The 120,302-nt window shown below is 42.4% G+C and overlaps 2 protein-coding genes and 1 long non-coding RNA gene across 7 annotated transcripts; 1 reads left to right on the top strand and 2 right to left on the bottom strand.

Moving 5' to 3' along the window:
• Positions 1–20,430: 20,430 nt before the first annotated feature.
• LOC109867661 (vitamin D3 receptor B) lies at positions 20,431–93,496 on the bottom strand. Of its 3 annotated transcripts, none has more exons than XM_031826571.1 (11): positions 92,899–93,496; positions 92,569–92,651; positions 53,510–53,657; positions 47,905–48,035; positions 43,775–43,959; positions 40,772–40,871; positions 38,402–38,582; positions 36,780–36,931; positions 33,368–33,484; positions 30,874–31,118; positions 20,431–23,917 (listed from the first exon to the last, which is right to left on the bottom strand). In XM_031826571.1, exons 2-11 carry the CDS (start codon positions 92,633–92,635, stop codon positions 23,894–23,896), a joined length of 1,350 nt encoding a protein of 449 aa, XP_031682431.1. In that variant the 5' UTR covers positions 92,636–92,651; positions 92,899–93,496; the 3' UTR covers positions 20,431–23,893. The 3 variants fall into 3 exon arrangements, with proteins under 3 accessions (XP_031682431.1, XP_031682436.1, XP_031682442.1); XM_031826576.1 differs by having other exon boundaries at positions 93,240–93,494; XM_031826582.1 differs by lacking the exon at positions 20,431–23,917 and having other exon boundaries at positions 28,804–31,118; positions 92,899–93,493.
• A 424-nt stretch (positions 93,497–93,920) lies between these two features.
• LOC116374378 (uncharacterized) lies at positions 93,921–101,854 on the top strand. The gene is made up of 3 exons (XR_004210266.1): positions 93,921–94,090; positions 94,793–94,842; positions 101,439–101,854. It is a non-coding gene; the product is annotated as an uncharacterized LOC116374378 (long non-coding RNA).
• Positions 101,855–102,055: 201 nt separating this feature from the next.
• On the bottom strand, positions 102,056–111,894 carry LOC109867747 (zinc finger protein RFP-like). Of its 3 annotated transcripts, none has more exons than XR_004210264.1 (7): positions 111,249–111,894; positions 110,835–110,931; positions 110,467–110,697; positions 108,519–108,780; positions 105,416–108,354; positions 105,205–105,314; positions 102,056–102,169 (listed from the first exon to the last, which is right to left on the bottom strand). XR_004210264.1 is itself a non-coding variant. In XM_031826561.1 (6 exons), the coding sequence occupies exons 3-6, from the start codon at positions 110,569–110,571 to the stop codon at positions 108,092–108,094; spliced, it is 519 nt and encodes a 172-aa protein (XP_031682421.1). In that variant the 5' UTR covers positions 110,572–110,697; positions 110,835–110,931; positions 111,249–111,884; the 3' UTR covers positions 106,695–108,091. The 3 variants fall into 3 exon arrangements, 1 of the variants encoding a protein (XP_031682421.1); XR_004210265.1 differs by having other exon boundaries at positions 108,519–108,646; XM_031826561.1 differs by lacking the exons at positions 102,056–102,169; positions 105,205–105,314 and having other exon boundaries at positions 106,695–108,354; positions 108,519–108,646; positions 108,758–108,780; positions 111,249–111,884.
• Between the last annotated feature and the right edge of the window lie 8,408 nt (positions 111,895–120,302).

Genomic DNA, 120,302 nt, shown 5'->3' with positions numbered 1-120,302 from the left:
TTTCTTCTTTGTTTCACAAAAAAAAATATTTTGCATCTTCAAAGCAGTAGGCATGTTGTGTAAATCAAATGATACAAACCACCCCAAAAATCTATTTTAATTCCAGGTTGTAAGGCAACAAAATAGGAGAAATGCCAACGGGGTGAATACTTTTGCAAGCCACTGAATCAGCTGTGTCAGTGAACCCCTCCCGCATCTGAACTGGCTACATAGAGGGCACAGCATGATCAGAGGTGAGAGGTCAATTGGTCAGGTCAACAGGAAGTATTATTAAAGAGATGTTTTACATTGAAATACAGATAGATGCAGTAGTCCCAGAGTTACTGATCCAGGGTCAGTTTTGCATTTCTCCTCCTGATTATTATAACTAATAATGTTAGAATAAAAAATTACAACTCTCTCTCTCTCCATCTGTCTCTCGTCTGCAGATATGTTTTGATGTGAGAGAGGATGCCAACCCCCAGTCCCATCATCGCCACCTCACCAGATTTTAAGATAACCTTCGGGCTGACTGGAGACACTATTTTGTGAGAGAATATTTGGGTTGCACTGTGATCCAAATATTCTCTCAATATACTGAGAGAATATTTGGGTTGCACTGTGATTCATTAATCATATGCTGCCTTCCCTGCTCCTATGTTCTTACCTTTTTCCCTTTCTGTCTTTTACACCTCACTCGCCACCTCATCTTTCTTCATTTGTTTTTATAATGCACAACAGATGTGCATTGAAGTACAGATTGAACTTGTATTTATAATATTACAAATATAATATTTATAATGCATGTATTTATAACACTGGGATAATGAACTTCTTTCAATAAAGCATTTCACATTCTCTACTGGTTGAAATTAAGTCTCTCATTCGATGAAACTCTTCACCTATCCTGTTTATCAGATGCAGATGAAGGGCATTAGATTTGGGGATTACCGGTTTTAGAGTATTTACATGATGCATAGGGAGTGTACAGTAGTGTACTGTTTTTAAAATTCTATTTCTGTATATATGAATTACAAATCAGCCTTTTAACTAGTGTCACGATCATTAGAATAACTGGACCAAAGCGCAGCGTTATCTGGGTTCCACATCTTTTTATTTCTCGGTGAAACTCACAGCAAAACAAAAACAATGAATCTCAAAACGAAACGTGAAGCGAACAATAGTGCTAACAGGCAACTATCCATAGTCAAGATCCCACAAAGTACAAAGGGAAAATGGCTGCCTAAATATGATCCCCAATCAGAGACAACGATAAACAGCTGCCTCTGATTGGGAACCATACCAGGCCAACATAGATGTATAAATCACCTATATAATCCACCCTAGTCACACCCCGACCTAACCAACATAGAGAATATAAAGCTCTCTATGGTCAGGGCGTGACAACTAGTTAAATCCTGTTTGTAGTCTATTAGTTACAATGTGTAACCATTGATGTCCCAGGACCAAGATTGGTAAACACTGTTGAAGTGTATAATTGTAGTACATACATGCAGACACAGCATCATTCAAAAATCTAAATTTTCGTAAATTAACTTTATGATAAAAAATATGCATAATCGTTTGTCTCTACATTGACTAACATATTTTTGTCAACTGATGGATTGATTCATGATTCGTTATGACATTATAATCACTTACATTTGCTTCCATCTTAGTATTTCGTCAGCCATGTTTGCTGAAGAAAGTCTTAACATTTCATTTACTTATTTTTCCATATTTTTTCATTGTTTCTGTGATCAAAAAATACAATTAACATATAAATGAAAATAATTTAAGAGTCCTGTGTCCTATTTTAGTATACTTTGTGCAACACAACTGATAAGCATTAACAGCTTTGTGGATGGACCCTCCCGAGTGGCACAGCGGTCTAAGACACGCTACAGATGCTGGTTCGAGACCCGTGCCGGTCGCCACGCACAATTGGCCCAGTTAGCGGACGGTTTGGCCCGTCGTATGTCCTTGTCCCATCGTGCTGTAGCGACTCCTGTGGCCGGCCAGGCGCATGTACACTGACAAGGTCACCAGGTGTATAGTGTTTCCTCCGACACAAAATGTATACATTTAATTATATTTGCATCGGGCCGCTTCTGGGGGAATTCTGGTAAAATGCCAGCAAAGTCAGCTGAATTCCGTAAAATGGAAATGGCCCGAAATGGCCCGATTCTGGGCAGTCATTAATTTTGATTCAGGCCGAGTGCGACACGGATTCTGGGCCGATTCAATCAGTTCGGTCCTGGAAGAAGGCCACTTCTGGACCGATTCTAGCTGGGTGGGATTAACCATAAATTTACTAGGCCTACTGGTGACCAATGTCGCCTCTAAACTGTGCGTGTGCGTAGCCACGCAGAAGAAATGCCATGCGGTGCAGAGATGCAAGAGATTGAACTTCACTGAGTTCGCCCTATTAGTTTGCACTATATAGATCAATGTTTTTTCTGTGATACAATCAACATTATATCAGACCCTTTTAAATGCAACAAACCAAACAAATATAACTTTGCAAGATTGAGTCTGTGATTTTGTTGTAGGCAGAGCCAGAGCGCAACGGAGTAGAAATATATTGGCAGGGGTAGCCCAACAGCAGTCTTTCAATCACCTGCAATTGAATGTTTCAATTCAGTTCAGATCAGAGCGCAGAGCCTTGTGTGCACATTTGTTGATATTCTTTTCTAGTTTATTAGCCCAGTTATAGATAAGTAAACTGTATGTCAGAAATGGGGAGTAACTGCTTCCTTCAAGAGCACAAAACGTGTAGTCTACATTTCAAGCTGTCTTTGAATAGCTAAAAAGGTTATGTCTTATTTAAAGGGGCAGTGTTGTATTTTGGGACAGGCTTGAATATGCAAATAAGCCAATAGGCAGAGGGGTAGCCTACATTGTCTAATTCTCTCTATGGTAATAATAATAACTTTTATTTTGTAAAGTGGTTTCTTGTATCATACAATGCAATTTACAGGCACCTATTTGGCCCATGGTGTTACATACCAAGTAAAACAATATACAGTATATAATTAATGTCAAGACAAAAACGTTTTTAAAAATCTCATGCAATGTAGGCCTGCATTGAACACCACATCTGGGCTACTGTAGGCTATATCATAGAATTCAAAGGATATTTCCATGTGAGAATGTTATGGGATTTGGTTTAGTTGGTCGGCCTACTTTATGCTCAAATAGCCACAATAGCACATTGGCTACTGTCTAGAACTGTAAGGGTACAGCCTCAGTGTTCACTGTAAACGCACATCAGAAGTTGCACCAAATTGCTGGTGACATCTGTAATGGGAAATTGATACAAATAAACAATCAAATGTCAAACAATTCACACAATGAAGTAATGAAAGTGCAAGAATTGACGGGAGACAGTTGAGCACATTCTGGAGAGCTGAGTGCATGCATTCTGGAGAGACACAGTCCACCTAAGCCACACACCCATCCCATTCTTCTTCTCAACATTTGAAATTATACTCAAGACATAATCTTCACAAATATTCTATGCTTTTCACTGACAACTCAATAATCAGCTAGGCCTATTGCTACGTGGGCTTCCTAAATAGGCATAGGCCTATGCTCTTGTGATTAGATTTTTTAAAAGAAGCTAATGATCCTCTGTGGCTAAGTCATGCTCTCTGGTGAAGTATTTTGAATGATTTCATTTAGACAGGAGTAATTATATAATTTTGGCAAAACCAATTTATTTTAGGGGAAGCCAGCATATGAACAATGCACTGTGTACATCAAATCAAATGACATTTCTTTATAAAGCTCTTCTTACATCAGCTGATGTCACAAAGTGCTGTACAGAAACCTAGCCTAAGACCCCAAACAGCAAGCAACCCGGGGCGCCAACACGAACAGGAAGAGCACATCAGTGACTCAACCCACTCAAGCGACGCACCCCTCATAGGGACGGCATGGAAGAATACCAGTAAGCCAGTGACTCAGCCCCTGTAATAGGGTTAGAGGCAGAGAATCCCAGTGGAGAGAGGAGAACAGGCCAGGCAGAGACAGCAAGGGCGGTTAGTTGCTCCAGTGCCTTTCCGTTCAACTTCACACGCCTGGGACAGACTACACTCAATCATAGGACCTACTGAAGAGATGAGTCTTCAATAAAGACTTAAAGATTGAGACAGAGTCTGCGTCTCCTACATGGATAGGCAGACCATTCCATAAAAATGAATCTCTATAGGAGAAAGCCCTGCCTCCAGCTGTTTGCTTAGAAATTCTAGGGACAGTAAGGAGGCCTGCATCTTGTGACCGTAGCGTACATGTAGGTATGTAGGCAGGACCAAATCAGAAAGATAGGTAGGAGCAAGCCCATGTAATGCTTTGTAGGTTAGCAGTAAAACCTTGAAATCAGCCCTTGCCTTAACAGGAAGCCAATGCAGAGAGGCTAGCACTGGAGTAATATGATCAAATATTTTGTTCTAGTCAAGATTCCAGCAGCCGTGTTTAGCACTAACTGAAGTTTATTTAGTGCTTCATCCGGGTAACCGGAAAGTAGAGCATTGCAGTGGTCTAACGTAGAAGTGACAAAAGCATGGATTAATTTTTCTGCAACATTTTTGGACAAAAAGTTTCAGATTTTTGCAATTTTACGAAGATGGAAAAAAACTGTCTTGATATGTTCATCAAAAGAGAGATCAGGGGTCCTTCACAGTTATATTTGAGACAACTGTACAACCATCAAGATTAATTGTCAGACTCAACAGAAGATCTCTTTGTTTCTTGGGACCTAGAACAAGCATATCTGTTTTGTCCAAGTTTAAAAGTAGAACATTTGCCGCCATCCACGTCCTTATGTCTGAAACAGGCTTCCAGGGAGGGCAATTTTGGGGCTTCACCATGTTTCATCGAAATGTACAGCTGTGTGTCATCCGCATAACAGTGAAAGTTGTCATTCGGAAACATAATGTTATCACCAAGAGGTAAAATACATAGTGAAAACAATAGTGGTCCTAAAACGGAGCCTTGAGGAACACTGAAATTTACAGTTGATTTGTCAGAGGACAAACCATCCACAGAGACAAACTGATATCTTTCCAACAGATAAAAATCTAAACCAGGCCAGAATTTGTCCGTGTAGACCAATTTGGGTTTCCAATCTCTCCAAAAGAATGTGGTGATTGATGGTATCAAAAGCAGCACAAGTTCTAGGAGCACGAGGACAGATGCAGAGCCTCGGTCTGACGCCATTAAAAGGTTATTTACCTTCACAAGTGCAGAGAGAGCCGTTTACTATGTTCAACATAGGAGTGCCAAGCACAAGGAAGCAGCTCTTTCAGTAGTTTAGTTGGAATAGGGTCCAGGATGCAGCTTGAAGGTTTAGAGGCCATGATTATTTTTATCAATGTGTCAATAGATATAATACTAAAAAACTTGAGTGTCTCCCTTGATCCTAGGTCCTGGCAGAGTTGTGCAGACTCAGGACAACTGAGCTTTGGAGGAATACGCAGATTTAAAGAGGAGTCCGTAATTTGCTTTCTAATGATCATGATCGTTTCCTCAAATATTTTCATGAATTTATAACTGCTGAAGTGAAAGCCCTCCTCTCTTGGGGAATGCTGCTTTTTAGTTAGCTTTGCGACAGTATCAAAATGTAGGATCCTTAATTTTTTTCCTCAATTAAGTTGGAAAAATAGGATGATCGAGCAGCAGTGAGGGCTCTTCGATACTGCACGGTAATTGTCTTTCCAAGCTAGTCGGAAAACGTCCAGTACTGTCTTTCCAAGCTAGAAGACTTCCAGTTTGGTGTAGCATTTCCGTTCCAATTTTCTGGAAGCTTGCTTCAGAGCTTGGATATTTTCTGTATACCAGGGAGCTAGTTTCTTATGACAAATGTTTTTTGTTTTCAGGAGTGCGACTGCACCTAGGGTATTGCGCAAGGCTAAATTGAGTTCCTCAGTTAGGTGGTCCTTGGGTAGGTGGAGGGAGTCTGGAAGGGCATCTAGGAGATAAGTGTTTCCAGTTTCAGAGATTTTTGTAGTTCGTTCCAGTCATTGGCAGCAGAGAACTGGAAGGAGAGGCGGCCAAAGAAATAATTGGTTTTGGGGGTGACTAGAGAGATATACCTGCTGGAGCGTGTGCTACAGGTGGGAGATGCTATGGTGACCAGCGAGCTGAGATAAGGGGGGACTTTACCTAGCAGGGTCTTGTAGATGACATGGAGCCAGTGGGTTTGGCGACGAGTATGAAGCGAGGGCCAGCCAACGAGAGCGTACAGGTCGCAATGCTGGGTAGTATATGGGGCTTTGGTGACAAAACGGATTGCACTGTGATAGACTGCATCCAATTTGTTGAGTAGGGTATTGGAGGCTATTTTGTAAATGACTTCGCCAAAGTCGAGGATTGGTAGGATGGTCAGTTTTACAAGGGTATGTTTGGCAGCATGAGTGAAGGATGCTTTTTTTGCGAAATAGGAAGCCAATTCTAGATTTAACTTTGGATTGGAGATGTTTGATATGGGTCTGGAAGGAGAGTTTACAGTCTAACCAGACACCTAAGTATTTGTAGTTGTCCACGTATTCTAAGTCAGAGCCGTCCAGAGTAGTGATGTTGGACAGGCGGGTAGGTGCAGGTAGAGATCGGTTGAAGAGCATGCATTTAGTTTTACTTGTATTTAAGAGCAATTGGAGGCCACGGAAGGAGAGTTGTATGGCATTGAAGCTTGCCTGGAGGGTTGTTAACACAGTGTCCAAAGAAGGGCCAGAAGTATACAGAATGGTGTCGTCTGCGTAGAGGTGGATCAGAGACTCGCCAGCAGCAAGAGCGACCTCATTGATGTATACAGAGAAGAGAGTCGGTCCAAGAATTGAACCCTGTGGCACCCCCATAGAGACTGCCAGAGGTCCGGACAGCAGACCCTCAGATTTGACACACTGAACTCTATCAGAGAAGTAGTTGGTGAACCAGGCGAGGCAATCATTTGAGAAACCAAGGCTGTCGATTCTGCCGATGAGGATGTGGTGATTGACAGAGTCGGAAGCCTTGGCCAGATCAATGAATACGGCTGCACAGTAATGTTTCTTATCGATGGCGGTTAAGATATCGTTTAGGACCTTGAGCTCATAGAAACGCATTGGGCTTATTCGTGACAGATTTGGCTGAGAGTGAGCCCCGTTGCTTCGCCTCTTCCTCTCTGCTGAAACAATCTCACTGAAGAAAGCGTCCAAGCAAGCAAAAGAGTGCCCCTCTGTCTTACTATACTGTATGTAGCCCATGTCTTTGATGCTGTCTGGATAAAAAAATAGTATGTCATGTCATACTCTTTTTGTCCAGACAGCATCAGATACACGGTCTACATATACGGAGAAAGAGGGGCACTGTTTTGCTCGCTCAGATGCTCAGGTGTCTTTCTGTTGCCGTGCATCTCGGTAAAAATAAATAGATCCAGACCCAGTGAGTGGAGATCTTGACAAGTTAAAGATCAAATGTATGTGGTCTTGAGTGGTCTCAACATGAAGACCACAAAATGTCTTCTGTGCTGTAGGTGTTTAAAAAAAAAGATATTTTACCTTTATTTAACTAGGCAATTCAGTTTTAAGAACAAATTCTTATTTTCAATGATGGCCTAGGAACAGTGGGTTAAACTGCTTTGTTCAGGGGCAGAACTACAGATTTGTACTTCGTCAGCTCAGGGATTTGATCTTGCAACCAATCGGTAACTAGTCCAACGCTCTAACCACTAGGCTACGCTGCAGCCCCAGGAGTCCTTCTGCACGCATTCATAAAGACTTTTTAACAGCTGAATAATACATTACAATACCTCTCATGAACTGTCATAAGTAGCTTTCAATAGTTATGAGTCATGGCATGAGATGTAATAAAACTTGATTATAATGGGTGTTAAAAAGGACTTCATCATATCAGGCGCAGGAGAGCAAGAATTCCAAGAAGGGCGATTAATTTACTGGTCCACCAGCACAACAGGTACCACAAAAGCAGTCACAAGAAAACAGGAATGCAGTCCAGAAAAAAACGGAGGAAACACACTCCTCTACTAAACGAACGTGCGGGAAAAAAAGTCCCGTTAAAATAAACCTGCTTAACAGTCAAATCAAATCAAATCAAATGTATTTATATAGCCCTTCGTACATCAGCTGATATCTCAAAGTGCTGTACAGAAACCCAGCCTAAAAACCCCAAACAGCAAGCAATGCAAGTGTAGAAGCACGGTGGCTAGGAAAAACTCCCTAGAAAAGGCCAATACCTAGGAAGAAACCTAGAGAGGAACCAGGCTATGTGGGGTGGCCAGTCCTCTTCTGGCTGTGCCGGGTGGAGATTATAACAGAACATGGCCAAGATGTTCAATGTTCATAAATGACCAGCATGGTCGAATAATAATAAGGCAGAACAGTTGAAACTAGAGCAGCAGCACAGTCAGGTGGAAGTTGAAACTGGAGCAGCAGCATGGCCAGGTAGACTGGGGACAGCAAGGAGTCATCATGTCAGGTAGTCCTGGGGCATGGTCCTAGGGCTCAGGTCAGTTGAAACTGGAACAGCAGCATGGCCAGGTGGACTGGGGACAGCAAGGTGTCATCATGTCAGGTAGTCCTGGGGCATGGTCCTAGGGCTCAGGTCCTCCGAGAGAGAGAAAGAAAGAGAGAAGGAGAGAATTAGAGAACGCACACTTAGATTCACACAGGACACCGAATAGGACAGGAGAAGTACCCCAGATATAACAAACTGACCCCAGCCCCCCGACACATAAACTACTGCAGCATAAATACTGGAGGCTGAGACAGGAGGGGTCAGGAGACACTGTGGCCCCATCCGAGGACACCCCCGGACAGGGCCAAACAGGAAGGATATAACCCCACCCACTTTGCCAAAGCACAGCCCCCACACCACTAGAGGGATATCTTCAACCACCAACTTACCATCCTGAGACAAGGCTGAGTATAGCCCACAAAGATCTCCGCCACGGCACAACCCAAGGGGGGGGGGGCGCCAACCCAGACAGGATGACCACAACAGTGAATCAACCCACTCAGGTGACGCACCCCCTCCAGGGACGGCATGAGAGAGCCCCAGCAAGCCAGTGACTCAGCCCCTGTAATAGGGTTAGAGGCAGAGAATCCCAGTGGAAAGAGGGGAACCGGCCAGGCAGAGACAGCAAGGGCGGTTCGTTGCTCCAGAGCCTTTCCGTTCACCTTCCCACTCCTGGGCCAGACTACACTCAATCATATGACCCACTGAAGAGATGAGTCTTCAGTAAAGACTTAAAGGTTGAGACCGAGTTTGCGTCTCTGACATGGGTAGGCAGACCGTTCCATAAAAATGGAGCTCTATAGGAGAAAGCCCTGCCTCCAGCTGTTTGCTTAGAAATTCTAGGGACAATTAGGAGGCCTGCGTCTTGTGACCGTAGCGTACGTATAGGTATGTACGGCAGGACCAAATCAGAGAGATAGGTAGGAGCAAGCCCATGTAATGCTTTGTAGGTTAGCAGTAAAACCTTGAAATCAGCCCTTGCTTTGACAGGAAGCCAGTGTAGAGAGGCTAGCACTGGAGTAATATGATCAAATTTTTTGGTTCTAGTCAGGATTCTAGCAGCCGTATTTAGCACTAACTGAAGTTTATTTAGTGCTTTATCCGGGTAGCCGGAAAATAGAGCATTGCAGTAGTCTAACCTAGAAGTGACAAAAGCATGGATTAATTTTTCTGCATCATTTTTGGACAGAAAGTTTAAGATTTTTGCAATGTTACGTAGATGGAAAAAAGCTGTCCTCGAAATGGTCTTGATATGTTCTTCAAAAGAGAGATCAGGGTCCAGAGTAACGCAGAGGTCCTTCACAGTTTTATTTGAGACGACTGTACAACCATTAAGATTAATTGTCAGATTCAACAGAAGATCTCTTTGTTTCTTGGGACCTAGAACAAGCATCTCTGTTTTGTCCGAGTTTAATAGTAGAAAGTTTGCAGCCATCCACTTCCTTATGTCTGAAACACATGCTTCTAGCGAGGGCAATTTTGGGGCTTCACCATGTTTCATTGAAATGTACAGCTGTGTGTCATCCGCATAGCAGTGAAAGTTTACATTATGTTTTCGAATAACATCCCCAAGAGGTAAAATATGTAGTGAAAACAATAGTGTGACAACAGTAAAAAAACACAACCCAAACCAACGACAGTAACACAAACAATCCCGCACAAAACCTAGCGGGTAGGGTGAGATTAAATACCTCACTGATTAGCTAAACTAGACACAGGTGAACACAATACAGACAAAACCAAATGAAAAAGAAAAGGGATCGGTGGCAGCTAATAGGCCGGCGACGACAACCGCTGAGCGCCGCCCGATCAGGGAGAGGAGCCCCCCCCCCCCCAGATGGGCGGCTCCCGCAGTGCGCCGACGCCGGCCTCGAGGATGACCTGGAGGGCCAGGCGCAGGGAGTGATCCAGATGGAGGCTGTGGAACTCACTCAGCAGAGATGAGTCCAAGATGTCCCCCACCGGCCCCCAGCACCTCTCCTCCAAACCGTACCCCTCCCAATCCACGAGGTACTGCAGGCCCCCCACCAGACTCCTAGAGTCCAGGATGGAACGTACCGTGTACGCCTGGGCCCCCTCGATGTCCAGGGGGGGCGGAGGGACCTCCTGCACCTCAACGTCCTGCAGTGGAACAGCTACCACCGGCCTGAGGAGAGACACATGAAATAAGGGGGAGCTGTAACCTATAATACACCTCGTTTATTCTCCTCAAGACTTTAACCTCTCTAGGGTAGGGGGCAGCATTCAGAATTTTGGATGAAAAGCATACCCAAATTAAACCGCCTGCTACTCGGACCCAGAAGTTATGATTCGCATATAACTGGTAGATTTGGATAGAAAACACTCTAAAGTTTCCAAAACTGTTAAAATAGTGTCTGTGAGTAGAAAATAGTGTCTGTGAGTATAACAGAACTGATCAGGCAGTATTTATTTTGTTGGTTTTGTAGTTTTCTATTCAATGCCATTACAGTATCCATTGACTTGGGACTCAATTTGCAGTTCCTATGCCTTCCACTAGATGTCAACTGTCTTTAGAAATTGAGGGAGTAAGACCAGTCTGAATGAGTGGACCCTGACGTGTCACAGAGCTTTTTCATGCGCAATCCCGAGAGAGTGCATTTCTTGTTTACCTTTTATATTGATGACTTTATTGTCCGGTTGAAATATTATAGATCATTTAGGCTAAAAACAACCTGAGGATTGAATATAACATCGTTTGACATGTTTCTATGAACTTTACGGATACAATTTGGATTTTTTTGTCTGCCTGTTTTGACTGCGTTTGAGCCTGTGGATTACTGAAGAAAACGCGCAAACAAAACTGAGGTTTTTGGATATAAATAGACTTTATCGAACAAAAGGAACATTTATTGAGTAAATGAATGTCTTCTGAGGGCCACCATATGAAGATCATCAAAGGTAAGGGATTAATTTTATCTTTATTTCTGAGTTTTGTAACGCTTCTGCTTGGCTGGTTACTGTTTGTAATAATTTGTCAACTGGGCTAGCTACTGTTTGTAATAATTTGTCAAAATTAGCTAGCTAGCTAGCGCTAGCAGATTGCTAGATACCTAGCCATTGGTGGGTCTACTAGCTAGATACTCAGTTCCCTGATTAACTAGCCATTTCTTCATAATATAGCTGTCTTTGTTAATGTAGCCTGCACAGCATCTTCCTTTTTTCACAGCTGTCACAAATGTTGTGCACCATGCAATGTTGATTTTGTTGTCCATTTTGTTTCAACATTGTTTTTTTGGCAAGTTGGTGGTATTATTGTGTCCTTAAAAAGAAAAGAAAGCCGCACACTCTTGGAGCTCAGATGCAAAAATGTAATACCAACGTTTCGACAGCAAAGCTGTCTTCATCAGGGTATAATCACAAACACTGCGGGATGACTCGTTTAAATAGTGTCAAAAGACACACTGTCTGTAATCATGGCCAGGAGTGGCCTAATATCATTGGTTAATAATCAAATATTAAAATGTCATACAAAGAACAGTATACAAACAAATGGATAGCATATGATCATAGATTAATTTGACTATACAATATATATTATTGTGTCCTTAACCTCATAACCTCTACAGAATCGGTGGGTCCCCCACAGACGGTTGAGCTAACGTAAACTAATGCGATTAGCATGAGGTTGTAAGTAACAAGAACATTTCCCAGGACATAGACATATCTGATATTGGCAGAAAGCTTGAATTCTTGTTAATCTAACTGCGCTGTCCAATTTATAGTAGGTATTACAGTGAAATAATACCATGCTATCGTTTGAGGAAAGTGCACAGTTATGAACTGGAAAAGATATTAATAAACAAATTAGGCACACATGGGCACTCTTGATACAAAATTTTGAACAAAAGTGTATCTTGCATTTCAAAGATCATGATACAAAAACAAACAAAAAACAGACGCATGGTTTTTGCTTTGTATTATCTTTTACCAGATCTAATGTGTTATAATCTCTTACATTCATTTCACATTTCCTCAAACTTCAAAGTGTTTCCTTTCAAATAGTATCAAGAATATGCATATCCTTGCTTCAGGTCCTGAGCTACAGGCAGTTAGATTTGGGTATGTCATTTTAGGCAAAAATTGAAAAATAGGGGCAAATCCTAAAAACACCTCAAATTAATGTCACTTTACTTGAGGTGTCCGAGCACACTCTATAAGAGCATATGACATTGTTGTGATGCCCATCATTCCATTCAATTTAATAATGTGACACAGAGGTTGGTAAATTACATAATACCCTGTTATAACATCTCGTATGTTGACTCTTATGTAGTATATAATAACATATTACATAAGTTATCATGTAGACTGTGTAATATCAGTTGTTATTAACAGGATGAACAGTTGTTTTTAACAAACATTATAACCACTTTTACAACATCTCATGCTGTGACTCATAACCATTTAAAACTACTTCTGACAGCGTCTGACAAAAGTTGTGTTGTGTAGCTATTATAAATGCTTTATGAATGCATGCATAAGGACACAACGTAAATTGTTACCCAATGTATTACAGGTGCAGTACAGCTGTTTTAAATTCAATATCAAACCATTTTTGTGTAACAATAAAGTCACAACTGTTTTCAATTCAAATTGTCAATTTTATTTTTAAATAACAAGATCCAGGCCAATCAGTCCTTTCGGTCCTTTTTCCACGAATGTACTCATATAGAAAAAACAACTTTGATTTTCAGTTTCTATTAGTCACTGGCATAAAGTTGTCTTGTTTCATTGTTTACGTGTGATTCGGGTTTGTCGTCAATCCCAATTGAAGTCAGTCAATTTAGGAAGCAAACTTCATTTACAATTCAAAATAACTCAAAAGAAGAAGCTAATTAATCAATCAATGAATTCAATCACTGCTGTGATCTCTTCCCAACATTGTGTAAGTAGCCCTCTCACGTTTTGATAAATACCATAGTACCAGCAAATAACACAATCTAATTGTTACACATACAGTGCATTCAGAAAGTATTCATACCTCTTGACTTATTCCACATTGTGTTGTGTTACAGCCTGAATTCAAAATGGATTAAATGGATGGTTTATTCTCATACATCTACACACAATGCCCTGTAATGACAAAGTGAAAACATGTTTTTAGAAATGTTATGAAATTTATTTAAAATTAAATACAGAAATATCTAATTGACATTAGTATTCACACCCCAGAGTCAATACATGTTAGATTCACCTTTGGCAGTGATTACAGCTGTGAATCATTCTGGGTAAGTCTCTAAGAATTTTGCACACCTGGATTGTACAATATTTGCCCATTATTCTTTCCAAAATGTTTCAAAGCTCTGTCAAATTGGGTGTTGATCATTGCTAGACAATAATTTTCAAGTCTTGCCACAGATTTTCAAGCAGATTTATGTCAAAACTGTAACTAGGCCACTCTTCTTGGTAGATTTGGCCTTGTGTTTTAGGTTATTGTCCTGCTGAAAGATTAATTTATCTCCCAGTGTCTGGTGGAAAACAGACTGAACCAGGTTTTCCTATAGGATTTTGCCTGCTCTTAGCTCCATTCTGTTTATTTTTTATCCTGAAAAACTCCCCAGTCCTTAACAATTACAAGAATACCCATAACATGATGCAGCCACTATGCTTTAAAATATGGAGAGTGGTACGCAGTAATGCATTGTATTGTATTTGCCCCAATCATAACACTTTGTATTCCGGACAAAAAATGAATTGACAACCGCCTGGGTGGTGCTGTGGTCTAGGGCACTGTATCACAGTGCTAGCTGTGCCACCAGAGACTCTGGGTTCGCGCCCAGGCTCTGTCGCAGCCGGCCGTGACCGGGAGGTTCATGGGGCGACGCACAATTGGCCTAGCGTCGTCTGGGTTAGGGATGGTTTGGCCGGTAGGGACATCCTTGTCTCATCGTGACTCCTGTGGCGGGCCGGGCGCAGTGCACGCTAACCAGGTCGCCAGGTGCACAGTGTTTCCTTTGACACATTGGTGCTTCTGGGTTGGATGCGTGCTGTGTTAAAGAAGCTGGTTGGGTTGTGTTTCAGAGGACGCGAGGCTTTTGACCTTTGTCTCTCCCGAGCATGTACGGGAGTTGTAGCGATGGTAACTACTAACAATTGGATACCATGAAAAGGGGGTAAAAAGTGAATCGACCACATTTATTGCAGTATTACTTTAATGCGTTTTTACAAAAAGGATGCATGTTTTTGAATCTTTTTATTCCGTACAGGATTCCTTCTTTTCACTCTGTCAATTAGGTTAGTATTGCGGAATAACTACAATGTTGTTGATCCATCCTCAGTTTTCTCCTATCACAGCCATTAAACTCTGCAACTGTTTTAAAGTCCCCATTGGCCTCAGAGTGAAATCCCTGAGCGGTTTCCTTCCTCTCCAGCAACTGAGTTAGGAAGGACGCCTTTGTCTTTGTAGTGACTGGGTGTATTGATACACCATCCAAAGTTAAAATAATAGTTTTACCATACTCAAAGGGATATTCAATGTCAGATTTTTTTTACCCATCTAACAATACGTGCCCTTCTTTGTGAGGCATTGAAAAACTTCCCTGGTCTTTTTGGTTGAATCTGTGTTTGAAATGCACTGCTCGACTGAGGGACCTTACAGATAATGGTATGTGTGAGGTACAGAGATGAGGTAGTTATTCCAAAGTAATCTTAAACATTATTATTGCAAACAGAGTGAGTCCATGCAACTTCATATGCGACTTGTCAATCACATTTTAACTCCTGAACTTATACTTACCATAACAAAGGGGTTCAACACATATTGACTCAAGATATTTCAGTTTTCAATTGAATTAATTCTTTCAAAAATTAAAAAACACAATTCCACTTTGACATTATGGGGTATTGTGTGCATGCCAGTGGCCAAAAAAAATCTACATTTTGAATTCAGGCCGCAACACATCAAAATGTGGAAAATATCTACGGGTGTGAATACTTTATGAAGGCACTATACACATCAATGATTTTTCTCCTTAATTGATGAGCCTATCCAGCATTGCTACTCCCTATATGCGCTGGGCCTGTCCCATTCCCCCAAATATTTTACTATGACTGTTTTATTAAACGTTTTAGGTTCAAATAATTGGTCTTTTATTATTGAAACATGCTTTGTTGTCTCTGTGTAGTCCACGCCTGTACCATAGATCTCCCATCCTCCTCAATGTTTCAAATTACCAGACTTCACTGACACACACACACACACACGCACACAAAGACACACCCACAATTGTGTTTTGTGAACTCAAATCTGAACCTATGCATATGATGTCTTACTTTCAGGCTGAGTATGAATGTAAAGCACGAGGGAATGTTTGGCTGTGAATGGCCTTATTACACACATGCACACGCACAACATATGCAGGCATACAAACATAGACACAGAAAGACTCACACACACACCCACCCACACCTCCCTCCTTCAATCTCTTCTAGATCTGCCCTCTTCCTCGAGCCTGCTTGGAGGAAAGTAAGAAGGGCACACGCAGGAGGGAAGAAGTCAAGTTATTTCTCTTTCCTTTCTTTGGAACAATGTCAAACAAAAGTGCAAGAGCGAGAGAGTATATTGATAGAGAGGGGGGAGGGAATGAGAGCGAGAGTGTGGTATTATCTATTTGATACTTGCAGATATACAGATAAATACATTTTGCTTGTATTATATTCAAGTACTCCTTTGAAAAATGCATATTTTTTGGAAAATAACTTTCTCCCTTAAATCCTGTACTGGCCCATCTCAATCTCTGGCCATGTTTCAACAATTCTTATTCTTACCAAAGTTTCATATTCTCACAACCCTAAGCTTATTGTTAACTCTTCTCATAATCTTCAATTCACGTTGGGTACGTGTACATTATAATAAACACGATTTTTGTGAATAGTCCGATTAATATAGCAGTTTGATAAAAACCTTTACATGCTCGAAGAACGATTTCCCTAATAATCCTGTTTACATGGACACATCTGAAACCAGGCTACCCAATGGGACCTTGATGAAGGCCGGAAATTGCCAATCAAAATAAACGTTCTGCCACAGCGACCATGTCATTTTTGGGAAGCCTATTTGATTTCGATTTCAGACATATAAAGTCTGAGTGTGAAAACTATTTCTAAGATGCATACTTTCAGTCTTTCCGAACTCTCTTCATTGGCACAAAAGAGGGAGGCTCAGGCAGCTGGTACACTTCCGGAATTCGGACTAAGGTGCTCACATGTCCAAATAATTTGAAAGATTGCTAAGAAAGGTGTTGTAATCTGTGTATGCTTACTTCGATTAAGACCTTATGCTAATTAAAATAAGTAAAGTAAGGTGTTTAAATGACTGATGCCATACTCAGCCTACTGCCATAATCAGTTTAATATCAAATTATTAGTGTGAATGACGTGCTTGATAATATAAAATCAATACATAAAGCATTGTACTGGGCTTGGCTCTTGCGTTTGTGCTCACCAAAACACTTTTATTGCTAACCCTAACCATTAGCTTGTGACCCATGTTCTGTCTATCAGGCCGCTAATTCTGCCAGCTGAACCGCTAACCATCGCAAAAACAAAAGTGTATTTAAAAACTGTATATAGTTCGAGGCTCTCTCGACCTTGAAAACTCTGAGGGGAAAGAATGTTATTCTGCCCCAAAAGTGGGCAACAAAAATAAAGAAACATCTATGTGATATCTGTATGCGTTCCAGACATTCTCCAGGAAACCACATGGTGGGTTTGCAGTAATGATATTTGGATGACTTGCATCAAGGGCATCCAACTTTCAATCTAGATAAGTAGACAGAGAATTAATAGAAAATGAGGAGAGGAAAAGGGACTTCTTTCTATAAGGCGTGCACACACACACACACACACACACACACACACACACACACACACACACACACACACACACACACACACACACACACACAGGATGGACAAGACGGACAGACAGACGCAAACACAGAGTGTCATTCACAACATAAGGGTCCACACACAGGTAATGCATGAGTTTTACATTAGAGAGGCAATTGCATCATCATCAACTCAGCAGGCATACCCCAACTGGAACGTAAAATATAACACACTTCTGATTATGCCAAGGCACTTTCTCAGTAAAAAGTACAGTTGCATTTGGCGCGTAGACAGACTCCCATATCAGTATGCCCATAAGCTGTGTCTCAGTGGATTTCTGATACGAGGAGGCGGCCACCAGTTACCACCCTTTGTATTAATACCCCCTATACAGACAGAAATAAATGCTAATTCAGGGGGCGCTCCTCCTTGGCATTCGAGCCAATAAACCACGCTTTCTCCGCGCCTTCACTCTACATCTTCATCTGGTGCCCTTTATTAGTCCAGACCTCGCCCGAAGAACGCAGCGGGGCCAATGGCACGCTTCCGAGAAGCTGTCCTGGCCTGACCCGGCACCGCCGCTGACTGCACAGCATGAACACAAAAGAGGAGCACTCATTGGCAGATCATGGAGGGTTTAGGGTGAAGGGGGGGGATGTCCGAGGTGTCCTCCTCCTGAACATTTATTTTAAGAGGAAAATGATATTCTATTATAGAAAGACTTTTACAATTACAACAGGTAAATGGTACATGTTGTCAGGTAAATACAATGGTAACGAAGAATAGTGCACATTTCTAGCGGGTGTACGTACTGTGGGGTAGGAAGGAGAATAAGGAAATATCTTCCCCCCCCACCCAATTGTATTTTATTGATGGCACGAGCTTCGACGTCCAGGCCTTGCTTTCATACCTGGTAGCGGCTATGTAGACGCTTACTTGACATCTGATTTAAGGCACAAAATGAATAGCAGCTGAAGGGTGGATCATGCATATTTTTTAAAGGGGCATAAAGGGGTCTTCCCTTGAGGGTAAAAAGTGAACTATGTTGTCACGCATATATACTGTACCTTGTAACATGCAGGCAAATGTAATATAAGTATATGAAGGCATAAAAGGAAGAGAGGATGCCCACACACCACCATATCTCATAGTCGTGAGTAGTGACAATGTCTCAAATCTTTTGCATTCAAAACTCCTCGGGGAAAACCTTCCAGGAGGACTCCTGTGAAATATGATAGTCTGATATGTTGCGTGGTTGAAATGTCATTGTATGACTAATTGTATCGACAACTCCTCATGATAACAGTTGGATGATGAGCACCATGGCACAAAATAGCTGCCCATCTAAACCAAGTGGAAGGCGCACAGTGTACTACCACGCTAAGATTAGAAGCTGCACGATTGCAATAAATATTCGAGTTGTCATTTCTTGTTATTGTATCTATTGCATTCCAAACTTAATTTTTTTACATTCTCCTATACAACAATGTGTGGGTCTCTATATTTGACCTTACCTTGTTGAAACCAGTGCACCTGTGACTGGTACTGACAGGCCTACTAGGCTTAGGTCTATACAAAAGCAGTGGGTATGAATGCTATGCTAGGAAAATACAGTTAAGATAATGCAACCACTACTGTACTGAGAACAACCAACCAACGGCCTCACCTAGAAGACGTTCTCCTCATCTAAGCCCTATAGGGGTCTAACACTTCACCCCTCACCAAACCGCACTTACACGGCCTTATCAGTGCACAAGCAAGTGCCACCGCTTCATAAAAACACTGACAATTAACTGTCACAACGCTGACTGGATGCTCTGATAACCTTTTATTTTTTCCCCCTGCACATACGCCATACATGCAATCTCTCTCTCCATTCCTAGAGAAAGGGGGATGTGGTGTGTGTGAAGGAGAGGACAGTGACCTGAAATCTCTTCTCAATGTACTTGGAACATATTCTCTAAAATCTCACAGCAGCATGATAGGCCTAACTGAGAACCAACAAGGGGCATTATGTTGACCGAATGGCAGCAGCATTGAATTAGAACAGACCTGAAACTTGTACAATGCTTTTAAAGGGGAGCCATTGCAGTGGGTTTTCGTTTAGCTAACCCATTATAGCTAAGCTAGCACATTTTAAGCACAATGTACACACCTATTCCTCTGTTGAACTCAAAAGTTGAAAAAGAAGGGTCATAGGTTCAATGGGTTTAAAAAAAAAAATCACAATAGGAAACACTACCCTCTACTGGAAAATAGATTAAATGATAGTAGGAGTACAGACAGTAGGACAAGGATAATCAACAGATTCAGCCGCGGGCCAATGTTATGTTGAGAGGATCGTGGGTGGCTGGAATTGAATTACGAATAATTTGTAGACTGTATTTTGATCACAAGAAGCCCAAACAGATATGTTTGACTAAAACATAATCATTTCAAACCTTGCTTACATTTGTATACAATCACACATCTCTCTATTATGCGTGGGAATACTTGGGAACAGATTTCTTAAATTAAAATCACTAGGAGCTTCCAGGTGTTTTTAGTCCTTTATGTCCAACAATATAAAAAAAAGAAGAAGAAAACGTATTTTTTTGGGGGCTCATAAAACTTGGGGGGCCAAATGAGACCACTGGCCCCAGGTTGGGGACCCCTGCTGTAGGAGATAAAAACACAACAGATACAGAACAAACACATTAGAAATTGAGGTTGTTTTAGAACATGGAAATATTTTTAACTGACACCAAAGCTCCAAAGCTTTGAAAAAAGTGTATATGTGTATAATTATATAGACTATTAAATATTAGTTCCCCACATTGTTGTGACATCACCAAAACACTGGTTAAAGTTCCACAAGCTTAGATCCACCGCTTGTACAGTATGTTACTCCACCACATGAGACAGTTCTCCCCGTTCAGTTTATAGATTTATCTTTGTAATTGTACTTGAGTTATATTGACTAGACTATTCACTCATGCAGCAGTGTCCAAGAACTGCTGAACCAATACACATTGGTTCTTAATTCTCATTGAACCTAATCACATAAATGTTATGCGTACAATCAAGCTCAAACAGACAGAAACACAACACTATGCACAGTCGTTTATTATTTGATTTGCAAAACATCGGACAAAAATAACATTACATAAACACCCATTTATAATGTCTGTTGTAATAGAAAAAAAAACGATCTTAATAAGAAATGAAAACAAAAGAACACACATTGCAAGAAATTAGACAAATGACTTTGATAATTGCAGCCATATAACGCTGACATCGACAGGCAGTAATTGATAGCATATTCATCCAAATGTACGCATTGTGTTACAAAACAATACTGCAAGTGCTCTTGTTGTTTCGGTCTTTCCATCGAATGTGACGTGGTGCAGTGTCTTAAAAACAGGATTATACATTTAACAAGCGAACATTTTTTTTAGAAACAATTCTCAAACAACAAAATTTTCTTGCCAATAAAGACAGCTAAAGTAGAATCACCGTCAGTTGCTAGAATAATAGGTTATTAAGTAGTATTGACCAATCTTTGAAATAAGCCATCTTGAGAAACGATATATATATTTTTTTGAAAAAGATACTTGGAAAAGTTTGCTTGCTAACTTTCTAATCCTGCTTCACGAAACACTCCAATCTTCCAAAGGTTCCTATAGGCACTCAACTCAGGCCCTGAAAGGCCACAGTGTCTGCTGGATGTCAATACCTATAGCTAATCGCTACTAATTCTGAACTCCTTTCACTCCCTGCATTGTACTCCAAAGTGTAGAGTGAGGAGCACATGGGAGCCAATTCCCCATTTTCTTTGGGAAAAAGGAATTCTTTGTGAATGCAGGTAACTTTAAGGTACTTTTGAGTTAGCTTCTATCGATTTCATGTGTAGCAAGGTCTGAATACACTACCGTTCAAAGGTTTGGGGTCACTTAGAAATGTCCTTGTTTTTGAAAGAAAAGCCATTTTTTGTTTATTAAAATAACATCAAATTGATCAGAAATACAGTGTAGACATTGTTAATGTTGTGAATGACTATTGGAGCTGGACACGGCTGATTTTTTTAACGGAATATCTACATAGGAGTACAGAGGCCCATTATCAGCAACCATCACTCCTGTGTTCCATTGGCACGTTGTGTTAGCTAATCCATGTTAATAATTTTAAAAGGCTAATTGATCATTGTAAAACCCTTTTGCAATTATGTTAGCACAGCTGACAACTGGGGTGCTGATTAAAGAAGCAATACAACTGTCCTTCTTTAGACTAGTTGAGTATCTGGAGCATCAGCATTTGTGGGTTCGATTACAGGCTCAAAACTTTTCAGTCTATTCTTGTTCTGAGAAATGAAGGCTATTCTATGCGAGAAATTGCCAAGAAACTGAAGACCTCGTACAACGCTGTGTACTACTCCCTTCACAGAACAGCACAAACTGGCCCTAACCAGAATAGAATGAGGAGTGGGAGGGCCCGGTGCACAACTGAGCAAGAGGACAAGTACATTAGAGTTTGAGAAACAGACGCCTCACAAGTCCTCAACTGGCAGCTTCATTAAATAGTACCCGCAAAACACCAGTCTCAACGTCAACAGTGAAGAGGCGACTCCGGGATGCTGGCCTTCTAGGCAGAGTTGTAAAGAAAAAGCCATATCTCAGACTGGCCAATAAAAATAAAAGATTAAGATGGGCAAAATAACTCAGACACTGGACAGAGGAAGTTTGGAAAAAAGTGTTATGGACAGACAAATCTAAGTTTGAGGTGTTCGGATCACAAAGAAGACAATTCGTGAGACTCAAGAAAAGTGAAAAGATGCTGGAGGAGTGCTTGACGCCATCTGTCAAACATTGTGGAGGCTATATGACGGTCTGGGTGTGCTTTGGCGGTGGTAAAGTGGGAGATTTGTACAGGGTAAAAGGGATCTTGAAGAAGGAAGTTTATCACTCCATTTTGCAATGCCATGCCATACCCTGTGGACGGCGCTTAATTGGAGCCAATTTCGTCACAGGACAAGGACCCAAACCACAGCTCCAAGCTATGCAAGAACCATTTAGGGAAGAAGCAGTCAGCTTGAATTCTGTCTGTAATGGAGTGGCTAGCACAGTCACCGGATCTTAACCCTATTGAGCTGTTGTGGGAGCAGCTTGACCGTATGGTATGTAAGAAGTGCCCATCAAGCCAATCCAACTTCAGGAAGCATGGGGTGAAATCAACAAATTGACAACTAGAATACCAAAGGTCTGCAAGGCTGTAATTGCTGCAAATGGAGGATTCTTTGACGAAAGCTACGTTTTGAAGGACACAATTATTATTTCAATTGAAAAATCATTCTTTCTAACCGTGTCAACGTCTTGACTATATTTCCTATTCATTTTGCAACTCATTTCATGTATGTTTTCATGGAAAACAAGGACATTTCTAAGTGAACCCAAACTTTTGAATGGCAGTGTACCTCCAATAGCTAGCATGACGACTGATTATCAAACTGGCAAATGTTTTCCTAGACACATTATGTCTTTTCTTTTTTAAAGTTGTTTGAAAACAAACGGTCAAAATTGAGACAGTTAGTTGGAAAGATAGCAGGGACCATTGCCAAAACGTATGCAAAAACAGTACTCAAAAGATATTAAAGCAGCTACTCAACATCTTCAATTGGCACTAACTGAGCAATGTCGGGCAGGGTAGAATTGTTTTTTTTTTTTTGCCCACGCTACAGACTGCTATATAGGTCCACTAATACAGGACTTGTAAAGGCCTACATTTGTTAAACAAAAACAACAAAAAAGTTTTCATAATGTAATTCCGATATTTCCGGAGGTACTGTAGCGCCCCTACTTCCCGCGGCTGTGGTAGCTGGCGATTAATATTACACTGATCAATTAAAGCGGTTTAATGAAAGTTTATAAATGGGCATCAACTTCCTCAAGTCCACATTGTTCAAATAGGAACTTGCCCCATGTGTGCTTTTCTAGAACCAGCTTGCCCTAGCTTCAGAACAACCTAAACTACTCAGCATTACAAAAACTACACAACACGACACTGTGGCCTCCTATGTCCTGGTTAGCATATTTCTGCTGGGTGATACTCAACCGTGCCAATGGTAGTAAGAATAACAACATTCACATCAACCTGTGATGTTCTTGATAAAAGCAGCATTAAATGGATACTGAGGGTTGTCCTCTCAGAACTTTTGCCCTTTCCTGAAAATCTGAAGATCTATATGGAATAGTCTACTCTAAAAATGTGGGCTGGGGCATAAGAGTGGAGAAAATGAGCTGAGAGAAGGAGGGAAGGAGAGAGAGAAGAGATGAATTGGGGAAAGGGGACAGAGTGAGAGACATCTAGTGAGGGCAAAGACCATTCCAACTGTGCCAAGAGGAGCAGACACTCCAACTCTCCGGCCGAAACCATATGACTCATGACCTCTCTATACAGAGGTGACAGTTAAGTCTCTGGCTGCGTTTCATTCCAGGATGTTGCTCCCTCCCTTCTGTCCTTCAATGAAAGCCGAATATGGCGGAAACCAGGTGCAGGTATTTCTTACATTGTTGTGTCAGACGTGCGATATGCGAGTGAACTAAGAAAAAAAAGGGAGGAAACCACGTATTAGAATGAAACGCAACCCCAGCCTGGAATCCCATTGGTCAGAATGTAGGCACAATTAAACCACAACCCCTTGTGTGTGTTTGTGCGTTACTTCAAAAATGCAATGCTTTTAGTTGAAAAATACCTTACAAAAAAAATAAAAAATACCAATGACTTCATTAGCTGTATAGTCTCCCAGTCTGCATGATGAGACATCTTTGAGGTAATCAAAGTGTTTCATTAGACAACAATAAATACCAACACATATTACAAAAGTAAAAACAGAGGCAACTGCTTTAATGCTAAAGCATAATCTGTAGCTAAAAGAGGTAGATCATTGTTGTGTACATCCATTGTGGACACTCCTTTTAATGTTTGAAGAAGAACAAAATAAAAATCTACACGTCAAAATCAACGGTACTGTGTATCAATCCCTGTCACATTCAAAACGTTTATTGAAAGGCAATCTCACTCAATCAAAACGATTCATATAATGTTCTTTAAAAAAAAAAATATTAAAAAAAATAATAATCTATTTGTAAGTTGAATTTCGAATCGTTTTTCAAACTGGATTTGTAATGGTAATTGCTTTGTACAACCTTTATACATAAGAACTTCAAAAATGAGACTGTTAAGCTAGCTGATGCTGGTGTACCATGGGCTGTAATGTGGGCATTCACCCTCTGTTTGATATAGAAAAATAAACAAGACAAGAAAAGACATAGCCTACTGTATTAAACTCAACATTTCTAGTTGAATTTCATTTAATAAATGGTTCCTAAAAGGTAACTGACAAAATAAAGGGAACACCAACAAAGTGTCTTAATAGGGCGGTGGACTGCTACGAGACACCAGAACAGCTTCAATGGTCCTTCAATGATTCTCCCAGTGTCTGGAACTCTATTGGAGTGATGCGACACCATTCTTCTACGAGACATTCTGTTGATGGTGGTGTAAAATGCTGTCTCAGGAGCCGCTCCAGAATCTCCCATAAGTGTTCAATTGGGTTGAGATCTGGTGACTGAGACACACAGAACCTTTAAACCCCCTATGCTCCTTAAAGACCCCCCTCTTTCAAAGTCACTAAGATCTTTTCTTCTAGCCATGGTAGCCAAAATAATGGGTAACTGGGAATTTTTATGCATGATCCTAAGCACGATGGGATGTTAATTGCTGAACTCATTTCGGAACCACACCTGTGTGGAAGCTCCTGCTTTCAATGTACTTTTCATCCCTCATTTGCTCAAGTGTTTCCTTTATTTTGGCAGTTACCTGTATGTTCCAGTTCGGAGTTCGCAAAAAATGTCAGCGCTAAAATTGAGACATTCTAAGTCGATGAGTGAAAATGAAAAATGCTTAATTTGGATTACTGATCAAAAATCTATAGAAAGGAACATTCAGAGTTTGCTCGTCCTTACCATAGTTAATGCTATTGAACAGCTTATTAGGTGAAAAGTCTAAAGTTTATATCAATGGTCATAAAGCCACTTTAGGCCTTTTCTTCATCAAGCGTTTTGGAATATCCCCTCCGTTTGACTGGATATTGAGCAGCTATAACTGTGCAAACCAGATGCGAGCGAGAGAGACCTCTCCTTACCCTGTACTTCTTTAAAGGGGAGATTTGTGACAACATCCCGCCCTGTGGCACTTACATGATACCCAAGCCTTTATACATACATACCGAAAATCAATACTGTATATCTATATCTCATCAACTGAAAACAATCAACTCTCTTTATGTACACACAGAGATATGCATGAAAGGAAATTAAAAACCAAAACCGCCCAAAATGCACAAGTCATCTAACAACCGTAACCTCGCAACACACCCTAACCTTCACCAAACTGACATGAACACGAGTGGTACTGAGTAAAAGGAATCATGTAGCCTACCATCACCTTAATGAAACACATCCCGAGAAAGAGGAACTTGTCAATCAACAGCATGAACTAAAATAATCCCACGAATCATCAGGTCCCTATGTCAGTGAATTCCTAACACTAGGTATATAGTGTGTTTTGCAAAACAATATCCCTTTATACAACTTCTATAGCTTAAATCGATAAAAATCCACTAAATTTTTTTTTTTCTGCAGTCATTCAATGGAACATTTGCTATGGTGGCTGGGAGGGAACATAACAAAATAATGAATGACTGTCACTAAGGGGGAGAGTGAGGGAGTAGGTTGTGGTCCACTATCTGACGTCTAATGTTAATGTTTTAAAGCAATGACAAGGTTTACTGTATGCTAAGAACACAATATTCTAATTACGGTCCTTCAACAGTAGGAAGACAGAGTCCTTATTTTCCCCCACGTCCTGCAAGAAGACCACAAAATAGCACTCTCTGTAGCCTATAGTGATGATGTCATAACTAAGTGCCACAGTAGTTTCTGTTTGGCCAATCACGAGTCCAGTTGAAGCAGAAGTGGCACTCGCGTACAGGGACTGAAGGACAGGATGTACAATAGAGCGCCGTCTATCTCGACTCACGCAATCCATTTACCCTCTTTTTGACAATTTCCCCAGATGATGTCAGTGTCTTAGCTTCGAGGCCACAGCTATAGGCTGACATAATTGAAACATCCCAGGAAGTCAATGTGTCATGCCCATTAAAACAGAAGGAGATACTATAGGCGCCAGGGAGAAGTAACCCCTAGGTATAGATCTAGGCTCAGCTTCTCCCTTCCCCAATCCTAAACTTAACCATTAGTGGGGGAAATGACCCAAGGTCAGCATATAAGGGCAACTTCACAATTAACCAAGATATCGCTATAGCCTCTTCGGCCAGTTTCCGGCACACAGATTAGGCTAAGCCTAGACCTGGAAAACATGAATTTAATAAAAATGTGTCCAGGGAAAGCGGTCCCCAGTGTCCATTCACTTGCTTTACAATATCATATACATGTAGGTCATTTTGAACACTGGAGCAGGTGACATGACATTAAATGTGGTCAACAGGTGCTCCCTAAAAACCTTTAATAAGGTCTCTGTAGGGTAGCCTTAATAGTTCATAATAAGGGATTGGAATGAAGTGCTTTACATTGTATGGGTGAACTCACCTAATCCACACAGTCAATGTGTTGCACACCCTTGGGTGACCTTACACACGGTTCTTGCATGGACAGGGGAATGAAGAGATCGAAAGCATATGAGTTGGTTCTACTTTATACATGTACAATAGCATATCTGAGCCATAGAAATAACATATTAGATATATCAATTGTGTATCTACAGCCCAATGAAATCAATAGCTACTAATGAATACGAGCCACATTTCTTTAAACTGGCTTTTTTTGTATTTCTCTCCCTCTATATGGCTTATATTAGAGAGCAGCATTGTATATTCAGCTTGTATAACATCCTTTTTCTCCCAAATGACTAACCAAAGTAAAGGCGACAACCACCCATCGACGACACAACCTTAGCCAATGCGTCAATCAATCACTCACCCACACCCAAACATATATAGATTCATCTATATATATATATAAGTAGAAAAGTTTGGACACACCGACTCATTCCAGGGGTTTTCTTTATTTGTACTATTTTCTAATAATAGTGAAGACATCAAAACTATGAAATAACACATATGGAATCATGTAATAACCAAAAAAAGTGTTTAAAAAAAATCTAAATATATTTTAGATGTGAGATTCTTCAGAGTAGCCACCCTTTGCCTTGATGACAGCTTTGCACACTCTTGGCATTCTCTCAACCAGCTTCATGAGGTATTCACCTAGAATGGATTTCAATTAACAGGTGTGCTTTGTTAAAAGTTAAATTGTGGAATTTCTTTCCTTCTTAATGTGTTTGAGCCAATCAGTTGTGTTGTGACAAGGTATGGGTGGGTATACAGAAGATAGCCCTATTTGGTAAAAGACCAAGTCCGTATTATGGCAAGAACAGCTCAAATAAGCAAAGAGAAATGACAGTCCATCATTACTTTAAGACAAGAACTTTGAAAGTTTCTTCAAGTGCAGTCGCAAAAACCATCAAGGGCTATGATGAAACTGGCTCTCATGAGGACTGTCACAGGAAAGGAAGACTCAGAGTTACCTTTGCTGCAGAGGATAAGTCCAATTCGAGTTAACTTCACCTCAGATTGCAGCCCAAAATAATGCTTTGTGCTTCAAGTAACAGACACATCTCAACATCAACTGTTTAGAGGAGACTGCGTGAAATCAGGCCTTTATGGTCAATTTGCTGCAAAGAAACCGCTGCTAAAGGAAACCAATAAGAAAAAGAGACTTGCTTGGGCCAAGAAACATGAGCAATTGACATTAGACCGGTGGAAATCTGTTCTTTGGTCTGATGAGGCCAAATTTGAGATTTTTGGTTCCAATCGCCGCGTCTTTGTGAGACATAGAGTAGGTGAACGGATGATCTACGCATGTGTGGTTCCCACAGTGAAGCATGGAGGAAGAGGTGTGATGGTGTGGGAGTGCTTTGCTGGTGACATTGTCAGTGATTTAGTTAGAATTCAGGACATACTTAACTAGCATGGCTACCATAGAAGTGTGCAATGATACATCATCCAATCTGGTTTGCGCTTAGGGGACTATCATTTGTTTTACAACAGGACAATGACCCAAAACACACCTCCAGGCTGTGTAAGGGCTATTTGACCAAGGAGAGTGATGGAGTGTTGCATCAGATGACCCGGCCTCCAGAATCACCTGACCTCAACCTAATTGAGATTGGAATGAGATTGGAATGAGTTGGACCGCAGAGTGAAGGAAAAGCAGGCAACGAGTGCTCAGCATATGTGGGAACTCCTTCAAGACTGTTGGATAAGCATTCCTCATGAAGCTGGTTGAGAGAATGCCAAGAGTGTGCAAAGCTGTCATCAAGGCAAAGGGTGGCTACTTTGAAGAATCTAACATCTAAAATATATTTTCACTTTTTTGGCGACTCCATGACTCCATATGTATGACTTCATAGATTTGACGTCTTAACTATTATTCTACGATGTAGAAAATAGTAAAAATAAAGAAAAACCCTTGAATGAGTAGGTGTGTCCAAACATTGACTGGTACTGTATATATATATATATAAAAAGTTGAGAAAGCATAGTGTTTCAGAGAGAGAAAGTGAGAATAAGTCGTAAAACACGGTCATCAGTATCATGTTTGCATATATAATCCAAGAATTTCCGTACTAAGCGTTAGTAGTAGTAATATCTATGTAGCCCTATGTACAGCTGCAGGGGTCATTGTATCGATACGTAGTATTTACAGGATGCAGCCACTGGAGGGCTGAGCAGCATACAACATCGGAGGACTCGGACGTGTCAAAAAATGAAACAGAAAACGCTCCATCCGAGTCCTCAAGACATTCTTTTCAAAGAATTCCACTTCCGAGTTGGAAACGAAAGGGGTGATATCTGTGAAGAAGCAGCTTTGAAACACTCCACCTACTAAAAACTGTACATTTGAGGGAAAAAAAAGAACAATTCATGGAATTGTTTTAAGATCCTGTCCAGATAACTTGCATGGTTTGTGGCTATAATACAAAAAGACGTAGACAGTAGAGTAACCGGCCTAACTATGCATTTCCAGTCAGTTTGGCATTGTAGCCCTTTAAAAACGGTGGTATAACTTGAACATAGACATATATTAATAGATACGCTTGAGTACAGGTAGCAGTGTTCGTGATACATAGAAGTTGTAGCTAAGTCTATTTAGAGCTATCATAATTCCCCCTTCCCCCCAACCCCTCCAAAAGAAAGAAACCAACCAACCAACCAGAGCTCTGGCTTGGTTTGATTGACAGCTTGTTTTAGTGACTAAACAGCCACAGCTCACGCACACTATTCCACAACCAAACTATTTCCAGGTTACAGATAATATTCTGCAGGCTGTATGAATCTATTCAGAGTATACACATTTCCTTCATCAATTCCTAGAGGCTAGTTAGCAAAAGCTAGCACAAACGGTGAGTGTGCACATAAAAGGCATCATGTGGCTACACTAGAAGCCTGGAAGCTTAGAGAGAGCGTGGACAATACCTTGGGCAGAGGTGAAGGACGTGCATTTCGTGGCGTATACGTACACTCAAACACTTGCCCTTGAGGGAAGCGATTGAGCAGAGTAACCGGAGAAAGGATGAGAGAAACACGTGGAAATACTTTGCAGGCACTGTTTTCGCTCCAGTGAGGACCTAGTGTCTATCAGCTATCCACGATTGAAATGTTATCATGCATTTTGAAGGTTCTATGCTGTGTGTATTTCTGAATACAAAAACTGAGAGAGGAGAAAATCAGAGGTAGCTCCAACAACTGTATAAGTGAGTGTTCTTACGTGTGTGTGTGTATGTGTGTGATCATATGTATGAGTGACCATACACTGCCATGCATAAAAGCAGCACTTGCATGACACACACACAAAAAGCACACGGTGTACTGTATATACCGGCACACAAGACGCAATACTGTTTGGCAATATACTGTCTCTTAAATACCAAGGTAAGCGTACATGTCAAATATAGGCAGAAGTTCCATGTATGTATGGTTCTGAAGTAAATTCCCTTGTTTGTATAATTCGCTCCCCATCGCTTTGCATGTTCCAGTCAACAGCTCCTCAGGTACCCAGTCCCAGGCCTGACCTACCGAAGCTCCTCAAGCACACATGCACACGAGGCAGGGAAATTTCTAACACACACACACACACACACACACACACACACACACACACACACACACACACACACACACACACACACACACACACACACACACACACACACACACATACACTTCTATTACCCCCCTCCTCCTCCCTCACAACACACACCTTCACTCACACACTTACATTCACACCATCCACAGTCCGTCTAACCACATTCCTATAGCTCCCACCTCATACTCTCCTCCCACCTCTCCTATGACCTTTCGTCCACCTCATCCAACTCCATCAAAGGTCACCAAAAAGTGTTAATTTAGGAGACCTCGCTGCCGAACACCTCCAGCACCAGTGGGGTCAGCTGCATGCTGTGCTCGGGCTGGAAGGACAGCGAGCGGTACTGCTTGGAGTGCTCCTCGTTCAGGCTGCGCAGGTCCGCCAGCTTCTGGATCATTTTGGCGTACACGAGGCGGCCGCCCGGGTGGTGCAGTTGGATGTAGGCCTGCAGCGTCTCCGACAAATGGTCCTGCAGGGTCTCGATGCGCCCGTGGTCCTGCACGCCCGGACGGTCTGGAGGGGAGAGAAAGGAGGGAGAGGGGCAAGGAGACACAGATGGTAAGTCTTTTAAAGGGCTTCTTCATATTCATTATCTCCTGCCCCATACCAGACAGTGTCTACACATGAAGGGAGGGGGAAGACATGGCTGGTAAGACTTTAAAGAGGCTATACAGATCTTTTGCCTCAGAGAGGTGCTCTTGAGCCAAAAAGAGTCCGCTAAATGTCCAGAAATAATGTCCAGAAATTACCTTATTGTATGAAAAGGGGCACACCTCCCCACAGCATGTTAGCCTAACATCAGCCTAAAACTAAGCATATGTATGGTTTCGTGAGAAAATAAATCAATTAGGCTAATATTATATAATGTACAAACACGCTTGCATGTATATTTTAGCCTACAGTAAACTGGGAAATCTACACTGAGTGTACAAAACATTAAGAACACCTGCTCTTTCCATGACATAGACTGAAACGATTCTCGTCCTCCTCTTCTGGGGAGGAGTAGTTAGAAGGATCGGAGGACCAATGCGCAGCGTGGTAAGTGTCCATATTGAATTTATTATATGAACACAAAACAAAAACAACGAGAACGAAACGAAACAGTCCTGAACGGTGAAATACAAAACAGAGAACAGAAAATAATCACCCACGAAACACAGGTGAAAAAAGGCTACCTAAGTATAATTCTCAGAGACAACTAACGACACCTGCCACTGATTGAGAACCATACCAGGCCAAACGCAAAACACAACATAGAAAAACGAACATAGACAACCCACGCAACTCACGCCCTGACCATACTAAAACAAAGACATAATAAAAGAACTAAGGTCAGAACATGACACTGACCAGGTGAATACCCCATAATGACAAAGCAAAAACACAAATGTAAAACGGAAATATCACATTTACACAAGTATTCAGATCCTTTACTCAGTACTTGAAGCATATTTGGCAGCGATTACAGCCAGATTACAGTGTCTTCTTGGGTATGACGCTTCAAGCTTGGTACACCTGTATTTGGGGAGTTTCTCCCATTCTTCTCTGCAGATCCTCTCAAGCGCTGTCAGGTTGGATGGGGAGCGTTGCTGCACAGCTATTTTCAGGTCTCTCCAGAGATGTTTGATCGGGTTCAAGTCCGGGTTCTGGCTGGGCAACTCCAAGGTCATTCAGAGACTTGTCCTAAAGTCACTCCTACGTTGTCTTGGCTGTGTGCTTAGGATCATTGTCCTGTTGGAAGGTGAACATTTGCCCCAGTCTGAGCGCTCTGGAGCAGGTTTTCATCAAGGATCTCTCTGTTCTTTGTCTCCGTTCATCTTCCCCGAGATCCTGACTTGTCTCCCAGTACTTGCCGCTGAAAAACATCCCCAAAACTGCCACCACCATGCTTCACAGTAGGGATGGTGCCAGGTTTCCTCAAGACGTGACGCTTGGCATTCAGGCCAATGAGTTCAATCTTGGTTTCATCAGACCAGAGGTTCTTGTTTCTCATGGTCTGAGAGTACTTTAGCTGCCTTTTGGCAAACTCCAAACGGGCTGTCATGTGCCTTTTACTGAGGAGTGGCTTCCGTCTGGCCACTCTACCATAAAGGCCTGATTGGTGGAGTGCTGCAGAGATGGGGACCTTCAATTCCTTTGACCTCATGACTTGGTTTTTGCTCTGACATGCACTGTCAACTGTGGGACCTTATATAGACAAGTGCGTGCCTTTCCAAATCATGTCCAATCAATTGAATTTACCAAAGATGAATTCCAATCAAGTTATAGAAACATCTCAATGATGATCAATGGAAATAGGATGCACCTGAGCTCAATTTTGAGTCTCATAGGAAAGGGTCTGAATACTTATGCAAATAAGGTATTTCTGTTTTTATTTGTAAGAAATGTACAAACATTTCTAATCACCTGTTTTCGCTTTGTCATTATGGCATATTGTGTGTAGATTGATGAGGGAAACGATTGATTTAATCCATTCTAGAATAAGGCTGTAACATAACAAAATGTGGAAAAAGTCAAGGGGCCTGAATACTTTCTGAATGCACTGTATATGCACATGTTATCGTCAACTTCACTGATGAAAATGCACAAAATATACACACGCACAGGTGTGTGAACTTCAGCACAAAGACACACTCCCCCCCCCCCCCGCCACAAGCTAACTGATCCTCACAAAAACAAGCTGACTCCCATAAACAATTCATGACAGACACACACACACTACCCCCCCCCCCCCCCCTCCTACACCCAGTGTCAGCGTGTACCTGGGGAGAGTAGGCAGATGGCCATGAGCAGCACGTGTTCCTCCTCGTGGAGGTTGAGTTTTTTCAGGCCAACCTGGAATTTGACCAGGGGCTCCAGCAGCTCCAGAGTGTGGCCCGCTGCAGGAGACAACACACACACACACAGACACACACCGTCAATCAGATCAGATAACAATCACAATATACAGTACCAGTCAAACGTTTGGACACACCTACTCATTCAAGGGTTTTTATTTTAATTAAGAGTGTGCAAAGCTGTCATCAAGGCAAAAGGGTGGCTACTTTGAAGAATCTCATATATAAAATATATTTGGACTTGTTTAACACTTTTTTGGTTCCGTATGTGTTATTTCATAGTTTTGATGTTTTCACTATTATTATACTATTATTCTACAATAAAGAAAATAGTAAAAAATAGAGAAACACCCTTGAATGAGTAGGTTTGTCCAAACTTTTGACTGGTACTGTATCTCTCATTATATTGTTTGCCTAACACTAAGGATTTGTGTGGTTTTGTGAGATAAGAAATGGATTTAGAGTATATCATGTATGTGATATGTTATACGGTATATCTACACTGAACCAAAAATATAAACGCAACATGTAAAGTGTTGGTCCCATGTTTCATGAGCTGAAATAAATTGTCTTTAAAATGTTGTGCACAGATTTGTTTACCTCCCTGCTAGTGAGCATTTGTCATTTGCTTAGATAATCCATCCACCTGACAGGTGTGGCATATCAAGAAGCTGATTAAACAGCATGATCATTACACAGGTGCACCTTGTGCTGTGGACAATAAAAGGCCACTCTAAAATGTGCAGTTTTCTCACACAGCACAATGCCACAGATGTCTCAAGTATTGAGGGAGCATGCAATTGGCATGCTGACTGCAGGAATGTCTACTAGAGCTGCTGCCAGAATGTTCATTTCTCTACCATAAGCCAAGCCCAATGTCGTTTTAAAGAATTTGGCAGTACGTCCAACCGGCCCCTCAACTGCAGACCACATGTAACCACACAAGCCCAGGACCTCCATATCCGGCCACTTAACCTGCGGGATCGTATGAGACCAGCCACATGGACAGCTGATGAGAACCGTGGGCTTGCTTAAGCGAAGTATTTCTGCACAAACTGTCAGAAACTCATCTGCATGCTCGTCATCCTCACCAGGGCCTTGAGCAGACTGCAGTTCGGCGTCGTGACCAACTTTAATAGGCAAATGCTCATCTTCGATGGCCACTGGCACGCTAGAGAAGTGTGCTCTTCACAGATTTATTCCTGTTTCAATTATAGACGGCAGTCAGCGTGTATGGTGTCGTGTGGGCGACCGGTTTGCTGATGTCGACGTTGTGAATAGAGTGCGGTAGGGTTATGGTATGGGCATGAATAAGCTACAGACAACAAACACAATTGCATTTTATTGATGGCAATTTGAATGCACAGAGCTACCGTGACAAGATGCCAAGGCACATTGTTGTGCCATTAATCCGCTGCCATCACCTCATGTTTCAGCATGATATTGCACGGACCCATGACGCAAGGGTCTTTACACAATTTCTTGGAGCTGAAAATGTCCCAGTTCTTCCATGGCCTTCTTCCGTGGCCTTCTTCCGTGGCCTTCTTCCGTGGCCTTCTTCCGTGGCCTTCTTCCATGACCGTCTTCCATGGCCTTCTTCCATGGCCTTCTTCCGTGGCCTTCTTCCGTGGCCCTCTTCCATGGCCTTCTTCCATGGCCTGCACCAGACATGTCACCCATTGAGCATGTTTGGGACGCTCTCGATCGACGTGTACGACAGCGTGTTTACAGTTCTCATCAACATGCAGCAACTTCGCACGTCCACTGGAGAGAAGTGGAAGAACAATTCCACAGGCCACACTCAACCGCCTGTTCAACTCTAAACGAAGGTGGTCACACCAGACACTGACTGGTTTTCTGATCCGCACCCCTACCTTTTATTTAAGGTATCCTGTGACCAAAAGATACATATCTGTATTCCCAGTCATGTGGAATCCATAGACTAGGGCCAAATGAATGTATTTCAATTGACTGTTGTCCTTATATGAACTGTAACTCAGTACAATCTTTAAAATTGTTGCATGTTGCCTTCATATTTTTTGTTCAATGTATGTCTCTTATTCATTAGAATTTAAAAGGCCAAACTGATCCTAGATTACAAGGGCCCAGGTAACAAATAATTGTTGATTATGGTTTCCCTAACACTGCCATTTTCAAAGATGTATGGGTTTATTTCCAATTATTGATCTTCCGGTTTTCATATGGTTTCCCTAAACACTAAGGATTTGTGTGGTTTCATGAGATAAGAAATGGATGAACTGAATAGCATACAAGTCCTAGGGTTGTAGACGGAAACTTATAGTTCAACTCAGTTCACTTTAGTTAGGTGTTAAATGCAACTACATGTCTCCTGGTGGTCTACTTTGGATCATGACAAAAGGAAAATGAGAAAAAAGCAACTTAACAACCAAAAAGTACACTTATGTGTTATCAATTGTTTAATTAATTTTTAGTTATTAATTATCTCTATTTACAATCATAGCCTGCTTACTCATATCGCCTTGTAACAAAGTAGAATGGAGTGTCGCTAGACAAAAGCTGTCAAAGTAACTAGCTACGGAAGACAACAACAACAACAGCGTCATTTTGAGTGAAAATAAAAATGGGCACAACGCAAGGTTTTCCTTGTTTTCAGGAAAAGTCTGGCTAATTTGCTGTCGAGCCCGACTCAATCTCCAAATGACTGGTCAGCCACAGAGATGCCGTGGCTAACTTGGGTTTGTCTTCGAGAACAAAACCAAATTCGTTCTGTGAGAGACCAGGCGCTTTGTGAGAGTATCTTGGTCTAGAGTGACATTCTTCGGTTGATCTGTAAAAATACCCGAGGCTTAGTTGAAAGGCAAATGAATACCGTGCCTTGAGGGTCTGCGGATGGGTGTATGGTGTGTGTGTGAGAGTACGTGTTCATAGGTACACGTGCCAAAGTGTGTTACACTCCATTTCAGCTTTCCTGCCGGAACTGACACACAGTCATGATAGGAAGGCCACGGGACATGTACTGGAGAGTGTATAACTGTGTGTTTTGTGCCGGCACAAATGCATGCATGTTTGTTACCCTTTCTCGCTCACCTTTAGTGGCAGCAATAGTGGCGAGTGTGTCACATAGTGTGTGTGAGTGTGTCACATTGCCTCGCCTTTCTGTAAAGTGGTGTCCCCACACAGTTTCAGAGCTTGTCCTCTAAGCGAAATGACTGGTGTTTGTGTGTGTGCTAGTGCCATCGTTGACAGAGTACAATGGTTTTGACTGCATATACTTTGTGTGTGTGTGTGTCGATCCCATGGTCTGTGTTCCGTCCTCACACATACATGTGTGTGCTAGCCTGCCTAAGTCTCGTACCTTTAGTGACGTCGTTGACGCAGTACTTGAAGTCGGACCCTCCGCAGCTCCAGGACATGTCCTCCAGATTGAAGGACTGGTTGGAGCGCAGCATGATCACCTCGATGGCACTCGACTTGAGCAGGGCAATCTGGTCCTCAGCCGTCAGCTCCCTGGAAGGATTTACAACCAGGGGTGTATTCATTAGTGCACACCGCAGAAGAAAAAAAAGATTTTGCATCGGGAAACAGAAACGAGCGTTTCTCATTGTTTAAGTCGTTTTTCTTCCGTTTGGTAGTTAATGAATGTGAATCAGGAAGGTGGCATCTGTTAAAAGAAGAGGACATAATCAGTCGGCTTACAAGTCTTCGTACGGTCAGAAAGGGGTTAAAAGGATTGGGTTGTAGATTGAGATTTTGGAAACGGTTGGTTCCAGCCCACGATATCTGATTGGTCAAACAAATCAGTCGTTCCAGTTGCACAGTGGGCTAATGGTCAGACGGGTTAAGTTCAAAGGCTGGGGTATCTAGATCTAGCTATAGTGGGTAAATATTGGAAGGATCTTGTAACACTTTTAGGTAGATGGGGCACAAGATAGCTATTGGCTATTCATAACACCTTTATAAACTCCACTCACAAGTGGTGCTATAAGGAAGTTCATGTCATGTTCATGTCGGCGGTTTTGCAACCCTGTCATTGAGTTACCAAAGATGTATGTATACCCATTAGTTTGAGCAGTTGTGTTGTGCAATCGAGATAAATAATTGTCTAGAGTTGTAAGGCGCTGTATCTCACACATGCACGGGTCCATGCACACACCCACACCCACACAGCAAAATGTTTTGAGTAAACCAACCTTAGATTCAGTTGTAATAAGACATTCATAAAGTGTATTACAGTTTACAAGCATTTCGCTACACTCGCATTAACATCTGCTAACCACGTGTATGTGACAAATAAAATGTGATTTGATTCGAGTCTTCGAGAAGCAATGGCTTTGTAACGTTAATTGTAGCGCACTGACAAGCCTTTAAGCTCAAAGCTCTTCTTGGGTCAGAAGACAGCTTACGTGATCATTACTAACAATGCCCGTTACTGTGTCCTCGACCTCACTTTACTCTGCCACCCCCGGGGGGGGGGGGGGGGACACACACACACACACAATGTACACAGTGACGACCACACACACGCCTAAGGTTACTGTGACGAAAGCCACTCGCGTCATGTGTAGGACAGATATCAGCTGCTGATAACAAAAGATAACAGAAATAATTGCATGTGTAGGCACACTTGTCCTCGTTTGTAGGAACACTCAGACCCTTAAACGAGTAAACACACAAATAAGGCTTTGTTCACATTCATGCCACGTAGAGTTAAATAGATTTTCAGGGCAACTGCTTTTACTCATATTGGAGTATGACATTACACATTTTTTTGCGCCCATTGTAGGAACACACACAAACACATGAACGCACACAATCTCTCTCTCAAAAAAAAACAAGCACACAATGTAAAGTACATACACCCCCACCCCCCCCCACCCCCCCACACACACACACACACATTACCCCCCCTTGCTATCCCGTCATCCCCTACCTAAACCACCCACCCACCCCCCTTCCCCCACTCAGCCCTCCACCCACCTGAAGCCAGGGATCATCTTGGCAAAGCCGATGACCTTTTGGATGCTGTAGCTGACCAGGTCGGCCAGGTGGGGCAGCATGGAGAGCTTGGAGCCGTCGTCGTCGGAGTCCGGGATGCCCCCCTGCTCCTGGTACATCATCAGCAGGTTACTGAAGTTCATCAGCTTAGTGTCCACCGACTCTATATGGAGGGAGGGTGGAGGAGAGGGGGGGGGGAGATTAGATGAGTTAAAAACTCTTCGGAGAAAAACAACATTCCCATCAGATTCTGCTGATAAAGGGAAAAGGGACACGGAGAGAGTGACAGAGAAAGAGTGAAAACATGAAAACACAAGAAAGAAACATAGCATCTAAGTCAGTAAGATAAAAACGTGGATACTGCAGTAAACCACACACACACACACACGCAAGTACACACACACACACATGCGCACACACATCCACCCACCCACTCACATGTAAATCGAATGAATGACTCAACACAGAGCGAGGTTTGTTCATTGAGGAATGGAACACAGTGACCATCAGAAAACAGCTTAGATAAGAGTAAGAGAGAGAGAAACAGAAGTAGAGTGATAGACAGAAAGAGATACAACAAAAGGATGATAGAGAGAGTTGAAGTCGGAAGTTTACATACACCTTAGCCAAATACATTTAAACTCCGTTTCTCACAATTCCTGACATTTAATCCTAGTAAAAATGTCCTGTATTAGGTCAGTTAGGAGCACCACTTTATTTTAAGAATGTGAAATGTCAGAATAATAGTAGAGAGAATGATTGATTTTAGATTTTGTTTCTTTCCTCATATTCCCAGTGGGTCAGAAGTTTACATACACTCAATTAGTATTTGGTAGCATTGCCTTTATATTGTTTAACTTGGGTCAAACGTTTCAGGCAGCCTTCCACAAGCTTCCCACAATAAGTTGGGTGAATTTTGGCCCATTCCTCCTGACAGAGCTGTTGTAACTGAGTCAGGTTTGTAGGCTTCCTTGCTCACACAGTTCTGCCCACAAATTTTCTATAGGATTGAGGTCAGGGCTTAATGATGGCCACTCCAATACCTTGACTTTGTTGTCCTTAAGCCATTTTGCCACAACTTTGGAAGTATGCTTGGGGTCATTGTCCATTTGGAAGACCCATTTGCGACCAAGCTTTAACTTCCTGACTGATATTCAATATATTCTGAAAATTTTCCTCCCTCATGATGCCATCTATTTTGTGAAGTGCACCAGTCCCTCTTGCAGCAAAGCACCTCCACAACATGATGCTGCCACCCCCGTCATTCACGGTTGGAATGGTGTTCTTCTGCTTGCAAGTCTCCCCATTTTTCCTCCAAACATAGCGATGGTCATTATGGCCAAACAGTTCTATTTTTGTTTCATCAGACCAGAGGACATTTCTCAAAAAAAGTACGATCTTTGTCCCCATGTGCAGACTATTTGCATTGACCCCCCCCTTTTACACCGCTGCTACTCTCTGTTGTTATCATCTATGCATAGTCACTTTAAAAACTCTACCTATATGTACATATTACCTCAATTACCTAGACTAATCAGTGTCCCCGCACACTCTATTTTACTGTTGCTCTTTAAGTACTTGTTACTTTTTATTTACTATTCTTTTTTGTACTGCATTGTTGGTTAGGGGCTTGTAAGTAAGCATTTCACTGTATTCGGTGCATATGACAATGAACATTTGATTTGATTTACTGTTTTTGAAGGCAGGGAACACAGGCTGTGAGGACCATGTCCCTCTGTGAGTTCATTTCATTATGAGCGGATGTGTTAATGGGAGACTGTGGTCTGAAGGGCTACAGGGTGTCCTGAGAAACCCCTGAAGATTCTAAGTAAAACCCCATGAGGGATTGACACACACACACACACACACACACACACACACACACACACACACACACACACACACACACACACACACACACACACACACACACACACACACACACGGGAGCAGGAGTGAGCTCCCACACAAACACACAGGAATCAATCACTGGTGACAACTAACACCAATTGTGTGAGCTGCACCTCCCTCTCCATGTGTCCGCTTCACCATCTGATTCTGAATTGCTTACCTTTTCCCATTTTGTTCTGTCTGTGTGTGTGTGTGTGTGTGTGTGTGTGTGTGTGTGTGTGTGTGTGTGTGTGTGTGTGTGTGTGTGTGTGTGTGTGCGTGCGTACATGTCTAACGCACGCACACACACAATAATATTTTTCTATAGCACAACTGGACGGTACGTTGTCAAAAAAGGGCGGTCACGTGTTTGCCATCAGATGATCACCGGTTCAAGCCCAGTAAGGGGACAGGGGCAGTGGAGGAAGAGAAGCTGTTAGCAGCACACTGACGTTTGTTTACCTGGAGAGTGGCTGAAGGAGTCAGATGAGGCATCAGATAGAGAGTGGAGAGAGGCAGCTCTGCTGGCACTGCGTGTCACTGGGCCTTCTCGGACCGGAGGCTAAAGAAAAACACACAAACCATTTAGTACACATTTTTACATGAATATAAAATCAATCCCACAATCATGGCATTGCAAGCGCCATGCTCTACCAACTAAGACTGACCGTAATTAGTAGACTGGTCGAATGTTTGGTGGATAAGCTATTGGACAACCGAGATTTTTAGTCGAGCAGTAGCATATATATACACTGCTTCGGAAAGTAATCAGACCCCTTCCCTTTTTCCACATTTTGTTACGATACAGCCTTATTCTAAAATGGATTAAATAAAAAAATATTTAATTGATTAAATTTTTTTTTTCCCCCTCATCAATCTACAAACAATAGCCCATAATGATAAAGCAAAAACGATTTTTTTACACATTTTTGCTCATTTTTTTTATTTAATTACATGGAAATATTACATTTGCATAAGTATTCAGACCCTTTACTCAGTACTTTGTTGAAGCACCTTTGGCAGCGATTACAGCCTCGAGTCGTCTTGGGTATGTCACTACAAGCTTGGCACACCTGTATTTGTGGAGTTTCTCACATTCTTCTCTGCAGATCCTCTCAAGCGCTGTCAGGTTGGATGGGGAGCGTTGCTCTAAAGCTATTTTCAGGTCTCTCCAAAGACGTTTGATCAGGTTCATGTCTGGGCTCTGGCTGGGCCACTCCTGCGTTGTCTTGGCTGTGTGCTTAGGGTTGCTGTCCTGTTGGAAGGTGAACCTTCGCCCCAGTCTGAGAGCTCCTGAGCAGGTTTTCATTAAGGATCTCTCTGTACTTTGCTCCATTCATATTTGCCTTGATCCTGACTAGTCTCCCAGTCCCTGCCTCTAAAAAACATCCCCACAGCATGATGCTCCCACCAGCATACTTCCCTGTTGGGATGGTGTCAGGTTTCCTCCAGACGTGATGCTTGGCATTCAGGCCAAAGAGTTCCATCTTGATTTTATCAGATCAGAGAATCTTGTTTAAGTGCCTTTTGGCAAACTGCAAGTGGGCTGTCATGTGCCTTTACCTGAGGAGTGGCTTCCATCTGGCCACTCTACCGTAAAGGCCTGATTGGTAGAGTGCTGCAGAGATGGTTGTCATTCTGGAAGGTTCTCCCATCTCCACAGAGGAACCCTAGAGCTCTGTCAGAGTGACCATCGTGTTCTTGGTCACCTCCCTCACCAAGGCACTTCTCCCCCGATTGATCAGTTTGGCCAGACACCCAGCTCTAGGAAGAGTCTTGGTGGTTCCAAACTTCTTCCATTTAAGAATGATGGAGGCCACTGTGTTCTTGGGGACCTTTAATGCTGCAGAAAGGTTCTGCTACCCTTCACCAGATCTGTGCCTCAACACAATCTGCGGCAATTCCTTCGACTTCATGGCTTGGTTTTTGCTCTGACATGCACTTTCAACTGTGGGACCTTATATAGACAGATGTGTGCCTTTCCAAATCATGTCCAATCAATTGAATTTACCACAGGTGGACTCCAAGTTGTAGAAACATCTCAAGGATGATCAATGAAAACAGGATGCACGTGAGCTCAATTTTGAGTCTCATAGTAAAGGGTCTGAATACTTATGTGAATAAGGTATTTCTGTTGTTAATTTTTTATCCATCTGCAAAACAAATCTAAAAATCTGTTTCACTTTGTCATTGTGGGTTTTTGAGTGTAGAACGTAACAAGTTGTGAAAAAAGGGAGGTCTGAATACTTTCCGAAGGCACCGTATGTAAAATATTCACTTTTAGAATTGTTGACCAATTGATTGGTCGAAAGTACTGACAACTTTCCAGTCAACCAATACTTTTTTAGTCGGGGAAAGCCCTACTACCAACTGAGCCATACAAGACCGCGAGTACTCAATATGGTGTGTGTCACTGACCACTGGACAATTAAATGCCACTTCGGGAGTTTCATCCTTGGAGCTAGAACCACGATGATCAATTCAATGTAGCTTCCTCCTATATCGGTGTTAGGTGTCTGACTGTTACTGTTGTCTGATTCTTGCTGTATTTACTATGTGGTTTGTGTGTGTAATGTGTGAGGTGAGCTAAGAATCTTCTTGTAGGACAATAAACGGCAATCTAGTCTGGCAATATTGTGCAGGCAAACAGTCCATTTGTATGACTGCATGTACAGTATACTTCAATCTGTAAGTTCCTTGATAGGGAAATAAATTGTCCTAAGGTAAATAAAAGGCAGAAATTGAGTTATGGAGTGGTCTGACTTCAACGCGAATGATGTCACTGAGGTGACCGAGTGGGAGTTAAGTCTATGTTGGGGGCCGCAGAAGTCCAGATACCAGAGAAGGAGTGGTATTTGCAGGTGGGGGGAAACTGGGTGTGAAGAAATGGAGTGGACACGGACTGTAACATACAGTGTATACATAATTGACACTGACCCTGGAGCAGGAAATGTCAGTTGTATAGAAAGAGATACTGCAGTGGGTGTTGTGTAACATGATGGATGCTGGCAGAGTAGCAAATAGTATCAGGGTAGGGCTTATCTGTGGACAATTGAAATAAGAGTGGTGTTAGGAAGTGGAGTATGGTGTTACAGAGTTGACACTAGTGTAACAGAGTTGGCACTGGTGAAATGGAGTGGAGACTTGTGGTAGAGAGTGGAAACTGGTGCTTTAGAGTGAATACTGGTGTTACAGATCAGAGACTAGTGTATTAAGTGAAGACAGGTATTAGAGTGAAGGCTGGTATTATAGAGTTGAGTCTGGTGTTACGGAGTGGAGGATGGTGTTATGAAGGGGAAGCTGGTGTTACAGAGGGGGGGCTGGTGTTATGGAGGGGAGGCTGGTGTTACGGAGGGGAGGCTGGTGTTACGGAGGGGAGGCTGGTGTTACAGAGGGGGGGCTGGTGTTATGGAGGGGAGGCTGGTGTTACGGAGGGGAGGCTGGTGTTACGGAGTGGACACGGACCCTGAAGCGGTTGAAGTCAGAGTAGGAGTCGTCGTAGGTCTTGTGGTGAGCCTCCACCAGCGTGGCGATGACCTGGCTCTGCTCCTCGCTCAGCCGGGGTCGCTGCGCCTCCCTCTGCGCCTCCTCATCCTTTCTCCGTTGAATCAGGTCCTTCTTCCTCTGCACCTCCTCGTCTGTCAGAATAACTGTCAGAAAGAGGTTTAGAAGGAGAGAGATCAGGGTTATAAAAAAGGATTAGAAAGAGAGAGAGAGAGAGAGAGAGAGAGAGAGAGAGAGAGAGAGAAAGGGTTAAAGAAAAAGAGAATGTGCCCAATATAAATCATTTCTGGGTAACAATTAAGTACCTTACTGTAGATTTCCATTAAAATGGCAAAAAACGATTTCTCACGCAATAATTTTGCTAGAACTGTCTAGGAGTGGTATGAGTGGAAAGGAGAAAACTGAAAAGTAGCTGTAAATTGGCAGAACTCTCTTTATTGGTCTATTTACCAATTTAACGCATGGTGATGTCATGCTGATTAGATCAGAAAATTACAGAGAAATTTTTTCCCCCACACTTTTACAGTGTTAGTTTCATCAGATGTTGTACTGTGCAACATAAAACACAGGAAAAGCTGACTTGTGACTGGGCCTTTAAGGAGTTTAAAGGAGAGAGAGGAGCTCCAAAGAAAGAAATGGTGCGACAGAAAGTGAGGAATGGAGATATAACCATGAGTATATCAGACCGAAATGATTGGGACTAGGGCGATATGGATAAAATATTATTTTTTAAATATTTTTCTCATTTTCGACGGCATGGTGGTATTTGACTGTATTCAATGTTTCTGAAATGTGTTTATTATTCGTAGATGATCCAAGAATGGCAACAAACTAATTTGAAGTGATTTAAATGATCTTTCTCCATTAAGATGGTTTTACACTGAAACAAACTAGGACAAAACTGACAGTGAAATGTTCCACTTTGTAGAACTTTTCATTTAATTTAGCATTGTATCAAAATATGACTATAAACTCAGCAAAAAAAGAAACGTCCCTTTTTCAGGACACTGTCTTTCAAATACAATTCATAAAAATATAACCAAATAACTTCCCAAATCTTCATTGTAAAGGGTTTAAACACTGTTTACCATGCTTGTTCAATGAACCATAAACAATGAATGAACATGCACCTGTGGAACGGTCGTTAAGACACTAACAGCTTACAGACGGTAGGCAATTAAGGTCACAGTTATGAAAACTTAGGACACTAAAGAGGCCTTTCTACTGACTCTGAAAAACACCAAAATAAAGATGCCCAGGGTCCCTGCTCATCTGCGTGAATGTGACTTAGGCATGCTGCAAGGAGGCATGAGGACTGCAGAAGTGGCCAGGGCAATAAATTGCAATGTCCGTACTGTGAGACGCCAAAGACAGCGCTACAGGGAGGCAGGGCAGACAGCTGATCATCCTCGCAGTGGCAGACCACGTGTAACACCTGCACAGGATCGGTACATCTGAACAGGTACATCCTGGCAGGGCGGACAGCTGATCGTCCTCGCAGTGGCAGACCACATGTAACACCTGCACAGGATCGGTACATCTGAACATCACACCTGCAAGGAGGCATGAGGACTGCAGAAGTGGCCAGGGCAATAAATTGCAATGTCCGTACTGTGAGACGCCAAAGACAGCGCTACAGGGAGGCAGGGCGGACAGCTGATCGTCCTCGCAGTGGCAGACCACGTGTAACACCTGCACAGGATCGGTACATCTGAGGCCTGTACTCTGGAATGCGATCAATTTGGAGGTGGAGGGTCCGTCATGGTCTGGGACGGTGTGTCACAGCATCATCGGACTGAGCTTGTTGTCATTGCAGGCAATCTCAATGCTGTGCGTTACAGGGAATACATCCTCCTCCCTCATGTGGTACCCTTCCTGCAGGCTCATCCTGACATGACCCTCCAGCATGACAATGCCACCAGCCATACTGCTCGTTCTGTGCATGATTTCCTGCAAGACAGGAATGTCAGTGTTCTGCCATGGCCAGTAAAGAGCCTGGATCTCAATACCATTGAGCACGTCTGGGACCTGTTGGATCGGAGAGTGAGGGCTAGGGCAATTCCCCCCAGAAACGTCTGGGAACTTGCTGGTGCCTTGGTGGAAGAGTGGGGTAACATCCCACAGCAAGAATTGGGAAATCTGGTGCAGTGCATGAGGAGGAGATGCACTGCAGTACTTAATGCAGCTGGTGGCCACACCAGATACTGACTGTTACTTTAGATTTTGACCCCCCCTTTGTTCAGGGACACATTATTCCATTTCTGTTAGTCATATGTCTGTGGAACTTGTTCAGTTTATGTCTCTGTTGTTGAATCTTGTTATGTTCATACAAATATTAGCACATGTTAAGTTCGACAGCGAGAGGACGTTTCTTTTTTGCTGAGTTTTAGATGGTTTTGTAAAAATCCAAATAGGTGTGCGGATTCATACTGGTAAACCGGTATTCACAATATATCGTCCAGCCCTAATTGGGACTTAGGCAAAATAGAGATGTTAACACTGATGCTGTGTGTGTGTACACAAACACTTGTTGTTGTCAGGGGGGTGTCCGTGAAAAAAAAGAGTCCCTAGTGCTGTCGTCAACACAGCGCGCATTGTCTCCGTTCCGTTCCGCCTGTTGTTGCCCCAGCCACTGAATTAGCTCACACTCTGCTCCGCACTACAACATGTTGTTGTCCATGCAGCAGCAGCTCCAAGAGCAGCAGCAGCAGCAGCATAAGTGCATTCCAATGGCTCCCATTCATGTACAGTGTTCGGAGCGGTGGCGTCACTCTCTGGGAATTCACTGTTCAATCTCAGCGGGAGAACAACATCCGGAACCAGCCCCTGCTTCAAATACAAATTATAAACACCCGCCTGGACAATATCCGGATTTCGCGGGAAAACAACAGAACGACCAAACCTTCCATTTACGGACTCTGAAAACAAACAGTCCATTGGATTGAAGCGTGGCCAAAACATCAGCAGGTGTCTAAAGTTCAGATGGGCGCATAATGTACAGGTTCACCCAGAACGATCTAGTACTTCTAGTGAACATGATAAACATTCTCATGAGGGCAATGGCCTAGAAGGACTTGACCAAGGAGTCCCAACGTTGTGTAAGCGTGTGCCTGCCTTGCGCTCGACAGGCATGGGGGGGGGGGTAGATGGCACTGTGATATGTGTCCAGTGTGTGCGTGTGTTTGTTATTGCTATTGGCACGCTAATACATGTTTTAAGGCTGACATGATTTGCTTCTAAGAGGAAAGGAGCTTTATTTCATTTAAAATTCCCATTTTCCTCCAAGGGTGGCTGAATTATTTCCTGTTATCAGTGTGTCATTACACACCATCAACAGTTGCCTAACAACAGACTGATAGAAGCACATCTCTCTCTCTCTCTCTCTCTCTTCAGTGCACTTTCTACTCTTTTCAACACACACATCGTCGCGGTTCAAGAGATCGTTCATAATTCAAGAGATCATACGGCCACTCATGGAGGAAAATTTGTGTATTTGCCTTGCAACCGGCTGAAAATACATTTCTTCAGAGTAAAATGAAATTTTTCTTTGCTCGATCATGTGTATGTCTGACCTTATACCTCAGTAGGACAACACCACATGTTTCAGTGGCTCAAACCTAGTGTTTCTTAGTCCTGGACCTGGGTGCACCTTCTTGTTTTTGCCCTAGCACCACACACCTGATTCCAAATGTTTGATGATGAGTTGATTATTTGAATCAGGTGTGTAGTGCTAGGGCAAAAACAAGAAGGTGCACCCTTTTGGGTCTCCAGGAACAGGATTAAGAAACAATTCATTCATCTGCAAGGCTATCCTCTATCAGTCAAAAAGAAAACAAGCAATTCTGATGGAAGAGATGAGGAAGGAGGAGTGGGATAAGGTTTCCCCTAGGCAGTGCTCTACGGTCAGTTTTGCATTATACTCCCTAAAAGCTGATGGTAAGATTTGGGAAAAGGGAAGCTGATCTCATACACTCACATTCCTTAACCATGCTGGTCTGTCTTAGGTCAGTTTTGCCTTATTCCCCCGAATGGCTGACATTAGGAGTTACTGAAGCGGAAACTGATCCTGGATCTGTGTACAAGACACTCACACTCCTTCATCATGCCGATGTCCACGCAGCGCTTGAGCCGGCAGGCCTGGCAGTGGCGGCGGTTGTCCTTGGTTATGGTGCAACTGCCATTGAAGGGACAGGTGAAGCTGGCCTTGCGCTTCATACTGCGTCTGTAGGCGAAGAGGGGGAAGAGGGAACGATAGGAATAGAGCGAGGGAGAGGGAGGAGGAGCGAGAGAGGGAATGTGATGAGAAATACCCTTTTGCCACACTTCACACAGCATGATACTACTTCTGAATGATTTCTTTAAAATCTATATTACAATAACCAGACTAAATTAACATAACGATAAATAGAAAGACACATTTAGAACATTAATGTGCATAACAGTTTTTTAAATATGATCCTTATTACCCTACTAGTACTACTTTGAATGTTATAATTATCAATTGATAACAAGCCCATATTAGCAGAGTTGTTTCATTTCAAACTTCACATTTCTCTAGTACTGGCTACTTGTATTTAACAATATCATCATAATGTCCTCGATGAGTGGTCTGTTTGGTTGATGCCGGTAATTTCCGGTTTATCTTCCCGGCTCTACTAACCATCAGTTCGAAGTGGGACCCAAATGTGTAATCATAGTGTAATAGTTACATAAATATTTATGTCCTTCACCTTTTCATTCTGGATCCTACTCAAAGGAGCACAACCATGAACACATTCCAGTCGAGGCAAAAAGAGAGAGAGGGATGCTTAAAAGCCATGCATAATGACTAACAGAAACGCACATGTAAACATTCGTGACACAAATACACACACACACACACACACACACACACACACACACACACACACACACACACACACACACACACACACACACACACACACACAGTGTTAAATCAAAATATACTTTATATTTGAGATTCTTCAAAGTAGCCACTATTTTCCTTGATGACAGCTTTGCACAATCTTATGGCTGCAGGGGCAGTATTGAGTAGCTTGGATGAAAGGTGCCCAGAGGTTCCCAGAGTAAACTGCCTGCTCCTCAGTCCCAGTTGCTAATATATGCATATTATTATTGGTGCTGGATCGAAAACACTCTGAAGTTTCTAAAACTGTTTGAATGATTTCTGTGAGTATAACAGAACTCATATGGCAGGCAAAAACCTGAGAAGAAATTCAAACAGGAAGTGGGAAATCTGTGGTTGGTCGATTTTCAGGCTAGCCCCTATTGACTACACAGTGGGATATTGGTTATGTTGCACTTCCTAAGGCTTCCACTAGATGTCAACCATCTTTAGAAACTTGTTTGAGGATTCTACTGTGCAGTGGGACCGAATGAGAGAGGAATGAGTCAGAGGTTTCACATTTCACATGAGAGGTAGCTGCGTTCCTTTGCTTTTCTGAAGACAAAGGAATTCTCCGGGTTGGAATATTATTGAAGTTTTATGTTAAAAACATCCTAAAGTTTGACTTCATACATCGTTTGACATGTTTCTATGGACAGTAACGGAACTTTTTAACATTTTGTCTGCAACAAGGGAACGTGCTTCATGACTTTGGATTTGTTTACCAAACGTGCTAACAAAAGTAGCTCTTTGGACAAAAATGATGGACATTATCGAACAAATCAAACATGAATGTGGAACTGGGAATCCTGGGAGTGCATTCAGATGAAGATCATCAAAGGTAAGTGAATATTTATAATGCTATTTATGACTAATGTTGACTACCCAATATGGCGGATATCTTTTTGGCTGCTTTGTTGTCTGAAAGGTGTACTCAGAGTATTGCACGGTTTGCTTTTTCCGTAAAGCTTTTTTGAAATCTGACACAGCGGTTGCATTAAGGAGAAGTGTATCTATATTTCCATATATAACAATTGTATTTTCATCTACATTTATAATTAGTATTTCTGTAAAATGATGTGGCACTCTGCAATATCACCGGATGTTTTTGGAACTAGTGAACATAACGCGCCAATGTATACTGAGATTGTTTCATATAAATATGCACTTTATCGAACAAAACATACATGTATTGTGTAATATGAAGTCCTATGAGTGTCATCTGATGAAGATCATCAAAGGTTAGTGATTAATTTATCTCTTTGTGCTTTTTATGACTCCTCTCTTTGGCTGGAAAATGGCTGTGTTTTTCTGTGGCTTGGATCTGACCTAACATAATCGTTTGTGGTGCTTTCGCTGTAAAGCCTATTTGAAATCGGACACTTTGGTAGGATTAACAACAAGATTACCTTTAAAATGTTATAAAATACATGTATGTTTGAGGAATTGTAATTATGAGATTTCTGTTGTTTGAATTTAGTGCTCTGCACTTTCACTGGCTGTTGTCATATCAATCCCGTTAACAGGATTGCAGCCCTAAGAAGTAAACACTTTTTTGGTTACTACATGATTCCATATGTGTTATTTCATAGTTTTGATGTCCTCACTATTATTATAGAATGTAGAAAATAGTAAAAAATAAAGAAAATCCCTGGAATTAGTAGGTGTGTAAAAATGTTTGACTGGTACTGTATTCATGATGCGACATCTGCATTTCTCCCTTTCTGTCGCACCTCTCTTTAAACCCCTTAAGCCTAATTTCTTCTCCAACAACACATTCTCTCTTTCTTTAATGCATAATTAATGTAAATAAATATTTTTTTAGTTTTTTGACACACACATGCCCACACACACACACACACACACACACACACACGTCTGTCTGTCTGTAAGAGAGAGAGTGTTTAACAACGTGATAAGGCTGAGTCAAATCAAATCAAATGGTATTTGTCACACGTGCCGTGAAATGCTTACTTACAAGCCCTTAACCAACAATGCAGTTCAAGAAATAGAGTTAAGAAAATATTTACTAAATAAAATGTGAAAAATTTAAAGAAGTAACACAATAAAATAACAATAACGAGGCTATATCAAATCAAAGGTTATTTGTCACATGTGCCAAATACAACAGATACCTTACAGTGAAATGCTTACTTAGAAGCCCTAAACCAACAATGCAGTTAAGAAAAAAATAAGTGTTAAGAAAGTATTTACTAAATAAACTGAAGTAAACAATAAATAAATACAAATGAAAATAAAAAGAGGAAAATAACAAATAATTAAGGAGCAACAATAAAGTAACAGTAACGAAGCTATACAATGCAGCTAATGTTTCGGGGTACAGGTTAGTCGAGGTAATTTGTACATGTAGGTAGGGGTAGTGACTATGCATATAGATAATAAACAGCGAGTAGCAAATATAGGGGGGGGGGAGTCAATGTAAATAGTCCGGGTGGCTATTTGATTAATTGTTCAGCAGTCTTATGGCTTGAGGGTAGAAGCTGTTAAGAAGCCGTTTGGACCTAGATTTGGTGCTCCGGTACTGCTTGCTGTGCGGTAGCAGAGAGAACAGGCTATGACTTGGGTGACTGGGGTCTGACAATTTTTTGGGCCTTCCTCTGACACCGTCTGGTATATACAGTGCATTCGAAAAGTATTCAGACCCCTGGACTTTTTCCCAAAATTTTTACATTACAGCCTTATTGTAAAACGTATTAAATTTCCTTTTCCCCTCATCAATCTACACACAATACCCCATAATGACAAAGAAAAAACAGTTTTTTAGACATTTTTACAAGTATTCAGACCCTTCACTAAATACTTTGTTTGAATTTTTATTTATTTTAATATTTATTTAACCTTTATTTAACTTGGCAAGTCAGTTAAGAACTAATTCTTATTTACAATGCCGGCCAAACCCTAACCCGGACAACGCTGGGCCAATTGTGCACCACCCTATGGGACTCCCAATCACGGCCTGTTGTGATAGTTAGTTGCCTTTTTGGCAAACTCCATTCAGGCTGTCATGTGCCTTTTACTGAGGAGTGGCTTCCGTCTCGCCACTCTACCATAAAGCCTGATTGGTTGAATGCTAGTTGTCACCTCCCTGACCAAGGCCCCTCTCTCCCAATTGCTCAGTTTGGCTGGGCAGCCAGCTTTAGGAAGAGTCGGTGGTTCCAAACTTCTTCCATTTAAGAATGATGGCGGCCACTGTGTTCTTGGGGACCTTCAATTCTTCAGACATTTTTTGGTACCCTTCCGCAAATCTGTGCCTCGACAGAATCGTGTTCCGGAGCTCAACAAACAATTCCTTCGACCTCTTGGCTTGGTTTTTGCTCTGACATGCACTGCCAACTGTGGGACCTTATATAGACAGGTGTGTGCCTTTCCAAATCATGTCCATTCAATTGAATGTACCACAGGTGGACTCAAATCAAGTTGTAGAAACAAGGATGATCGATGGAAACAGGATGCACTTGAGCTCAATTTCGAGTCTCATAGCAAAGGGCCTGAATAATTATGTAAATAAGGTATATGTCTTCATTTTGAATACATTTGTAAAAAATTGTGTGTAGATTGATGAGGTATTGTGTGTAGATTGATGAGGAAAACATGTAATTTTATACATTTTAGAATAAGGCTGTAACAAAATGTGTAAAAGGGGAAGGTGTCTGAATACATTCCGAATGCACTGCAGGTCCCGGATGGCGGGAAGCTTGGCCGCAGTGATGTACTGGGCACTAAACTTGCGGTCGGATGCCGAGCAGTTGCCATACCAGGCGGTGATACGAACGATCAGGATGCTCTCGATGGTACAGCTGTAGAACTTTTTGAGGATCCGGGAAACCATGCCAAATCTTTTCAGTCTCCTGAGGGGGTGCCCTATTCACAACTGTCTTGTGTGTTTGGACCATGATAGTTTGTTGGTGTTGTGGACACCAAGGAACTTGAAACTCTCGACTCACTCCACTACAGCCCCGTCGATGTGAATGGGGGCGTGTTCGGCCCTCCTTTTCCTGTAGACTTGCTCACGTTGATGGAGAAGTTTTTGTCCCGTCGAGTCAAGGATTCAGTTGCAGAGGGAGGTGTTTAGTCCCAGGGTCCTTAGCTTAGTGATGAGCTTTGTGGGCATTATGGTGCTGAATGCAAAGCTGTAGTCAATGAACAGCATTCTCACATATGTGTTCCTTTTGTCCAGGTGGGAAAGGGCAGTGTGGAGTGCGATTGAGATTGTGTCATCTGTGGATCTTTTGGGTTGGTATGTGAATTGGAGTGGGTCTAGGGTTTTCGGGATGATGATGTTGACGTGAGCCATGACCAGCCTTTCAAAGCACTTCATGGCTACCGACATGAGTGCTACAGGGCGGTAGTCATTTAGGCAGGTTACCTTCATTTTTTGGGCACAGGGACTACGGTGGTCTGCTTGAAACATGTTACGTATTACACACTTGGTCAGGATTTATTTTTTAAATGTCAGTGAAAACACTTGCCAGTTGGTCCGTGCATGCTCTCAGTACACGTCCTGGTAATCCGATTGGCCCTGCGGCCTTGTGAATGTTGACCTGTTTAAAGGTCTTGCTCACATCGGCTACGGAGAGCGTGATCACACAGTTGTCCAGAACAGCTGGTGCTCTCATGCATGCTTCAGTGTTGCTTGCCTCGAACCGAACATAAAAGGCATTTAGCTCGTCTGGTAGGCTCGCGTCATTGGGCAGCTCAAGGCCCACAATGGAGGGTCTTGTTGTTGCCAGGAAGTGTGTGCGTGTGCATGTGTTTACGTCTGTCCATACCTGAAGAAGCCCTTGCAGCCCTCACAGGTCATGGCATTGAAGTGGAATCCGGAGGCCTTGTCCCCGCACACACCGCAGATCCGCGGCACGTTCCTGTCAAACTCATCATTGGCCAGAGTGGTGGTACTCACAGCCGTAGTCTCCATTACTACAGAGAAAGAGAGAGTGAGGAGGAAGAGAGACAGAGAGCAAGAGAGAGAAAGTGTGAGAGAATGAGTGAGGGGGGTGAGATGGAGTGGGAGAGAGGGAGATAGAGAAATAGAGAGCGATAGAAGGAGAAAGGGAAAAAAAGGCACATCAACGACCGTTGATCTGCAATGCACACTGTGGGATTGGTTAGTATGTGATCAGTCCTCTGACCCCCTTTGGACCTATGGCTTAATTGTGGGTCATGTATGTATACTGTTGAATTGTATGGCTGCATAGACAAACCATCTTGAAATAAGATACATATCAGACAGACAGAAATATCAGTGTGTTCGTATCATGTGTGTGTGCGTGTGTGTGCGTGTGTGTGTATGTGTGTCAGAGAGGAAGGAAGCAAATATTTGCATGTGGAAATTGTTTGACGAAACGTGACAACATATTGCCCAAAATCTTATGGTCATTGCAGAACAATGTCGCTTCTCAAAAACCCAACCCCTCGTCCAAGTCGTTGGAGGCGGAAACAGGTAAAGTACTGGATTGCCAGACAGGGCGAAGCATGGTGGGTGGCTCTACCACCCGGGCCGCTAAGGTCACCATAAAGGCCTGTCTGGAAACCTGGAAACACGCTGGCCAACAGGGCCCTGGTAAAGCTAGGTGGACCAATCATCCACTTAGTGGTAAATACCATTTACAGAAACATTCACAAAGAAACTACAGCAAGATTTGGAAAAGGAAGGTGTCTCAAGTCAGACAAGAATAATGCTGCACAACCAAAACCGAAAGGAAGTTGCACAGTCACATTCAGTGACTTCTGTGCATTCCACAACCTTGCCATTGGAGGGATTGTCTTCCCACCCAAAAGAGTGCACAACGCCACACCAAGGAAAACCAGATACGTAGATCCTAAACTCAGCAAAAAAAGAAAAGTCCCTTTTTCAGGACCCTGACTTTCAAAGACAATTCGTAAAAATCCAAATACCTTCACAGATCTTCATTGTAAAGGTTTTAAACACTGTTTCCCCTTCTTGTTCAATGAACCATGAACAATTAATGAAAATGCATGTTCGGTACATCCGAACATCACACCTGCGGGACAGGTACAATCCCTCCGTCAGTGCTCAGATTGTCCGCAATAGGCTGAGAGAGGCTGGACTGAGAGCTTGTAGGCCTGTTGTAAAGGCAGGTCCTCACCAGACATCACCAGCAACAACGTCGACTATGGGCACAAACCCACAGTTGCTGGAAAAGACAGGACTGGCAAAAAGTGCTCTTCATTGACGAGTCATGGTTTTGTCTCACCAGGGGTGATGGTCGGATTCGGGTTTATCGTCAAAGGAATGAGCGTTACACTGAGGCCTGTACACTGGCGCGGGATTGATTTGGAGGTAGAGGGACTGTCATGGTCTGGGACAGTGTGTCACAGCATCATCGGACCGAGCTTGTTGTCATTGCAGGCAATCTCAACACTGTACGTTACAGGGAAGACATCCTCCTCCCTCATGTGGTACTCTTCCTGCAGGCCCATCCTGACACGACCCTCCAGCATGACAATGCCACCAGCCATACTGCTCGTTCTGTGCGTGATTTCCTGCAAGACAGGAATGTCAGTGTTCTGCCATGGCAAGCGAAGAGCCTGGATCTCAAGAGTGAGGGCTAGGGCCATTCCCCCCAGAAATGTCTGGGAACTTGCAGGTGCCTTGGTGGAAGTGTGGGGTAACATCTCACAGCAAGAACTGGCAAATCAGGTGTAGTCCATGAGGAGGAGATGCACTGCAGTACTTAATGCAGCTGGTGGCCACACCACATACTGACTGTTACTTTTGATTTTGTTCAGGGACACATTATTCCATTTCTGTTAGTTACATGTCTGTGGAACTTGTTCCGTTTATGTCTCAGTTGTTGAATCTTGCTATGTTCATACAAATATTTACACGTGTTAAGTTTGCTGAAAATAAACGCAGTTGACAGTGAGAGGACGTTTATTTTTTTGCCGAGTTTATATGCATCAGCAAAATGCAGCATCAGACCACCACCTCATAATAGCACTGCTCATGCTTAAAACTCAAGAAATTCACAGACACAGCAAGAAAAAACAGTTTGTCAGCCTACTCCAAGACCAGAACATAAGAGAGCTACTCCAGATGAACCTTTCAAACGGGTTCAAATCTCTTGATAGCTGATGAGGAAGAAGAGAAAACCCTGGACCAGAGGTGGCAGATAATGAAGAAGGCGTGGACAGAGGCATGCAAGGAATCCAGTGGAAGGACACCAAGACGACACAAATAATTCATCTCAGGAGAGAGTCTTAGGATAATACAAAAATTGAAACAGGCCAAGCAAAACCTCAACAACAGTCGCACAAGAGCAGCAAAAGCAAAACAAGGATACTCCAAGGCGGACAAACAGGTATAAAAGAGCATAAAAAAAGACAAGAACCAACGGCGACCCAAGCAGAGGCAACAGCTCAACACGAAGGAGCACTACGACACCACATGGAAAATGGCAGGGAAACCCAACAGACCAATCATAGACAAAAGCGGCAAAGCACTCGCAAGACAAGAAAAGAGATGGGAAGAACACTTTAGGGAGATACACCAATACAGCCGGCCAACATACCTTTATCAGAACACCCTATTCAGGTCCATACCAACATGCCCTGTAAACATGAAATAGACAAAGCCGTCCAAAAACGGAAAACCAGAAAAGCACCAAGACCTGACGGAATACCTACAAAAGCTATCAGAGCAGACCCTGAGAAAGCAATCCAAATGATGCTTCAACTTCTGGGACAGATTTAGGATGAAGAAAGAGTACCAAGAAATGGGTAGAAGGACACTTGGTAAAGCTTCCCAAAAAGGGCAACCTCAGAGGCCACAAAAACTACAGGGGCATAAAGCTTTTATCTGGGCCAGGAAAAGTCTTGAGCAGGATCGTCCTGGAAAGACTTTCAAAAGCACTGGACAAAGAACTCCGAGACCAACAAGCAGGATTCCGACCAGATAGATCATGTACCGACCACATCGCCACCATTTGCATCATTGCTGAACAGACCCTGGAATGGAACACATCTCTACTCCTCACATTCATTGACTTTCAAAAAGCATCCGTCGGCCTGGACCGAGAAACCTTGTGGAAGCTCATGGCACACTACGGCATAACAAAGAAGTTCATCAACATCACCCAACAGTTACATCTACAGTCATCCTGCAGACGAATACACAATGGGCACCTCACGAACAGCTTCCCCATAAACACAGGAGTTTGACAGGGCTGCCTGCTGTGCCCCCTTCTCTTTCTGATGGCAGTCGATAGGATAAAACGTTGGCATACCGTGGAACCAACTAGAAGAACAAGACTTACAACATATACAGAACAAAACCTCAAAACTGGCTTTTAGGCTTGGGTGGTATACGGTATATACAGCTATTTGGAAATGGCCACGGGATGTTTTTTTCAATACCGTCAACACCGTCGAAACTATTTCTTTGACGTTTTTCAATAACTTTTAATATTTGTAGCTCTTTTTGAAGTAAATACCTGCAGTCAACTTGTGCACTGCGTTTAGCAGATGACACAGATTGCGTTCTTATTTCACCTGTCCCATTATGAAGCTGACTTAGTTTCCCAGCACCTTTGAGCCAGTCATGTGTGTTTGCGTGTAATTAGCACAATGGGAGAAAGAGGGAGCAGGTGAGTCTAGCTGTGTACTGACAGAGGTGGAGTTTTATGTTGAAAGTCAACAGTGTTTCTTTTGCTTCAATAGAGTGATCAGGGACTTGCAACTATAGTTTTCCTTCACAGAAAATCCATGAGTGCGACACATTTGGCATAAAATAGCTCAAATTTCATCAGATGACAACTGAAGTACAATGTTATTTGGCTGGCAGCCACACAAGTAAATGAGCTTACAATCAAACAAAAAAAATGGTATTATTTTGATAAAACTATGCATGGCCATCACATTCCTAATGTTTAGGCCTATCATAATGTTTTGCTTAAAGTGAATCTTGCGTTTTACCTGAGAAAAACAGGCTGGCTACACTGAGAAAAGTACAGGAGAAAAGAAGCTACACATCATTCTGAGCTCTGTCTGCTGATAGAACGCCCGTTCTTGAATTCTCATCCAAGTAGAGAATTAGAAGTGCAACTGAAGCACAAAATGAGTCTGATGCCGAGCAGAAATTACAATAAGAAGCATTTTAGATCTGTGTTTACAAAACGCGGCAAGATATTTATTATGCATTTTTTTCCTGAGTGAAAAATGCATAATTACTTGTTTGACACGACCCCTAGTTTAAATTGCTATCTAAGTAAGTGGCTGAATTAATAAGGCGACAGGGCATCATACTGTGTTAGCTTTCGGCCGTGTTTGAGAAGGCAAAGCCCTTTGGATGAGTTATTTTCTCCTCTCTCAGCCTGTCTGCTCCTCCCCCCCTTCTCCAAGCAGAGCGAGCAGGCCCGTTGCCCTAGCGACTCCAGACTCCACACAGACAACCCGTAGACATGCTGCATGTAGAGCCAGCACTGCATGCGTCAAACCTTGTTCATTTGCACAATGTCTCTCGTTCACATTTGCTCGTAAATGTCCAAACTCACCAAGAATGACATTAGGTATATTGGCCAAACATCATAAGGAATGAAAAATCTCTGGGAAAATCGCACAGCAAGAACATATTGACACTCAAATAAAATGCAGGAAATGAGGCTGGATCGGGCACACCTTAAGAAAACGACTGAACAACATAACCAGACAAGCTCTAACCTGGAGACCATATTGGAAACCAGGAAGACCCAGGAACAGCTGACGAAGATCTGTAAAGACGGGACGGCAGGGTAGCCTAGTGGTTAGAGCGTTGGACTAGTAACTAGTAAGGATGCAAGTTCAAATCCCCGAGCTGACAAGGTACACATCTGTCGTTCTGCCCCTGAACAGGCAGTTAGCCCACTGTTCCTAGGCTGTTGTTGAAAATAAAAATCTGACTTGCCTAGTTAAATAAAAGTAAAAAATAAAGACAGAACTTCAAGTGGCAGAATCCTCCTAGAAAAAAAGCTAAGAAAAACTGCCCAACACTGAACCCACTGGAGGAAGTTTGTGAATGACCTATGCTTCCCAAAGAGCAAAAGTTATTAAGTCAAGAAGTGTCACAGGCCACCAGTGGCCAATATCCCAGTCAAGTCACCGTTGAGAGCAGCTCTCTTGCTCCCGAGTGAGTCCAATGGAAATGCAAATTGCCTTCTTAGACCGAGGTGACTGAAAACCAGATAAACATTTTACAAACGTGTTTCTGATGGCTCAACCTTCAATGCCCTTCACTCAAATTTTTTGTACAAATTGCATTTCCAGCTTAAACATTTGACATTTTAGTCATTTAGCAGACACTCTTATCCAGAGAGACTTACAGTAGTGAGTGCATACATTTTCCCCCAAAAAAATCATACTGGTCCACCGTGGGAATCAAACCCACAACCTGGCGTAGCAAGAGCCATGCCTCTACCAACTGAGCTACACGGGACAATATGCTTTGTGTGGAGGGACATGGTATGTTTTTCAAAAGTTAAACCTTGTTCCTTTGCCTCGTCCTCCAAATGAAGACTAAAAACAGGTAAGAGGCCACTTTATGTAGGCTGTGCCGACATTTTGCCAGTATAATGGTCTGTATCTACACTGCCATCATGGTGGAGTCTTCAATTGACTTAGTGGAGAGGTGAACTCCAGTATCTTCATTTGTCCTGGGGCTTGGAATATTACCCGGAAGGATTCAAGTGGAAAAACCCTTGTTCCAGTCCAAATGTCGGGTCTGAGTTACATTTGATTACATAGTACGCAGAGTATCAATTTCACTTAAGAGTGTCTGTGAGGGGGGGAAAAACCATGTCACCGCATGGGTAGCACCCCCATAAACAAACAATCACTATCCTTTACAAAGCCTTTTCTCATTCCTTTCCACTGCCAACGAGTGAAAGGAAAGCAGAGGCAGAGATGGAGGGATGGATGGAGGAGGGATGGAGGGATGGATGAAGGAGGGATGGAGGGGAGACAAAAGGACGGTGACAGAATCTCAATACTGTACCGACATGAATATAAACAAACTCACAAATCACGAGCAATGGGGTAAGGAGGCAAGTTTAATAATTTAAGCCGTTTTGACAGAGCTCTCCATCATCACTTGCTGCAAACCTGGGTGTCTAAAACATAGGTGCTAAACCCCCCCCCCCAAAACACATCTTGATACATATACTGTAGGTCTATATGTATCAAGCATGACAGAGTAGGAGTACTGATATACATTGAGTGTACAAAACCTTTCCATGACATTGACTGACCAGGTGAATCCAGGCGAACGCTATGATCCCTTATTGACGTCACCTGAAGTGCATTCGAACGGGGTACGGTAGTAGCTGCCAGGTGTCCAGAACTGCATCGCTGCTGGGTTTTTCACACTCAACAGTTTCCATTGTGTATTAACTTGACAAACCTGTGGGAAGCATAGGAGTAAACACGGGCCAGCATCCCTGTGGAACGTGTTAGACACCTTGTAGTCCATGCCCCGAAGAATTCGAGGCTGTTCCTAATGTTTTGTACACTCAGTGTATGCCATCCTCGGAAAAGCAAACAAATATTTGGTTAGCAGATGGCCCGAGCTAGCCTTTGCTATGAAAACCATGGCAAGGAAAGACCCAATGTTGATGAGTGAACACTTTGCCGAACCACTCGACTATGAAGCAGGTCGTTTTTACGACGAAGAACAGCTGAACAGCTGGAGGGCTTGCCTCAACACCGTAAACGCAGAACGACAGCTCTACTTAACGGTATAACACAGATTGGGAGATCCAGTCAATATCACAGCCCCAGTGAGAAAGCAATGCTCAATACCATGACACACAGTATGAGACTTCTACTCTATCAACACCGTTTGAATCAACACCGTGACGGACTTGACAGCTGCACACCACAATTTAACACCACTCGTTGCGGCATGAAACATGGGCGTCGGCTTCTCCCCAGCTAAGATTGTCCAGAGCACTCTGTGGCCATGTCTGCTTTGATGTGACACTATAAAATATAAGCAAACATCTCAACTGTTTTACGGAGGTGATGGGACTGGGCCTTGTGTGATGGAAGAGTCAAGAGTGTCTTGTTTTCTTCCCCAGATTGTTTTACTGTACAGATCTTGTGTCTCGTCCTCAGTTGTCCCCCCCCCCCACCCACCCCCACCCGAGCTCACTTTTTCCCCACACTCACCCTCCCAAATAGCCCTCGCCTTTCACGGGGGCTGAGGTAAAGTACACGCAAAGGGTCAACGGTCACAGAGAACAACAACAAGCTGGCTTCACCAAGCAACTGGGAGGCCATTTTAGGGCAGGGGAGAAATTGGCAACTAGTGGAATCAAAGCATATCAATAATGCACTAAACATTCATATGTTTAAAGAGCAGGGCCACGGACTATATTGCAAATTTATGATATGGCTTATTGGTCGCTAAATATAGATAAGGACAGTATTTAGCCTACAATATGATCATTTATGATATGGTTGAGAACAGTATTTAGCCAACAATATGATCATTTATGATATGGCTTATTGGTGGCTAAACATATGTAAGGACAGTATTTAGCCTACAATATGATAATTTATAAATATAGATACAGACAGTATTTAGCCTACAATATGATCATTTATGATAAGGACAGTATTTAGCCTACAATATGATCATTTCCATGGATGTTACGAAACAACAAACGGGCTCTAATTCCTAGCTGTCCACACAAAATACATGAAGTACAATAGTAGCCTAAATCAAAGCATATCATAGGAAAGTAGAGAGTAATATTGTAAAGTATAGGCTAGTGTATAGACCTATTATTATCTGGATACAAAAATGATATTACCGATTCTTAATTTGTAGTCTATTATTTGTAGGCTTTGTTTAACATATGGTTGACCCCCAAAACAGGACATCCCCAATGCAAACAGGACATCCCCAATGCAAACAGGACATCCCCAATGCAAACAGGAAGATAGACTGAAAATACAGTTATGTGCAGACAAAGTTCACCAAGTTTCCTGTTTCTCCCCCAGGTCTCAGCTTTCCAGGTCATTAGTTTCTTAATAACACTGATTTCATGGGAAAATTGCTTCTTTTAAGGACAATAAACACTTCAGTGTCTCACATACAGTGCAAGAAGGGAGGTCTTCCGGAGTCTTGCTGAGTTTTTGTGAAGTTAGGCATTTGAAAATATCCTGTAGACTTGCACATCCACAACCTAACATATAAACCCAGCAAAAAAAATAAACGTCCTCTCACTGTCAACTGCGTTTAATTTTCAGCAAACTTAACATGTGCAAATATTTGTATGAACATAACAAGAATCAACAACTGAGACATAAACTGAACAAGTTCCACAGACATATGACTAACAGAAATGGAATAATATGTCCCTGAACAAAGGGGGAGTCCAAATCAAAAGTAACAGTCAGTATCTGGTGTGGCCACCAGATGTATTAAGTACTGTGGTGCTTCTCCTCCTCATGGACTGCACCAGATTTGCCAGTTCTTGCTGAGAGATGTTAACCCACTCTTCCACCAAGGCACCTGCAAGTTCCCGGACATTTCTGGGGGGAAGAGCCCTAGCCCTCACCCTCCAATTCAACAGGTACCAGATGTGCTCAATGGGATTGAGATCCAGGCTCTTCGCTGGCCCTGGCAGAACACTGACATTCCTGTCTTGCAGGAAATCATGCACAGAACGAGCAGTATGGCTGGTGGCATTGTCATGCTGGAGGGTCATGTCAGGATGAGCCTGCAGGAAGGGGACCACATGAGGGAGGAGGATGTCTTCCCTGTAACGCACAGCATTGAGATTGCCTGCAATGACAACAAGCTCAGTCCGGTGATGCTGTGACACACCGCCCCAGAACATGACGGACCATCCACCTCCAAATCGATCCTGCTCCAGAGTACAGGCCTCAGTGTAACGCTCATTCCTTCAATGATAAACGCAAATCCGACCATCACCCCTGGTGGGACAAAACCATGACTCGTCAATGAAGAGCACTTTTTGCCAGTCCTGTCTGGTCCAGCGACTGTGGGTTTGTGCCCATAGTCGACGTTGTTGCCGGTGATGTCTGGTGAGGACCTGCCTTACAACAGGCCTATAAGCCCTCAGTCCAGCCTCTCTCAGCCTATTGCGGACAGTCTGAGCACTGATGGAGGGATTGTGAGTTCCTGGTGTAACTCGGGCAGTTGTTGTTGCCATCCAGTACCTGTCCAGCAGGTGTGATGTTCGGATGTACCGATCCTGTGCAGGTGTTGTTACACGTGGCCTGCCACTGCGAGGACGATCAGCTGTCTGTCCTGCCTCCCTGTAGCGCTGTCTTTGGCGTCTCACAGTACGGACATTGAAATGTATTGCCCTGGCCACATACGCAGTCCTCATGCCTCCTTGCAGCATGCCTAAGGCACGTTCACACAGATGAGCAGGGACCCTGGGCATCTTTCTTTCTGTGTTTTTCAGAGTCAGTAGAAAGGCCTCTTTAGTGTCCTAAGTTTTCATAACTATTACCTTAATTGCCTACCGTCTGTCTTAACGATCGTTCCAAAGGTGCATGTTCATTCATTGTTTATGGTTCATTGAACAAGCATGGTAAACAGTGTTTAAACGCTTTACAATGAAGATCTGTGAAGTTATTTGGATGTTTACGAATTATCTTTGAAAGACAGGGTCCTGAAAAAGGGGGTCGTTTCTTTTTTTTTGTGCTGAGTTTAGGTTAGCCACTCTCGTTCAACCGGTTCATACAAGCGCTATAGGCAAATGTAAAACATAGATGTGTAGGCCTATACTACATTGGCAATTTGGCACTACTGCTGCACAACCATACAATAAACAACACATACTTACATACAACACATACTTATCAGCACATTCAAGGCCGAAGTCCAACCTTCTGACTCACCCCAAGTTTGACAAATCAGTGAACAGACACTTATTATGAAAACATTATTAATTACTTATTCGATGCCGTTCCACTCTATCAGAGAAATTCGATCCATTGTGATTCAACTCGGCCCTGACAACCCATTAGACTAAACTCACAAGAGCGTACAGTGGAGCTCTAAATAATGAATAAGTCTATTACAGCAGACCTGCTGCCACTAGTGCCCAACACGGAAGAGGGGAAACGGTAAATAATAATAAGAAAAACCTGTGCCCCCATCCCAGTTTTGATGAATTCATATTCAGACAATGTATGGTCCTGGTCAGATGTGGGAGCAGTATCAATCAAGTTGCCAAGATATGTTCATGCAGTGGCTTTTGTTTACACGACTACTGCTAATTCACAAAGAGGTCGTGGTAGTACAGTATGACATGTAACGTAGGTCAACTGTAAGTGGAGACGACCCGCTCCGTTTACATTGCAAAGCCTTATGTCCCTTTGACAATGGGAGAAAAAAGGGTGTTGTTTATGCCAACTAAAGAGAAAATCCCACCGGTACCGACGTTGAACCGCTAACGGGATGGAAGTGTATGTCTGTAACGCTGATATGCTCCCAGTCCCGACTCAGACACAATCAGACATGGACGTTTCAATCCCCGTTGGAATCGTGGTCAGGATGTTGATATGCGCTACTGTTTGCATAAATACTGCAATGCACCGTTTTTATCATGGGATAGAGTCCCCTGGTTACTTAGTGCTGCCTGGTGGAAAGTCCCTCTTCCACATGTGATAAGAAGCAGTCAACCTACGCCAAGCCATAAAACAATGGGAGATCAATAGGTCAGGGTAGTTACTAGCTTCTACTGCGTTATCACATGTAATGGTAGGACACCTACAGCTAATTGGCCATTGTAGTCTGCCATTACCGGAGCCAATCCAGGTCAGGGATAGGTCAGGGATAGCAATGAAAATACACGTTTATCGTGCTGGTACAAAGACGGAGAGGAGAGCATTCCTTGGGTTTAGTTAGCGAAGCGTTGCGTAATTGTGTTCTTGAATGTTACATTGCAGAGATGCATAGAAAGTGACACACTTAAAGTGACTCTCTGGGATCTTGGCTTGAATCTAGGCCAAGGAGCTACAAGGGATAACGAGGCCTTACTGTCGTCTATATAAAAAGTGTGTCACGTTCACTTTGCGTTACACATGTTCTACTTGATTGGCGAGCTGCTCGTGGTAAGCTCAGGTATCTCTACAGTACTTGACCACTGAGTCGGTTCAAGACTAGAACTGACTCTAATCCGGTGTGATAACAGTGCTAAAGACACTCTGTGAGATTTGATTACCATACAAGAGTTGAGCCAGGGCCCACCAACAAAACCCTAAACCAGGGTACCCCAAATGGCGTCCGGGGATTTTATTTGCCCCCCTCCCCAAGTAAAAATAAATATACTAAGTATACAAAATATTAGGGACACCTCCCTAATATTGACCACCTTTATACACACAGGCAGTGTTGGAAAAAGTACCCAATTGTCATTCTTGAGTAAAAGAAACTTAATAGAAAACCTAATAGAAAATGACTCAAGTAAAAATAAAAGCCACCCAGTAAAAAACTACTTTATTAAAAATCGAAATGTATATGGTTTTAAATATCCTTAATTATCAAAAGTAAAAATATAAATCATTTCAAATTCCTTACATTAAGCAAACCAGATAGCACCCGTTTCTTATTGTTTTTTAACTTACGGATAGCTAAGGGCACACTCCAACACATAATTTATCTGTCCCAAAGTATTCCCACGCATAATAAAGAGATATATGTGATCGTATACAAATGTAAGCAAGGTTTGAAATGATTATATTCGTTTCGGACCCCTGACCATCCGCTCAAGAAAATAATCGTCCCACAGCTGAATCTAGTTGATGACCTCTGCCCTAAACAATGGAAACAATAGCTCAAGGTACATTCGGAATCAGTAAACAACAAATTCTGATTTGCAATATGTGGTTGGTTGGGCTTCTGAACACACTAGAAGAGTCCTATTTGAAAAACAGCTGTGATGGTTTCTCTTAAGCGACCAAAAGAGACATCTTGGAATCAATCACATTTTTTTACATGAATATTCACTCTCATGAATACGTTTCCCTCCGTGCGGTGTGGTCAAAGTTGAGCGGTCAACGTGGCATACATCAATAATTTCACAGCCTAGCTGGTTCCAGTAAACAACTGGCCACTCAAAATGTGGAGCGTCCAAGATTCCAAGATAACAACATGGATCAGCCCCAAATGTCATCCTATTCCCTTTATAGTGCACTACTTTTGCCCAGGGCCCATATGGTTCTGTACAAAGGTAGTGCACTGTATAGGGAATAGGGTGCCATTTGGGACCCAGAACCCTTGTTGTTACCTTGGAATCTTGGACGCTCCACATGTTGGGTAGCCATCTCCTGCGCCCCCTTGAGCTTGACGCTAGGAATTCCTGCCACACATGAACGGCATTGATTCAAATGTTCATTAACACATATTTCCTCTAGAATCCATTCATCTAATTACCAAATTAATTGTGAATGAGACACAGGGCAATTGTGCTCCTCCTGACAACTATACTATTACTTCAATGAGTCACGACTTTAGGGTGTACGTCCCAAACGGCACCCTATATCCTATATAGTGCTCTACCTTTGACCAGGGCTCTGGTCAAAAGTAGGGCACTATATAGGGAATAGGGTGCCATTTGGGATGCTGACAGGCACTGTTGCTTCTCTACAGGGACTATTGGCCTGAACCTTCCGCTGCTGCCCTCTAAATGGCCTCTCGCTGTTGACAGCCAGGGAGAGGAAGTGGCAGCCCACGGGCTGCAGAGCTAGTGTAGGAGGGAGGGAGGGAGCGAGGTACAGACAGACAGACGGACAGACAGACAGACAGAACTATGGAGAGTATGAAACAGAGTAAGAGAGGGAGCTAGAGAGAGGTCCAAATAAGAGAAGGGAAGCTCATCAGAAACCACGACAAACCGAGAAAGAATAGTGTGTCAGAAATCGGCAAACAGAGCCAAAGCGACAGAGATGGATTAAAAGAGATAGAGATGGAAGGCGAGAAAATCTGAATCAGAGAGAGAAATGGACAGCGAGAGAATGAGGGAGCGGTGGCGGTGGTGACCTCCTTGTCTCAGTGACATTGTGTGTCACAAAGCCCCAGTGTGCCTGATGCGGATACGGAGCAGGAGTTGGAGGCAGCCCAGGAAAAGGACCAGTGGGCAAACAGCATGAGGGAACAGAGTAGTGAAGAGGACAAACAGACTGTTTTTTGTGTTATTCAAACGGCGGCTAAAAATATAGCTAGCTACACACAGAGTGCCCGGGTAAAATTGCTAAAAATAAAACACAACATCTCTCGACAACTATTTATCTTCTTTAGATCCATCAGCAATAAAATGAAGGGTGCGGCCTGCGTTTGTATTCCGGAATGCGGAATGGCCTAATAGCTAGTGTGGTGTGATGTGTGGGACTTGTCTTGTGGTGTGTGTGTAATGTGTGTGATGTGTGTTGACGGAGTGCGAGGGAGATGGAGGCCCCTTTTTTCCCACATCCTGGCCAATCGGGCCATTGTATACATTGATTGTACAGGAAGGAGTGGGCTGACCTATGGCAGACGGGGGCCACAAAAGTGGATGGGGTGACATGTTGCAAACTGACTGGAGCAGTGTCTGCCACGCCCCCTCACGCCATGGGTCAGGGGGTCAAAGGTCCCACACTGTACAGTGTCACTATAGGGTCTCAGGTGCCGGGATCTCATTGGTTGGGGGAACAAGTGCCTGTTTCACACTATAGGGCCAAACCAAGCCAAACAGAGCTGTACTGAGCTGGCCTGGTTACTCCTCCACCATAGTCGCTGGAACCATGCTGGAAAGGGCCATTTGAAATGAAAATATCCTGGTCTGCACAGTACGGTCAGGTTTTTGTATCACTGTAGGGTTAAGGTTGAGTGTAGGGTAATCTGAATTCAAACTTGGTGTGTGGAATGTCTGGCCAATCAATGATTTTACCTGATGAATCAAGTGTTAAGGAAACCCTGTAATACAGCAGTCATCACACAGCCCTGGTCTCTTGAAATAAACTCACGAGAGAGATATGAAGTGGTGGTTAAGATGTGCAAGCGGCGAGGCACGCTATAATTACACGCTAGGCCGCAAAATCGAGTACGACGTGCCATTTCAAGTGGGTGATGATAGCTACAGGAATATTTTTTTAATTTTTTTATTTATTTCACCTTTATTTAACCAGGTAGGCTAGTTGAGAACAAGTTCTCATTTGCAACTGCGACCTGGCCAAGATAAAGCAAAGCAGTGCGACACATACAACAACAGAGTTACACATGGAATAAACAAAACATAGTCGATAATACAGCAGAACAAAAGAAAACAAAAAGTATAGGTACAGTGAGTGCAAATGAGGTAAGATAAGGGAGTTAAGGCAATAAATAGGCCATGTTGGCGAAGTAATTACAATATAGCAATTTAAACACTGGAATGGTAGATTTTATTTATTTATTTATTTTTAATTTCACCTTTATTTAACCAGGTAGGCTAGTTGAGAACAAGTTCTCATTTACAACTGCGACCTGGCCAAGATAAAGCATAGCAGTGTGAACAGACAACACAGAGTTACACTAGGAGTAAACGATTAACAAGTCAATAACACAGGAGAAAAAAAGAAAAAAAAAGAGAGTCTATATACATTGTGTGCAAAAAGCATGAGGAGGTAGGTGAATAATTACAATTTTGCAGATTAACACTGGAGTGCTAAATGATCAGATGGTCATGTACAGGTAGAGACACTGGTGTGCAAAAGAGCAGAAAAGTAAATAAATAAACAGTATGGGGATGAGGTAGGTAAATTGGGATGGGCTATTTACCGATAGACTATGTACAGCTGCAGCGATCGGTTAGCTGCTCAGATAGCAGATGTTTGAAGTTGGTAAGGGAGATAAAAGTCTCCAACTTTAGCGATTTTTGCCATTCGTTCCAGTCACAGGCAGCAGAGAACTGGAACGAAAGGAGGCCAAATGAGGTGTTGGCTTTAGGGATGATCAGTGAGATACACCTGCTGGAGCGCGTGCTACGGGTGGATGTTGCCATCGTGACCAGTGAACTGAGATAAGGCGGAGCTTTACCTAGCATGGACTTGTAGATGACCTGGAGCCAGTGGGTCTGGCAACGAATATGTAGCGAGGGCCAGCCGACTAGAGCATACAGGTCGCAGTGGTGGGTGGTATAAGGTGCTTTAGTAACAAAACGGATGGCACTGTGATAAACTGCATCCAGTTTGCTGAGTAGAGTATTGGAAGCTATTTTGTAGATGACATCGCCAAAGTCGAGGATCGGTAGGATAGTCCGTTTTACTAGGGTAAGTTTGGCAGCGTGAGTGAAGGAGGCTTTGTTGCGGAATAGAAAGCCGACTCTAGATTTGATTTTAGATTGGAGATGTTTGATATGAGTCTGGAAGGAGAGTTTACAGTCTAGCCAGACACCTAGGTACTTATAGATGTCCACATATTCTAGGTCGTAACCATCCAGGGTGGTGATGCTAGTCGGGCGTGCGGGTGCAGGCAGCGAACGGTTGAAAAGCATGCATTTGGTTTTTACTAGCGTTTAAGAGCAGTTGGAGGCCACGGAAGGAGTGTTGTATGGCGTTGAAGCTCGTTTGGAGGTTAGATAGCACAGTGTCCAAGGAAGGGCCGGAAGTATACAGAATGGTGTCGTCTGCGTAGAGGTGGATCAGGGAATCGCCCGCAGCAAGAGCAACATCATTGATATATACAGAGAAAAGAGTCGGCCCGAGAATTGAACCCTGTGGCACCCCCATAGAGACTGCCAGAGGACCGGACAACATGCCCTCCGATTTGACACACTGAACTCTGTCTGCAAAGTAGTTGGTGAACCAGGCAAGGCAGTCATTAGAAAAACCGAGGCTACTGAGTCTGCCGATAAGAATACGGTGATTGACAGAGTCAAAAGCCTTGGCCAGGTCGATGAAGACGGCTGCACAGTACTGTCTTTTATCGATGGTGGTTATGATATCGTTTAGTACCTTGAGCGTGGCTGAGGTGCATCCGTGACCAGCTCGGAAACCAGATTGCGCAGCGGAGAAGGTACGGTGGGATTCGAGATGGTCAGTGACCTGTTTGTTGACTTGGCTTTCGAAAACCTTAGATAGGCAGGGCAGGATGGATACAGGTCTGTAACAGTTTGGGTCCAGGGTGTCTCCCCCTTTGAAGAGGGGGATGACTGCGGCAGCTTTCCAATCCTTGGGGATCTCAGACGATATGAAAGAGAGGTTGAACAGGCTGGTAATAGGGGTTGCGAAAATGGCGGCGGATAGTTTCAGAAATAGAGGGTCCAGATTGTCAAGCCCAGCTGATTTGTACGGGTCCAGGTTTTGCAGCTCTTTCAGAACATCTGCTATCTGGATTTGGTTAAAGGAGAACCTTGAGAGGCTTGGGCGAGTAGCTGCGGGGGGGAGAGTTGGCCGAGGTTGGAGTAGCCAGGAGGAAGGTATGGCCAGCCGTTGAGAAATGCTTGTTGAAGTTTTCGATAATCATGGATTTATCGGTGGTGACCGTGTTTCCTAGCCTCAGTGCAGTGGGCAGCTGGGAGGAGGTGCTCTTGTTCTCCATGGACTTTACAGTGTCCCAGAACTTTTTGGAGTTCGAGCTACAGGATGCAAATTTCTGCCATAAGAAGCTGGCCTTGGCTTTCCTGACTGACTGCGTGTATTGGTTTCTGACTTCCCTGAACAGTTGCATATCGCGGGGACTATTCGATGCTATTGCAGTCCGCCACAGGATGTTTTTGTGCTGGTCGAGGGCAGTCAAGTCTGGAGTGAACCAAGTGCTATATCTGTTCTTAGTTCTGCATTTTTTGAACGGAGCATGCTTATCTAAAATGGTGAGGAAGTTACTTTTAAAGAATGACCAGGCATCCTCAACTGACGGGATGTCTGCACACGAGATGTGCAGAAGATGAATGTGCAAGTAGAGATACTGGGGTGCAAAGGAGCAAGATAAATAAATTAATACTGTATGGAGATGAGGTAGGTAGGTAGATAGATGGGCTGTTTACAGGTGGGCTATGTACAGGTGCAGTGATCTGTGAGCTGCTCTGACAGCTGGTGCTTAAAGCTAGTGAGGGAGATATGAGTCTCCAGCTTCAGAGATTTTTGCAGTTCGTTCCAGTCATTTGCAGCAGAGAACTGGAAGGAAAGATGACCAAAGGAGGAATTGGCTTTGGGGGTGACCAGTGAGATATACCTGCTGCGTACTACGAGTGGGTGCTGCTATGGTGACTATGGTGACCAGTGAGCTGAGATAAGGCGGGGCTTTACCTAGCAGAGACTTGTAGATAACCAGTAGCCAGTGGGTTTTGCGACGAGTATGAAGCGAGGGCCAAGCAACGAGAGCGTACAGGTCGCAATGGTGGGTAGTGTATGGGGCTTTGGTGACAAAACAGATGGCACTGTGATAGACTGCATCCAGTTTGTTGAGTAGAGTGTTGGAGGCTATTTTATAGATGACATCACCGAAGTCGAGGACCGGTAGGATGGTCAGTTTTACGAGGGTATGTTTGGCAGCATGAGTGAAGGATGCTTTGTTGCGATATAGGACACCAATTCTAGATTTAATTTTGGATTGGAGTGATGCTTAATGTGAGTCTGGAAGGAGAGTTTACAGTCTAACCAGACACCTAGGTATTTGTAGTTGTCCACGTATTCTAAGTCAGAGCCGTCCAGAGTAGTGATGCTGGACGGGTTAGCAGGTGCGGGCAGGGATTGGTTGAAGAGCATGCAATTACCAGGTCTATTTGACACATGCACGACGGCGCACACACACAAACACACCGTCAATCAGATCAGATAACAATTACGATATATCTCTCAATATATTTGTTTGCCTAACACTAAGGATTTGTGTGGTTTGGCAAGATAAGAAATATATTTATATTATATAATGATTGTGATATACAGTGCCTTCAGAAAGTAATCACACCTCTTGACATATTCCACATTTTCAAAATTGATTAAATAGATATTTTTCTCACCCATCTATCTACACACAATACCCCATAATGACAAACTGAAAACATGTTGAGACATTTTTTGCTAATTTATTGAAAATGAAATACAGAAATATCTCATATACATAAATATTCACACCCCTGAGTCAATACTTTGTAGAAGCACCTTTGGCAGTGATTACAGCTGAGTCTTTCTGGGTAAGTCTAAGTGCTTTCCACACCTGGATTGTACAACATTTGCCCATAGTTATTTTCAAAACTATTCAAGCTCTGTAAAGTTGATTGTTGATCATCACTAGACAACAATATTCAGGTCTTGCCATAGATTTCCAAGAAGATTTAAGTCAAAACAGCCACTCAGGAATATTCCGTCTTCTTGGTAAGCAACTCCAGTGTAGATTTGGCCATGTGTTTTAGATTATTGTCCTGCTGAAAGGTGAATTCATCTCCCAGTGTCTGGAGGAAAGCAGACTGAACCAGGTTTTGCTCTAGGATTTTGCCTGTGCTTAGCTCCATTACGTTAAAAAAAAAAGAATCCCCAATCCTTAACGATAAGGATGCATGTTTCGGAATAAATAAAAAAAATTGTGTACAGGCTTCCTTCTTTTCACTCTGTCAATTAGGTTAATATTGTGGAGTAACTATAATGTTGTTGATCCATTCTCAGTTTTCTCCCATTATAGCCATTAAACTCTTAACTGTTTTAAAGTCAACATTGGCCTCGTGGTGAAATTTCTGAGCGGTTTCCTTCATCTCCGGCAACTGAGTTAGGAAGGACGTCTGTATCTTTGTAGTAACTGGGTGTATTGATACAGCATCCAAAGTGTAATTAATAACTTCACCATGTTCAGAGGAATATTCAATGTCTGCTTTTTTATTTTTACCCATCTACCAATAGGTGGCCTTCTTTGCGAGACATTGGAAAACCTCCCTGGTCTTTGTGTTTGAAATTCACTGCTCAACTGAGGGACCTTACAGATGTGTGTGGTACAGAGATGAGGTAGTCATTAAAAAATCATGTCAAACACTATTATTGCACACAGAGTGAGTCCATGCAACTTATTATGTGACTTGTTAAGAAAGGTTTTACTCCTGAACTTATTTAGGTTTGCCATAACAAAGGTGTTACTTATTGACTGAAGACATTTCAGGTTTTCTTTTCATTTTGTTGTGTTAATTTGTAAAAATTCTGCAAAACATAATTCCACTTTGACATTATGGGGTTTGTGTGTAGCCAAGTAACAAAATAATCTCAATTGAATCCATTTTCAATCCATTTTCAACAAAATGTGGAAAATGTCAAGGGCTGTGAATACTTTGAAGGCAACGTATCACTTTTGCATCAAACTGTCAAAATGAAGACCAGAATTGACGTGTTTCACTATAACGAAGCCGAACAGTTCTTTTCATGAAAGTTACACTTTAAAGGCCCAATGCAGTCAAAAACTTGACTTTCCTATGTTTTATATATATTTCCATTTTACTGTAAGAGCTGTTTGAAAAGGCCACCTGAAATGTCCCCAAGCGGTAAATGAGTTAATAGACCAATAAGAAAGAGAGTTCCAAACCTCTCTGGGAATAAAAGCTCATTTCTCATTTTCCCCTGCCCTCTCAGACCACTTCTAGACAGTCGTAGCAAAATTCTTGCTTGAGAAATTGCTCTTTTGCTATGAAGCTATTTTGGTTTCCTTTTGGCAATTTCTATTGAAAACAATCACAGTAAGGTACTTAATTGTTACCCAGAAATGATTTGATATTGACATAAAAAAACAGCTGCATTGAACCTTTAAAAACAGCTTATAACAAATTCCCAAAACACCATTCCTTGTGTTTCGATGTGTAACATATGCAAAACTTTCTAGCCTATTGTTTTATTGTTTTAAAAAAAAACTATAATTTTCCACATCACGATTCAGCTGTCGGAGATTTGAGCACTAAATGTCCTAAATCAGGGGGATTGCATGCATAGGCCTATAGGCTTCCACTGTATGATATTAACATTTAAAAAACCGATATAAAGGAAGAGAAGCTTAGGCTTTAGCCCCAGAGAGATAGAGAGAGAGATATGCCGGCAGCATGCTACGACACCGTCATGCAATTTCTTCATCCTTGTCAGATAGGCTACTGCATCTGCTACACAGATATAGGCATACAGAAGAGGCTAATTCGTGATTTTCCTATCAGAATATATATATTTTTATAAAGATAAGCAATATATTGTTACGTTATAGGTGTAAGTCTGCTCGGCCTAAAACATTCTTCCTCACCTCAAGTTCAACTGTCGGAGTCAGTTGGAGAGGCAGGGCGCACTGCCTTCATATCATAGCCCTGCAGTAGCTAAAGCTTAATAATTGCCACACAAAAGTGTCTACACTTTATTAGGGTAATATAAAAATAAGTCAAGCCATTGATTATAGTGAAAATACAAACAGACTATTATATTGCGGCAAACACATCACTACAGTTGGAACTTAATTAAACAAAACACTTCACAAAAAATGTAAACAGGCTATATTGCAGCAATTACCAAGAAAGGCTAGTGCCTACCGTACCCAACAAATAACAGCAATAGGCTAATGATTTTTTTCCCCCAGACACCTTGAAGGCCCTGAAAGAACTTCACTGGATTCAATGTAAACTGTAATCCATATATCCTGAGGCTGCATTTAGTGTAGCTGGGGATTTTAACAAAGCTAATTTGAGAACAAGGCTACCTCAATTCTACCAGCACGTTGATTGTTGTACCCACTCGAGCGAAACATTGGACCACTGCTACTCTAACTTCCGCGATGCATACAAGACCCTCCTCCGCCCTCCCTTAACTCTATCCAACGCTGGTCTGACCAATCGGATTACACGCTTCAAGATTGCTTCGATCACGTGAACTGGGATATGTTCCGGGTAGCTTCAGACAATAACATTGATGTATACGCTGACTTGGTGAGTGAGTTTATTAGGAAGTGCATTGGAGATATTGTACCCACTGTGACTATTAAAACCTTCCCTAAGCAGAAACCATGGATTGATGGCAGCATTCGCGCAAACTTGAACGCACGAACCACCGCATTTAATCATGGCAAGGTGACTGGAAACATGACCGAATACAAACAGTGTAGCTATTCCTTCCACAAGGCAATGAAACAAGCAAAGCGTCAGTATAGAGACAAAGTAGAGTTGTAATTCAACGGCTCAAACCCGAGACGTATGTGGCAGCGTCTACAGACAATCACGTATTACAAAAAGAAAACCAGCCCCGTTGCGGACATCGACGTCTTGCTCCCAGACAAATTAAACAACTTCTTTGCGTGCTTTGAGGACAATACAGTGCCACCGACACGGCCTGCTACCAAAGACTGTGGGCTCTCCTTCTCCGTGAGTAAAACATTTAAATGTGTTAACCCTCGCAATGCTGCCGGCCCAGATGGCATCCCTAGCCGCGTCATCAGAGCATGCGCAGACCAGCTGGCTAGTGTGTTTATGGACATATTCAATCAATCCCTATCCCAGTCTGCTGTCCCCACATGCTTCAAGATGGCCACCATTGTTCCTGTTCCCAAGAAAGCTAAGGTAACTGAACTAAATGACTATCGCCCCGTAGCACTCACTTCTGTTATCATGAAGTGCTTTGAGTGCTTTGAGAGACTAGTCAAGTATCCATTTGCTTACCACCCCAATAGGTCCACAGACGATGCAATCGCCATCACACTGCACACTGCCCTATCCCATCTGGACAAGACGAATACCTATGTAAGAATGCTGTTCATTGACTACAAGCTCAGCATTCAACACCATAGTACCCTCAAAACTCGTCCTTAAGCAAGAGAATCTGGGTCTCGACCCCGTCCTGTGCAACGGGGTCCTGGACTTTGACGGGCCGCCCCCAAGTGGTGAAGGTAGGAAACAACATCTACACCCAGCTGATCCTCAACACTGGGGCCCCACAAGGGTGCATTCTCAGCCCTCTCCTGTACTCCCTGTTCACCCATGACTACGTGGCCAAGCACGCCTCCAACTCAATCATCAAGTTTGCAGACGACACTACAGTGGTAGTCTTGATTACCAACAACGACGAGATAGCTTACAGGGAGGAGGTGAGAGCCCTTGGAGTGTGGTGTCAGGAAAATAATCTCTCACTCAATGTCAACAAAACAAATGAGAGGATCGTGGACTTCAAGAAACAACAGAGGGAGCATCCCCCTATCCACATCGACGGGACAGCAGTGGAGAATGTGGAAAGTTTTAAATTCCTCGGCGTACACATCATGGACAAACTGAAATGGTCCACCCACACAGCCAGCATGGTGAAGAAGGCACAACAGTGCGTTTCAACCTCAGGAGGCTGAAGAAATTTGGCTTGTCACCTAGAACCCTCACAAACTTTTACAGATGCACAATCGAGAGCATCCTGCCGGGCTGTATCACCGCCTGGTTAAGGCAACTGCACCACCCTCAACCACAAGGCTCTCCAGAGGGTAGTGCGGTCTGCACAACGCATCACCGGGGGCAAACTACCTGCCCTCCAGGACACCTACAGCACCCGATGTCAAAGGAATGCCAAAAAGATCATCAAGGACAACAACAACCCGAGCCACTGTCTGTTCACCCCGCTATCATCCAGAAGGCGAGGTCAGTACAGGTGTATCAAAGCTGAGCTCGAGAGACTGAAAAACAGCTTCTATCTCAAAGCCATCAGACTGTTAAACAGCCATCACTAACATAGACAGTCGGCTGCCAACATACAGACTCAAATCACTGGCCAATTTTATAAATTGATTTAATAATGGTATCACTAGTCACTTTACATAATGCCACTTTAATAATGTTTACATATCCTACATTACTCATCTCATTTGTATTTACTGTATTCTATACCATCTACTGCATCTTGCCTATGCCGCACGGCCATCGCACATCCATATATTTATATGTACCTATTCTGATTCCATCCACTTACATTGCTTGTATAAGGTAGTCGTTGTGAATTTGTTAGATTACTTGTTAGATATCACTGCACGGTCAGAACTAGAAGCACAAGCATTTAGCTACACTCGCATTAACATCTGCTAACCACATGTATGTGACCAATACAATTTGAACTATCCCTTTAAAACTAATGCAATCCCTTTAAAATGGTGTACTAATATAATATAAGCTTGGTGTGGGATGAATGTACATGAAGACATTCGATGAAAGGGTACAGGTACATGCACTCCCACAATTCCATCCAACTCAACACAGTCAATAAATCAGGAGTACATGGTTAGAATTTTGTACCGAGGGTGTATACATTTCCACACTTTGTTGCGGTATGCTGTATCTCCTATCTTCTACCCACAGTCAGTTGGCACTGTTACAAGCTCTTATTGCAAAGAGGACAGAGGTGCAGTTGTGGTACATCCACAAACTGACCTTGGCAGTGTTGCAACCCTCACAAAATACCTCCTTTCCTTGCTTCCTTTTTGTTACTGACCATATAATAGTGGACAGGTAGGGAAACTAACAATTGGTTTCACCTATCCAGTTGTTTCAGGCTTGTGGTGAGGCAGAAAAGGAGACAAGGAAACAGGGGGCCATGCAAAAGGTTTGGAACTCGACTTCCATGAACGCCAATAGAGGCCGGGCATCCCACCAACCTGATTAGGTGGTGATGTTAGAAACCTAGCATTACAGCTAAGTAAAGGGTGATTATGGAATACCGTAATAGAGGGAGGGGAAGAAGGTTAGGAGGGGGGAAGGAGGATGCAGACGGGATTTTCTAAAAGTGATCATTTGCCTTAACTGCGCACAGACACGCAGGAAAGTGGAAGAAAGAAAAAAAATGTCTCGGCATCATGCCTCAAGAATGTCAGCAATGAGCTTACAGACCACATCCCTGACACACAAGAGTCGGAGCCGGAATCACATCCAGACCTATAACAAAGCTGGAAAAATGAGAGGGGACGGAACGTCGGTGGAGCGAGAGAGAAGGGGGCCTTCTCCAAAACGACAGAGCCCAATGAGCGGCTCTCTACCGCATCACATGACGCAATCCTAGAAATGGCTTGGAAATCACTCCCGACTGCCAAGATTTTCCCGAAAGGAAAAAAAAGAGAGAGAGAGGAGAAAACACAAGGCGATGTGTTTTACTGCATACCTCTGGCTGGGTCACTACGAGTACAGAACAGACATAAAACAAATCAGACCTGGAATGACCCTCGCCATAGAGAGAGAGAGAGAGAAAGAGGGATAGAGAGCGAGAGCGAGATAGAGAGGGGGGGGTAGAGAGTGAGAGAGGGGGATAGAGAGGGAGAGAGCAAGAGAGAGAGAGAGAGCGAGAGAGAGAGAGAGAGCAAGAGAGGGAGAGAGAGCGAGAGGGAACTAACTGGCCTATATGGAAATACACTGGCCATACACTCCACATCCACACACAGCGAGATCAACTAAAATCTGCAGAGAGAGGAGGAGGGAGGGAGAAACGAGCAACTTTACGAGGCGAAGAAAAGTGGGGGGAGGAGGGGGAGAAAGGGAGAGAAAGAAAGAGTCAGAAACACAGGCAAACAGAGCAAAAAATAAGAAAGGGATATAGAAAAACAGGGAGAGAAGTGTCAGAAGAGATAGGAAATGCAGCAATGAAACCCTTAAAAGACGGTGATCGACTGATGGAAAAAAAAAGAGAGCGAAAAGAACAATAGACAGAGAGACAATGGGAGAGAGAGAGAGAACGTGGAACAACAGAATAGGCCCCGATAGACAGGAGTGAGTAACTGACAGAGCAGACTAGTCCAGTCCTGTCATTCCATTTGCCTTTCTCTCTCTCCCGCTTTCTTTCCCTCCGTCTTACTCCCTGCCTCGTGTTCTATTTTCTTCCCTGCATTCACAGAGAAGCATGCAGCGGCAGCACATGACGAGGTGACCTGTGCCCCACAGGATGGGCTGGACTGGGGGGGTACCATGTTCTGTGACCAATCCCCATGGTCTCCACGCAGAACACACACACACACACACACACCCCTCTCCAGGCCCCATTGCGAGGGGAGAGAGGCAGTAGCGGCCTGCCCTTTCGCTGGGCCCCTCGCTAGACTCTGGAGAGGGGAGAGAGGACGAGGCAGGGAGAGGCCCGCTTGGACACAAACAGACGAAACACACACAGACAGGCAGCCCCGTCTCTGCAGAGCTCGGCAGCAATTGAGTGCTCTCGCTCTCTCGCAAACACACACACAGTCACACACTCTGAACTAGCAAGGACAGGAACGGATAGACAACAGACATGTGGGTGATGTGGGTGCATAAGCACTTAGCTCTGGTCCCAGTTACATAACCTCAACCCAAAAAGCACAAACCTCTGCGACGTGTACTATGCCCAAAGTCAATCGTCAAGTCATTAAATTCCAGGAAATAATGCCATGCTGACTTTGTATCATCAGTATGGGTGGATAGTAAAGCATTCTATTTCCACACTACTAACTCATAGTAAATCATACCAACTCACTCATACTAACTAAATCATACTAACTCTTAAAGGTCATGAACAGTCAAAATCATGTTTTTCATGAAATGTTATGATATTTGAAGGAAACCAGATCAAAAAATGACTGTTGCTTATACATTGATAAAGTTACATTTTAGAATTACTGGTCGCCTCCCCCATGTCAAACACTTGGATTATTTATTAAGGTGACAAGGTGGCATGACCTTAACTCTCATTTTAACACACCAATTGTAACATGATATTCTTTTACTTCATTTAAATATGTACCCGCCTTCTAACCAACATCGGAGAAATAGTGGTTTATATAGCTACAGTGCCTTCAGAAAGTATTTATACACAGGCTTTTTACAATTTTGTTACAAAAGTATTGATAATGAAATACAGAATTTACATAAGTATCCACACCCCTCAGTCAACCACATGTTAGAATCACCTTTGACAGTGATATTTCTGGGTAAGTCTCAGAGCTTTGCACACCTGGATTGTACAATATTTGCACATCATTCTTTTCAGAAATTCTTCAAGCTCTGTCAAAGTTGATTGTTAATCGCTCGACAGTCATTTTCAAGTCTTACCATAGATTTTCAAGCCGACTATAAGTCAAAACTAGAACTACGCCACTCAGGAACATTCTATGTTGTCTTGGTAAGCAACACCAGTCTATATTTTCCTGCTGAAAGGTGAATTTGTCTCCCAGTGTCTGTTGGAAAGCAAACTGAACCAGGTTTTCCTCTAGGATTTTGCCTGTGCTTAGCTCTATTCCATTTATTTTATCCTAAAAAACTCCCTAGTCCTTGACGATGACAAGCATACACATAACATGAGGCAACCACTATCATGCTTGAAAATATGAGGAGAGGTGCTCAGTGATATGTTGTGTTGGATTTGCCACAAACATAACTCAGGACAAAGTTCATTTCTTTGCCACATTTTTTTGCAGTTTTCCTTTAGTGCCTTATTACAAACATAATACATGTTTTGGAATATTTTTTATTATGTACAGGCTTCCTTCTTTTCACTCTGTCAATTAGGTTAGTATTGTTGAGTAACTACAATGTTGATCCATCCCTCAGTTTTCTCCTATCATAGCCATTTAACTCTGTAACTGTTTTAAAGTCACAATTGGCCTCATAGTGAAATGCCTGAGTGGTTTCCTTCCTCTCTGGCAACTGAGTTAGGAAGGACGCCTGTAACTTTGTAGTGACTGGGTGTATTGATACACCACCCAAAGTGGAGTTCATAATTTTGCCATGCTCAAAAGATGTTCAATGTCTGCTTTTTACCCATCTACCAATAGGTACCTTTCTTTGCTAGGCATTGGGAAATCTCCCTGGTGTTTGTGGTTGAATCTGTGTTTGAAATTCACTGCTCGGCCAATGAACTTAACAGATAATTGTATGTGTGTGTGTGTTATTTTTAAATTAATTTGTCAAAATTTCTAAAAACATAATTCCACTTTGACATTATGGGCAACTGTGTGTAGCAGGCCTGTAACACAAAATCTCAATTCAATCCATTTTAAATTCCAACTGTAACACAACAACATTTAGAAAAAGTCAAAGGGTGTGAATACTTGCTGAAGGCTCTGTAGATAGCTCTTCTACTGGTGCCAAAATTTGACTGGAGGGTGTCAGAAAATATATTTGACAGTTTACCATAATCATCTATGGCAAAGTCAACACATCCGTCAGTGCTGCTGTGAACCACATCACAAGAGACATGCCAAACGGGAGATGTATAAAAAAAATATATATATTATTGATGCAATTTTAATGTTGTTTGAGTTTTTGTGTATCCCCACATTTGCTCGAGATGATTTTACTGCAACCCTGCTCACTGCATACAAGTTGCTTGACATGGGCGTTTCAAAGAGCTGTCAGTTAATTAAGGCGAGCTAAGCTCCCCGCCCACTCAGCCTGTCTTTTCAAGAGAAAAAGTGCTTTTCAGAATATATTTTCAGGACCTTTAACAACTCACTCATACCAACTCACTCATACCAACTCTGCTATACCAACTCTGCTATACCAACTCTGCTATACCAACTCTGCTATACCAACTCTGCCATACCAACTCCCTCCTACTAACTTATAGTAACTCATACAGGAACCAAACAAAGCCCACTTGGTTTCTCCTTTGCTCACGTTCCCAAGAAGCCGTATTATTCGACATGACTACTGCCTGCCTATACTTAAAACAGTAAAAAATATGTGACGCATCAAGTGTAAGAACCAGCAATCACTGGAAGTTTCAACTTGGACCCAACACTATTTATACCCTACGGTGCGTAGCGCAGTGTCACAATGTCTTTTTTTTTTTACACAAAAGGGGTGGCTCTTTGTAGTGCACTCCGACATTCTATGTACTCTCTCAATTGTAACGCGCCGTATCATTCCTTGAGTAGTCATGGAGGCAGTGCAGTGTAAGCAATGAAGTTCACTTGGTTCCTTGATCTGATCAAGAGTCAATGCATCAAAGTAACCTATTTTGCATTGATAAGTAAATATACTCTCAGCGGCTGTTCAAATAACAAACCAAACAACATTGTAGCCTTATTAGAATCTCACATTAAAAACAGCTGTGAGATATTTGTTTAGAAGTGATAACGTTATTCTAGGCCATTTGGAAACGTAAAAACATATAGACGCGCTTTTTTTCTCTGTGAATAAAAATTAAGACATTGTATTTTAAGCTGATATGGGAATGAATACACTGAAGCAGCATATCAAATTGGGATCATGTTTTCAGGTAAACAAGCAAGTATAAGAATATTTGCCAGGGCATAATATTTAATTATAAATCTAATTATTTCACATGGCGATGTGGGGAGCGAAAAGGCTAGCTAGCTTGTAGTGTTTAGCCAACTTGCTAGCAAGGGAAGACAAGTGACTTCTTTTACTTTAACAACAAATGAGAAGACAACAAGAAAGCCTCTGTCGCCCCCTTGTGAATGTTGCTATTTGGGAGTCTGGATTGCTGAGATATCTTGTTACCCCCCAAAAAATCGAACTCCCCCAGCGCACGCATGCACATAGGTTTACGCACGTTAAGTGCGTTGAAACCTTAACAGGTGGAACTTAACACGTCATTACTCCCAACAACAACTTCAAATGTGCCCTATATACACCTATATGGCACACACTCACACAAAAGCCCATCTTGTGGTGCCTAGTAAAGGCTAGCTCTATAGGAGGCCTATACTGTTACATGTGGGAGAGGAGGAAGCAACCAATTAGTGGTCACGGCAGAGGTGGGGTGGGTATGACGACTGTACTGCTGTCGCAGAGTGGACAAAAAGCTAATGGACTATACTAACACGACTGATTGGCCCTCGTACACAACCTACCATTGTTGTAGCAGTGACTGGCCGGAGCTGAACATGAGCCTACATTACAATGCCCTCGGCTACTGTTCTAGGTTCAGCTCTTGTTGTGCAGCTCCTAGAGGGATAGAGTTTGGAGTAATGCGGGAGGGCTGTTCCAAAGTCAGTTGTTAAGGGCACAAAGTAATCACTGTGTGCCAGTGAAGCTCTCCCTCAAAGCTTTCCAATGAATCGCCGAAAGGATAGCTTGGTCTGAAATGAAAACAACCCCCTACGCCTCTGTTGTTTCAGATCGGAAGGAACTGGATAGGTGTAAGAAGAGGTAAGCAATAGGGGGGAAGCTCCCCTGAGACCATTGAAAAAGACTAGGTGGAACCGTCACCGTCACATTGCTGACTTACACTTATCCGCTCAGTCAGATATGAAATCACCGAAGAAGTGGGGGCTAGGGGAAGTGAATTATGAGTTTGTTTTCTTTCAACCGAGAAGGACTTCTGCTTTCTTTAGATCGTATCACGTGTATCCAAGTTCTCCAAATCTCTAGACCCAGTGGTGGAAAAATATGTCTCTTTTGCAACTTGTGGATCAAATCTTTACAGCCCACAACAATGAATATGTTCTTGGCATCTTTTTAGTTTTATCCAAAGCTTTTGACACGGTTGATCATGAAATATTACTTTCTAAATTGCATTATTACGGTTTTCATGAATATACATATAAAATCGGCAGTGGTGAAAAAAGTACCCAATTGTCATACTTGAGTAAAAGAAAAGATACCTTAATAGAAAATTACTCAAGTAAAAGTCACCTAGTAAAATTCTACTTGATTAAAAGTCTAAGAGTATTTGTTTTAAAATATACTTAAGTATCAAAAGTACATTTAATTGCTCAAATATATTTTAAGCATCAAAAGTAAAAGTGTAAATAATTTCAAATCCCTTATATTAAGCAAACCAGATGGCACCATTTTCTAGTTTTTAAAAAAATGGATAGGCAGGGGTACACTCCAACACATTTACAAACGAAGCATGTTTGTTTAGTGAGTCCGCCAGATCAGAGGCAGTAGGGATGACCAGAGATGTTCTGTTGATAAGTGTGTGAATTGGACAATTTTCCTGCCTTTATTAAGTAAAAGTAAAACTAGTTCAAAATATGAACATTAAAGAAAGGATAACTCCCCAAAAATGACTTAAGTAGTATTTCTAAGTATTTTTACACCACTGACTAGACCAGTGGTTCTCAAACTTGGTCCTGGGGACCCAAAGTGGGGCACATTTGAGTTTTTTGCCTTAACACTACAGAGCTGGTTCAAATCATCAACTTATCATCAAGCTTTGGTGATTTGAATCAGCTGTGTAGTGTTAAGGCAAAAACAGAAATGTGCCCCCCTTTGGGTCCCCAGGACCAGGTTTGAGAACCACTGGTCTAGACTCTAGAGGTGAACGCGCTGTACGTCAATTTCTACAGGCCTCTAAACATGTCCCCTTGGCTAACTTGACTTCACCATTTCTCTCATCATCCCCTCTTTGGCAGAGGAAGTGTGATTGAGCAAGGGAGTGTGTTGGGGAGAAATTTGGCACCCCGACCAGGTTCAGATAATCTTATTACACGGTCCTGTACATAGCAACCAGGAACTGCACGTTCCACAACAAGAGGGACTTAATTAGGGGTGCTGCAGTGTACACTGCAACTTATCAGTACATTGTCATCTGCTTATAAATGCTCTTGAGTCCCATCTGAGGTGATGGCAGCCGGTGGCAGGAGGACCGTAACATTAAGACAATTTCCTTAGGATAGCTCTTTATTGTCCCTAAGATGGAAATTGTCTTGGACACGCAGTACTGCTGTAGGCTATAAAACATAAACACTACACATTACAAACTTGACAAATACATAGTACAGGCCTACATTGCATTGCCCTGTCATATTCATCATACAGATCTATCCTTAGTGGGTTACATAGTTCTTTTGTCCGCGGTAGGCCTATCCCTGGAATGACGCCACTATAATATTGTGTGTCAAGAAAAAAAAGGGGGAGTTACACTTCACATTACAGTGCTTTTATGACTCTTATGTATTATTGTTCATAGTAAGTGTCCTCGAGTATCCTCAAGTACAGACTATTGTCATGACTTATTGTACTTACACTGTACGTAGGATTAGGATATGGGTTAAGGGTAGGGCTATAGTCTACAATTGTAAAACAGTAGAACACTGTGATATTTACACAGGAATAAGAACACTGTGGTGTAAAGTGTTAATTAAACAACACGGCTATTTATTTTAAAAAATTACCCCCTTTTTCTGCCCAATTTTGTGGTATCCAATTGCTAGTAGTTACCGTCTTGTCTCATCGCAACAACTCCCGTACGGGCTCGGGAGAGACGAAGGTCGAGAGCCATGCGTCCTCCGAAACACAACCCAACCAAGCCGCACTGCTTCTTAACACAGGGCGCATCCAACCCGGAAGCCAGCCGCACCAATGTGTCGGAGGAAACACCGTACACCTAGCAACCTGGTCAGCGCGCACTGCGCCCGGCACGCCACAGGAGTCGCTAGTGCGCGATTAAACAAGGATATCCCAACCAGCCAAACCCTCCCTAATCCGGACGACGCTGGGGCAATTGCGCGTGGCCCCATGGACCCCCCGGTCACGGCCGGCTGCGACAGAGCCTGGGCTTGAACCCAGAGTCTCTGGTGGCACAGCTAGGTGCGCCACCCGGGAGGCCACTGCGCCACCCAGGAGGACCACAACAAGGCTATTCTAGTGTAATTGAATGGTTTATTGGTCTAAACCTTTTCAATTTTTCAATCATCTAGGCCTGAGTAAAGATCTATCAGAGGCCGTATGAGAGGAATAACGTACCAATAACACAGAGAGCACTGATATCAATTCTTAATAGCTCGAGGACTATCAAATGAAAATTTTTGTTGGATTCATTAGAGCCAACCAAAGCATGATTCCTACAACAACATGACCAGTTGCCCCAGGTCACTTATGACAAATCAATGACATTTAACTCAGCATTGTGAGTAGCACTTAGAGAGGCAGTGTTTTAAATTCTCATCATTCCAAATAGTGAAATCTCATATGGAATCACTCATCAACACCTTCAGCTACAAAGGCTGTGAGGTACAACAAAGGACACTCCCCAGTTCTAAATGGAAACCGGGTCATGTTCATTAGGAGCAAATGGTAGAAAAAATGTTGAAGCAGAGAAGGGGCTGCATGTGAACTTGTCTAACAAGAGCACTGATTTGTTTTCTGTTTGACATTGTGTCCTACACGCTTAGAAATAAGGGCTGTGAAAAGGTTCTTAGGCTGTCCCCATAGGAGAACCCTTTTTGGTTCCCAGTAGAACCCTTTTTGGTTTCGGGTAGAACCCTTTTGTGTTCCATGTAGAACCCTCTGTGGAAAGGGTTCTACATGGAACCCAAAAGGGTTCTACCTGGAACCAAAAAGGGTTCTTCAAAGGGTTCTCCTTTGGGGACAGCCGAAGAACCCTTTTAGGTTCTAGATAGTACTTTTTTCCAAAAGATGAACATAACTATTGACTAAAATAAGGTAGCATAAGTTTACTTACACGCAGAAAGTAAGGCGGTACCGTCCATTACAGCACCCCGGCAAAATAAAATAGTGGTCCATTCACAATAATTAAAACCAAATGCCTGCCCAAAATGTCACTATTACACCACTATTTACCCTTAACGCATGTCAGAGGCATGAAAAATTTGCGAATTGACTCAACAGATGGTAGCCTATAGCCTACGCTCCAAAATGTGATGTGGTTCGATGAGAACATTGACATTTTGTAGAGATTAGTAGCCGAGACGCGCACTGACAGCAGTGGACGCATCAATTCTGGCCTAATGACAATTGCCAAATGTCATTACACTTTTTTTTTTTTTTTTTTGTGTAACAGATGTCTCTTTCAATTCACCACTGTTTGGAGGATGGAAATATATTGTGAGTGGATTAATGTGCGCGGGTAGCCTAGTAAAGGAAACCTTTGAAGTGATTGTTTGACAAGCGCGTGCACACATAGGTGGTCACAAACCGGGAAAAATGTATTCTACTTTCACCCCTGCTTACATGTCACCTACTTCCAGGATAGTTTTATGCATATGGTGCACATTTGTGAATAAAAACAAACTTGATTTGTTTCAAACATATATATATATATATATATATAAACGTATGTGGACACCCCTTCAAATTAGTGGATTCGGCTAATTCAGCCACACCCATTGCTGACAAGTGTACCAACTCGAGCACACAGCCATGCAATCTCCATAGGCAATACAACGACCTTACTGAAGAGCTCAGTGATTTTCAACGTGGCACCGTCATAGGATGCCACCATTCCAACAAGTCAGCTCGTCAGATTTCTGCCCTGCTTCAGCTGTCCCGGTCAACTGTAAGTGCTGTTATTGTGAAGTGAAAATGTCTAGGAGCAACAATGGCTCAGCCGCGAAGTGGTAGGCCACACAAGCTCACAGAACAGGCCCAACACTCACTACCGAGTTCCAAACGCCCTCCGGAAGCAACATCAGCACAAGAACTGTTCGTCGGGAGCTTCATGAAATGGATTACTTTGGCCAAGCAGCCACACACTGGTGTAGTGTACAGCTCGCCGCCATTGGACTCTGGGTCAAGGGAAATCGTTCTCTGGAGTGATGAACCACGCTTCACCATCTGGCAGTCCGATGAGTGAATCTGGGTTTGGCTGATGCCAGGAGAAAGCTACATGCCCAAATGCATGTTGCCAACTGTAAAGTTTGATGGAGGAGGAATAATGGTCTGGAGCTGTTTTCATTGATTCGGACTAGACCCCTTAGTTCCAGTGAAGGGAAATCTTAACACTACAGCATACAATGACAATCTAGCCGATTCTGTGCTTCCAACTTTGTGGCAACAGTTTGGGGAAGGACCTTTTCTGTTTCAGCATGACAATGCCCCCGTGCAAAAAGCGAGGTCCATAGAGAAATGGTTTGTCGAGATCGGAGTAGAAGAACTTGACTGGCCTGCACAGAGCCCTGACCTCAACCCCATCGAAAACCTTTGGGATGAATTGGAACGCCGACTGTTAGCCAGGCCTAATTGCCCGACCTCACTAATGCTCTTGTGGCTGAATGGAAGCAAGTCACCACAGCATTGTTCCAGTGGAAAGCCTTCCCAGAAGAGTGGAGACTGTTAAAGGCAGCAAAAAGGGGGACAAACTCCATATTAATGCCCATGATTGTGGAATGTTCGAGCAGGTGTGCACCTACTTTTGGTCATGAAGTGTATATTTGATTTAACCTACGTATTGAACCCATTAAGATGAAAAGTTAATGTGAGACATCACAAGAGGCCTATTTTCATCGTTTTATGGTCTAGTAGCAGAAGCCTAAAATGTCATTCCTGCTATGTAAAATAGTAGTAGTCTGTCACATTTGGGGCAAGGGTGTCTGCAATTCACTCAAGCTTTTAATAAGCCTATCGGTCACACTTTCTTTGGATAGTCCGGATTATCCAAATAACAGATGGTCACACTATTAACAAACTATCTGTTGATAAGCAACTGCTTGCTAAGGTTACGGTTAGGTTTAGAATAAGGGTTAGAGTAAGGGATAAGGTTAGGGTTAAGTTTAGGGTTAGTAGATAGTTAGTTGAAATGTTATTCGATGGTCTGTAGAGATAAAATACCAGGAAAATATTCAACCATAGTCGGTAGAGTAGGGATTATCAACTAGATTCAGCCGCAGAATAATTTTTCTTGAGTGGATGTTTACGGGGCCAGAACATTAATTAACAATAATTTGTAGACTGCAAAAAGAAGGCCAAACAAATATATTTGATTAAAGTATAATAATTTCAAACCTTGCTTCCATTTGTATACGACCACATATCTATTATGCCTGGGAATACTTTGGAACAAATTTCCAAAATGTATGTTTGAAAAAATTATAGTAAAGACATCAAAACTATGAAATAATGCATATGGAATCGTGTAGTAACCACCAAATGCTTTTCCAACGGTCTTGAAGGAGTTCCCACACTTGTTGGCTACTTTTCCTTCACTCTGCGGTCCAATTCATCCCAAACCATCTCAATTGGGTTGAGGTCGGGTGATTTTGTAGACCAGGTCATCTGGTGCAGCACTCCATCACTGTCCTTCTTGGTAAAATAGCCCCTACACAGCCTAGAGGTGTGTTGGGTCATTGTCCTGTTGAAAAACAAATTATAGTCCCACTAAGCGCAAACCAGATCGGATGGCGTATCGCTGCAGAATGCTGTGGTAGCCATGCTAGTTAAGTGGGTCTTGGATTCTAAATAAATCACTGACAGTGTCACCAGCAAAGCACCCCACACCATCACACCTCCTCCTCCATGCTTCACGGTGGGAACCACACCTACGGAGATCATCCATTCACCTACTCTGTATCTCACAAAGATGATTGGAACCAAAAATCTCAAATTTGGACTCATCAGACCAAATTGAACTCTATGAACTCTATGAAGCATTTATTTGAACTGCAATTTCTGAGGCTGGTAACTCTAATGAACTTATCCTCTGCAGCAGAGGTAACTCTGGGTCTTCCTTTCCTGTGGCGGTCCTCATGAGAGCCAGTTTCATCATAGCGCTTGATGGTTTTTGCAACAGCACTTGAAGAAAGTTTGAACGTTCTTGACATTTTCCAGATTGACTGACCTTCATGTCTTAAAGTAATGATGGTTTGCTGATTTGAGCTGTTCTTGCCATAATATGGACTTTGGTGGTCCATATTATAGTCTTTTACCAAATAGGGCTATCTTCTGTATACCACCTCTACCTTGTCACAACACAACTGATTGGCTCAAACGCATTAAGGAAAGAAATTGCGCAAATGAAACAAAGTTCAACAAAGTGCGTTTGAACAAGGCACACCTGTTAACCTTTTCACACATACCAACAAATGGGTGTGATCATTCTATAGTGGTCCCTTTAGCATACGCTCAAACCGGTGTGATTAGAATGCTTATTTAGAACGTCTAGTTTCCATTGACGCAACAGTCAGCATTTCAGCTGGCCACACTGTTTTTCTTCGCAGAAACATTTTGCACAAACACAGTCCTTACAAAGTTATGTCCAGAATGTGACCAGTTTATTTTTGGATGCAATGTTCAGACATTCACAGAAGTAGCTACAGCATAACACAATCATCCAAACCGGAAAAAATGTAAGCTACATTAGTCCTAGCACTATCTGAGGAAAAGTTGATGTTACACAAGTGGTCCTATTTAGATAACGACAGAAACCACAATATGAATTAGCTAATAGCAATTACTATTTAAAATTCATCACATCCCGGGTGAGCTCAACATTGATCGAAATAATTGAGTAAAACACTTTCTAGAAATCAAATGTAATCTTATGGGCCTCCATGTTTGTTTTTTTGCATCAACCAAATATAATAAGCAGAGACAAGATGAGTTTGGTCTTTTTGCAGTATGCATGTTGAAGGGGGTGTGTTGTCTACGATCATTCACTTCCCTTCATTCACTTCCGGAAGTTTACCCGAAAGAGGAGTGAACCATTCCTTCACCTCATTATAACGTCTTTGGTCTGACAGACATTTACGTGACACCCAAAATGCATTGTATGACGTCAACAAACATGGTGCGAAACATAGCTGGCAAATAGATTAGCATTAGCTCATTATAATCAGTACAACCTTCAAAAAGGTATTTTACACCCATCATAGGTGTCCATTACAATCTATGCAATAATCAGAATGCATTATTCATCACCAGTACTTGAAAACATGTGAATAAAACTGTTAATACATTATGCTCCATACATACATACTTCATGCTACAGTAACAATGACAGCATGATATGCAGAAAATAAGGCACTTACTTTGATAGGAACGCACACATGTCCAAAGTCATTATTTGTATGGAAAACAACAATGGAGGCATTGGGGAAGGGCTCTCCTCGAAGGCGGAAGTTTGTCCGGCTCAGTAAAGCCTCAAACATAAATGGTCAGCAACACCGAAATGGGCTACTTCCATGTGAATTAACGAGGCGGAACACACCTCAATTCAAACTGTTGTTAGAAAATAAAACGTGTAAAAAAATAATTTGAAATTGACAAGTTGAAACATAGATAATTAGCAGGCAGCGCATGTTAACTGCCCTGTTGTGTAACAATCACATTTTGGAACAATGAGTGCATTCTGACATCACGTGCATAAAACAACTCATGCTGGGCGACAGTTAGAGATATTTGGAACTCACGTATGAAAAGGTTCATTGAAATGCATTCCAGGTGACAACCTCATGCAGCTGTTTGACAGAATGCCAAGAGTGTACAAAGCAGTCATCAAGGCAAAGGGTGGCTACTTTGAAGAATCTCAAATGCAAAATATATTTTGATTTGTTTAACACTTTTTTGGTTATTACATGATTCCATATGTGTTATTTCATAGTTGTGAAGTCTTCGCTATTATTTTACAATGTAGAAAATTGTCAAAACAAAGGAAAACTCTGGAATGAATAGGTGTGTCCAAACTTTTAACTATATATATGTATATATATATACACTCAGAAAAAAAAGAAATGTCCCTTTTTCAGGACCCTGTCTTTCAAAGATAATTTGTAAAAATCCAAATAACTTAGCAGATCTTCATTGTAAAGGGTTTTAACACTGTTTCCCATACTTCAATGAACCATAAACAATGAACGAACATGCACCTGTGGAACAGTCGTTAAGACACTAACAGCTTACAGAGTAGGCAATTAAGGTCACAGTGATGAAAACTTAGGACACAAAAGAAGCCTTTCTACTGACTCTGAAAAACACCAAAAGAAAGATGCCCAGGGTCCCTGCTCATCTGCGTGAACGTGCCTGTGGGACAGGTACAGGATGGCAACAACAACTGCCCGAGTTATGCCAGGAATGCACAATCCCTCCGTCAGTGCTCAGACTGTCCTCAATAGGCTGAGAGAGGCTGGACTGAGGGCTTGTAGGCCTGTTGTAAAGCAGATCCTCACCAAACATCACCGGCAACAACGTCCCCTATGGGCACAAACCCACCGTCGCTGGACCAGACAGGACAGGCAAAAAGTGCTCTTCACTGATGAGTCGCGGATTTGTCTCACCAGGGATTATGGTCGGTTTCGTGTTCATCGTCGAAGGAATGGAGGGTCCGTCATGGTCTGGGGCGGTGTGTCACAGCATGATCGGACTGAGCTTGTTGTCATTGCAGACAATCTCAACACTGTGCATTACAGGGAAGACATCCTCCTCCCTCATGTGGTACCCTTCCTGCAGGCTCATCCTGACATGACCCTCCAGCATGACAATGCCACCAGCCATACTGCTCGTTCTGTGCGTAATTTCCTGAAAGACAGGAATTTCAGTGTTCTGCCATGGCCAGCGAAGAGCTGGATCTCAATTCCATTGAGCACGTCTGGGACCTGTCGGATTGGAAGGTGAGGGCTAGGGCCATTTCCCCCAGAAATGTCTGGGAACTTGCAGATGCCTTGGTGGAAGAGAAGTGGTAACATCTCAAAGCAAGAACTGGCAAATCTGGTGCAGTCCATGAGGAGATGCACTGCAGTACTTAATGCAGCTGGTGGCCACACCAGATACTGCCTGTTACTTTTGACCCCCCCCCCCCCCCCCCCTTTGTTCAGGGACAAATTATAAAATTGATGTTAGTCACATGCCTGTGGAACTTGTTCAGTTTATGTCTGTTGTTGAAACTTATGTTCATACAAATATTTACACATGATAAGTTTGCTGAAAATAAATGCAGTTGACAATAACATTACTTTCTTTTTTTTTGTTGCTGAGATATATATTACATATATATATATATATATATATATATATATATATATATTTATTACAATTGCTTGGAAAACTGGGAGGGCAAAATCCAGTCTGCTGGTTGGAGAATCCTGCTGTAGAGCATCTATAGATGGACTATCCAAATAAAATCTATAATAAAGTCTATTATTTACAAATTGTGACAGATAATACATATTTGGAAATATCCAGTTGAGATTAAATGCATGCATTTTATACAGATGTAGTTTGGCTATGAATGCAAGTATTTAAAACAGATCAAATTAATTTACCTGGGATTTTGGCATGCCCTTTTTTGCAGATGGGAGATAAAGACTTGGCAACTCTCTTCTTAACCATAAAGATATCTTTAATCCTGAAAAATAAGAAATATGCTTAATCAATTCAGACCTTGTTTCAAACAGTTTGGTTGTTTGAATAATAGTCTTATCACATATTCTCTGTAAAGAAAAGCATGACAATTATTTGAGCAACATGCGTGCAATGGTTTGATTGTAAATATTATTTTGGTAAACTGACAGCCTTGTAACGCTGCGTTTTTGAGCTCGAGCCGCAGAATAGTTTCAGCTTTCACATTCCTTCTCTGGATGCGAGTTTCATACCTGCGTACAACTTTTTCCAAGACCAAATTGCCCTTAATCCGTTTTGTCGTCGTCAATCTCTTGAAAATAAATTCATTCCCATGTTGACTTGTGGTATGAGATAGTGTGTAATAACTGCGTTATACAAATATCCGCATGTGATCGACTCGAAACGTCCAAACTATCACGCCCAAGGAAGGTTCTAAATGTTGGCTGGTGAGCTGATACTGATAGCTAGCGTGGCTAGATGGCTGGTTAACCCTAAATTGGTGTATCAAGTTCAGGCGATATATCAACTATATTCAGATCGAACGCGACTGCAATTAACGAATACGGCTAGTAATACTGGTTACGATGTTTACCTTGTTCGCTCTACAAACGGCGAATTCTATAGAATAGCTATGATAGACGAGAAATCCCCTGGCCAGACCCTAAATAGATGGCCATTACTTTTTGGTATGCCCCGCCCCCGGACTTCGACAAAATGGGATATTTTCTCCAAGCCTCTCCAATAACCAATCAAAGGTGTAATCTGCGTGTATCCCGTGTATCCCGTGTTTTGGTTGGTGACGGTTTACACCAGCCCTGCTTTGCTTGGTCAAATCCAATGCTCGTAACGTGTGTGAGCGACTCCCTTTCCCCCAAACACAGGGGTGTGTCATGACGTCAGAGGTAACGAAGAGGTAAACAACTTTGACCGCGTGAGGTTTAAAGCAACATTGTTTCTTCGCAGGCACTGATACAGTGCTTCAATAACACTGTAACAATATGACAATAGATGCGCTGAAAAGAAAAGTATAGCATTATATACCACAAGTATGTGCAGCGCACTCTCCTTTGTTATGTGACCACACAGGTGGCAGCATTGTAATAAAATGTGGAGTTGCAGAGAGGCTCTGAATTAAACATTGCAGCGACATATTCATCGATATTCTCATAGTCTCAGAGTTCTTATTATTACTATTATTTAAATTTTAGGATTGTGCGTATGCGGAAGCGCGTGTGTGAGAGAGACAGGGAGAAATAAAAGAACAGAGAGATAGAGGGGTGTGTCTGCGGTGTGCTGCAGATGGCGTGTCAGCTGCCTAACGTTGCATAAACATGCTTTGTTGCTATGATTGTTATGCAATGTACTTGTGGAACAAACTATAGAGTACCATGATCCTCCCTTCCTCTCCTTTTAGACACAGACCGGGATACCCACTGAAGAATGGTAAGTGGTGATATTAAGTGGTGATATATTGGTGATATTGATAGTTTACATAGGTGGTTTCAGTTCGGTTCACATGTTTTTGCATGATTTATTAAAGGACTAGTGCATATTGTATGTTGTGTCAGTGACATACACGTTGTGTTGGAATTCATGCCATGGTGTGTGTGTGTGTGTGTGACAGGATTGGGGGATGGGGGTTCGGGTGAAGGGCAGGGGTGTGTCGACAGTGTAAACATAGTAAATGCGACAGAAATGAAGGAAAGATGGAGAGAGGGGCTCCATCCCTGCCCATACAAAGTCACGGGAAAGGGCATGGAACAGGGGGCTGCATATTTATTTTGGAATGTTGATTATGTTGCCTTTCAATGACAATTACATTTCTTAAAATGCCTGGTCAATGTCACAATAGTAATACATTGAAGCTTTCGTGGCCTAATCAATCTGGTTTAATCTTTCTATTCTGGGGGCTATTTTATTGACCTATTCACATATTCTGTTAAATAATCTAGTGTGTCTTCCTATTGTGTGTTTAGAAATAAAATTCAGTTTATTTTAAGATGTATATTTTTTTTAAATGCTCAAATTCACTATGCTTGAAGCCAGTGGTAGGTTTTTTTTTTTCCTCCAGAGAGAACAAAATGCAACGATATCTCCTTTCAAATCTACTCATTCCATGTTGTGTTTATCAAACGTATATTGCAGTCTCATCACCTCTCCAGTTATCCCTGGATCGATCCAGCCATCAGCACAAGGTTAGCACAATGCTGGGGGGCGCTGTCTGTTCCCTCCTCTTCTTCTCCCCCTTGCTGTTTCGGCACCACTGACTGAAGGTTCCACTTCCACCCGGAACCTGGAACATTTTCTGCAACATAACAAATTCCATTAGGTTCCACAGTTTCAGCCCCTCGTCTGTGTGGTTTAAGTGATGAGACACCACATCAATTCAAATCATACAATAGAATAAATATATCGATAGATTCAATTTACCATATGACACGTGCAAAATGCCTGTTACAAATAGGAACCGTGTCTAGGCTTACCTATGAATGCATATTTTTTTTACCTCATCCAAAACCCTAGAAATACTGCATTTGAGTGTGTTGATATATTGGATTTTATCTCATAATTATGTGTGAGAGTTAACTTTAGAAGCCATGGCTGTGTGTAGTGGAGAGTTGATCCTTGTCCTGAGGCTTGGGTTGCCTTCAAACTGGCTCCAACTCAGGATCAAGCTGTTCTGTTAATGAGGATTTATTTGGCTCCATGACACCTCTGTCAGATCCGTTTTCCGGCGCGGCCATTTTGTGTCCTCAAATGCTCACCCAGTAGCCAGGTTGGACGGTAACCAGGTTGGCAGGGAGTGATGAAATAAGCACTAGCTGGCCAGAGTTGAGTGAGTGAGTGGGTGGGGATAGGGCCGGGGCACGTGTGGAGGGGGAAATATAGGCAACGTCTAGAAGTCAGTTTCTTTAACTCACTTCAGGATCACTTCAGACATCTACAAACATTTGTATAAATGATTCACAGAAAGTAGAAAAAAAGGTTTCAAAGAGCGGTAAGCATGTGACCACATTAACCATTTTATATCATGTTTTGTTTTCTTATTTTAAAGCCCGTCATATGCTCATTTTAGAACGTAATTTTAATCTAGGGACTGAAAAATGTGTATAAAAGCTTGGTGATATGCTATGTTATTATTCAACGTGTCAATGTTTTAATTGTATCTGTTCCTATTCAAATACAAGTTGTAAATAAATACATTATTAGGCCTATAGAAGTCATAATATTACATAATAATATAGAGTTATTCGTTAACATAGGACATGGCAAGTATGAGAATATAGAGCTCTGTGATGTGTTGAGTCTCGTTTCTATAGGTTTACCAATCATACAGAATTGTAAAGCTACAGTACAACCTTGGTCTTGAATTGAACGTTGTCAGACCCTCGGAAGAGGGGAATAATTATTACATTGATGAACTGTATGATTTTAAGATCTCTATCCTCCTTGGCAAGAACATGTATATGTATTCATTGATCTGTCAACACTTGCGAAAAACATGAGCACATTACTAGGTATCTCTCTAGGCTAATATCATTATGATATATGGATATCTTTTGGGGGGAAAATATTTAAAATGTGACATAGCAGAATGGTAAACGCATACACTGTGTACAAAACATTAGGAACACCTGCTCTTTCCTTGACGTAGACTGGACAGTAGAGGTCGACAGATTAAGATTTTTCAATGCCGATACCAATTATTGGAGGACCAAAAAAAAGCAGATACCGATTATTCGTCCGATTTAAAAAAAAATGTATTTGTAATAATGACTATTACAACAATACTGAATGAACACTTATTTAACTTAATATAATACATCAATAAAATCAATTTAGCCTCAAATAAATAATGAAACATGTTCAATTTGGTTTAAATCATGCAACAAAAAAAAGTGTTGGAGAAGAAAGTAAAAGTGCAATATGTGCCATGTATGAAAGCTAACGTTTAAGTTTCTTGCTTAGAACATGAGAACATATGAAAGCTGGTGGTTCCTTTTAGCATCAGTCTTCAATATTCCCAGGTAAGAAGTTTTAGGTTTTAGGTAAAAATATATACTTCTGTGTATTGATTTTAAGAAAGGCATTGATGTTTATGGTTAGGTACACATTGGAGCAACGATATGCACCGCACGATTATATGCAACGCAGGACATGCTAGATAAACTAGTAATATCATCAACCATGTGTAGTTAACTAGTGATTATGATTGATTGATTGATTGTTTTTTATAAGATAAGTTTAATGCTAGCTAGCAGCTTACCTTGGTTTACTGCATTTGCGTAACAGGCAGTCTCCTCGTGGAGTGCAATGTAATCAGGTGGTTAGAGTGTTGAACTAGTTAACTGGAAGGTTGCAAGATTGATTCCCCCGTGATGACAAGGTAAAAATCTGTCATTCTGTCCCTGAACGAGGCAGTTAACCCACCGTTCATAGTCCGTCATTGAAAATAAGAATGTGTTCTTAACTGACTTGCCTAGTTAAATAAAGATTAAATAATGGTGTAAAAAATAAAAAAATATAAATTTTATTCACTTCAATCAGTGTAGATGAAGGGGAGGAGACAGGTTAAAGAAGGATTTTTAAGCCTTGAGACAATTGAGACACGGATTGTGTATGTGTGCCATTCAGAGGGTGAATGGGCAAGACAAAATATTTAAGTGCTTTTGAAAGGGGTACAGTAGTAGGTGCCAGGTGCACCGGTTTGAGTAAACTGCAATGCTAATGGGTTTTTCACGTTAAAGAGTTTCCCATGTGTATCAAGAATGGTCCACCACCCAAAGGACATCCAGCAAACTTGACAACTGTGGGAAGCACTGGAGTCAACATAGGCCAGCATCCCTGTTGAACACTTTCAACACTTTGTAGTCCATGCCCCAATGAATTGAGGCTGTTCTGATGGCAAAAGGGGGTGCAACTCAATATTAGGAAGGTATTCCAACTATATCATCAACTATACTGAACAAAAATATAAATGCAACATGCAACAATTTAATTGATTTTACAGTTTATACGAGGAAATCACTCAATTGAAATAAATTCATTAGGTCCTAATCTATGGATTTCACATGATTGAGAGTACAGAAATGCATCTGTTGGTTATAGATACCTAAAAATAAAAGGGTCTCACAATGGGCCTCTGGATCACATCACAGTATTTTTGTTTATTCAAATTGCCATCGATAAAATGCAATTGTGATCATTGTCCATAGCTCATGCCTACCCATATCATATTCCCACTGCCACCATGGGGAACTCTGTTCACAACATTGACATCAGCAAATCGCTCGGCCACACAACGCCATACAGACGAACCATCAAACAGGAAAAGCGTCAATACAGGACTAAGATTGAATCCTACTACACCGGCTCTGACGCTCTATTACAGACTACAAAGAGAAACACAGCTGCGAGCTACCCAGTGGCGCGAGCCTACCAGACGAGCTAAATACTTTTTATTGTCGCTTCGCGGCAAGCAACACTGAAGCATGCATGAGAGCACCAGATGTTCCGGACAACTGTGTGAGCAAGACCTTTAAACAGGTCAACATTCACAAAGCCGTGGGGCCAGACAGATTAACAGCACGTGTACTCAAAGTATGCGCGGACCAACTTGCAAGTGCCTTTACTGACATTTTCAACTTCTCCCTGATCGAGTCTGTAATACCTACATGTTTCAAGCAGACCACCATAGTCCCTGTGCCCAAGGAAGCGAAGGTAACCTGCCTAAATGATTACCACCCCTTAGCACTCACATCGGTAGCCATGAAGTGCTTTGAAAGGCTAGTCATGGCTCACATTAACACCATCATATCCTAGACCCACTCCAATTCGCATACCGCCTCAACAGATCCATAGATGATGTAATCTCAAACGTACTCCACACTGCCCTTTCCCACCTCGACAAAAGGAACACCTGTGTGAGACTGCTGTTCATCGACTACAGCTCAGCGTGCAACACCATAGTGCCCACAAAGCTCATAACTAAGCTAAGGACCCTGGGACTAAACACCTCCCTCTGGATCCTGGGCTTCCTGACGGGCATGTGGTAAGGGTAGGTGGTAAGGGTAGGCGGGTGGTAAGGGTAGGCGGTAAAGGTAAGTGACAACATGTCTGCCACGCTTATCTTCAACACTGGGACCTCTCAGGGGTGCGTGCTTAGTCCCCTCCTGTACTCCCTGTTCACCCACGATTGCATGGCCAAACACAACTCCAACACCATCATTAAGTTTGCTTACGACACAACAGTGATCACGACAACAATGAGACAGCCTATAGGGAGGATGTCAGAGACCTGGCAGTGTGGTGCCAGGACAACAACTTCTTCCTCAATGTGAGCAAGACAAAAGTGATCGTGGACTACAGCAAAAAGCTGGCTGAACAGGCCTCCATCAACATCGATGGGGCTGTAGTGGAGCGGGTCGAGAGTTTAAAGTTCCTTGGTGTCCACTTCACCAACAAACTAACATGGTCCAAGCACACCAGGACAGTCGTGAAGAGGGCACAACAAAACCGATTCCCCCTCAGGAGACAAACGATTTGGCATGGGTCCTCAGATCCTCAAAAGGTTCTACAGCTACACCATCGAGAGCATCCTGACTGGTTGCATCACTGCCTGGTATTGCAACTGCTCGGCCTCCGACCGCAAGGCACTACAGAGGGTAGTGCAAATGGCCCAGTACATCACTGGAGCCAAGCTTCCTGCCACCCAGGACCTATAAACTAGGCGGTGTCAGAGGAAAGCCCCAAAAATTGTCGAAGACTCCAGTCACACAAGACATCGACTGTTCTCTCTACTACCACACGGCAAGTGGTATTGGAGCGCGAAGTCATAGGACCAAAAGGCCCCTTAACAGCTTCTAGCCCCAAGCCATTAGACTGCTGAACAATTAATCAAATGGCCACCCGGACAATTTACATTGACCCCCCCCCCTCCTTGTTTTTACACTGCTGCTACCCACTGTTTATTATCAATGCATAGTCACTTTACAAATTACCTCGATTAACCTGTACCGACTCTGTATTTGATTCGATTTTTTAAAAACTTTAGTTTATTTAGTAAATATTTTCTTAACCCTATTTCTTGAACTGCATTGTTGTTTAAGGGCTTTTTGTATTTGGCGCATGTGACAAATACAATTTGATTTGATGGTCTGCGGTTGTGAGGCCGGTTGGACGTACTGCCAAATTCTCCAAAACAACATTGCAGGTGGCTTAAGGTAGAAAAATGAACATTCAGTTCTCTGGCAACAGATCTGGTGGACATTCCTGCAGTCAGCATGCCAATTGCACGCTCCCTCAACTTGAGACATCTGTGGCATTGTGTTGTGTGACAAAACTGCACATTTTATAGTGGCCTTTTATTGTCCCCAGCAAAAGGTTCACCTGTTTAATCAGCTTCTTGATATGCCACACCTGTCAGGAGGATGGGTTATCTTGGCAAAGGTTAAATGCTCACTAACATGGATATAAACAAATTTGTGCACAACATTTGAGAGAAATAAGCTTTTTGTGCAATTTCAGAGCAATTTTGTTTCAGCTCATGAAACATGGCACCAACACTTTAAATGTTGCATTTATATATATGAAAACTTGAGCCCCCCCCCCCCCTCCCCCCAAAAAAAACTGCCAGTTGTGGAACCCTGACATATAGACTTCACAGAAAGGCATAGTCTTCCCTTTCAACATAAAAATGAATTAACACAGCCACAATATTATACCTCCTTTATTGTGTTGCATGTGTTAAGTGAACTTGGGAGTGAAGAAACTTCAACCGCAGATGGAGATAGGAAGGATGTATCTGTAGCCTATTAAGTTTCTCGTTAACTCCTTACATTGGACTTGAACTTGAATTTAGAGTGAAACCAAAGAGACGTCTATTTTGTCATAAACTTATTTTCTTTTTTTTTACCTCACTTTGACAATATCATTAGATTTTTTTAAACATTTAGCTGTTGAATTAATAATGATTCGTAATATGCAGTGGTGTAAAGTACTTAAGTAAAAATACTTCTTATGTAGTTTTTTCAGGTATCTGTACTATACTATCTATATTTTGGACAACTTCTACTTTTACTTCATTACATTCCTAAAGAAAAGAATGTACTTTTTACTCCATACATATTACCTGACACCCAAAAGTACTTGTTACATTTTGAATGCTTTGCAGGAATGGAAAATTGTCCAATTCAAGAGAACATCCCCTGTCATTCCTACTGCCTCTGATCTGGCGGACTCACTAAACACACATGCTTTGTTTGTAAATTATGTCTGAGTGTTGGAGTGTGTCCCTGGCTATCCGTACATTTTTTAAAAGACCAGAAAATGGTTCCGTCTGGCTTGTTTAATATAAGGAATTTGAAATGATTTATAGTTTTTCTTTTGATACTTAAGTATATTTTAGCTATTACATTTACTTTTGATGCTTAAGTATATTTAAAACAAAATACTTTGAATCAATTAGGATTTTACTGGGTGACTCACTTTTACTTGAGTAATTTTCTATCAAGGTATCTTTACTTTTACTCAAGTATGACAAATAAGTACTTTTTCAACCATTGGTAATATGATACAATTAGTAAATGTACTATCCATTTTTACACTAGAAAGACAGACCCTTATTGTCTTATGCAATTGTTTGCATCAAATCCTTAACATTGTTGAGATTCTTCAACTTGGAGAATGTGTATATTGACCACATGATAGAAAACCATAAGTGGGTTAAGCATTGATTACTGCTGTGCTATTGGCTCTGACCCCTGACCTGCAACTCCATCTCCCTCTACAGGCTCTATCTACATAATGTACCTACAACACAGCACTTCTGAAGAAACATCGTATGCTTGCAACAGTTCTGTTTCACTATTGAGAGATCATTAAATAATGGGGTTGTCATAGTGGGTTAGGATTGTAGGTTGATGTGATGCTTTGGTAAGACACATTACCATATACTGCTGTTCCATTGATAGGCGGAAGACATTTTAGCATGAAGTTCAAATGAATAAAACTAGTAAGAGACATTATCCGCTCTTTGTGCTGTTATTTTAATAGAGGCCATGGCAAGATCTTTAGAGGCTGGCATTCACAGACATGAGAAAAGCAGGGAAAGACGGTCTCGGTTAAAGTTCCTGTGAATGTGTGTTTTTAATAGGGTCTTTCTCCTGTCCCTGTCCAGCTGCACTCTGATCCTCTGTGGTGTCTGTCTGGCTTTGGTGGGGATTCTTCTGAGTAGTCAGAAAAAGCTCCATTATAATATAAACCCGAATCCACTGGGTATGACTCCTTTCCTCGGGGCAGACTCTGTGATCACACCCAGGAACAAGCATATACTGTCCCCAACCTCAACATCTCAGTTGTTTGTCCCGGAGTTAAAGCCCTCAGTGCCCAGAACCATTCTGCGTTGTCAAGAAGCTGATATGTCCCATGCCCAAGTCTCACACTGGTCAAATCCTAAGACAAATTCAGAGATGGGTGGCCAGTCTTGGAGTCCAGAACAGTAGCGGTGTGTGGGTGAAATCACTGGGGGAAAAAAAAAGCCATATTGCAACTTATGTGTTGTGATAATTGCATTGTTTTCTCTATAACCTGTTAGTTCATATGCCTTGCAACCGGGATATATATATATATATATATATATAGTCCTCAAGCTGAGACAATAAGAAGACAGTGGTAGAATACATTCAACCATACTTTTGTTTTAGCACAAAACTGGATAGCAACCTCTGTCCAAAGCATATTGCATGCAACAAAGAACCGGACAAGCTTTTTTCAACTACAGTAGGTGTAATTGATACACACCCACTACTATATAATACATGTTGAATTTGTTGGGTATTGGGTAACAACTGGTTTGGACAACAGCTAGTGAGCTAGTAAGTTCCCTCCATGTGTAACCAAGAACGAACAAATGGGGGGATGGGGTTTTCACTGGACCAACAAAGGGATGGAGCCCTTCTCAAATGCATACTATAGTCCTTCTCCAGATTAAGACCTTTGGGGACTAAAGTATCTAAGGAATGGATCCAGAACGTCTCTCTGGATCTTTGGTGTTTGTCAACATCACCACCGTGTCAGTTGGTCCATCGCCACCGCATCAATACCACCACAAGTCAATTGGCCCTTTCCTAAATAAGCCATGAGTGGCAATAGGGATTTGGACTTGTGTTTTTACTTAATTCTCCTTACTGGCCAATGATAATAATAATAATGTTTACACATGGAGGGAACTTACTAGCTCACTAGCTGTTGTCCAAACCAGTTGTTACCCAATACCCAACAAATTCAACATGTATTATAGTAGTGGGTGTGTATCAATTACACCTACTGTAGTTGAAAAAAAGCTTGTCCGGTTTTCCAATTGTTGTTTATTGGTTTCACTCCTGTATTTTATCACTAGGTGGAGACATTGACCACAGCACACCAGTACTATCCTGTATGGTCTCTCATTAGCACCACCAGCTGAAGGGTTTTCTCCCCAATTATCTTCCCCATGCCCTATATGAACTTGTCCATTCCCTTTGATTATTCTGAAGAAGGCCATTGAAAGCCGAAACGTCAATCTTTTAAACTTGTCTAATAAAACAATGTATTTTTAATGCCGAGCGAGTTCTGCACCTTTTCCTGTCCAATGATGTCTACACATTTTTAGGTTGCACCTCTCACGTCTTTGCGGCCATTCCTGCAGTCAGCATTCCAATTGCATGCTCCCTCAAAACTTGAGACGTCTGTGGAATTGTGTTGTGTGACAAAACTGTACATTTTAGTGGCCTTTTATTGTCCCCAGCACAAGGTGCACCTGTTTCATGATCACGCTGTTCAATCAGCTTCTTGATATGCCACACCTGTCAGGTGGATGGATTGTCTTGGCAAAAGTGAAATGCTCACTAAGACCCTCTTAGTGAGCATTTCACTTTCACTTTTGTAAACAAATTTGTCTATAACATTTTAGAGAAATAAGCTTTGTGCGCGTATGAAAAATGTATGGGATCTTTTATTTCATCTCAAGAAACATTGGTTCGACACTTTATATGTTGAGTTTGGAGTTGATTTGGCGATCACTCACATAGATTTTTTGCTAGCGGTGGCTTAATTCAGTACATTTTATATACAAATGTATGTGGACACCCCTTTAAATGAATGGATTCGGCTATTTCAGCCACACCCATTGCTGACAGGTGTATAAAAGCTAACACACAGCCATGCCATCGCCATAGACAAACATTGGTAGTAGAATGGCCTTACTGAAGAGCTCAGTGACTTTCAATGTGGCACCGTTATAGGATGCCTCCTTTCCAACAAGTCAGTTCATCTAATTTCTGCCCTGCTAGAGCTGCCCCGGTCAACTCTAGGTGCTGTTATTTTGAAGTGGAAACGTCTAGGAGCAACAAGCTCACAGAACGGGACTGCAGAGTGCTGAAGCACATAGCGCATAACAATCTTCTGTCAATCTTCTGTTGTAACACTTACTACAGAGTTCCAAATTTCCTCTGGAAGCAACATCAGCACACTAACTGTTTGTTAGGGGGCTTTATGAAATGGGTTTCCATGGCTGAGCAGCTGCACACAAGCCTAAGATCACCATGCGCAATGCCAAGTGTCGGCTGGAGTGGTTTAAAGCTCACCGCTATTGGACTCTGGAGCAGTGGAAACTAAAAATGATATACTTTTCACTCCATACATTTTCCCTGACACCCAAAAGTACTCGTTACATTTTGAATGCTAAGCAGCACAGGAAAATTGTCTGATTCACACTCTTATCAAGAGAACATCCCTGGTCATCCCTACTGCCTCTGATCTGGCGGACTCACTAAACACATGCTTTGTTTGTAAAGGATGTCTGAGTGTTGGTGTGCCCCTGGCAATCCGTAAATAAATAAATAAACACGAAAATGGTGCCGTTTGCTTAATGTAAGGAATTTGAAATTATTTATATTTTTACTTTTGATATTTAAGTATATTTTAAACCAAATACTTTTAGACTTATACTCAAGTAGGATTTTACTGGGTGACTTTCACTTTTACTTGAGTCATGCCCATGTTTTTGGAATGAGATGATCGACGAGCAGGTGTCCACACTTTTGGTCATTTAGTGTAAGTTATACTAACCCACTGGGCACAGACGTCAGTTCAACGCCTAGTTTTGATATGCATTTGGTTGTCGACTAACGTAAATTCAACGTGAAATCACCATGTCTTTGGATTTACTGTAGGTTAAAAGTTGGATGAAAAAAAGACTAAATGCCCTTACATGTATGACTTTTTGCAAATCCAATCAGTTTTCCACGTTGATTCAACATCACAGCTGTTTAAAGAAAACCGAGCCATGGACTACAGTTCCTCCTGGTCAATATACTACGTTCAGGGTGAGCAACCATCTAACATAATGTTGTCAAATTCTGAACTTACCCTTTAATGTTTTGTCATTTAACTATGCTCAATCAAACATTGAGGTCTGTTTATGCCCTTGTTTTTCTTCTTTTTTGGGGGGGTAAATGAATGTATTATCTTAAGTTAGTAAATTAAGGTGTTCATTGTTACATAAGAATCATACTCACTGTATTGAGCAAACACACACTTTTCCCACAGAATCAGGTTGTCAAGGTGCTTGGCCACATGGATCAGTGCTCCTGAAACTCTCTCTGGATCCAGCAGTGTGCACTGGGCTCTGGAAGAATATTTAGGAGTCAGTTCAAATGTGGGGTTAGGTTAAGAATAACCTAGGTCAAAAACCAGGGATAAGAGACAGACAAGTGGCAGATCACTTACCTTGCTTTCACTGTAGGTGAAAGATTAGTGGAATCTGTGTGGGTAGCTGGACAGGTAGGATGACTGACAGTGAAGGTGAACAGGTGGTCACTTGTCAGGTGACAGAGGAATGGATGAGACTGAGGCAGGATTTCCTTTAACCATAAAGTGGTATATTTACTGAGTAGTCTGTGCTGCATAATAAAGGAAACAAAATAACATGTATCCAATCAAATTCATAATCAACGATCAATTCATATTCATTATTAACATAATTTAGGGAATTCAACAGTCCAGTTCATTAAGAAGTCAATAGTAATCATCCGTAAGTCATTTAGGCTCGTAACTATTTATCATAAATCATGAAATAATACAAACAGTGAATGGTTATTCAATCTATAGTGCCCATTAGTTTGATATCAAAGTCGATCAGTTCAGCAAACAATGACGTTTCTCATTTCACCCTTTCAATTGTCTTCATGTGTACATATAATTAATTTCATTACATATTAACCATATCGATTGCATAATTGGCCTACGAGGATCCGTAGGGCCATGATCATTGACAATTCACATTACACAATATGTTTGAAGCGTGCGCTCCAAGCCGCGCTACGCGGTAATAACTATAAGCAATAACTGATGGCCCACTCCCCCGATCGCCACAGATAGTTCAGATGAAAGGTAACAGAGTCGGTGGATTCATGGACGCACAAAACTTCTTGATCAGACGGAGTTAAGGAAGAGAAAGCAGTGAGATCAGGCGATGGCAATTTCCTCCTTTTATGGAGTTGAGATCTGTCGGACATTTCCACCTGACCTAATTAATGCGCCCCTGGCCCAGCTGAGTAAGTGGCAATGAATTAAAGGACTATAGTTCTGTAGGAGCACAAAGACCAACTGAGTAATATATCCTCATAATACATGAGATGAAATCAGTTCATCGATAAATGTATCTCAAATAATATCTTCTTGTCACAGAACTGTTGGTTCTTACCTGCCAGAATGGGATCCCTTCTGCTTTCAGCTCCTCTACGGCTCTGACTGTGTCTGAAGGGAGCAGTATACTTCAGTCTTGTTTAGCCAGGTGTGCTTTCAAATCTCATATTGATGCAGTTTTATCTTTCTCTTAGGAGTTGCTATCATGTAGTCATAAAAAAAAGTTAGAATAACTTTGATTCCTATATCGTATCCAATGTCGAACACAGCAGGTAAATTACACCTGCAGCTAATACAAGCTGAATTCTACAGTGTGAGAGCCTTTACCCAGGACAGAATTCACAGTTCTACAAAGCCAGTCCCATGTATTGTTTAGTATTTTATGTCTTGATGACTTATCACTTGCCATATACAAACACATCAGAGGTGGAAATTAAACTTTGGGACATTCCAATGCAACATCCTTGAATTAAGCACAGTTAGGTTTAGCCAACTATTCTTTATTTACTGAATATTCCTCTCTAATTGAGAGTTATTAGTGACCCTTGCCTGACCCTGGCCAGTGACTCTCTATCTCCCTCTGCAAGCTGTAGACTTTCCTACCACCACCGGTCTAAACTGGAAAAGCACATATTTCTGAAGAAACCTTGTGTCGAAAAGTATGCTATACTAGTTTTGAGAAGATGAAATCGTGGAAGTGGGTTAGGCTAGTGGGGGAATGTAACGTTATGGTAAAACAGCAGCAACTTTAACTGTGTTTATTCCACTCTCATAGACCAAACAAAACTAAACAATAGAATGTATTTGGTTGAATCATGTAATAGGGAATGACAGTTACAGTGTGGCTTTGTGTTTCCATGCAATTGGTCATATACTTAAGGCAATAAGAGCAAATAATTAACAAATCAATCTTACATAATACAAATAAGAAACATGATTATACTCGACTACATTTGGACTAGGTGTCAGTTTTACTCTCGTGCTTTATCAACAGTTTAAGCATTAAGTTCAAATCAGTCAAGTCTTTATAATATCAGTAGGTGCTCGATTTAAAGGCGCAGAAATCGCTCTCCCATTTCCTAGTTGCCAAAATTCGAATATTTCACATAATTTCAGTTTATGTGACAAAACAAGCAATGTACAGTGTAGAGAATAATTGTACCATCTCAACCGCTGTGAAATATCTTTTCATAACCAAAAAGATTGTGTTTTCAGCTGTTTGAAGTTGGTGTGCAAGACCGAAAGTAAAATATACAAAAACTAAACTTAGGAACGGGAAGCATAGAAGTAGCGCACAAAGAACAGCTCTTCCGCTTCTTAGACTTTCTTTCAATGAGAATTGCAGATCTAACACTTACCATTCTATGTGAAGTTGGTCAGGTCGCCCAATAGGTTACATATTTCACCTTTAAAGTTGTGATATGAGACATTATATCTTCCTTATCAGCTCTAACTGTGCTGTTCCTAGACAAGAGGCCTATCAGCTCTAACTATGTTGTTCCACTGTTACAGAGACCATGGCAAGGTCTTTAGAGGCTGGTGTTTACATCGATTACCAAGGCAGGGAAAAACTCTCTCAGCGAAAGTGTGTGTGAATGTGTGTAGGTGTGAGTTATTTAAAGGGTCATAGAATGACAGCTTTCCTCTTTCCCAGTCCAGCTGCACTCGGATCCTCTTGGGTCTCTGGCCCAACGTGAAGGGAATGGTTGATTTGGGTAGGGAATATGCCCTGTATTCACCTGATTTATAATTTAGACCCTAGAGTCCACTGCGTATTCCTCCCTTCCTCCGGACAGTCTCTGTAACCACACCCAGGGTCCAGTCTACACTGTTCCCAACCTCAACATCCCAGATGTGTGTCCCTGAGTTAAAGCCGTCAGAGCCCAGGACCATTCTATTGTTATGAAACCTCTCTGGGTTGACAGGATGCTTCTGCATCCCATCACCAAGTCTCACAGTGGTCAGATCATCAGACAAGATGAGAGATGGGTGGGCAGTCTTGGGATCCAGAGTCACGGCAGCTAAACAAAGAGAACAGTGATTTTGTATGCGGATTTGCAAACTGCACATTTGGGGCTTAGACCAGGGCCAAGCAACGTTTCACACTTACATCAAGTAGCATTATGTATTAACTATGGCTAGTAACTGAACATCTAGTCAATTTCAGCAATACAATTATACTTACTATAGTGAGCAAACACTTCAACAATGTCCTGCATCTTCCCACAAAATCTGTGCAGGTTGTCAAGGTGCTTGGCCACATGGATCCATGCTCCTGAAACCCTCTCTGGATCCGGCAGTGTGCACTGGGCTCTGGAAGAATATTCAGGAGTTAGTTCAACTGTGGGGTTGGGTTAAGAACATCCTTGGCACCCTTAGGTTAAGAACCTCAGAGAAGAGAGAGTGAAGAGGCGGGTCACTTACCTTTTCACTGTGACCTTGTAGTTCTGCAGGAGAATAAAATACCAAATAAATAATAAATAATGATAATACATGACATGTAATCCAGCCTGGCCTCAGAGCCATTACGTATGATACGTTACAAATGGTTGGATTACTTAAAACAGACCCGAAAGTGGCATCTTATCTAATTAGCAACTTTAGCTAACCACCACCATAGCGTTTTGCAACTGCTGAGCATGTTATCTAACCCTCACCCCTATCCTTTACACCTAACCTAGCTACCCTTATTGACAAATGCTAAAGCATCCGTGACTGTTGTTTAAGACGTATTTTACTGTATCATACGAATTGGAAAGGATGTAACAAATAATACATATTGGAGGGACCCCAAAATAAAGTGCCAAATCCTAAATCAAAAGTAACAGTCAGTATCTGGTGTGGCCACCAGCTGCATTAAGTACTGCAGTGCATCTCCTCCTCATGGACTGCACCAGGTTTGCCCGTTCTTGCTGAGAGATGTTAACACACTCTTCCACCAAGGCACCTGCAAGTTCCCGGACATTTCTGGGGGGAATGGCCCTAGCCCTCACCCTCCGATCCAACAGGTCCTAGACATGCTCAATGGGATTGAGATCCAGGCTCTTTGCTGGCCATGGCAGAACACTGACATTCCTATCTTGCAGGAAATCACACACAGAACGAGCAGTATGGCGGGTGGCATTGTCATGCTGGAGGATCATGTCAGGATGAGCCTGGAGGAAGGGTACCACATGAGGGAGGAGGATGTCTTCCCTGTAACGCACAGCGTTGAGATTGCCTGCAATGACAACAAGCTCAGTCCGATGATGCTGTGACACACCGCCCCGAACCATGATGGACCCTCCACCTCCAAATCGATCAAGCTCCAGAGTACAGGCCTCGGTGTAATGCTCATTCCTTCACCCATCACCATCACCCCTGGTGAGGAGCATTTTTTGCCAGTCCTATCTGGTCCAGCGACTGTGGGTTTGTGCCCATAGGCGACGTTGTTGCCTATGATGTCTAGTGAGGACCTGCCTTACAACAGGCCTACAAGCCCTCAGTCCAGCCTCTCAGCCTATTGTGGACAGTCTGAGCAATGATGGAGGGATTGTGCATTCCTGGTGTAACTCGGGCAGTTGTTGTTGCCATCCTGTAGCTGTCCCGCAGGTGTGATGTTCGGATGTACCGATCCTGTGCAGGTGTTGTTACACGCGGTCTGCCACTGCGAGGACGATCAGCTGTCTGTCCTGTCTCCCTGTAGCGCTGTCTTAGGCGTCTCACAGTACAGACATTGTAATTTATTGCCCTGGCCACATCTGCAGTCCTCATGCCTCCTTGCAGCATGCCTAAGTCACATTCACGCAGATGAGCACAGAACCTTTGCATCTTTCTTTTGGTGTTTTTCAGAATCAGTAGAAAGGCCTATTTAATGTCCTACGTTTTCATAACTGTAACCTTAATTGCCTACCGTCTGTAAGCTGTTAGTGCCTTAACGACCGTTCCACAGGTGCATGTTCATTAATTGTTTATGGTTCATTGAACAAGGGGAAACAGTGTTTAAAACCTTTACAGTGAAGATCTGTTTATTTATTTTGGATTTGTACGAATAATCTTTGAAAGACAGGGTCCTGAAAAAGGGTTGTTTCTTTTTTTTGCCGAGTTTATATCTCAAATCATTTCTGCTTATTATTTGAGTTATTGGTTTTTACCTGAAGGAATGAGATATCTTCTGCTTTCAACTCCTCCTCCATTGCTTTGATTGTGTCTGAAAGTGATGATAACCCTCCGATCATCTCATCAATCTTCTTCTTCATCAAGTGACTCTTCTGCTTCTCTTCTTCCTTCAGAGTAGCTAACCTGGCCTCCTCGTCCTCTCGAAGCACCTGGTGTATCTTCTCAAACTCCCCTTTAATCTGCCTTTCTGTGTCCTCTGCTTGTAGCTGCAGACAGCGGGAGGAATATGTGAAATACTATTATTACCAGAGCAATTCTCACAATTAATCCACAAATGCAGAAAGGCATTCAGCTACAGTTAAATTGCACTGTGGCATTAGACAACATAAATCAACATTCTCACCTTTAATCTGGGTTACTGTTTGATGGCAGGCTAGTTTCACTTTATGGAAGATCTCAAACTTCTTCTGTAAGGGCTTCAATAAAGTCTTGAGTTCCTCCTAGAATATGAAAATTGACACTGCATTGAAGACGTCAACCTTCTATTGTTACTTTGTATGAATCGGATTACTGATTATTAGTTTGTAGTTACTTTCAACAGCATTAAAAGTCACATAAGAGCTTAGAATAGACGTGCAATATACACCTACAGGAGTGGGGAATGAAACACTCGCCAATTCTACAATGCAAACATGCTGTCCATAAGGACACCAGAGTTTGTAGTTATGATGAGAAAGTCAACACTTACATTGATTTTTCTTCTGGTGTAAAATGTCAGCAAAATTATGTTGTGGTAATGTTATTATAAGCCCCCTACCTTCAAATCCTGTGAAGCTTCATCCATGGGACAGAAATTGTGGTTTGCATGTTTTTTTTTAGAAGTATGACACACAAAACACACTGGCTGTTTATCATTCAGACAGAAGAGTTTGAGTTTATCGTGGTGCAGAAAGCAGAGCCCCTCAGGCCCTGCTGATTCTCTCCGATTCTTCTCCTCTAAGAAGGCCTCACACAGTTCCTTTACAATTAGGTTACGAGGAGGTTCTTCCTTTGAGGACATTCTGCTGCAAATTGGACATTCCAGAGAATCCTTTTGTTTCCAGATTTCACTGAGACAGACTTTACAAAAGCTGTGGCTACATGACAGGATTACAGGATCCCGGAAGATTACTGCACACTGGACAGGAGAAATCCTTTTCTTGGAGAGAATGTTTGGAAGCCATTTTCTTTAAGAAATCGCTGTCACGATCTTCTGTAATGGCTTCTGAAGGGAGCAGCATACTTCAGTTGTGTTTGGTCAGATGTGCTTTCAAAATCTGAGGATGCAGTTTCCTCCTGCTCTTCGGAGCTGCGATCTTGCAGTTGTAGAAAGTTAGAACAAGTTTGAGTCCTATATTGTCGAACAGAGCAGGTAAATTACACATACTAATGTGATGGACTTTACCCAGGACAGAGTTATAAAAAATCCAGTCTCTCACTCACTCACTCACTCTCCCACACACACACAAAGGAGTGTTATCAAGTTCCATATTAGCCAGTGAGCTGGTCCTCTGTCCTGTTCAACCCCTTATGTATTTATACAAGGGCCAACAGCTTTTTTCCCCCCAAATCCCAGCTTTAAAAAATATTTCCATACTGACCATATAAAAAAGAAACACTGTGTGTGGGCCTAGTTAGATGCCAAAAATTATTTATTTAATAAATATTCCTCTTTGGTTGAGCATTAAAGTAATTATTGGTGACCCTGGCCCTTGACTCTCTATCGCCCTCTGCAGGCTGTAACCACTTACCTACAACACCAGGATAAACTGGAAAAGTTTGTCGCCTATAGTGAGATTGATTGTCTATTTGAAAAATGTAAAAGTAAATGCTACAGCCCACCTTTAGTGGTTTCATTTGACAGAGATGAAAATATCGACCTGAAATTTAGAGGAGAAATTTAATATTACTATTATGCCTTTGGCTACTGGACAATGAAAGGAAGTGGAATTGCAATAGAACATGAGAGAAATGCTGGTTTCAATGGCACATGAGGAAGTGTTTATAAAATAAATATGGTCCGATTTTTCTGAGGTAACGTTGAAACAAGGAAAGACTTGGCTCATAAAATGAAGAAAAAAAAACATCCAGGTAAAAAATAAAATAAAACAATGTTTGTTTACATGCTGACTGCCTCTGCTCAGATTGCAAGGTGTGTGATGTTAATGTTAATTATCCTACATTATATCTGTGAAACATGACTGGCGTTTGGCCTATATATATATATATATATATATATATATATATATATATATATATATATATAATTAAACGTCTCATTAAAGTTTGGCTACATTTTCTATCGCCTCTCATGTCAGCATCGGTGTGGTATGGACATGAAAGGCTGTAGCTAATATACATAGTCTAGCACTTACACTTTGATATGTATGCTAATTATTTATGTACATTTACATCGCTTGTGTTTTTCTAAACAGAATAGCTTGTGTTTTTTGGTGTGTTTTTTGTTTTTCTAATCAATTTAATTGTCTATTTTGATTAATGGCCTTGGTGCCCTGGCAGATGATCTTGGTGCCCTGGCAGATGATATTGGTGCCCTGGCAGATGATATTGGTGCCCTGGCAGATGATCTTGGTGCCCATACCCCATTCTGTACATATCCCATTCTGTACATATCCCATTCTGTACATATCCCATCCTGTACAACCCATTCTGTACATACCCATTCTGTACATATCCCATTCTGTACATATCCCATTCTGTACATATCCCATTCTGTACATAACCCATTCTGTACATAACCCATTCTGTACATAACCCATTCTGTACATATCCCATTCTGTACATAACCCATTCTGTACATATCCCATTCTGTACTTCATCGGACTACTTCCATTCTGAGCGATTCACTGGTACTTACTGTTTGAGCTTTTGTTTGTAATCAGGAAGCAGGAGGATAGAGTCTTGGTCTGATTTGCCGAAGGGAGGTCAAGCGAGGACCTTGTATGTGTTTCTGTGGGTAGAATAAAAGTGGTCCATAGTTTTGGCGCCCCTTGTGGCACATGGAGACATGTTGGTAGAAGTTAGGTAGAACGGATCTTAGTCTTTCCTTGTTAAAATTTCTGCCCACAAGAAACGCCACCTCTGGGTGTGCGGTTTCTTGTTTGTTTATGGGCCCATACAGTTCATTTAATGGCAGGTGGTGTTTGCTTTTTGTGGGATGTAGGCAACAGTGATAATTACAGATGAGATCGATCTTGGTAGATAAAAAGTTCTGCCATGAGGTACTCTATGTCAAGTGAGAAAAAGCTTCAGATTTTCTTCTCACTGGAAGCCGCGCACCGGTTATTGTATACAAAGAGGCACACCTCTCCCCCTTTGGACTTGCCCAAAGCCACCATCTGATCATGATGCTGCATGGAGAAACCACTGAGTTGTATATCCATAGATTCAGTCAGCTAAGACTCTGTAAAGCACAGAATATTGCAGCTTTCAAGACTCTTTAATAGGAGACTCCCGAACGAAGCTCATCCATCTTATTCTCGAGTGACTGGACATTTGCCAATAAAACGTAGGGGAGTGCCGTTAGATTTTCTCTCCGTCTCAGTCTCACCAGGACGCCAGCATGCCTTCTGCATCTATGCCTACGGCGCTTAGGTATCCCAAACAATTGGGTAAGATCCGGTGTAAGTTTGTACTTCAGGAAGATCACAGGATGGACCACCGCCAACTAGCGCTCGACAGATACAGGACTGGAACACGGGCCGGCCAGTGTAGATGAGACGTGATGAAAACTTAGTCATGTATCGAAGAACATGTCCCAGAACATATTGGTCCAGATAGTACAAGGCCGTACAGAGGCAGTAGAGGATTTCAGACACGGACAGATTGAGAGCGGAGAAGTTCTGTGCCCCCAAAGCCTTCCCCTCCTGTCACTACCGGCCACAGGAAATATACAGTGTTTGGGACACTTAGAATGATGTTGGTTACTGCAGGCACAAGGTAGAGCAATGTGATTTATGCAAAAGCAGGATCCAAAGGGACAGGTGGAAGCAGTAGTGAAGTTATTTGCTTTGGAAGTATTCATTTCCTTGATATGTCTGTGGTTTCAGTGGACACTGCAAAAAGAGACAAAATAAAAATAACAGTCGGGATTTTCCGTTGTAGAGGGAGCAGTTTCGGTACCGGATGACCAAAAAACGAAATAGAAAATGTTCAATTAATTTCCCAAAGTGACTGAATCAGACTGGAATTGACAACAACCCTTCAAAGCATACAAAAGAGACCATAATATTTGAAATCCCAAAATTGGACGTTTCTAAAATACCAAGTATTCAGGCTAAAAGAACACTTCACTACATCTGATGGTTGATAACAAATGTTACAACTGCCTAACTTATAAAAAGCCATACCTTGGTTGAAGGAATTATGTCTGCATTCATGGGGTGGATGTTGTGTGTCAGTCTGAAGAATCAGTGCTTGATTAATCTAAACTTCTGTTCCATAAACAAATTTTGCAAACATATACAGCCCATCATCTGGAGCACGGTATGCACATGTAGAGGAGAATCAGCACTCATTGTTCCATCCCTGGTTAAAGGGAGCGGGTTATTTTTGCTCTTGGAAGTAACACGACAGTGTATAGGAGTGCATCATGAATAAGACGGTTTATTTTAATATTGAAAGAGGAGAAGACATGGCTGTTTCCAGAGATCTCTCCATCTGCCTGCTCAAAGGGTAGTATTATTACACAGGCCATCCACCAACGAGGACCATCAATTGAGATGTTATTAACCAATGAGGAGGATGGATTATGTGATCAGTGCACGCACCTTTAAACAAAGGCATTGTGTACATAATAACATTCTGCTGTCTATTCTCATACACAACATTCATGACCACTCATCAGTCCATTATTGCATTTTACATTCTGTTCACACTCAGGTTGTACATTGTCTAGCTAAGGATTCTATAAACCTGTTCCTGGAGAGCCACTGTCCTGTTGATTTTCACTCCAACCCTAATCTAGCGCACCTAATTCTAATAAATAGCTTGTTGGTGAACTGAATCAGGTTAGTTACAACTGGGGTTGGAGCAAAAACCTATAGGAGGGTAATTCTCCAGGAACAGGGATGGAGAACCCTGGTCTAGCTCATCATGTTCTTATTAAATAGATTGCCAAGATACGTTGTAAGTAAACAAAAGTCTATGAGCTAAATTATATTGAAAATATACAAGGATAGAAGGGTGACGGTCTATGTATATTTGTAAACAACAGCTGGTGCACGAAATCTAAGGAAGTCTCAAGGTTTTGCTCGCCTGAGGTAGAGTATCTCATGATAAGCTGTAGACCACACTATTTACCAAGAGAGTTTTCATCTGTATTAGCTGGTGGTGATATGTAGCTGTCTACATACCACCAAAAAACGATGCTGGTACGAAGACCACATTCAATAAGCTGCATAGGGCCATAAGTAAACAGGAAAATGCTCACCCAGAGGTGGCGCTCCTAGTGGCCGGGGACTTTAATGCAGGAAAACTCAAATAAGTTTTACCTAATTTCTACCAGCATGTTAAATGTGCAACCAGAGGGGAAAAAACTCTAGACAACCTTTACCCCACACACAGAGACACGGACAAAGCTCTCCCTCGCCCTCCATTTGGCAAATCTGGCCATAATTCTATCCTCCTTTATTCCAGCTTACAAGCAAAAACTAAAGCAGGAAGCACCAGTGACTCAGTCAGTAAAAAAGTGGTCAGATGAAGCAGATGCTAAACTACAGGACTGTTTTGCTAGCACAGACTGGAATATGTTCCGGGATTCTTCCGATGGCGTTGAGGAGTACACCACATCAGTCACTGGCTTCATCAATAAGTGCATCAATGACGTTGTTCCCACAGTGACAGTACGTACATACCCCAACCAGAAGCCATGGATTAAAGGCAAAATCTACAATGAGCTAAAGGGTAGAGCTGCCACTTTCAAGGAGCGGGATTCAAACCCGGACGCTTATAAGAAGTTCTGCTATGCCCTCTGACGAACCATCAAACAGGCAATGCATCAATACAGGACTAAGATTGAATCGTACTACACTGGCTCCGACATTTGTCGGATGTGGCAGAGCTTGCAAACTATTACAGACTACAAAGGGAAACAGCTGTGAGCTGCCCAGTGACACGTGCCTACCACACTAGCTAAATTACTTCTATGCTCGCTTTGAGACAAGCAACAATGAAGCATGTATGAGAGCACCAGCTGTTCCAGACAACTGTGTGATCACGCACTCCGCAGCCGATGTGAGTAAGGCCTTTGAACAGGTCAACATTCACAAGGCTGCAGGGTCAGTTGGATTACCAGGATGTGTACTCTGAGCATGCGCTGACCAACAGGCAAGTGTCTTCACTGACATTTTCAACCTCTCCCTGTCTGAGTCTGTAATACCAACATGTTTCAAGCAGACAACCATAGTCCCTGTGCCCAAGAACACTAAGGTAACCTGCCTAAATGACTACCGACCCATAGCACTCAAGTCTGTAGCCATGAAGTGCTTCCAAAAGCTGGTCATTGCTCACATCAGCACCATCATCCCAGAAACCCTAGACCCACTCCAATTTTCATACCGCCCCAACAGAGCCACAGATGATGCAATCTCTATTGCACTCCACACTGCCCTTTCACACCTGGACAAAAGGAACACCTATGTGAGAATGCTAGTCATTGACTACAGCTCAGCGTTCAACACCATAGTGCCCTCAAAGCTCACCACTAAGCTAAGGACCCTGGGACTAAACACCTCCCTCTGCAACTGGATCCTGGACTTCCTGATGGGCCACCCCCAGGTGGTAAAGGTAGGTAACAACACACCGTCCACGCTGATCCTCAACACGGGGGCCCCTCAGGAGTGTGTGCTCAGTCCCCTCCTGTACTCCCTGTTCACTCATGACTGCATGGCCAGGCACGACTCCACACCATCATTAAGTTTGCAGAGGACACAACAGTGGTAGACCTGATCACCGACAATGACGAGACAGCCTATGGGGAGGAGGTCAGAGACCTGGCTGTGTGGTGCCAGGACAACAACCTCTCCCTCAACATGATCAAGACAAAGGAGATGATTGTGGACTACAGGAAAAGTAGGATCGAACATGCCCCCATTTTCATTGACCGGGCTGTAGTGGAGCAGGTTGAGCACTTCAAGTTCCTTGGTGTCCACATCACCAACAAACTAACACGGTCCAAGATCACCAAGACAGTTGTGAAGAGGCCACGGCATAACCTATTCCCCCTCAGGAGACTGAAAATAGTAGTCATGGCGCCGACAGAGATGCAGTAATATGTTTTGTTATGTATTGTTTCTTATATTGTTAGCCCAGAAAATCTCAAGTGTTATTAAATACAGCCAGGAAGAACTGCTGGATATAAAAGTGATGTCAACTTTCCTGAAGCAAATCTTTGATCGGACCTCCACCCTGGACATGGGATCTTATTCCAGAGCCTGGCCCAAAACAATGTGGTCGCCGCAGGAGAGGCAGACGGAGTGGCCTCCTGGTCAGACTTAGAAGGCTAGCACACCATCCACCACTGGAAACAATATATCCTGAGGATGCATTTATTGTAGCTGGGGATTTTAACAAAGCTAATCTAAGAACAAGTCTTCGTAAATTCTAACAGCATATCGAATGCGTGACACGAGCTGGTAGCATTCTGGACCATTGCTACTCTAATTTCTGCAATGCATACAAAATCCTCCCCCGCCCTCCCTTCAGCAAATCTGACCATGACTCCATTTTGTTGGTCCCAGCCTATAGACAGAAACTCAAACAGGAAACACCCGTGCTCAGGTCTATCCAACGCTGGTCTGACCAATCGCATTCCACGCTTCAAGATTGCTTTGATCACGTGGACTGGGATATGTTCCGGGTAGCCTCAGCCAACAACATTGACGTATATGCTGACTCAGTGAGCGAGTTTATTAGCAAGAGCATCAGTGATATTGTACCCACTGTGAATATTAAAACCTTCCCTAACCAGAAACTGTGGATTGATGGCAGCATTCGTGCAAAACTGAAAGCGCGAACCACCGCTTTTAATCATGGCAAGGCGACTGGAAACATGACCGGATACAAACAGTGTAGCTATTCCCTCCACAAGGCAATCAAACAAGCAAAGCGTAAGTTTAGAGACAAAGTAGAGTCGCAAATCAACGACACAAACACGAGACATATGGGGCAGGGTCTACTGTCAATCAAGGATTGCAAATAGAAAACCAGCCCCGTCGCGGACATCAACGTCTTGGACTTTCTGGCGGATTGCCCCCAGGTGGTGAGGGTAGGATACATCATCACCACCCAGCTGATCCTCCACACTGGGGGGTCCCACAAGGGTGGATTCTCAGCCCCTTCCTGTACTCCCTGTTCACCCATGACTGCGTGGCCATGCACACCTCCAACTCAATCATCAAGTTTGCAGACGACACTACAGTGGTAGTCTTGATTACCAACAACGACGAGACGGCCAACAGGGAGGTGGTGAGGGCCCTCGGAGTGTGGTGTCAGGAAAACAACCTCTCATCCAACGTCAACAAAACAAAGGAGATGATCATGGACTTCAGGAATCAGCAGAGCAAACACCCCCCTATCCCCATTGACGGTATAGTACTAGAGAAGGTGGAAAGTTTTAAGTTCCTCAGCGTACACATCACGGACAAACTAAAATGATCCACCCACACAGACAGCGTGGTGAAGAAGGTGCAATAGCGCCTCTTCAACCTCAGGAGGCTGAAAAAATGTGGCTTGTCACCTAAAACACTTAAACTTTTACAGATGCACAATCGAGAGCATACAGTCGGGCTATATCACCGCCTGGTACGGCAACTGCTCCGCCCACAACCGCAAGGCTCTCCAGAGGGTAGTGCGGTCTACACAATGCAGCACCAGAGGCAAACTACCTGCCCTCTAGGACACCTACAGCACCCGATGTCACAGGAAGGCCAAAAAGATCATCAAGGACAACAACCACCCGAGCCACTGCCTGTTCACCCTGCTATCATCCAGAAGGCGAGGTCAGTACAGGTGCATCAAAGCTGGGACCAAGAGACTAAAAAAAAGCTTCTATCTCAAAGCCATCAGACTGTTAAACAGCCACCACTAACATTGAGTGGCTGCTGCCAACATACAGACTCAAATCTCTGGCCACTTTAATAAATGTAATAAACTGATTTAATAAAAGGTATAACTAGTCAATTTAAATAATGCCACTTTAATAATGTCTACATATCCTACATTACTCATCTCATTTGTATTTACTGTATTCTATACCATCTACTGCATCTTGCCTATGCCGCACGGTCGTCGCTCATCCATATATTTATATGCACATATTCTTATTCCTCCCTTTACATTTGTGTCTATAATGTAGTCGTTGTGAATTTGTTAGATTACTTGTTAGATATTACTGCACTGTCGGAACTAGAAGCACAAGCATTGCTACACTCGCAATAACATCTACTAATCATGTGTGTGTGACAAATAACATTTGATTTGATTTGAAATATTTGGCATGGGTCCTCAGATTCTCAAAGGTTTCTACAGCTCCACCATCGAGAGCATCCTGACTGGTTGCATAACTTCCTGGTATTGCAACTGCTCGGCCTCCGACCGTAAGGTACTACAGAGGGTTGTGTGTACAGCCCAGTACATCACTGGGGCCAACCTTTCTGTCATCCAGAATCTCTATACCAGGCGGTGTCAGAGGAAGGCCCTAAAAATTGTCAAAGACTCCAGCCACCCTAGTCATAGACTGTTCTCTCTGCTACTGCACAGCATACAGTACCAGAGTGCCAAGTCTAGGTCCAAGAGACTTCTATACAGCTTC

The sequence above is a fragment of the Oncorhynchus kisutch genome, linkage group LG1, assembly GCF_002021735.2.
Source record: "Oncorhynchus kisutch isolate 150728-3 linkage group LG1, Okis_V2, whole genome shotgun sequence".
Taxonomy (NCBI): Eukaryota; Metazoa; Chordata; class Actinopteri; order Salmoniformes; family Salmonidae; genus Oncorhynchus; species Oncorhynchus kisutch.
This window is presented reverse-complemented; position numbering and strand designations above follow the sequence as displayed.

What these genes read in the sequence shown, in the direction of transcription:
- LOC109867661 (XM_031826571.1), bottom strand. Translation starts at nt 92,635, where the DNA reads ATGGTTAAGAAGAGAGTTGCCAAGTCTTTATCTCCCATCTGCAAAAAA. An exon ending in AAGATGATCCCTGGCTTCAG is followed by an intron (nt 36,932 to 38,401) that starts GTGGGTGGAGGG and finishes AAATCCTTCCAG; the next exon opens with GGAGCTGACGGCTGAGGACC. An exon ending in TGGAGGTGTTCGGCAGCGAG is followed by an intron (nt 23,918 to 30,873) that starts GTCTCCTAAATT and finishes TTTTTTTCTTAG; the next exon opens with TTCACTCGCATATCGCACGT.
- LOC109867747 (XM_031826561.1), bottom strand. Translation starts at nt 110,571, where the DNA reads ATGAAGAAGAAGATTGATGAGATGATCGGAGGGTTATCATCACTTTCA. An exon ending in TACAAGGTCACAGTGAAAAG is followed by an intron (nt 108,647 to 108,757) that starts GTAAGTGACCCG and finishes ATATTCTTCCAG; the next exon opens with AGCCCAGTGCACACTGCCGG. An exon ending in TGAAGTGTTTGCTCACTATA is followed by an intron (nt 108,355 to 108,518) that starts GTAAGTATAATT and finishes CTCTTTGTTTAG; the next exon opens with CTGCCGTGACTCTGGATCCC.